We start from the raw sequence: 144,179 nt of genomic DNA, 5'->3' as shown, positions 1-144,179 counted from the left end.
CTTTCATGATCCTTTGTATTTCTGCAGTATCAGTTGTTACTTCTTTTTCATTCCTAATTCTGTTGATTTGACTCTTCTCCCTTTTTTTCCTGATGTACCTGGCTGTTTATCAATTTTGTTTATCATCTCAGAGAACCAGCTTTTAGTCTTATTGATCTTTGCTATTATTTCCTTCATTTCTTTTTTTTTATAAATTTATTTATTTATTTATTTATTTAGGCTGTGTTGGGTCTTCATTTCTGTGCGAGGGCTTTCTCCAGTTGTGGCGAGCGGGGGCCACTCCTCATCATGGTGCGTGGGCCTCTCACTGTCACGGCCTCTCCCATTGCGGAGCACAGGCTCCAGATGCGCAGGCTCAGTAGTTGTGGCTCACGGGCCTAGCCACTCTGCAGCATGTGGGATCTTCCCGGACCAGGGCACAAACCCACGTCCCCCACATTGGCAGGCAGACTCTCAACCACTGCGCCACCAGGGAAGCCCGATTTCTTTTTCATTTATTTCTGATCTCATCTTTATGATTTCTTTCCTTCTGCTAACTCTGGGTTTTTTGTTTTGTTGTTGTTCTTCTTCTTCTTTCTCTAATTGCTTTTGGTGTAAGGTTAGGTTGTTTATTTGAGATTTTTCTTATTTCTTGAGGTAGGATTGTATTGCTATAATCCTCCCTCTTAGAACTGCTTTTTCTGCATCCCATAGGTTTTGGATCATCGTGCTTTCATTGTCATTTGTTTCTAGGTATTTTTTGATATCTTCTTTGATTTCTTCAGTGATCTCTTGGTTGTTTAGTAACATATAGTTTAGCCTCCATGTGTTTGTTTTTTTTACAGTTTTCTTCCTGTAATTGATATCTAGTCTCATAGCATTGTGGTCGGAAAAGATGCTTGATACAATTTCACTTTTCATAAATTTTCCGAGGCTTGATTTGTGACCCAAAGATGTGATATATCCTGGAGAATGTTCCATGCGCACTTGGCAAGAAAGTGTACTCTGTTGTTTTTGGATGGAATGTCCTATAATATTGACTAAGTCCATCTGCTCTAATGTGTCATTTAAAGCTTGTGTTTCCTTATTTATTTTCTGTTTGGATGATCTCTCCTTGGGTGTAGGTGGGGTGTTAAAGTCACCTACAATTATTGTGTTACTGTCGATTTTGCCTTTCATGGTTGTTATCATTTGTCTTACGTATTGGGGTGATCCTCTCTTGGGTGCATAGATGTTTACAATTATTATATCTTCTTCCTGGATTCATCCTTTGATCATTATGTAGTTTCCCTCCTTTTCTCTTGTAATAGTCTTTATTTTAAAGTCTATTTTGTCTGATATGAGTATTGCTACCCCACTTTCGTTTGATTTCCATTTGTATGGAATATTCTTTTCCATCCCCTCACTTTCACTCTGTATGTTTCCCTAGGTCTGAAGTGGGTCTCTTGTAGACAGCATATGGGTCTTGTTTTGTATCCATTCAGCCAGCCTGTGTCTTTTGGCTGCAGCATTTAATCCATTTCCATTTATGGTAATTATCGATATGTATGCTCCTATTACCATTTTCTTAACTCTTTTGGGTTTGTTTTTGTGGGTCTTTTCCTATTTTGTATTTCCTCCCTAGAGAAGTTCCTTTAGCCTCTGTTGTATTGGTTTGGTGGTGCTGAATTCTCTTAGCTTTTGCTTGTCTGTAAAGCTTTTGATTTCTCCATCGAATCTGAATGAGATCCTTGCTGGGTATAGTTATCTTGGTTGTAAGTTTTTCCCTTTCATTGCTTTAAGTATAACCTGCCACTCTCTTCTGGCCTGCAGAGTTTCTGTTGAAAAATCATCTGATAACCTTCTGGGGATTCCATTGTATATTATTTGTTGCTTTTACCTTACTGCTTTAATATTTTTTCTTTGTGTTTAATTTTTGTTATTTTGATTAATATGTGTCTCGGTGTGTTTCTCCTTGGGTTTATCCTGTATGGGACTCTCTGCACTTCCTGGACTTGACTGACTATTTCCTTCCCCATGTTGGGGAAGTTTTTGACTATAATCTCTCCTAATATTTTCTTAGACCCTTTATTTTTTTCTTCTTCTTCTGGGCCACATATAACTTGAATGTTGGTGCATTTAGTGTTGTCCCACAGGTCTCTGAGATTGTCTTCAATTCTTTTCATTCTTTTTTCTTTATTCTGCTCTTTGACAGTTATTTCCACCATTTTGTCTTCCAGCTCACATATTTGTTCTTCTGCCTCAGTTATTCTGTGATTGATTCCTTCTAGAGTATTTTTAATTTCAGTTATTTTGTTGTTCATTACTGTTTGTTTGTGCTTTAGTTCTTCTAGGTCCTCGTTAAACATTTCTTGTATTTTCTCTATTCTATTTCTGAGATTTTGGATCATCTTTACTATTATTACTCTGAACTCTTTTTCAGGTAGTTTGCCTATTTCTTCTTCATTTGTTTGGTCTTGTGGATTTTACCTTGCTCCTTTGCCTGCAAGATATTTCTCTGTCTTCTCATTTTGTCTGATTTACTGTATTTGAGGTCTCCTTTCCCTAGACTGCAGGGTCATAGTTCCTCTTGCTTCTGTTCTCTGCCCCTGGTGGTAGGGTTGTTCCAGTGTCTTGCATAGGCTTCCTGATGGGAGGCACTGGTGCCTGTGTTTGGTGGGTGGAGCTGAGTCTTTTCCCTCTGATGAGCAGGGCTGTGTTAGGTGGTCTGTTTTGGAATGTCTGTGAGCTTAGCATGACTTTAGGTAGTCTGTGTGCTGATGGGTGGGTTTCTGTTCCTGTTTTGTTTGTTGTTTAGTGTGAGGCATCCAGCGCTGGGAGCTACAGGCAGTTGGGTGGAGCTCTTGGTGATTAATCTTCCCTGGGGCCGGGAATTCTCTAGTAGTCCAGCGTCCTGGACTCAGTGCTTCTACCCAAGAGCCTTAGGCCCAACTTCCATTCGAGAAACCAAGACCCCACAAGTTGCTCATCCCAGCAATAAAGGGGATTAAAAAATTAAAAAAGACTAACAAGGAGAAGGAGAGAAGATGGCGGAAGAGTAAGACGCAGAGATCACCTTCCTTCCCACAGATACAGTAGAAATACATCTACACGTGGAACTGCTCCTACAGAACACCCACTGAATGCTGGCAGAAAACGTCCGACCTCCCAAAAGGCAAGAAACTCCCCACGTACTTGGGTAGGGCAAAAGAAAAAAGAAATAACAGAGACAAAAGAATAGGGACGGGACCTGCACCAGTGGGAGGGAGCCGTGAAGGAGGAAAGATTTCCACGCACTAGGAAGCCCCTTCGCAGGCAGAGACTGCGGGTGGCAGAGGGGGGAAGCTTCGGAGCCACGGAGGAGAGTGCAGCCACAGGGGTGTGGAGGGCAAAGCTGAGAGATTCCCGCACCGGAGGATCAGTGCCGACCAGCGTTCACCAGCCTGAGAGGCTTGTCTGCTCATCTGCCGGGGCGGGCTGGGGCTGGGAGCTGAGGCTCGGGCTTTGGTGGGATCGCAGGGAGAGGACTGGGGTTGGCGGCGTGAACACAGCCTGAAGGGGTTAGTGCACCACAGCTAGCCGGGAGGGAGTCCGGGAAAAAGTCTGGAGCTGCCGAAGAGGCAAGAGACTTTTTCTTCCCTCTTTGTTTCCTGGTGCGCGAGGAGAGGGGATTCAGAGTGCCGCCTAAACGAGCTCCAGAGACGGGCGCGAGCCGCGGCTATCAGTGCGGATCCCACAGCAACAGGGGCGCAGAGGAAAAAACGGAGAGATTCCCGCACAGAGGCTCGGCGCCGAGCAGCACTCACCAGCCCGAGAGGCTTGTCTGCTCACCCGCCGGGGCGGGCGGGGCTGGGAGCTGAGGCTCGGGCTTCCATCAGATCACAGGGAGAGGACTGGGGTTGGCGGCGTGAGCACAGCCTGAAGGGGTTAGCGCACCACAGCTGGTTGGGAGGGAGACCGGGAAAAAGTCTGCAGCTGCCGAAGAGGCAAGAGACTTTTTCTTGCCTCTTTGTTTCACGGCGCGCAAGGAGAGGGGATTCAGAGCGCCGCCTAAACGAACTCCAGAGACGGGGGTGAGCCGCGGCTAACAGCGCGGACCCCATAGACGGGCGTGAGACACTAAGGCTGCTGCTGCCACCACCAAAAAGCCTGTGTGCGAGCACAGGTCACTCTCCACACCGCCCCTCCCGGGAGCCAGTGCAGCCCACCACTGCCAGGGTCCCGTGATCCGGGGACAACTTTCCCGGGAGAACGCACTGCGTGCCTCAGGCTGGTGCAACGTCACGCTGGCCTCTGCCGCCGCAGGCTCGCCCCGCCTCCTCTGTACCCCTCCCTCCCCCCGGCCTGAGTGAGCCAGAGCCCCCGAAGCAGCTGCTCCTTTAACCCCGGTCTGTCTGGGCGGGGAACAGACGCCCTAAGGCGACCTACACGCAGAGGCGGGTCCAAATCCAAAGCTGAACCCCAGGAGCCGTGCGAACAAAGAAGAGAAAGGGAAATCTCTCCCAGCAGCCTCAGAAGCAGTGGATTAAAACTCCACAAAAAACTTGATGTGCCTGCATCTGTTGAATACCTGAATAGACAACGAATCATACCAAATTCAGGAGGTGGACTTTGGGAGCAGGATATATTAATTTTTCCCCTTTTCCTTTTTTTGTGAGTGTATATGTGTATGCTTCTGGGTGAGATTTTGTCTGTATAGCTTTGCTTTATAATAGCTTTATTTTACTTCACTATATTATAGCCTCTTTCTTTCTTTCTTTCTTTCTTTCCATTTTTTCTCCCTTTTACTCTGAGCCGTGTGGATGAAAGGCTCTTGGTGCTCCAGCCAGGCATCAGGGCCGTGCCTCTGAGGTGGGAGAGCCAACTTCAGGACACTGGTCCACAAGAGACCTCCCAGCTCCACGTAATACCAAACGGCAAAAATCTCTCAGAGATCTCCATCTCAACATCAAGATCCAGCTTCACTCAACGACCATTAGCTACAGTGCTGGACACCCTATGCCAAACAACTAGCAAGACAGGAACACAGCCCCATCCATTAGCAGAGAGGCTGCCTAAAATCATAATAAGGCCACAGACACCCCAAAATACACCACCAGACGTGGACGTGCCCACCAGAAAGACAAGATCCAGCCTCATCCACCAGAGCTCAGGCACTAGTTCCCTCCACCAGGAAGCCTACACAACCCACTGAACCAACCTTAGCCACTGGGGACAGATACCAAAAACAACGGGAACTACGAACCTGCAGCCTGTGAAAAGGAGACCCCAAACACAGTAAGATAAGCAAAATGAGACTACAGAAAAGCACACAGCAGATGAAGGAGCAGGGTCAAAACACACCAGACCTAACAAATGAAGAGGAAATAGGTAGTCTACCTGAAAAAGAATTCAGAATAATGATAGTAAGGATGATCCAAAATCTTGGAAATAGAATAAACAAAATGCAAGAAACATTTGACAAGGACATAGAAGAACTAAAGAGGAACCAAGCAACGATGAAAAACACAATAAATGAAATTAAAAATATTCTAGATGGGATCAATAGCAGAATAACTGAGGCAGAAGAAAGGATAAGTGACCTGGAAGATAAAATGGTGGAAATAACTACTGCAGAGCAGGATAAAGAAAAAAGAATGAAAAGAACTGAGGACAGTCTCAGACACCTCTGGGACAACATTAAACGCACCAACATTCGAATTATAGGGGTCCCAGAAGAAGAAGAGAAAAAGAAAGGGACTGAGAAAATATTTGAAGAGATTATAGTTGAAAACTTCCCTAATATGGGAAAGGAAATAGTTAATCAAGTCCTGGAAGCACAAAGAGTCCCATACAGGAAAAACCCAAGGAGAAACACGCCAAGACACATATTAATCAAACTCTCAAAAATTAAATATAAAGAAAACATATTAAAAGCAGCAAGGGAAAAACAACAAATAACACACAAGGGAATCTCCATAAGGTTAACATCTGATCTTTCAGCAGAAACTCTGCAAGCCAGAAGGGAGTGGCAGGATTTACTTAAAGTGATGAAGGAGAAAAACCTACAACCAAGATTATTCTACCCAGCAAGGATCTCATTCAGATGTGATGGAGAAATTAAAACCTTTACAGACAAGCAAAAGCTGAGAGAGTTCAGCACCACCAAACCAGCTTTACAACAAATGCTAAAGGAACTTCTCTAGGCAAGAAACACAAGAGAAGGAAAACACCTACAATAACAAACCCAAAACATTTAAGAAAATGGGAATAGGAACATACATATCGATAATTACCTTGAATGTAAATGGATTAAATGCTCCCACCAAAAGACACAGACTGGCTGAATGGATACAAAAACAAGACCCATATATATGCTGTCTACAAGAGACCCACTTCAGACCTAGAGACACATACAGACTGAAAGTGAGGGGATGGAAAAAGATATTCCATGCAAATGGAAATCAAAAGAAAGCTGGAGTAGCAAGTCTCATATCAGACAAAATAGACTTTAAAATAAAGAATATTACAAGAGACAAAGAAGGACACTATATAATGATCAAGGGATCGATCCAAGAGGAAGGTATAACAATTGTAAATATTTATGCACCCAACATAGGAGCACCTCAATACATAAGGCAAATACTAACAGCCATAAAAGGGGAAATCGACAGCAACACAATCATAGTAGGGGACTTTAACACCCCACTTTCACCAATGGATAGATCATCCAAAATGAAAATAAATAAGGAAACACAAGCTTTAAATGATACATTAAACAAGACGGACTTAATTGATATTTATAGGACATTCCACCCAAAAACAACAGAATACACATTTTTCTCAAGTGCTCATGTAACATTCTCCAGGATAGATCATATTTTGGGTCACAAATCAAGCCTTGGTAAATTTAACAAAATTGAAATCGTATCAAGTATCTTTTCCGACCACAACGCTATGAGACTAGATATTAATTACAGGAAAAGATGTGTAAAAAATACAAACACATGGAGGCTACACAATACACTACTTAATAACGAAGTGATCACTGAAGAAATCAAAGGGGAAATCAAGAAATACCTAGAAACAAATGACAATGGAGATACGACGACCCAAAACCTATGGGATGCAGCAAAAGCAGTGCTAAGAAGGAAGTTTATAGCAATACAAGCCTACCTCAAGAAACAGGAAACATCTCGAATAAACAACCTAACCTTGCACCTGAAGCAATTAGAGAAAGAAGAACAAAAAGAACCCCAAAGCTAGCAGAAGGAAAGAAATCATAAAGATCAGGTCAGAAATAAATGAAAAACAAATGAAGGAAACAATAGCAAAAATCAATGAAACTAAAAGCTGGTTCTTTGAGAAGATAAACAAAATTGATAAACCATTATCCAGACTCATCAAGAGAAAAAGGGAGAAGACTCAAATGAATAGAATTAGAAATGAAAAAGGAGAAGTAACCACTGACACTGCAGAAATACAAACGATCATGAGAGATTACTACAAGCAACTCTATGCCAATAAAATGGACAACCTGGAAGAAATGGACAGATTCTTAGAAATGCACAACCTTCGAAGAGTGAACCAGGAAGAAATAGAAAATATGAACAGACCAATCACAAGCACTGAAATTGAAACTGTGATAAAAAACCTTCCAACAAACAAAAGCCCAGGACCAGATGGCTTCACAGGTGAATTCTATCAAACATTTAGAGAAGAGCTAACACCTATCCTTCTCAAACTCTTCCAAAATATTGCAGAGGGAGGAACACTCCCAAACTCATTCTACGAGGCCACCATCACCATGATACCAAAACCAGACAAAGATGTCACAAAGAAAGAAAACTACAGGCCAATATCACTGATGAACATAGATGCAAAAATCCTCAACAAAATACTAGCAAACAGAATCCAACAACACATTAAATGGATCATACACCATGATCAAGTGGGGTTTATCCCAGGAATCCAAGGATTCTTCAATATACGCAAATCAATCAATGTGATACACCATATTAACAAATTGAAAGAGAAACACCATATGATCATCTCAATAGATGCAGAGAAAGCTTTTGACAAAATTCAACACCCATTTATGATAAAAGCCCTGCAGAAAGTAGGCATAGAGGGAACTTTCCTCAACATAATAAAGGCCATATATGACAAACCCACAGCCAACATTGTCCTCAATGGTGAAAAACTGAAACCATTTCCACTAAGATCAGGAACAAGACAAGGTTGCCCACTCTCACCACTATTATTCAACATAGTTTTGGAAGTGTTAGCCACAGCAATCAGAGAAGAAAAAGAAATAAAAGGAATCCAAATCGGAAAAGAAGAAGTAAAACTGTCACTGTTTGCAGATGACATGATACTATACATAGAGAATCCTAAAACTGCCACCAGAAAACTACTAGAGCTAATCAATGAATTTGGTAAAGTAGCAGGATACAAAATTAATGCACAGAAATCTCTTGCATTCCTATACACTAATGATGAAAAATCTGAAAGTGAAATTAAGAAAACACTCCCGTTTACCATTGCAACAAAAAGAATAAAATATCTAGGAATAAACCTACCTAAGGAGACAAAAGACCTGTATGCAGAAAATTATAAGACACTGATGAAAGAAATTAAAGGTGATACAAATAGATGGAGAGATATACCATGTTCCTGGATTGGAAGAATCAACATTGTGAAAATGACTCTACTACCCAAAGCAATCTACAGATTCAATGCAATCCCTATCAAACTACCACTGGCATTTTTCACAGAACTAGAACAAAAAATTTTACAATTTGTATGGAAACACAAAAGACCCCGAAGAGCCAAAGCAATCTTGAGAATGAAAAATAGAGCTGGGGAAATCAGGCTCCCTGACTTCAGACTATATTACAAAGCTACAGTAATCAAGACAGTTTGGTACTGGCACAAAAACAGAAATATAGATCAATGGAACAGGATAGAAAGCCCAGAGATAAACCCACACACATATGGTCACCTTATCTTTGATAAAGGAGGCAAGCATATACAGTGGAGAAAAGACTGCCTCTTCAATAAGTGGTGCTGGGAAAATTGGACAGATACATGTAATAGTATGAAATTAGAACACTCCCTGACACCATGCACAAAAATAAACTCAAAATGGATTAAAGACCTAAGTGTAAGGCCAGACACTATCAAACTCTTAGAGGAAAACATAGGCAGAACACTCTATGACATACATCACAGCAAGATTCTTTTTGACCCAGCTCCCAGAGAAATGGAAATAAGAACACAAATTAACAAATGGGACCTAATGAAACTTAAAAGCTTTTGCACAGCAAAGGAAACCATAAACAAGACCAAAAGACAACCCTCAGAATGGGAGAAAATATTTGCCAATGAAGCAACTGACAAAGGATTAATCTCCAAGATTTACAAGCAGCTCATGCAGCTCAATAACAAAAAAATGAACAACCCAATCCAAAAATGGGCAGAAGACCTAAATAGACATTTCTCCAAAGAAGATATACAGATTGCCAACAGATACATGAAAGAATGCTCAACATCATTAATCATTAGAGAAATGCAAATCAAAACTACAATGAGATATCATCTCACACCGGTCAGAATGGCCATCATCAAAAAATCTAGAAAAAATAAATGCTGGAGAGGGTGTGGAGGAAAGGGAACACTCTTGCACTGTTGGTGGGAATGTAAATTGATACAGCCACTATGGAGAACAGTATGGAGGTTCCTTAAAAAACTACAAATAGAACTACCATATGACCAGCAATCCCACTACTGGGCATATACCCTGAGAAAACCATAGGTCAAAAAGAGTCATGTACCAAAATGTTCATTGCAGCTCTATTTACAATAGCCAGGACATGGAAGCAACCTAAATGTCCATCGACAGATGAATGGATAAAGAAGATGTGGCACATATATACAATGGAATATTACTCAGCCATAAAAAGAAATGAAATGGAGGTATTTGTAATGAGGTGGATGGAGTTAGAGTCTGTCATACAGAGTGAAGTAAGTCAGAAAGAGAAAAACAAATACAGTATGCTAACACATATATATGGAATCTAAGGAAAAAAAAAAAAAGGCCATGAAGAACCTAGTGGCAAGACGGGAATAAAGACACAGACCTACTAGAGAATGGACTTGAGGATATGGGGAGGGGGTGGGGTGAGATGTGACAGGGTGAGAGAGTGTCATGGACATATATACACTACCAAATGTAAAATAGATAGCTAGTGGGAAGTAGCCACATAGTACAAGGAGATCAGCTCGGTGCTTTGTGACCACCTAGAGGGCTCGGATGGGGAGGGTGGGAGGGAGGGAGATGCAAGAGGGAAGAGATATGGGAACATATTGTATATGTATAACTGATTCACTTTGTTATAAAGCAGAAGATAACGCACCATTGTAAGGCAATTATACTTCAATAAAGATGTTTAAAAAAAAAAAAAAAGACTAACAATACCCCAGACAAACAGTGAAAAGTAAAATCAAACACACAAAAGCAGAAACAAGGAAACATGCACGCACACAAAAGAAACAAAAACAGAACCAAATAAAAGAAAAAAGCAAGAGAACAACCAAACAAACAAACGAAATGAAGGACGAAATAAAACTATTAAAAAGAAAACCAGGAAGTGGAGTCAAGATGGCGGTGTGGAAAGACACAGAGTTAATTACTGTCTCCCCATAGTGAGGGCACCTGCCGGCCGCTGGTGGGGGACTCTGACGACCAAGGAGACGGGAGGAACCCCAAAGTGAACTGGTAGGAAGTAGGGGGCCTGAGGGGGGAGGACACGTGGAGGCCAGACACGATCAGAGGCTCTGAGGCCAGGGAGATCAGGAGAGGCAGGATGGAGGGACTCTCCAGGAAGAGCAGGAGAGGACCTGAGGGCGATCGCCTGGCCCACGCGGGCAGGGGAGCCTGCTGAGCTCCCAAGCCGGTACCCCATCTCCAAAGCCCCATCCAGGCCACATGGGTCCTGGGGGGTATAGGAGAGAGGCCGGGGAGATCAGGAGAGGAAGGGTGGAGGAGCCATCTGGGAGGAGGGGGAGAGGAACAGAGGGCGATTGCCCTGCCCACTCGGGCTCAGGGAGATTGCTGAGCTCCCAGGCCACTCCCTAGTCCTCCAAACACCCCTCCAGGCTGCGTGGGTCTTGGGGGCATAGGAGGGAGGCCAGGGAGATCAGGAGAAGCAGGCAGGAGGGGGCCTCCCAGACCTGAGGAGCAGGAGAGGAGAGGACGGTGTTTGCCCCTCCCACTCGAGGTCAGGAAGCCTGCTGGGCTCCCAGGAGAGGTCCCCTGCCCTCTGAGACAAAGGGTGGGGGGCACTCCTGGGCCCCTTCTGTTCCTTGAGCCTAAGCCCCACCCTCCACAACCCCCAGGGCCTTTTCCAACCCTGTGGGTCCTGAGCACTGGCGCCGCCCACCACCCAAACCTCGCCTTTGAAATCATATCAAGCATCTTTTCTGACCACAAAATTATGAGATCAGAAATCAATTACAGGGAAAAAAACGTAAAAAACACAAACACATGGAGGCTAAACAATACATTACTAAATAACCAAGAGATCACTGAAGAAATCAAAGAGGAAATCAAAAAATACGTAGAGACAAATGACAATGAACACACGATGATCCAAAACCTGTGGGATGTGGCAAAAGCATCCCCCAAGAAACAAGAAAAATCCCAAATAAACAATCTAACCTTACACCTAAAGGAACTAGAGGAACAAGACCAAACAAAACCCAAAGTTAGCAGAAAGAAAGAAATCATAAAGATCAGAACAGAAATAAATGAAATAGAAACAAAGAAAACAATAGCAAAGTTCAATAAAACTAAATGCTTGTTCTTTGAAAAGACAAACAAAATTGATAACCATTTAGCCAGACTCATCAAGAAAAAAAGGGAAAGATTCAAATCAATAGAACTAGAAATGAAAAAGGAGAAGTAACAACTGACACTGCAGAAATACAAAGCATCATGAGAGATTACTACAAGCAACTATATGCCAATAAAATGGACAACCTGGAAGGAATGGACAAATTCTTAGAAAAGCACCACCTTCTGAGATTGAACCAGGAAGAAATAGAAAATATAAACAGACCAATCACAAGCACTGAAACTGAGACGGCAATTAAAAATCTTCCAACAAACAAAAGTCCAGGACCAGATAGTTTCACAGGTGAATTCTATCAAACATTTAGAGAGGAGCTAACACCAATCCTCTCAAACTCTTCCTAAATATGGCAGAGGGAGGCACACTCCCAAACTCATTCTATGAGGCCACCATCACCCTGATACCAAAACCAGAAAAAGATGTCACAAAGAAAGAAAACTACAGACCAATATCACTGATGAACATAGATGCAAAAATCCTCAACAAAATACTAGCAAACAGAATCCAACAGCACTTTAAAATGATCATACACCATGATCAAGTGGGATTTATCCCAGGGATGCAAGGATTCCTCAATATACACAAATCAATCAATGTGATACACCATATTAACAAATTGAAGAATAAAAACTATATGATCATCTCAATAGATGCAGAAAAAGCTTTTGACAAAATTCAACACAGATTTATGATAAAAACTCTCCAGAAAATGGGCACAGAGGGAACCTACCTCAATATAATAAAGGCCATATACGACAAACCCACAGCAAACATCATTCTCAATGGTGAAAAACTGAAAGCATTTCCTCTAAGATAGTAACAAGACAAGGATGTCCACTCCCACCACTATTATTCAACATAGTTTTGGAAGTCCTAGCCATGGCAAACAGAGAAGAGAAAGAAATAAAAGGAATACAAATTGGAAAAGAAGAAGTAAAACTGTCACTGTTTGCAGATGACATGATACTATACATCAAAAATCCTGAAGATGCCACCAGAAAGCTACTAGAGCTAATCAATGAATTTGGTAAAGTTGCAGGATACAAAATTTATGCACAGAAATCTCTTGCATTCCTATACACTAATGATGAAAAATCTGAAAGAGAAATTAAGGAAACACTCCCATTTACCATTGCAACAAAAAGAATAAAATACCTAGGAATAAACCTACCTAGGGAGACAAAAGATTTGTATGCAGAAACCTATAAGACACTGATGAAAGAAATTAAATATGATACCAACAGATGTAGAGATATACCATGTTCTTGGATTGGAAGAATCAATATTGTGAAAATGACTATACTACCCAAAGCAATCTACAGATTCAATGCAATCCCTATCAAATTACCAATGGCATTTTTTACAAAACTAGAACAACAAATCTTAAAATTTGTATGGAGACCCAAAAGACCCCGAATAGCCAAAGCAGTCTTGAGGGAAAAAAATGGAGCTGGAGGAACCAGACTCCCTTACTTCAGTCTATACTACAAGCTACAGTAATCAAGACAATATGGTACTGGCACAAAAACAGAAATATAGATCAATGTAGCAGAATAGAAAGCCCAGAGAAAAATCCACGCACCTATGGTTAACTAATCTATGACAAAGGAGGCAAGGATATACAGTGGAGAAAAGACAGTCTTTTCAATACATGGTGCTGGAAAACTGGACAGCTACCTGTAAAAGAATGAAATTAGAACACTCCCTAACACCATATACAAAAATAAACTCAAAATGGATTAGAGACCTAAGTGTAAGACCAGACACTATAAAACTCTTAGAGGAAAACATAGCAAAAACACTCTTTGACATAAATCACAGCAAGATCTTTTCTGATCCACCTCCTAGAGTAATGGAAATACAAACAAAAATAAACAAATGTGACCTAATGAAACTTAAAAGTTTTTGCAAAGCAAAAGAAACTACAAACAAGACAAAAAGACAACCCTCAGAATGAGAGAAAATATTTGCAAACGAATCAACAGACAAAGGATTAATCTCCCAAATACATAAACAGCTCATGCAGCTCAATATTAAAAAAACAAACAACCCAATCCAAAAACGGGCAGAAGACCTAAATAGACATTTCTCCAAAGAAGACATACAGATGGCCAACAAGCACGTGAAAACTGCTCAACATCAATAATTATTAGAGAAATGCAAATCAAAACTACAATGAGGTATCACCTCACACCAGTTAGAATGGGCATCATCAGAAAATCTACAAACAACAAATGCTGGAGAGGGTGTGGAGAAAAGGGAACCCTCTTGCACTGTTGGTGGGAATGTAAATTGATACAGCCACTATGGAGAACAGTATGGAGGTTCCTTATAAAACTAAAAGTAGAATTACCATATGATCCAGCAATCCCATTACTGGGCATATACCCAGAGAAAACCATAATTCAAAAAAACACAGGCACCCCAGTGTTCATTGCAGCACTATTTACAATAGCCAGATCATGGAAGCAACCTAAATGCCCATCGACAGACGAATGGATAAAGAAGATGTGGTACATATATACAATGGAATGTTACTCAGCCATAAAAAGGAATGAAATTGGGTCATTTGTAGAGACGTGGATGAATCTAGAGACTGTCATACAGAGTGAAGTAAGTCAGAAAGAGAAAAACAAATACCGTATATTAACGCATATATGTGGAACCTAGAAAAATGGTACAGATGAACCGGTTTGCAGGGCAGAAATTGAGTCACAGATGTAGAGAACAAACGTATGGACACAAAGGGGGGAAAGTGGTGGGGGGGTGCGGGGGTGGGGGGGGGGTGATGAATTGGGAGATTGGGATTGACATATATACACTAATATGTATAAAATGGATAACTAATAAGAACCTGCTGTATAAAAAAATAAATAAAATAAAATTCAAAAAAAATCTAGAAACAATAAATGCTGGAAAGGTTGTGGTGAAAGGGGAACCCTCTTGCGCTGTTGGTGGGAATGTAAATTGATACAACTATGGAAAGCAGCATGGAGGTTCCTTTAAAAACTAAAAATAGAACTACCGTATGACCCAGCAATCCCACTACTAGGAATATACCCTGAGAAAACCATAATTCAAAAAGAGACATGTACCACAATGTTCATTGCAGTACTATTTACAATAGCCAGGACATGGAACCAACCTAAATGTCCATCAACAGATGAATTGATAAAGAAGATGCAGCACATATATACAATGGAATATTACTCACCCATAAAAACTAACGAAATTGAGTTATTTGTAGTGAAATGGATGAACCTAGAGTCTGTCATACAGAGTGAAGTAAGTCAGAAAGAGAAAAACTAATACTGTATGCTAACTCATATACGTGGAATCTAAAAAAAAAAAAATGATACTGATGAACCTAGTTGCAGGGCAGGAATAAAGAGGTAGACACAGAGAATGGACTTGAGGACATGGGGTGGGAGGGCAAAGTGGGGGCAAAGTGAGAGTAGCATCAACATATATATACTACTGAATGTAAAATAGTTGGCTGGTGGGAAGCAGCAGCATAGCACAGGGAGATCGGCTTGGTGCTTTGCGATGACCTAGAGGAGTGGGATAGGGAGGATGGAAGGGAGTGTCAAGAGGGAGGCGATATGGGGACGTGTATTCATAGAGCTGATTTGCTTTCTTGTGCAACAGAAACTAACACAGTATTGTGAAGCAATTATATGCCAATAAAGAGCTGCCAAAAAATAAATAAAAAATAAAACAAAATATCATTTAAAAAAGATTCTTTTAAATAAAAAAATTTTTAAATTTTAAAAAAGGAACAAAAACACAAAACCAAAAAATAAAACTAAAGCAGGGTGCCAGCTGAAGAATGAAGCAAAGAAACAAAACAAACAAAAATAAATGATTTTTTAAAAAAAAGAAAAAGGGAAAGGGGAAAGAAGACAACAACAGAAAAGCAACGTAGAAATAGAAATATAAAAAAATAAAATAAAAAATTTATTAAGGAAAAAAAAGACAAACAAAACCCCAGAGAAATGGTAAAAACAAAATCAAACAAAAACAGAAACGAGGAAACACACACATGCAAAAGAAACAAAAACAGACCAAATAAAACAAAAAGCAAGAGAACAACCAGGCAAAGAGAAGAACCCCAAAACGAAATCAAACAATTACAATCAGAACTAGTAAAAACACAAAACCTAAAATCAAAACCAAAATAGTGTGCCTACTGAAGAATAAAGCAAGGAAACTGAACAAACTGATAAAAATGATTTTTAAAATAATAATAAAATAAAATAAAAAGGGAAAAAACACAGAACAACAGAAAAGCAAAGTAGAAATGGAAATTTAAAAAATTTTTAAATATATTAAAGAAAAAGGAGAAGAAAAAATAAGAAGAAAAGAACACAGAACAACAGAAAAGTAAAAATAGAAATATATTAAAAAAATAAAAAATATGTTATAAAACACGAAGTTCCTAAAAGACTAAATTAAAAAAAACCTAAAACAACAACAAACAGACAAACAAAAAAACACTAAAATAAATCCAGAACCAACAACAAAATGAATCAAAACATAATACAATTAATAGTAATAATTATGTTTCCCTGGGGTCTTAGCTGTCAGTGTCCTTGCACACGCTGTGAGCCACAGCCTATCTCCGCCTCCCCAAGAGACCCTCCTCTGCCTCTGGGCTGGTCTCTGGACCTGTCATGGGCCCTGTGGGGACCACTCAGACTCTGATCTGCCCCAATTCCTGCGTGTGCTGCCCCCAAAGTCTATAGCTGTCAGAGCTAGACCGTTTTCGTTTGTGGGAACACTCATTGTCTACTCAGATATTCCATAGATGCAGGGTCTACCTAGGTGATTGTGGGGATATAATCTGCAGCTTGTGCAGCTGATGGGAAGATTTTCAATACTCTTCCTTATTCGCCCCATCCCTGGGGTTCAGCTTTGGTTTTGTCCCCACCTCTGCGTGTGGTCCACCCATAGGAGTCTGTTCCCGAGGCTGCCTTGGAGCTCTTGGGTCTGCCCCAGTGAGGACAGGGCACAGAGGTAGTATGACTGCTTGGATCATGGGAGCCCTGGCAGCGCAAAATGTGCAGGGAAGCTGGTGGCCATGGGCGCAAGAGATATGGCCCTAGTGAGGGCCAGCCCTGGCTGGGCTTTTTCTGGTGCCCGGCAGCCAGTGTGTGAGGGCCAGCCTTGAGAGGGCTTCTTTTATTGTTCGTTGGCAGGTGCCGGCATGTGGGGAGAGAGAGGCTACAACAGTGGCTCCTCCCACTGCGTGTCACTCAGCAGTAGCACCTGCTTCCATGGCAGTCCAGTCTTCCTCCATAAGCATTCCCTGCTGTGGATTTCCTCCCTCCCGTCCCCTCAGTCTGTCTCCCCACAGCCAACAGCAGTTCTTGCCCCAGGCCAGTTCTCTAATCCCCACACTCCAGCTTCCAGCCCCTTGCACACCTGTGAACACACGTCCCAGTCCAGGGCACACAGGGCTGCCGTACAGACCATCTGTGTATTTCTCACTTTGTCCCGTCTGCCACAGATCGGCTGCTTCACCCTCTTCCGACAACCTCAAATGCTTCCCTTCTGTCCCAGTTGATTTCCCCGTCAGAGAGGGGGTTTCCCTGAATTCAGGAATCTCTCCTCTGCTTCAGCTCCCCCACCCCAGGATGCAGGTCCCATCCTGCTTCCTCTCCTCCTCCTTCTCGCTTCTTTATTTTTTTTGTCCTACCCAGTTATGCAAGGATCTTTATAGTCCCTTCCAGTGTCCAAGGTCTTCTGGCTAGTATTCAGCCAGTGTTCTACGAGAATTGTTGCATCTATAGATGTATTCCTGATGCATCTGTGGAGAGAGGTGAGCTCTACATCTTCCTACTCCTCCACCATCTTAACTCCACCGTCAGGATTATTTTTGATAAATTAGATTTATCTAATTTAACTAGCAGTTACCAATTTTATAAATAGGATTTATACATATTCAGGAATAATCTAGCATTAAACAATGCTGTGTAAAGAGGAAGAACTAAGTTGTAAGCAATCAAAGTTTAAATGTTTCTAATGTGAAAGAAAAAACTTGAAAAATCAATAAGGGACCATAGGCCTTTGATTTGAATAAGTTCATCTATAATTTGCCAATGCCTTCAGACCAACTTTATAGGTATATATTAAGCTGCTGAGATTTATCAAGTAAAATCACTCTCCAAGTTTCAAGTAAGTATATATAAATGTGTCCACTAGTGAAATATCAAATAACATTCTGATAGGACTGTAGAGAAAGATGACTGCTGCCTTAAGTACCATAGCTTAAAAGAGTGCTCTTTGGGAGACTGACCTTGAATACTGGAATGAGATGACATAAGAGAGGATAAAGATGCCCCACAACCTTCAGCACACTACCGTTTATACACCCCCATTGTCTTTAGGCAGGATCAAGCATAATTCTGACACCATGTCTGCTCTGGAAGCCCGAGGCTGGGGGGTGCTGGGAAGGGCAGGGAAAACAATCTTAGTCACAGGTTGTCTGATGACAATGACCTTGGGCGAAAGTACTCAGGACACCTGAGAGGAAATGTCTGCATCTTCCCAGGCCTAAATTCCTTCCTACTGAGGAGAACATGCAAGACAATGTGAATATATAACTACATGATTTGACCACAACTACAGGACTTGATCAAAGGAGCAGGAGCAATGACAGATCAGCATCCCCAGGAGCTCTCTTGAGCCTACAGCCTCAAGTTGGCTCTTTTTATAACTCAAATACCCGCCCTTCATGACCTCCTTCTGCAAGGAATAAATCTTCCCAAACTCCTCCCAAGAACTTTCTTCAAGGTAAGCTAACTAAATCACATGTGACTCTGCCTTTAATTACTGCTTATGACATTTGCATATGGTTTTATGCATTAGAATCCTGTTGCCAAAAAGAATCAAGACAATCGGGGACAGAGAAAGCACAGACAGATCTTTAACTCTACTTGGTCAGATTTCTACCAGGTAAATAATTCCAGAGCTCTGCCTAGTTTCTCAATACAATATTAATAGAATAATGATATACCCTTTATTATAGCTCCTTACTCTGATTTATGTAAGATATAATTTACCCCAATCCATCTTCCTAAGGTGAGAGACAGCCTCTTAATCAGGCCCAATTGCTGTGTCCAAAAGCGCAGTTTTGACTACTGATGATAACTCTGAGATAACTCAAATTGTTCCATTGCTCTGTGTTCCCCACTTTGTAAGGTTTCCATCATCCCCTTACAGAACTGTATGGATTTGTTAACCCATTCCAACTCCCAGTTGGGGTAGAAGGAGACTTCTCATACTCCCAAAAAGAGACCAAATCACAATCACACATCTCTGATCGTTGGGTTTCATCTTGCCTTAATACCACTTCAAGACCAGTCCCTTTAAAGTGTTCAGTCCCAGACAACTCAGGACATGTCTCAGGAGATCCAGGAAACATCCCACAGCCCCATCAACCTCTGTTCTATGTAGGTCAACACTAGTTACCTAAGAAGTGCATGATGAGGAGCACCCTGAACCCCCATAGCTGGGTTATAGAAAACATAGAAATAGTTATCACACCACTCAACACATAACTATTATGAAAGGTGGTTTGGGATAAATGGTGGCCTGTCCTAGGCTCCATTTACTCATTAAAATAAGCTCTTCCATCTGATGAGCAAGGCCTACACTCTTAACTCACTCTCCCACTCTAATGCCACAAACTGGAATGTGATTGCTAATTTAGTACTTTTTCCCTTTGGTGAGGAGACGCTGGCTTGAGTTTTTGCTTCAACTTTCCATAGACAGCAAACATCTTGAGCTTTTCTCTGCTGGGAAAAGGGTGATGTTGGCTTTGATTTCCTGCCCCATAATTTTTGTCGTTTTCCAAAAAAATGTGTGAATATTCACAACCGACAAACAAATTCAGGCGTATATAAAATCCTTACTCATGTGTGGTTCATACTTTCCTCTCCTCTGCAAATGGGAGCAGTCAAAAACAAATTAAGTAATTACAGAGTGTTGCTGCAGCTGTGTGTATCCTTCATTACATTATGACTGTGGTTAAGGGATGACTCTCTCCTGCCTAGTTTTTAAAATATTTATAATGGAAGGCGGGTTGTCAGGGCATGTTCTACTGTTGCCAGAAAAAACAAAAAGTAAATGAAAATGATGTTGATGGCATTGCATGGCTGTGTGTGTGTGTGTGTGTGTGTGTGTGTGTGTGCGTGCCCATGTGCAGGTACAGTAAATGTTCTGCTATGTTGTAAAAGTTATTCTAGTTACCTGTTTTTTCTAATTTATTTTCAAAAGCCCATAAAAATAGAACAGAGTATCTGTCAATTCTCAAAAGACTCAATAAATAAAATATCCTTAGTACAAACAGTAGGATTTACTAACCCCAAATTATCATTTATTTTAAAAATCAGCAATCTCCACTGAAAAACAATATATAATTAAATAACAAGTATTTATCCAAGAAGATAACATCTTTAAGACCTAATGATCCTGCAAGGTGAGTGGTTGGTTACTTTTTGTTGTTTGAAATATGTAAGAGGAAAAGAATAAAAAGTAAAGAGGAATGAAAACTGGTTGATTATTCTAGAATGTCTTGCTTTAAAAATCCTACATTAGCCTTTGGACACTGATAACCTCAAAATCCTTAATTTCAGCATTCTAAATTAATAAGGATGAGAGAAGAAAACTTATCATTGAAAAGTTTGTGCCTACTTTCTTAGGGAAAGTCCTCCATCTTGAGGTGGGTAACTTTCAATAAACTGGATTTTCACAACTGTAAGAATACATGCATTTAATGTAAATACCAAGCAAAAGGCATCTGGATAAGAGAGGAGTTGTTGCACATGTATTATGGATTAAATTTATATCAACTTTTTAAGATAATACAGTTTATTTTAAAATATAACACACAAAGAATGTTAGCACTTCAACTGGAAGAAACAAAGAAGGTCAAAATAGAATTAAAAGACAAAAAAGAAACATAAACATAAACCAAGAAACAGGCCATAACTAAATGAATAAAATGTAGAAAAAACAAAAACAAAAAAATTAACACATACCCATGTTAGAAAAAAATAGAAAATCCCCATTGTGCCAGATAAACAGAGAAATCAAGGCCAGAGGAAAGCGAGGACCCAACAGCAGCTTCAACCTCAGTCACAGACCATAGAGGCTCAGGATTAATGCTTCTATGAGGACAGGAGATAAAATGTCTACACAGAGGGAAGACCTGTAGTTGGACATCCCATGTAAAGCATGGAGCCTTGAAGAACTACCTCCTCCATGAAAAGACTAAAGTCACTCCTCCCACCTAACTGTAAAAGCAGTTCAAAAGCTTACCATCTCTCCAGGGACTTGGGTGAAAAACAAATCAACTGTGAGAAATCAAAACCCCAGGTACCCATTATACACAGATGTAGGGTTTAAATCATGTAGCTGCTACAACAAACCATGCAGTTGATACTGACATAAAAATTGTTGATATAAAAAGCACTCTTAGCACCCTGGAAAATGTGAAACCACTCTTTGGAAATACTTTAAAAATAAGGATTTAAGAAAATCCCAGGAGGGTGGAGGTGGGGGTGGGGGAGTTACCATAGCTGAAAATCATTTTATAAACCCAATGAGAAGTCAAGACACAATGGAGGAGATTCAGAAAATGCAATCAATAGGAAAATTAGCACTCCTAAAATATAAATTATATATAGTGTGAGACTACAAACAAGTTTATTTAAAATTAATAAAGAGATAATGAAGGAACAAAAACCATAAGGAAAATATTAGAAACAGAAAATGAATGGGCCAACTTGAAAAAATAGCCATTTCTGGAACTTCTAGAAATGAAGGGCAAACATCATTTAAGTTAAAAACAAATAAAAATATCCACACCTAGATATGTTATAGAAAACTTTCAAAATTTCAACAACAAAGGAATGAGAAAGACAAATTATCTATAAATAAATGGCAATTAGACTGACAACAGACTTCTCATCAGCAATGATGATTCCAGAGGGCAGTGAAATATCTTTAAGCAATGAGGGAAAATAACCCAGGTAGAGGGTAAACATAGCTAAATTATATAGAAGTGATGGTGAAATAAAACCATTTTTAGATTTTTAGATTGAAAGAGTTTACTACCCACAATTCCTCCCTGAAATGACTATTAGACTGAACCACATGAAATGTCTGATATTTGGCCATTTTTGATGCACAAAAATGACAATTTCAGGGAATACCCTGGCAGTCCAGTGGTTAGGACTCCAGGCTTTCACTGCCAAAGGCCCAGGTTCAATCCCTGGTTGGGGAACTAAGATCCCACAAGCTGTGTGGCACAGCCAAAAAAAAAAAAAAGACAATTTTGTGTGATTCAAACTAAAATTAAAAGACATATGTCCTTCAGGAAGAAGAAAAGTGAAGCAATGATGAGCAGTTATTTGTAAATCGAAATAAGCATTGACTAATAAATAAGAATATTATTTTAAGAATGATAAAATAATCAGTGGAATTTGGAATGGGAGGAGAAAGCTAATACGTATCTGAGGGTATGAGCATAAAGCTACTAATTAATATTAAATTGTATTAAGTCATGTGTTGATGTTAAAATTTTAAGATTGACTATTAAAAGATCAGAAATAAAATACAGAACTTCCAAACTGGTGGTTGGAATGGAGGATAGGAATAAAGAAACTCAGTCTTTCCAAGACAAGTTAGGAAGGCAGAAAGCAAAAGCAAAAAAAAAAGCAAAAAAAAAAAAGGCACGTGAAATAGAAACACAAAATAAGATGACTAAAATAAGTCCAATATGCTAGTAATCAAAGTGACTGTAAATGAAACAAATGTGCCTGTAAAAGCAAAGATTCTCAGACAAGATTTTAAAAAACAAAAATATCCAGCTATGTGCTTTCTATAAACATATCTACAATGGCTCAAAGAGGTCAAATGTAAACTAATGAAAGGATGAAAGAGAATATACCAGGCAAATACTAAGAAAGAAGAGGAGGAGGAGGAGGAGGAAGAGGAGGAGGAGGGGAGAAGGAAGGAGGACGAGGATGAAGGGGAAGAAAGGAGAGAGTGAAAGAGGGCAGGAAGAAACCAGTATAGCAATATTAGACCAAGAGATCTTAAGACCAAAAAAAAAACACTCTTTCAAATTAAGAGGGTCATTATTTAATGATAAAAAGAACAATATACCAGGAAAATATACTTGCTTTAAATCTGTATGCACCTAACCCGGTAGCCACAAAACACATTAAATAAATAGTTTTGAAGAAATATTGACTGAAATTAAGACTACATTTGATTTCTTCTGTTTACTAAAATATTTTCCACTATTAATTAGTTCCTAATTAAACATTAACTTGTTCATTGTAAAAGATTTTGGTGAGGGCTTCCCTGGTGGCACAGTGGTTGAGAATCTGCCTGCCAATGCAGGGGACACGGGTTCGAGCCCTGGTCTGGGAAGATCCCACATGCCGCGGAGCATCTGGGCCCGTGAGCCACAACTACTGAGCCTACCTACGCGTCTGGAACCTGTGCTCCGCAACAAGAGAGGCCGCGATAGTGAGAGGCCCGCGCACCGCGATGAAGAGTGGCCTCTGCTCACGGCAACTAGAGAAAGCCCTCGCACAGAAACGAAGGCCCAACACAGCCAAAAATAGATAAATAAATAAATTAATTAAAAAAAAAAAGATTTTGGTGACAATTATGTCTTAAACTAGAAATTAATGGTAAATAAAGCAAAGTCCCTGTCCTCATGGAACTTATATTCCAGTGGGCAGATACATTTATTTCAAAATAAAATTTGAAAACACATGGCTCATATGTGAGAAATAATACTAATATCTAAAATAATATGCAGCACTCATATGATTCAGTTATATTGCCCAATGTCTAAATGGTTCTCTGATAATAAATTACATATTATTAAGAGATGTGCTACTGTTTTAAGAGCTCCACTTTGTTCAATGGGTTTCATATGTTTGTTCACATATATATTTGTTTCTCACTTTTACTGAACATGATTACAAAGTTGACATCCCACAAGATGAAATAATGAAAGACAATAAGAATGATCTAATGTTAAATATACAAAGCATCAAAAGAATAAGAGGTTACTGCCAAGTGTGCTTGTGGCCAACTAATAATGGTTATAAAAATAATGATTTCGTAATTATTGGCTTGTTACATGAGAAATGTAGCTAAAAATCCACCACAGTTCCGTGATTTAGGAAGTATAAATAACAACACAGCACTTTAGGACACTCTTTCATCATTTGCTTTACTCTCCTAATGTAAAAAGCATAGATTCACTTACAGTTCTTCTTTGAACATATGTAGGTATTTCCACTGAATCATATATTAAGATGATATAATGATGTAAATACTTAAATCTTCATGAAGTGCATCTCTTTTCATTAACTGCCAAAGTACACATAATATATGCCAAAAGAACAAATTACAACATAACTTTTTTAGATATGGTCAAAACACAGTTGGCACAAACTACCAAAAGAAATGTAGTCAAGTAGCAAGTGATATTTAATTTACAGCCTGAAATATTTACAGAAACTATCAAGCATTGATGATGAATGATAAGACTGTACTTACAAATAATTTCTGCTATAAATAACATGCATAGTTTTCGCCAGTATAAACACAATTCTAACAATTAGAATGAAAAAAAAAGTCCTGAGATTACATCTGGTCCCCCAAAAAAGTCAACTTGATACCAAAAGAAAAAAAAAAAAAAGTTTCTAAATGCTTAGAAAGCTTACCTAGAATGAAAACAAAAGTTTCAAATTAACCTTATATTTATGGAGCCCCATTTTGCTGTATGGATGATTTGTCATCTCTGGATTAGTGATAACTTCTAAAAGTTATGTTTTCCCCATAAATGGACAGGGTCAGGTAACTGAGAGTTTTATCCGGGAATCTATGTCCCCAGATGGTCCAGCATTTGATTGGAAGAAGCTTTCCTTGGATTTAATTTTCTGATAATCATGCATTGAAATGACTCATGGTGCTTTTGCCCATTTTATCCAGCCAGGTCTACCCAGAATCTCTATGTGTGTGTTACTTAACTTGCACCAACTCTGAGGAAGAGGGAAATTAAGCTGAAGTTTTTGTGCATTCCTAGAGTCAATGAGTTTCCACTTTCATGTCTTCAAGGAGGAGGGCGGTGCAGGGAGAGACAGGCAGTGAGAATGTGACAGACTATCCCTGCATAAAGGTGAGACCCCACAGGGTAACACCTGCCCAGTGAGAGTGAAAGAGAACTAAACTCCACCACGCAGGAAGAGGACTGCATGGAAACTTACTTACCCTATCCTTGAAGCTAAAGGGAAAGGAGAGAAGGGGAAATCTCTCCTGGGGGTTAGTACTCATTCAGTGGCCCTCACTAGGGTTTTGGTACCAATTCTGAGTGCTTAGATAACCCAAAGAATCTTAAGTGGAGAAGTCAGCTTAAAGTAGCTGCAGACGGAATTATTAAGGAGAATAAAGAAGAAATTATATTTAAAGGGATAATGGATGAGATTTTTCAGAATTGCTGAAAGATACCAGTCTTCGGATCATGGCACTCAATGAAACCCAAGCAAACCTATGCTAGATGTACCACAGTGAAACTGAAGAATGTCAGAGATGAAAAGAATTTTTAAAAACAGCCAGAGAGAGAAGATAGATTACAGAGAAATGGCAAAAAGACCAATGGCTGACTTCTTGATATACATCCACCAGAAGCCACAAGATAACACATTGAAAGAAAGAAAATAACAAGCAATCTGGAGCTCTAGTTCCAGCAAATATTCTTTTCAAATAATAATGGTAGAATCCAGGTGGTGAGTATATGGGTATTCACTATAACATTCTTTCAACTTTGCTATATGTTTGAAAATCTTCATAATAAAATATTGGAAAAATACTTTTCAAGTATGAGGTGCAATAAGGACATTTTCAGATAAACTGAAACATTGTAACAACTGTACTTTAGGCAAGAGTATTGTCTAAGATCAAAAGGATTTGATGTAAAAAAAATGGTGAGCAGAGATACTATAGTAGTAAATAGACAAGTAAATCTTTAAAAGTCTCTGTCTAAAACAATGATAATACTCTGGTTTGTGGCAGAAAATATTCCAGGGATAAAATACAACTGCAATAGTGTATAAGGGGGAAGGAGAGTGAATAGAGTTTAAGCTTTCTGAGGTCTATTTTATCAGAGAACAATAAGGATACTGATTAACTTAAACTTTGATAAGCATATACCTTAAATTAGCTTTCATAGTAACTTAAAGATAGAGAGGACATAAATTCCAAACAAAAACAGAATTAGAAAAAAATTTAAAAACAAACATACATGTTGCTGCAAATGGAATTATTTCCTTCTTTTTTATAGCTGAGTAATATTCCATTGTAGTTATGTACCACATGTTCTTTATCCATTTATTTGTTTATGGACATTTAAGATGCATCCATGTCTTGGATATTGTAAATAGTGCTGCTATGAACATTGGGGTGCATGTATCTTTCTTTATTTTTTTTAATAAATTTATTTATTTATTTATTTTTGGCTGCATTGGGTCTTCATTGCTACGCACGGGCTTTCTCTAGTTGCGGCGAGCAGGTAATACTCTTCGTTGTGGCATGCAGGCTTCTCATTGCAGTGGCTTCTCTTGTTGCAGAGCATGGGCTCTACGCACGTGGGCTTCAGTAGTTGTGGCACACAGGCTCAGTAGTTGTGGCTCGCGGGCTCTAGAGTGCAGGCTCAGTAGTTGTGGCTCACAGGCTTAGTTGCTCCGTGGCATGTGGGATCTTCCCAGACCAGGGCTCAAACCCATGTCACCTGAATTGGCAGACAGATTCTTAACCACTGTGCCACCAGGGAAGTCCCTGCATGTATCTTTCAAATTATGGTTTTCTCCAGATATATGCCCAGGAGTGGGATTGCTGGATCATATGGTAGCTCTATTTTTAGTCTTTTAAGGAACCTCCATACTGTTCTCCATAGTGGCTGTACCAATTTACTTTCCCACCAACAGTGCAGGAGAGTTCCTTTTTCTCCACACCCTCTCCAGCATTTATTATTTGTAGACCTTTTGATGATGGCCATTTTGAACAGTGTGAGATGATACCTCATTGTAGTTTCGATTTGCATTTTTCTAGTAATTAGTGATGTCTAGCATATTTTCATGTGCCTTTTGGCCAGCTGTATGTCTTCTTTGGAGAAATGTCTATTTAGATCTTCTGCCCATTTTTTGATTGGGTTATTTGTTTTTTGGACCTAGAGATTATCATACCAAGTGAAGCAAGCCAGACAAAGACAAATATCATATGATAACGCTTATGTGTGGAATCTAAAAAAAATGATACAAATAAACTTATACACAAAACAGAAATAGACCCACAGACATAGAAAACAAACTTATGGTTACTAAAGGCGAAAGGGACAGGGGGATGGATAAATTAGGAGTTTGGGATTAATGTATACACACTACTATATGTAAAATAGATAACCAACAAGGACCTACTGTATAGCACAGAGAACTGTACTCAATATTTTGTAATAACCTATAAAGGAAAAGAATCTGAAAAAGAATCTATATATATATGTATAACTGAAACACTTTGCTGTATACCTGAAACTAACACAACATTGTAAATCAACTATATTTCAATTAAAAAAACTAAAATTAAAAAATTAAAATAAAATAAAAAATAAATTCAAAGGATGTCAAGAAAGAAGAATTTTTTTTAAAAAAAGGAAAGGAGGGAGAACTAGAAAAAAGTGAGACAAAAGTAAAGTCCATAATAAAGCTAAATGGACTAAATGAAAACAAACTGAATTTTTAAAAAAAATTCAGAAGGCAGGTTATGCAGTTTGTAAGCGATGCGCCTAAAATCAAAGGACATGTAATGGTTGATAAACATGGGAAATACATATAGTAAGTACACATACAACAATCAAAAGCTAAAGTAGCTATATTAACATCAGACAAAATAGTCACTAAGGCAGTAAGATTTCTATTTCTCAGAGTAGAATGATGAATTGAACTTCCTTCACCAAACTTTGAATCTCCCAAGTCAACAGTAATGACTCTTCAGACATGGTAACTTTGCTTTTTATCCTCAGTCTCTATAACCCTCTACCTTCATTTCCCTTTGACATAAGACATACCTGGAATCCTCACAAAATCTGGTCCCTCATTCTGAGTTCTCTGTCCCAGTTCTTCCACCTCTATTATAATAGCCTTACCCTCTGGCTTTCTGCCTTTCTCCAAACTTATTCCACTTCCCCCAACCCTCAAAACGCAACTTTTCCAGCAATTCCCTGGCAGTCCGTTTGTTAGGACTCAGCTTTCACTGCCAGGGCCTAGGTTCAATCCCTGGTCAGGGAACTAAGATCCTGCAAGCCACACAGTGAGGCCAAAACAACAACTACAACTCGATTTTTCAATCTCAATCCTGGTGTTGAGGATTAGAGAGATCCAGGTCCCTTCTTGACCTCTGAACCAATTGCAAAATTGGGTAAAACAGATGAGATGCTTTATTTTTAAAAGATAAAGCTGCCTTTCCCAAATTCTTATATTTTAGATCTTTTCTGAATACAGTGGCCAAAGACATTTGTAATGATTTTGTCACCATAGCTATACTTTGACAATGGCCAACAGTTAGTCTGTCTCACAAAGCATGTCACATGAGAGTGATTAGTGAGTAACCAAGCAATAGACTGGAATTCTCCTTCCAAGCATACTGACCTGAAACAAGCATAGGGCAGATTGTGACTTGTTAGGGAAAAAGTGAGGGAGGGGGCAGTGGCTAAAGGTGACAACGAGAAAGGGCCAAAGAGAACAAGAACAAAACAGAGTTTACTTACTTTTTAACCTGGATTGACACTGAAAATGTTAACATATTATTGGAATTGGACATTTACCAAAACCTGTCAAGAGGAAAGGAGAAAATAAGTTGATCCCATAAAGTACAAATCCCTTTTTCTTTTTTCTAAAGGGTGGAGGGCAGAATTACTGATTAGTATTGAATTTCTATATTTTTTTTCTCTAAAACACTTTTAGCCAAATGAGAAAGGCCTTGACTCATGTAGAAGACCAGGATCTAGGTGAAAAGAGCTTCTTTTCAGCCATAAGTATCAATATTAATTCACCTTCTAGCTGGAAAGAGAAGGTATAAACAAGAAAAAAGGCTAAACTAAAAGGAGAGATTTAAACACCTGCTCAAGAAGTACAAGAGATATCACAAGACCAAAAGTGAATGTCAAAAGAATTGTATCCCAAAGAAATGCTAAAAAAGATGGGCTGATAATATTACTATAGCATTCATTTCCATGCTGAAAGATAAGCAAAGGCAAAGAAAAGAGCCCCATATAAGCCTCTCTGAATAAGTACCTGGAAACACAGGGAGAATCTGATAGAAAAAGAATGAGCAAAATGTTGCATAAACAGACAGTTGCAGAAGGGGGTGAGAGCTGGCGAGGAGGGGTTGCTGCCTCATTTGCTCAGCCCACCGCCCTGTTGCTAGGGGAGAGTAACACTGTGGGAGTGAGTCAGGCAAGACAGAAGAGAACAGGAGGCGCCCTATCTCTGCTAAGTCAGCTGTGGAGATAATGTAGCGCAGACATTGGAGACCTGCGGAATGGGAGCTGATGAGACAGGGAGGAAGAATGCATCCCAGCTCCCACTCTGCAGCCACATCAAAGATTTCAAGGATCAGCAAAAATGCCCAACCCATTACGCAAGCAATCCTGGATACCCAGAATCTAATCTGGTTGATGAGTTTATTCAGGCCAGTTTTTTGTGGACTTGGTACAAAAATGCTCAAATGACTTTTCACCAGGGAAGCAAAACAGAAAAAAACAATCTTCATACACCACCCTCATCAACATTCTACAATGGTAATAAAGCAATTCTATAACTCTGCTAATTCTTTAACATAAAATCATGATCGCCAAAGACCAAATCATAGTCTCAGACTCCTTTCTCTCTCTTTTTGAGCCTAGATAACCAGCCTATGCACTTATTTTCAATCCCAGAAATCAAAGGATAGGTACACTGCTCCCTCTACTGGCTTTGCAAGTGCAGTTAAAGAATTTAACCTCAGAACTCTCAGTCTTTTAGCAAGATTCCTTTCTCCCGTGACCAAGAAATAGAGGGATGATGCAAGTTTCTTTTTTTTTTTAAACATTTTTATTGGAGTATAATTGCTTTACAATGGTGTGTTAGTTTCTGCTTTATAACAAAGTGAATCAGCTATACATATGCATATATCCCCATATCTCCTCCCTCTTGCGTCTCCCTCCCACCCTCCCTATCCCACCCCTCTAGGTGGTCACAAAGCACCGAGCTGATCCCCCTGTGCTATGTGGCTGCTTCCCACTAGCTATCTATTTTACATTTGGTAGTATATATAAGTCCATGCCACTCTCTCACTTCATCCCAGCTTACCCTTCCCACTCCCCGTGTCCTCAAGTTCATTCCCTATGTCTGCGTCTTTATTCCTGTCCTGCCCCTAGGTTCTTCAGAACCTTTTGTGTTTTTTTTTTAGATTCCATATATATGTGTTAACATACAGTATTTGTTTTTCTCTTTGTGATTTACTTCACTCTGTATGACAGACTCTAGGTCCATCCTCCTCACTAGAAATAACTCAGTTTCGTTTCTTTTTATGGCTGAGTAATATTCCATTGTATATATGTGCCACACCTTCTTTATCCATTCATCTGTCAATGGACACTTAGGTTGCTTAAAGTCAACCTCAACTAAAGATTTACAGAACCTTTACCAAACATCACATTAACAAGTTAATATAAACATGTATACTCTAATAAAGATGTTTAAAAAAAATGTTCAAACCCTTAAAAATAAATTATATTCAGTTATTTTTGCTGATATTTGCTGGAACTATTGAAATTTTCTGATGTTGATGACCGTGGAGAGTCAAAGACTAGAAAACGAATTTAAGAAAGGAAAATAATAATACAGCCATTTCAGATGTTTCAAAGCAATGTTCCCGCATATTTCCTATTATCTCTCTTCTCAATACTTGCAAAACTTTTGCCACCCCATTCTTCCATCACTGAAATGTACAAACATATACAGTGTCCACCTTCAATTTTTTCTGAATTCCCAGAAAAGAGTTTAGATGTACAGATTTTTTTAAGTAAAAGTGAAAATCTTGCAGTGTCCCAAACTGATCTATAGGTTCAACATAATCCCTTTCATAATCCTAGCTACCTTGTTTTGCAGAAATTGATAAGTTGATGATCCTAAGACTCAAACGGAAATGCAAAGGACCCAGAACAGCCAAAATAACATTGAAAAAGAAAAAATTAGAGAACTCATGTTTTCCAATTTCAAAACTTACTACAGGGAATTCCCTGGTGGTCCAGTGGTTAGGACTCTGTGCTTCCACTGCAGGGGGCACGGTTCAATCCATGGTTGGGGAACTAAGATCCTGCAAGCCATGCAGCTAGGCCAAAAAAAAAATAAAACTTACTACAAAGATACAGTAATCAAAACAATGTGAGGGCTTCCATGGTGGCTCAGTGGCTGAGAACCCGCCGGCCAATGCAGGGAACATGGGTTCGAGCCCTGGTCCGGGAAGATCCCACATGCCCTGGAGCAACTAAGCCCGTGTGCCACAACTACTGAGCCTGCACTCTAGAACCCACGAGCCACAACTACTGAAGCCCATGTGCCTAGATCCCATGCTCTGCAACAAGAGAAGCCACTGCAATGAGAAGCCCGCACACTGCAAAGAAGAATAGCCCCTGCTCGCCACAACTAGAGAAAAGCCTGTGCACGGCAACGAAGACCCAACACAGCCAAAAATTAATCAATTAATTAACTAATTAATTAAAAAGAAAACCAACAATGTGAGATTGGCATAAAGCTAAACATATAGGGCTACCCTGGTGGCGCAGTGGTTGAGAATCTGCCTGCTAACGCAGGGGACACGGGTTCGAGCCCTGGTCTGGGAGGATCCCACATGCCTCGGAGCAACTAGGCCCGTGAGCCACAACTACTGAGCCTGAGCGTCTGGAGCCTCTGCTCCGCAACAAGAGAGGCCGCGATAGTGAGAGGCCCGCGCACCGCGATGAAGAGTGGCCCCCACTCGCCGCAACTGGAGAAAGCCCTCACACAGAAACGAAGACCCAACATAGCAATCAATCAATCAATCAATCAATCAATCTTTAAAAAAAAAAAAAAAAAAAGCTAAACATATAGATCAATGGGATAAATAGACCCATACATCTACGACCTGGTTTATATACCAGAAATAAATCCATATATCTATAGCCATTTGATTTTCGACAAAAATGCCAAGGCCATTCATTAGGGAAAGAATAGTCCCTTCAACAATGATCCTGGACCACCGGATATCCATGGGCAAAAGAATAAAGTTGGACCCCTACCACACAAAATACACAGAAATCAACTAAAAGCAGATCAATGTCCTAAAGAGCTAAAACCATAAATCTCTTAGAAGAAAATCTTCCAAGAGGGGAACTCTTCATGACCTCAGATTTGACAATGCATTCTCAGATATGACACCAAAAGCATGAGCAACAAAAGAAAAAGTAGATAAATTGGACTTCATCAAAATTAAAAGCATTTGTGCATAAAGGACATTATTAAGAAAGTAAAAGACAACCTGCAGAATGGGAGAAAAAAGTATATATATACATATCAGATAAAGGTTTAGTATGTGGAATAAATGAACTCCTACAACTCAACAGTAAAACAACAAACAACCCAATTATAAATGGGCAAAGGACTTGAATAAACAGATTCTTAAAGAAGCCATATGGCCAAAAGGCACATAAGAAAATGTCAACATCATTAGGCATCAGGGAAATGCAAACTGAAAGCACAAAGAGGTACCACTTCACAGGCACTAGGATCACTATAATCGAAAAGATAGATAATAAAAAGTGTTGGCAAGGATGTGGAGAAATTTGAACTGTCATACATTGCTGGAGGGAATATAACATGGTGTAGCCATTTTGAAAAACAATTTGGCAGTTCCTCAAAAATAAAACACAGGGTTGCCATATGACCCACGATTTCCACTCCTAGGTATAAACTTAAGAGAAATCAAAATATATTTCCACACTAAAACTTGTACACAGATGTTCATAGCAGCATTATTCATAGTAACCAAAAAGTAGAAGCAATCCAGTTGTCCTCAACAGATAAATGAATCAACAAAATGTGCACACTATTCATACAATGGAATATTTTTCAGTCATTAAAAGGAATGTAGTATTGATATATACTACAACATGGATGAAAACATTATGCTAAGTGAAAGAAACCAGACATGAAAGATCATATATTGTTCTTTTTAAAGATATTTTGGCTGTCCTGGGTCCCTTGCATTTCCATGACTCTTAGGATCATCAGCTCGGCCATTTCCACAAATAGAATAGATTTCATGGAAATGAAATCTATTTTGCAAATAGGCAAATCTATAGAGATAGAAAGTAGATTAGTGGTTGTCAGGGGCTCAATGAGTTGTCAGGGGGAAGAGAAAATGACCACTAATGGGTGCAGGATTTCCTTTTGGGGTGATGAAAATGTTCTAAAATTAGCTACTGGTAACGGTTGCAGAACTCCATAAATCTGCTTAAAACAACTGAATTGCAGACTTTAAAAGAGTTAATTTTATGGTATATGGATGTATGGTACATTTCAATAAAGCCGTCATTTAAAAAAATCCAGTCCATCCTAGAAAATTGGGATGGCATAGTTATTATATTCATTTTTCTTTCTAGCCCTCACAATTTATAGCAAGATGCCTTGTACATAGAAGTGCCAAAAATACATACATGTATGAATGCATATTATTTTGCATTGTTCACAAAATGCTCCAAATATTAGTTGGAGTTTCTCAAGTGATTCAAACTCCTTGAGGCAAAGCCCATGTCTTAAATTTCATGAACATTCACCACTATTAGACCTTGCATAATGATTACACTCAGCCTGGAAATAGTTACAGTGGGTAAAAACGCTCAGCATCTTAATCCACCTGTAACTCACGATTGTTCAGGAGGCCATGCTGTCATGGGAGGACTCTGAAGTCAGACTATCTAGGTTTAAATCCAACTTCTATGACTCAATAATGGTATGATCTTGGATGAATAACTTAACCTCTGTGAGCCTTATTTTCCTCATCTGTAAGGACAGGATTAATGATAATATTGATAGTAACCACCTTCCAGGGCTGTGTGAGGCTTAAATGAGGCAAGGGGTGTAAAGCACTAATATGGCCTTATTATTCATTCATAGAGTTGCTCGACATTCACTGAGCACTGATTTTAATGCTCTGCCCTCAGAAGACAGAAGTAGGAGAAGACAAATCAATGCAGTGATGTGCTCTCTCTTGGAAAGACATCCAAAGAACACAAGAGGGATTCCCAAGGGGTGAGAGACTCTGTGTGTATGTGGATGGTCAGAGGCACAGAGTATCAAGAAAAGTTTTACGGAAGAAGTACCACTCGAACAGAGCATTTATTTAACTTTAAAAAAAGTATTCATTCCCCAGGTTGAGAGAAACAGGGAAATAGGACATTCCAAATGGATGGAGTGATAAAAGGAAATCATCATTTATTCAGGGGGCTGTGATTAACTCAACACAAGAACAGATCCAAGGTGAGAGCAGTCACAGAAAAGGCTAGGGAAGCAGGAGCCAGATCGTAGAAGTCATTGTTTTCCCCCTCACTAGGGCAGACTGTATTTCCTGGCAAGCGGGAATCACCCCTCCCCCACTCCAGCAGAGTCATTTTCTTTGGTTGGTTTTCTTTCCTAAGGTCATAGAGCAAAACAGAGGAAAGACTGAACCTTTGAGACAGCTTGAGTATTTCCAGAGTGTTCTGGTAATGTCAATGCTGACAAAGCCAGTCATTCGTTGGCTGATCATCACTGAGCACCCAGAGGCTGCAGGACAATTATCAGGAGTGACAATTTTCCTTGATAAATGCATCTGTACTTTGCACAATTCCCAGTTTCCCTTGCATGCTCCCAGCACGCACTACTCCCACATTGGTCACCAGAGGTTGAAACAAGATGGCAGCTCCCAGAGGAGTGCCTTCAATTACCCACAACAAGCATCTGGGCATAAGCCCCCATCATAGGTGATTATGGCCACAGGTTAATCCAGCAGTTCCTCCTAATTAATAGCTTGGAGTATTGAAGAAGCCAGAAGTGACCACAACTCTCCAAGTTTTTGGAAAAGCCCAGCTGGCTGAGCGTCAGCTTTCCGTTAGACCAAACCTTGGTGTGTTGTTTAACCACATCACCCTTTCCTGGAATCTGGCCCTTTGGCTGACACTCCTCTGTGGAGACAGAGTGTCCCTTTTGTGGTTCAGAAATACCATGTAGGCTTTTCTTCTGCCTCAGCATTCCCATTTCTCATTCTTTCGACTTCTTCCAATCTGTTCTTCGCTTCTCTCAGAAATATGCTCAGTCTTTCCTCACTCATTTTTTCAGTTTATTTTCTTCAGACTTGTTTTATTTTTTTCTTTTCCTTCAAAAGACCTGATGTCCCTTTCTTTTCCTGCTCCTTGATTTCTCCATTTCTCTCTCTTTCCCTCTGCTCTCCTCCCTTCTTCTCTCACTTCCTGTCTTTGTATATTTTTCTAAACTGACCTCAGATGAAAACAATAGATTAATCATACTGTATATTTCATAACACTCTCAGCAGGTTCCATGCATGGCCCTATTTTATTTGGTTCATGTTTTTTCTAATTTCTTGTTTTTAATAATGTAATAAGCACCAATGAATCTAACAACTATTGAAACAAAAAGGGGGATCTCACAATATCCTACAGCAAAACATTTGGTAGCCTTCTATCCTAAGCCCTGGCTCCCCCACCCAGGGTATCCACCATGCCGAATCCTGGCCATCATTCCTTCCTTTATTTTAATACAGTTTCATTGTTTCTACATGTAGTTCTAAAAAATGTCTTACACTAGTTGTTTTTTTTTTTTTTTAAATTTATTTATTTATTTATTTATGGCTGTGTTGGGTCTTTGTTTCTGTGCGAGGGCTTTCTCTAGTTGCGGCAAGTGGGGGCCACTCTTCATCGCGGTGCGCAGGCCTCCCACCATCGCGGCCTCTCTTGTTGCAGAGCACAGGCTCCAGACGCGCAGGCTCAGTAATTGTGGCTCACGGGCCTAGTTGCTCTGCGGCATGTGGGATCTTCCCAGACCAGGGCTCGAACCCGTGTCCCCTGCATTAGCAGGCAGATTCTCAACCACTGCGCCACCAGGGAAGAAGCCCCTTACACTAGTTTTTTAAGTTTATGAAAGGTATGGTGCTGCTATCTACTTCTTTCTTTGTTTTAGCCTTACTTTATGATTTCTTTTTTACTTTTTATTTTGAAATAAGCTCAAAGTTACAAAAAAGTTTCAAGGATAGTACATACACTCCCATAGAGCCTTACTGATATATATTATTTATATTTTATTTATGTATTTGTTTGTTTGTAGAGAGTTATTATTCTCCAACTCATTTGAAAATAAGTTGCATGTATCTTGCTTCTTTAGCCCCTAACACAGGGGTCCCCAACCCCTGGACCATGGACCAATACCAGTCTGTGGCCTGTTAGGAACCGGGTTGCACAGCAGGAGGTGAGTGGCAGGCAAGTGAACGAAGCTTCATCTGTATTTACAGCCGCTCCCCATTACTCGCATTACCGCCTGAGCTCCACCTCCTGTCAGATCAGCAGCGGCATTAGATTCTCATAGGAGTGCGAACCCTACTGTGAACTGTGCATGCAAGGGATCTAGGTTGCGCGCTCCTTATGAGAATCTAATGCCTGATGATCTGAGGTGGAGCTGAGGTAGTGATGCTAGCACTGGGGAGTGGCTGCAAATACAGATTATCATTAGCAGAGAGGTTTGACTGCACAGAGACCATAATAAATCAATTGCTTGCAGACATATTAAAACACTATCAGTGAGTGGCAAGTGAAAAGAAGCTCAGGGCTCCCACTGATTCTGCATTATGGGGAGTTGTATAATTATTTCATTATATATTACAATGTAATAATAATAGAAATAAAGTGCACAATAAATGTAATGTGCTTGAATCATCCTGAAACCATCTTCCCCCACACACCCCTTCCTGATCCATGGAAAAATTGTCCTCCACGAAACCGGTCTCTGGTGCCAAAAAGGTTGGGGATCGCTGCCCTAACACATCAGTGTGTATTTCCTAAGAATAAGGAAAATCTCTTACATAACCACAAATGAGGAAATTTAACATTGATACTGTGCTTATATTTTAGCAACAGTCCATTTTTAACTATCCCAATACAGTAAGTCCCCCACATATGAACCTTCAAGTTGCGAACTTTCAAAGATGTGAATGTGCATTTTCATGTCCAATCATGTAACTTAGTTCACGCGTCTGGCGTTATCTGTAAAAGTTGGGTACCTAGGCTAACTTTATTGGATTTATGAGCAAATTGGACTTGCAAACACACTCTCAGAACAGAACTCGATCATATGTAGGGGACTTACTGTAACAGCATTTACAGCAATTTTTTCAAGTACAAAAATCTGTTTCAGATTTGCACATGGCATTCAGTTGTGTGTCTCTAGTCTTCTTTAATCTCAAACATTTCCTCCACCATTCTTTACTCTTCATGACATTTAATATTTGTCTGGTATCTTGTTAACATCACTCAATTTGGGTTCTCCTGATGTTTCCTTTCTATTGCATTCAGGATACACTTTTTTGGCAGGAATACCACAGAAGTGATGCTATGTGCTATGTTCTCAGTAAATCACATCCAGAGGCCCCTCATTAGTGACTTTAGCTTTGATCCCTTGATTATGGTGCTACCCTGTTTCTCTAGATGATATATTTGCATATATTTTTTGGAAAATTACTATTTCACTTAATATCACACTGTTAAGACTCACCCACATTGATGCATGTCACTTTTCTCTCTCTTTCTCTCCCACACCCACCCACAGACACACACACCAACCTACACACACACACACATACACACACATTTGCTTATCTTCTTTCTTCCTGTCTTCAATTTTCCAGCCACGTTCTTACTCAAAATCAATTTGGAAGTATACAACTCTTAGCTGAAGTATGTACCATCTCTTGTTCAATTACTACAGACTAACTCTCCAAAGATTGGTGTATAACGTGCCAAAGATATGTGCTGTTAGGAAGATAGGTGGCTTAGCAAAGAAGCAGATACCAAAGAGATCATAAAGGGACCCTTCACCTTTTACTCACCCACCCAACTAACCTGTCGACGTTTATTAACTGAGTAACTATTATGTTCCAAGCACCAGGCTTGACTAGAAGGGGGCATATAAAGTACAAAACCACAAAGGGCTTAGAAGCCCAATATACACACACACACCCCACCAGCAGTTCACCGTGGACACCTATCTCACGCTTCAAGGCTCAGCTCAAAAGTCACCTTCTCCATAAAGCTACCCATCCCTGCACCAACCCTAAGTACCTAACTGAGAACCTACTACTTGCCAAGCACAGTATTACATGCTTTCCTCACAGCAGTTCAAGAAGGCTCTGCCTTCTTATTTCAGCTCTCCTAATACAAACTATGTCCTTTCCGTGGTCTATTTAGTGCCACATTTTTCACAACTTTGTGCTTTTTATTGATGATTTCACTGTTTAAAATGACCCCCAAGCGTAGTGCTGAAGTGCTGTCCAGTATTCCTAAGTGCAAGAAGGCTGTGATGTGCCTTACTGAGAAGGTATGTGTATCAGATAAGCTTCCTTCAGGCATGAGTTTTAGTGCTGTTGGCTATGAGTTCAATGTTAATAAGTCAACTATATATTAAATAAAGTCTCCTTAAACAAAAACATACATAAAACAAGTTTATGTATTGACCAATTTACAGAAATGTTGTGACCAGAGACTGTTAGGACCCTAATTCTGTATTTTCCCTAAGAGTAATGCTTTAGTGTCGGTAATTCAGTGTTCCTGGTGACTGTAGAAAATAATAATACTGTGAGTAATAAGAATCAACTGTAGTAGGTGACAAATAAATATATGATGAAAAGATGAAGGAAAGAAGCCATCTGTTGGAAAAATGACATTAAAAGATGAAAAGTTGCTTCATGAACCCACATGAAGCCAAATATACATAAATAGATTTTATATTAATATGATAAAGAAGTGCCAGAAAGTAGATTATCCTATAATAAGGAGAACATGCAAAGGGGAAGGGGTAATACATGTACATTTCCTACTCAATGGGAAGAAAATGTTCTGTGACAATTTCTTTCCAAAAGAATGAATATTTATTATGCAAATTCAAGCCCATCTGGCTGCCGTGAATTTAACACTCCATAATTAATAACTTTCTGTATCTCACTGAGCACATTAAAAATCTGTATGTTTTACATTTGCAAAAATATAATAGCACCACATTTTTAACCACAAGGGTTTTCAAGGGCCCACTGTAACTCTTTTCCAAAATTTTATTAATACTTTTTCCTTACTAAAGAACACAATGTGATTATCTCCATTTTAAAAAAATGCACTAGAATATTTATCTTTGACCTCTTCATAAAGCAAGGAGAAGAGAGCTTTCAATTGACTTTGTAAAGCACATTCTACACTGTTGCATGATGGGAGAGGACCTGACCTGACAGCTCCTCATCCACATGATTGTGGTAAAAGCAGACATAACATTATGGCTCAAACAGAACAAAGATGAGCTTACAAAGTACATGGTTTAAATAATTCCAGAGCTTTGGAACACAGATCTCTTTTTTCAAGACACGAATCTCATGTAACCATAATCATGATTGGCGGTGGGGAAGTTTAAAAACAGTGTCCCCCAAACCCTCCAGACTTAGTTATACCACAGCTAAATCAGGTGATTCCAACACATGATTCACATCCCACAAAAAATGAAATGTTTACAAAAACAAGGCTCCCAAAGGATGAAGTAGCCTTTTCTCAAAATCCATTCAAAATTTTAAGCCAATCTTTCTCTGTTTTGCTTGCCATAACTACCAGGTCTCCTCTTCTAAAATAAAAGGTTCATACAAAGACACACACAATTTTCACATCTAAGTTTTAGCATTCTGACATATTTTAAAAGCAACTTTGCCTTAGCAGATACAGGTCACAAGTCAAGACTATTACTGTAGTGATTTGTATATACATATATATTTTTATTATGGAAATTTTTAACCATACACAAAATGGTAGAAGAAATAGTACAGCAAACTCCCATACACCAATCACAGAGCTTCAGAAATTATTAGAGATATTAGAGATATTTTTAAATGCAAAGAAAAAATTACACAGCATCATAACTTTTCCTGCCTACAGCTACAGAAACAATAATATGACCACCAACACTGAATGTGTTACAGAATATGAGGTGTTTTACCTGCAAACACATTAAATTTTGACCCTGAAATGCCCAGGGGAGTAGCTGCATAGAGCAATTTTCCTAAATCCCTTGTATAATAAAACTGATGCTAAAAATTCACGTTGACTATAACATCTGATTTTTTAAAATATTTTTATTGTTATAAAGTTATGCATTTTTATTTTGTAAAGTTTGCAAACACAGTCACACAAATTTGCATATGGGTGGGTATTTTATGGTATTATGAAATAACTGTTCATTTTTTTTGGTGAGATAACAGTATTATGTTTAAGTAAGAGTATTATTTTTAGGAGATGCATTAATGAAGTAATTGAAGGAGAAATGTTATAATGTCTGCAACTTGCTTTTCAAATGATTCAGCAAAAACTGTATGTGTGTGTGTGTGTGTGTATGTAGATCCAGGGTTGGCAAAATATTTCTGCAAAGGGCCAGACAGTAACAGTTTTAGGCTTTATAGACCAAAAGACAAAATCAAGGATATTTTGTAGATAAGTGTATAACTAGTTATAATGTCGCTGCTTAAAAATGTAAAAACCCGGGGCTTCCCTGGTGGTGCAGTGGTTGAGAGTCTGCCTGCCAATGCAGGGGACACGGGTTCGAGCCCTGGTCTGGGAGGATCCCACATGCCGCGGAGCAACTGGGCCCGTGAGCCACAGTTGCTGAGCCTGCGCGTCTGGAGCCTGTGCTCCGCAACAAGAGAGGCCGCGATGGTGGGAGGCCCGCGCACCGCGATGAAGAGTGGTCCCCACTTGCCGCAACTGGAGAGAGCCCTCGCACAGAAACGAAGACCCAACACAGCCGTAAATAAATAAATAAATAAATAAATAAATAAAGAACGCGAATTTCTAAAAAAAAAAAAAATGTAAAAACCCTTCTTTAATTTATCAGTGTTGTACAAAGACAGGTGATAAGCAAGATTTGGCCTTGGCCTTAGTTTGCCAACTCTAAATGTAGATAGACAGATACATAGATGCATATAGATAGACAGGGTAAATATGAGAAAACTAACAACTGAGTCTAAGTACAGGGCACGTGGATGTTCATTGTATTAGTCTCTCAACTTTTCTGAATGTTTGAAGAACTTCATAATAAAAAGTTGGGGAAAATACAAATACGTAAAAACACAATGAAAGTAAATATCATCCACAATACAAGTACCTAGATAGAGATTAACATCCGGTAAAGTAGATTTTATTTTTAGTTCTTGGAAGGTGTGTTTTTTCCTATAATGAGATCCTACTACGTATAAAGTTTTATAGCCGCCATTTTCATTCACCATTTATTCATAATCATTTTCACATGTCATCGTCATATAATGGACATATATATTCCACTGAACAAATGTTTTAAGATGTCTTAACTACTTCCTAATCATTGAACATTCAATGTGTTTCCAGTTCTTCACCCACAAAAATAAGAATTTTTTAGCTTTTCTTCCATTTTCTATTTTTTACTTTGAAAACTTTTAAAGCTCTGGAAAAGTTACAAGAGCAATACCATGAACACCATACACCTTCCGCCTAGGTTCACCAATTGCTAACAGTTTAACACATTTGTTTTATCTCCCCTCTGTATATTTATTATTTTTATTGTTATTTTGAGAATCTTGAGTATATTACTCTTAAATTTCTTACTAAAATATTGGAAGACCACTGAAAAGCTGATTTCCTCAGGGTTTCCAGTTTTCACAGTAAATGTCCTCTGAGACCTAACTGATCTTGAGTGGCAGAAAAAAGACTCAGAAATGTACATATATATTAACAAACCTAGTAGCTATTTTTAAGGACAAACTCAAATTAAAATGTTCACTTTGCCAACAAAAAGTTACATCATGTATTATTAGGAGTTAGATCTCTAATGCTTTACTTACTCTGTAAAGAGACACAGCCCCAAACACATTTTTCCAAAACGAGAATGTGACGTGTTAGTGTCATATTACACCTCTGTTGTAATTTAATTTTCTCTTTATACAGATTTTTGCTCTGTCTCCATCCTCGTCCAGCTTTGTGGGAAAACTCACCAAAGCTGCTTTGAATGTTTTTCTTTGACTCCACTGCCACCTAGTGTGGAGAAAAAAGAATTCTGGGCTCTGTAAAAAAAATTGAATGTGTACTATCAATATTTGCTTACTTATCTGGATTCAAAGCCTGTTTTATTGCAGAATAAACTCTTGGGAACTACACCCACCATGGTCTTCTTGCTTTGCATTAAGCAACAATTCTATGAGAAACAATCATACTTCAAAAATTAGACTATATTTCACGTTATTGTGAAACAAGGTAGGAGATAAGGCTTGGTTTTCCCAATGTCCCTGTGGCCCATGTGGCTCTTTCACGCCAATCACATACTCAGGTCGTTAGGTGGTATTTTCCTTCTTTCCAGTGTGATAGGTTGGAAAGAGGGTGGAGAAAAGAGGGAAAGAAGGAGAAATTCAAAGGAAAGAGGAGGAGAATGAGAGAGGGTCATAGATGATGGGAAAAATAATAATAAAGACACTAAAAAGACTAAAGACAGGATATAGATACAAGAAAGAAAATGGAGAGGGAAAGCAGTGCAATGTTAGAATAAGAGACACAGGAGCCTAGAAAGACAGGGAAATATAGGGGAAGATGCAAGGAACCAAGGCAGAAAGAGGAAAGAAAAGAAAAGGGGAAGGTGAAGGGTGCCAGGGTCAGGTGGTCGTTCATTGATCAGCCATGGGAGGGACCACCAGGCCAGGCCCGCACACCTTGGGAAGTTTAGAGATCTCAGTCCCCCCGACCCCACATCTCACCCCATTGCACACACACTTCTGCTCCCCGGCCCTGCTTCGTCCTTTCCCTGATGCCCACCGCCTCCTTTCCCACAGGACAACTGGGTTATCTGTTGCACAAGCTGTCCACCAGCACTGGAATGTAAGCTCAAGGAGGGCAGAGATCTTGGCCTTTTTTTTCTTCCTGTTATGTTTTCTGATGTATCCCAAGTGTTGAGAGCAATGACTGGTACATTATGACATGCATTTAATAAACATTTATTGAATAAACGAAGGCATGGGGGGCACTCTAGAAATGGACAAGAAGATGTATTTGTAACGTTTGTTTTGCTTTATGACAGTGATACCTTTTCTCCTGGGCAGATCACATTTTCATTCGCAGGTTACCAGCTGGTTTTCAACACATCCTGCTACAGACTGAATGTTTGTGTCCCCCTCAAATTTATATATTGAAACCTAACGCCCAATGTGATGGATGGTATTAGGAGGTGGGGCCTTTGGGAGGTGCTTAGGTCATGAGGGTAGAGGCCTCATGAATGGGATTAGTGCCCATATAAGAGACCCCACAGAGCGCCCTCGGGCCTCCTACCATGTGAGGACACAGGGAGAAGTCTGCGACCCAGAAGAGAGCCCTCGCCCAACCACACTGGCACCCTGATCTTGGACTTCCAGCTCCAGAACAGTGAGAAATAAACTTCTATTTTTCATAAGCCATGCAGTATTTCATTACAGCAGTCTGAATGGACTAGGACACTTCCCTTCCGAGGAGACAAGCACTTCTTAGAAATTACTGGCACTCAACTCAACAGTGGTTCTGAAAGTCAAATTCTGACGTCAGAAACAGAGATACCGATAGGAAACACGTAATAGAATCAAATCACCGTTTTAGAAACGACAAAGCAAACTAGAGAAGAGATAGGTCCTCACTTCAGGCTAAATCTTAGAAAGAATGTTCTAGAGCAAGAAAAGCAAGTTATAAAAGGTTGTTTTGTTTCTTGCTATTTAATATGTTTAAAATTTCTCCTTTTCCTACATTTTCCTCCTTGTAAATTATACTAGATGTCTTATCTTTCCAATACCAGGCTCAAACAGACAAAGTGATAACTGAATTACTGAACCTTATCAGTATAATAAAAGACTCTGAAAAGCTCATTTAAAAAATTGCTTAGGAGTTAGAAGATGACATGAAAAGACAGCAAAATCTTTAAGAAGGGCTATAGAAAGGGAAAGCTTAAGGAAGATGTTTTTCTATGTAAAATTTGAAAAATGTCTGTGTGACACTGGCACACTTCACTACACTATTTGGAAACATTAGTGGCAGCTGAATTCAGTACTCAAAAATCAATGAAAAAGAATGTTTTCAAGTATCTCGTGGATGGGTCTTCACTAGATGGAGATACAAAGGCTGATTTGAAAATCTGGTGCTTGAAGCATGCTTGTAAAATGATGCTGATTCTACAAGTGCTCACACAAATAGGTCTTGCCAGCCAGACACTAACATTGCTTTCAGATCGCACATCAAAATCTTCCAAGCATTCACACATACGTTATCTAATTTGGTCCTCCCAATATGTCTGTGGTATAAATGGGACCAGGTATTATCTTCAACTGCACCATTTTGTGGCTTTAAAGGAGGGAAGCTGGATTTACCCTATTTTCCCATCTCAGCCTCCCATGTCATGGACATGATAGTCATGGCAGCCCAGGATCAGAGGTCTCTCCCACCTTCCACCAGACCACTGTGTGTCCTGGAGCAAATATCATGGTGCTGCGCATCCTAGTGGGTGAATGCACAAGGGGTTCTACAACTCAAATGGGACTTCTAAATAGTTTGGAGGAAAGAGCTGGCACAGCTTGGTCACCGTCTGTGACCATGGGCAAGTTAAGTAAACTCTTCGGACTTTGGATTCCTCATTTATAAAGTGACCATGTAGTTCTGTGTGGTCTTTAAGGTAGTGGATTCCAGACAATGAGTCCATGGGTCAGTTTGAAAAAAAAAATTTTTTTAATTTTAAGGATTAACATAGGCTTGCCAACCTTTTATGTGCAAAATAAATTCAAGATGTCGACAACTACAACCATCTACTCACCCCACCCCTCCTCTCACCCTCACTACAATCAGTGAAGAATGGACACAGAGATCCAAACGAGGACCCAAAACAACTTTATTACGGGGCTGGTCAAGTGCCAAATGCTCCACAGAGTAATAGGGTGCCTCATAAAGCTGAATAAGGAGATGCTAGCTGGCATCTCTGGAGGAGCTGGGTTTAGCAACCACGCCTGACGCCAGTCAGATGCAGCGCAGCCTGTCAGGGAAGGTGACTCCTCTGCCTAGATGAGCTGGGCCCGTGCTCCCCACACCTGTCCTGGTGGCTGCTTCTGGGGGCAGCTCAGCTCCTGACCCAGAAGACTCTGAAGCAGGTCAAAACAGAATGTTAAGATAACTTTAACGCCATATACATTATAGGCCAAAATTCATTGCTTTTTCTGTTTTCCATTCCAAATGATATTCCATTCAATACTCAACATCACTCACCAGAGATCTTGCAATGAACACCAGACAAAAGTCTAAAATACTCTAAATAACACAAAGCCAGCAACACATAAATGCCCAAATTTTAACCTAAACTTACATCAACGATTACATTTCCAAAGAGAGGTTGAATTCCAAACAAACATGAAATCCTTTGACCTGGGTCAATTAAAGTCTGAAGACATTAAGGTTCAACATTTTCTCTCACTCAGATTGCTGTATGGTACGAATCTTCTCAAGAACACAATCCTGACAGCAGAATTGTCTCTTTCATGAGTGTTACAGACAGAAGATCATGGATCCCAGTGGCACAAAAGGCACTTTTAGGAGCAAGCCAGAGGTTAGAGGTACTATCCACATGCAAGCTTCCAATGGGATGGATCCTGAGAGAGGAGCCATGGAAATTGTGGGACTCCTGTATCTCCTTGATTGCCCTATCTGTGCTTCTCAGCTGAGGTGAAGAATGTATACCACATCTTCTTCCATTCCCCAGCTCTACACTCATGAAGATGCTAGGACACTCTGTGCATTTTTAGGCCATTCCCAGAACTATTGGTACAACAGATACCAGCTGCCACGTTGAGGGTCTGGCTCAAGTTCCCATAGAGAACAATCAGTTATATACATACAGTGGAATTATTAGCCAAGCTTAAAAAAGAAGGAAATTCTGACACATGATACAACATGAATCAGCCTTAAAGACATTATGCTAAAAGTGAACGAAGCTAGTCACTAAAGGATAAGTATGATTCCTCTTATATGTGGTACTTAGAATAGTCAAATGCATAGAGACAGGAAATAGAATGGCGGTTGTCAGGATCTGGAGGGAGGAGGGAGTTATTGTTTCATAGGTACACAGTTTCAATTTGAGAAGATGAAAAAGTTCTGGAGATGAATGGTGGTCATGGTAACCCACAATGTGAATGTACTTAATATCACTGAACTGTACACTTAAAAATGGTTAAGATTGCAAATTCTATATGTATTTTACTACAATTTTAAAACTTTTAATCATAAAAAATCTCTTAGCCTGCTTGTGGAACTACAAACACCGTTGTACTATTCTCTTCCACGATTCTCTCCAGCCCTTAGCTATGCAGTGATGCCAGAAACAATGAGACCGTCAAAGCACCGAGGCTCTTCTGGTAAATTCTATAGCCAACCCAGCCCTTCTGAACTCTCCATTTTGGTTCACAGAGGAAGGCTCTTCCTCTAACATTTCCACATCTAGGCCTATGCTGGGAAGAGAGCTTCCACTCCATGCTCTTGCCATCCAAAAGGAAGAGAAGCACCTAATCTGATCGATGAGCTGACATGCACAGGGTGTAGTTCACTGCTGGGCAAGGTCTGGGTGAGGGTTCACTGCACCTGTATGTCTCTTTGTGCAGTTAAGCAGGCTAAGCCCAGCCCACTCTAGCAAACCATAATTCTATCTCTGCTCCACCTTCTCTGCCTCTGACTGGGTGTGAGTCAGATCAGCCTTGTGGAGTGGACCCGGTTGAATTTGGTTGCAAGGGATGGAGAAGACTGCCCTCCGGACTGGATTTAGAGTGTTGCTGAGCCCTTGCCCAGCCCAGGACCAAAGTGATAGTTTGATCCCCATCTGGGTCTCAGTTTCTTGAGCCTCTTCTCCTCCGACAGGTGCAAGAGAAGCAAAACTTTACCTTTACCTATCTTAGGCTTTCAGCTGGGGCTCTTAACAACAACAACAAAAAATTAACAGGAGAAAAACAAAGCATGCAGCTCACATCAGTCAGGAGAAATCTAAATGAAGAATAACTCAAAGGGGTGGCTTAGAACCCTAGCTTATATAGCATCTTCAACCAAGAACAATAAATCTCTAGAGAAATGATAGGACAAAGGAAAGCAGTTTTAGACTTCCAAGAGTAGCAAACTGTGGGGAGGTAACTATATGGGAGGACACTAGTGGAGTAAGATTTGTTTGCAGATTCTTCTGGTGTCTCTGGGCTGATAAGAGTCTATCTCCAGTAAAAGGAGAATTTATAGGGAGTTCCCTGGTGGCCTAGTGGTTAGGATTCTGGGCTTTTACTGCTGTGGCCCAAGTTCAATCCTTGGTCAGGGAACTAAGATCCTGCAAGCTGTGCTAAAAAAGTAAAAAAATTTGAAAATTAAAAAAAAAGAATGTATACCCTGCCTTTAGGCAGAAAGCAGGGAGCTTTTCCTACATTTGCTGCTTCTTAATTGCTTTCAGCTCAAAACAACTTTTTCTGTCAAAGAGACATATTTTGGGGTGACATATTCTGGTTTCCTTCACAAAAAAGGGGGCAGCAAAGAAAAGGTAGAGAATGAAGGTTTCATTCCCCCCCAAATCAGAAAAGTAGAACAGATATTCTTTTTTAAAATCTCATTTTAAATTGACTACATTTTGCTTTATGCAAAAATCACTTTCTTGTTTCTTTGTTTTTCATTCTGTTCAAATGCTGAAAGTTTCCTAATTATCATCAGTCCATGAACATACATTTGAGGAACACTTGAGGAGTATTCCTCTGAGTACATTTTGCTCTAAAATTCTGTGATACTAATACTGTTGTCTCTGCTTCCACCACGCCTCCCAGAATCCCAGAAAATGAAGGGGTAATAAAATATGAGTGTGGAAACCAGGTTTTAATGCCTTACAAAATGCTTTATGCAGATAAATATTTGACAGATAAAAAAAATAAGGTCTTTTCTCCTGTGCCAGGGCAATATAGGACCTCATCTAAACAAACCATCTGTTTACCTAAATCCAGGGTCTGCTTGGGGGACACTCTTATGTAGATGGAAAAAAAAAATACCAGCAGTGACACAGCCCTGGGGCACACTGCATCAAAAATGATTTCAAAATAGGTACTCAGTTTATTTTTACTTCATGAGGCTGCCCGAAAATTCAGGTTTCTCTGGTTCATCTCCTTTGTGTTAGTATTTATTTATTAAAGTGAAATGATCATGTCTTTGTCATTTTATACACACCAGGAGTAAAGTTAAAAGTTACATTAAACTGCCTTCATTCCATGAAGTTCTCCAGGTATCTGGGTACGTGAGAACTCATCTATTTCTCTGACAATTTTTAGCTCATTCTCTCCACCATGTTCCCATGTAGAGAGGGAGAAAGAGAACTCTCTGTCCCCACCCCCACATGAAAAGCCATTCTCTCTTTGCAAGTAATTTTCTTTTCAGCTGACATGTCCTAGATTGTTCTAAAAAGAACAGCGGCATGAGAAAATACAAGAACAGATGATTCAAAGACTCTCTGGGAACTGCCGAGCCAGCTCCTAATTGCAAATGCAAGGGTAGGCGAAACATCTGTATTCTGAGTCACTCCATTTTTCTAGAAGGGAGGATGTCGTTAGCCCTCCCGCTGCATGAACCTCTGTGGTCTGTAAGTGGGCTCCAGAGCTGGTTCACGGTGTGCTACATCTAGATCTAGAGACCGCAACTGAGCTCCCAACCCCCGACACACACACACAAACTCAACATATTTTGAAGTCATCTTAATTAATTGACCACCTGCCTCTGAGAGTTTTTAAGTCTGTATTTTTAATAATGAGTATGCAAAGCAACATGTGTGTGTCTGTGTGTGTTTGGGGAGGAGAAGGAAGTAAATAATCTTAAAAACCTACACAGGTTTCTGACCTTGATTCTCTAATGCCTGGAATGATACAAATTCAGGGATACGGCCTTTTGTGGAAAGAGATCCTAGGAAAAAGTGAAAAGGGAAGCAGATTTTTTTCTAGAAAACTATAAAAACAGTTATTCCAAAAGAGAGCTGGTTAAGGCTTTTTGATTAATGAATAACAAAAAGATGATGGCAAAAGAAAAGTAAGACACTGATGAGTGAAAACAAGAACTAACAGCAGTTAAGGCAGAGTCAAGTTCACCAATGTATTTTTAGGCATTACTGTCTCTTCTGATGTGACTCCTATGGGGAAATTTCACTGTTTATACAGAGAGTGTAAACAAATTTGTTGACCTAACAAAACATTGGTTTTCATTCCTCACACCTTCCTCCCCCAGCCATGGTAAACAGCTTGACATTTAGGCTCATGGGCTTTGGTGTGAGGCAGAGGTTCAAATCCTGGCTCTGCTATTCATAGCTGTGTGTCTTAGGACAAGCTTACTACCCCCTCTAAGGCCCAGTTTCCACACTTACATGGGTAGGCACCAAAACCTCAGACCCTAAAGTGACAACATCACGAGACATGCTTGTACAAAATAGCTCTGGGTAAGGAAATGAAACAAAACCTGAAAGAAGAACTGAGGATGGCAGAAATACCTACTTTGAAAACTCTGACAGGCTCAAGTGATTGCAAGAGGAAGATGGCACATTACGATACGGACTCCCTGAATTGGCCATGGGCACTACCTGGTGATTCCAGATATTAAAATGGGCTGTCCTCAAATCTGATTTTGCCCAAATGTCCTCAGAGGAACACTTGAGAATGTAATCTTTTCTATCTGATGGAAGAAATGGGGAGACAGATGGTGGCTGGAAGTAATTGTAGGAAGGACCTGAGATAGGACAGCAGTAGGAAGAACACGCCTTAGGAAGTGTGAGAAAGTTATTCATTACCCTTGTTTCCTCTCATCCTCCCTTTCACACATCTCTCCCCCAAGGCCATAGGCTAGAGCACTGGACAGTCTTCAAACTTGACCAGAAATGATACCATTCTAAAGTAACATAATCATGTATTATTTTGTTATTACTTACTTTTAGTAGCTAGTACTAGACTTCATCTTCCACGAGGTCTATCTTTGTTGGGAAAAGGCCTGGGTCAGTCCACTCAGAGAAGGGGAATACCTACGGGGTCACAGATGTTGGCTGGTACCATGGCTTCTGCAAAATTATCCTGCATGGGGTAAGATGCCTGTGACACTCCTGGAGTGGAAGAGGAAGAAGAGTCAGGAGAGAAGAGGAAATTGGAAGAGAGAGAGAGAAGAAAGAAGAGTCAGTGAAATGATGGGAGGCTGGGTAGTAATGGAGGAGACAGCTCCTCAAATTCTCACGAATGCCACTAAACCCATGAAAGCTTACTGAGTTCAGAGGTTACAAAACAGGATACACATGCAGAATCAGGAGCTAGAGAGGCAATGTGATTAAACATACATGCATCTACTAAAGGCTCAAAATGTCATGAGCAGACATGGAAAGGTCAGAAAGACCTAGAGAAAATGAGAATGTATGAAAGTGGCATGCCAAGCCGAGGGAACTGCCTGGGTTCATGCATACCTGCAACCATGCACACCATCACTCATGCATCAGTATTGGTTGAACTCCTATTGTGTGCCGGGCACCGCACTAGGCTGTGGAACACCATGGTGACAAAACCAGAGTTCTTGTTCTCCTGGTGTTTGCACACTAGTGGGAGAGGCAGACATTGATCAAGTAATTGCACAAGGGACTTCCCTGGTGGTCCAGCGGTTAAGAATCCACCTTCCAATGCAGGGGATGCAGGTTCAATCCCTGGTCAGGGAACTAAGATGCCACATGCCACAGGGCAACTAAGTCCGCATGCCACAACTACTGAGCCCAGGCACCACAACTAGAGATTCTGCATGTCGCAACTACAGAACCCACGCGCTCTGGAGCCTGCATGCCACAACTAGAAAGAAGACTGTGCGCCACGCACGTGCCACAGCTAGAGAGAAGCCCACATGCCACAACAAAGATCCTGCGTGCCGCAACTAAGACCCAACACAGCCAAAATAAATAAATAAATATTTGTTAAAAAGAATCCTCATAACAAGCTTTTAAAAAAAAAATTGCACAAACATTGGTAAAATTGTGATTGTGAGGAGTGCTATACAGAAGGAGCATATGATACTACGAGAGACTATAACAGAGAGATTGGCCCAGCCAGAGAGATCAGAGAAGCTTCCCTGAATAAGTGATCTTATTGATCTTACTGATCTGAGCATTGAGTGATGAGATGTTAACTGGGTGAAGAAAGCGGGGGAAAGCAGCCCAAGAAGAAGAATATGTGTACAGGCCCTGGGGTGGCAGGTTTGAAGACTGAGAGAAGGCAAAGTGTGGCTGGGGAAAAGAGACCCCGGGGAGAATGGGCAGCATGACACTGGAAGGCGGGGAAGCAACAGGCCCCTCGGGGACTGCAGACCATGGGATGGCGTCAGTCTTTATCTTAAGGGCAGTAGGAAGTCATCATAGGGAAATTGACAGGAACCCCCAAGAAAGTCTGAAAAGGGCAAATGAGACCCCTGTTTACACTTTATTTCCACTTTCCTCGGCATCTCTACTGACTACCAATCAATGACAGCTTGTGTAATAGCATACCCAAAATCAGAAAAGTAAACATTTAATTAACTTTGTTAATCTAGTGATTTCATTTAAATAATTAGTATTTTAAAATGAATTTTCCATCAACATACAAGAAAAACTCCCAGTTCTGAACCACCGTCAAAACACAAATGCCCAGTATGTAAATTCGTAATTCAGTATTTAGTCTTCCATTACTTAGAGAATACTGAATTAGGAATCAAACAGCCTGAGTTTTAATTCTGACTCTGGCACTTATTAGTCACACGGCTTTGGGTTAGTTCCCAAACCTCTCTCAGTCTCAACTTTCCTCATCTATAAAATAGGGTAATAACCCTTGCCCAACGTACCTCACAGGTTAAAGTGAGAGCATTTTGTAACACCAAATAGATTATTATTAACCTTTCTCCAAATTGCAAAGGCAAATACACGACTTATCCAATCAGATAACGTTTTTTTTTTAACCTCACATATCAAACTGTTTTGCAATATTGTTACAAAATGCTGCTTTATCTTGAAGGTCATTGCCCTCTAATACATTACAAAACTACTTGTGTACATAAAACCACCAAAATTCTTTGAAAAGTTTTTCCCTTATAGGTTATTACAAAATATTGAGTATAGTTCCCAATGCTATATAGTAGGTCCTTGTTGGTTATTTATTTTATATATAGTAGTGTGTATATGTTAATCCCAAACTCTTGATTTATCCCTCCTCCGTTTCCCCTTTGGTACCCATAAGTTTGTTTTCCATGTCTGTGAGTCTATTTCTTTTTTTTATAAATTTATTTATTTTTGGCTGCATTAGGTCTTCGTTGCTGCGCGTGGGCTTTCTATAGTTGCAGTGAGGGGGGGCTACTCTTCGTTGAGGTGCACGGGCTTCTTGTTGCAGTGGCTTCTCTTCTTCCAGAGCACGGGCTCTAGGCGCGTGGGCTTCAGTAGTTCTGGCGCACGGGCTTAGTTGCTCTGTGGCATGTGGGATCTTCCCGGACCAGGGCTCGAACCCGTGTCCCTTGCACTGGCAGGCGGATTCTTAACCACTGTGCCACCAGGGAAGTCCCTGTGAGTCTATTTCTGATTAATTAGTATGATGATCTCTAGGTCCATCCACATTACTGTAAATGGCATTATTTCATTCTTTTCTTCAGCTGAGTAATATTCCGTTTTATATATATATATATATATATATATATATATATATATATATATATATATACACACACACACACACACACACACACACACACACACACACACACACCACATATTCTTTTTTTTTTTGGCTGCATTGGGTCTTTGTTGCTGTGTGTGGGCTTTCTCTAGTTGCAGCAAGCGGGGGCTGCTCTTTGTTGTGGTGCACGGGCTTCTCACTGCAGTGGCTTCTCTTGTTGAGGAGCACGGGCTCTAGGCGTGCAGGCTTCAGTAGTTGTGGCGCATAGGCTCAGTAGTTTTGGCGCATGGGCTTAGTTGCTCCGTGGCATGTGAGATCTTGCCAGACCAGGGCTACGAACCTGTGTCCCCTGCGTTGGCAGGCAGATTCTTAACTACTGCGCCACCAGGGAAGTCCCAATGTACCACATATTCTTTATCCATCCATCTGTCGGTGGACATTTAGGTTGCTTCCATGTTTGCCTATTGTAAATAGTGCTGCATGTATCATTTATATTTACAAAAAAAAAAAAGATAAACAAGAAGCAAATAAATTTGCTTATCTATGGGGGTTGGGGGAATGAAATGGAAGAGATGGAAAGGGGACAGGATCTGTCTGAATATAACTTTTATATAGTTTCGTATTTTGAACCATGTTAGCATTTTACATATTAAAAAAAATAAATTAAATCAACAAGAATGGGTGGGTAGGAGGCTCTGAAAGTGAAAGAAATGAATTAACTTGATTATAACCAAGTTAATAATACAATTACAAAGAAAAAAGAATTAATCCAAAAAACATCTGAACATAATAACAAATTATTCTGACTATACACTTTCAGTGGGATATATTCTAAAGACAAAAAAAATCTCGAACTTTACTTGGTAAGCTTGTTTTGGATAATGTTGGTGAAGTAATTCTGAAACTGTTTTGTGTATGTTGTAGAAATGAGCAAATGAGTAAATATATCGATGTTTTGAGGAAGCAGGGAGTTCACTGTGGGAGAACAAAGAGACAAATATGGAATGGAGGTAGAATTCTATACTACTGGATTGGATATCAACGAGAGTATCATTATGAACTCATGGATTTTAGAAAGTGTTTCTAGTACTGTCCATTGAAAGGACCTAAAAGCAATTTCACCCCAGAGCAATGAGCACACATGGCACCCAGGGCTTGTTTTCTAAACACCATTCCCCAAACCCTTTGGGAAAATGCATAATTTCAAGGTGAGCCTGGAGCATTTTCTAGTGCCAGAAATTAAGGAAGTACTCAATATTGAGGAAGATATGTCAAAGAGATATAAGAACCCGTTTAAGGGGCTGCCACTTGCCAAATTTGGGACAATATGAGCATCAAAGTGAATAATGACAGGAATGGATTATAACACACTGAATAAAATAGAATCCATGAGTCTACACTGATTTTTTTTTTAATTTTAAAGTGATTAGGAGGAGAAAGGAAAGCCTTCCTTTATAGAAGAATGCTAACTGATAAACATAAAAGAGATGATAGAAATAGAAAGTCACTATTTCACAACTACCATATTAATATTTGATTTCAGGAGAGAATCATCAATGGATACTAAAACCATTGGGAGAAATATGGGGAAACAGGATCTTCACACAGTCCAAAATATCCCATCACAAGTCACTTATTAACTACAAAGGGAAAAAATAAATCTTTATAATGGAGAAATACAGTAGATAACACCTTAATCAAATAATCCAACTGATCATCATTAAAAGGACATATTCACATCATATATCCTCTGTTGTGACAACTCAGATGTGTGATATATCACCTATTAGTATTCCCGCCAAAAATGTTTAACCTAAGTCTAACCATGAGGAAACAATCGGACATCTGCAAAAGAATGTGCTTGGACTCTTCAAAAATGTCAATATTATGAATGAAAAACCAAAAAGAAAAAAGAAAAAAGACCGTCAACCTGTGCTACATTAAAAACAGAGACATGAAAATAAATACAATACGATGCATGATCCTTGCTCAAATCTAGAATACCAAAAAAAAAAAAAAATGTTAAAGGACATTACTTGGACAATTGCAGAAACTTAAATACGGACTGTATATTAGAAAATAGTATTATGTCAATATTAAATGTCCTGAGTGTGATCATTGCACTGTGGTTACAGAGGAAAATATCCTCATTTTTAAAAGATACATGCTGAGAGTTTGGGGGCCTAGGTGTCTAGATATCTGCAACTAATTCTCAAATGGTTCAGCTAAACAATACACATATGCACAAAGGGAGGAAAAGAGGGAAGGAGGGAAAGGAAGAAAATGTGACAAAATGTTAAAATTCTTGAATTACGTAAATGGTATACAGATATCCATTGTACGTTTCTTGCAAATTTTCTATAGTTTTGCTATTTTTCAAAATACAACGTGGTTGGGGGAGAAAGGGAGCTTTTTATACGGTCACTGCAAGAAGACAGCATAGTTAGATATACTTAGATAACCTGAGAACCAGTAAGTATTCTTCAGTTGGGTGAATCCTTGCCAAGAGTTCAAGCTCCAGCAGAAAGCCTCCAGAAGATATTGGAGACAGCCAAAGTTAGCAACAACAAAATTAATTAGTTAATACAGGACACCCAGTTAAATCTGAATTTCAGATAAATGAGCAATTTTTTTTTTAGTATAAGTATGTCCCAAGCATTTTATCTGGCAGCCCCACTCAGAGAAGCACTGTGGTCTGTTCCATGCCCAGGGGATAAAGTACAACAGTTCAAGAATACTAGAACAGTTCAAGATTAGAGCCATTAATATTTTTTATTTACTATTTTTATTTAATCAAACTCTACTCCATTTTCTGTAATGAAGACTACTCTTCAACCTATATGTTCTCCTTACATATGGTTGGTACAGCCCTAATTTAGGCTTCATTTTCTCTCTCTGCATTGTGAAGTTTTCCCCCACTTCCACCACCTTTGACTTCTAAATACTACTTTCCCATCCTCTTCACTACCTTTCTCCCTTCTCAATTTCTACCTGTTTGGCTCAGGAGAGAATAGTTTCAAAGCAATAGATGATACTTAGCTGGGATTGCTTCTGGAAATTTGAGTCACTGTGTTAACCCCACCCAATGTCATTAGTTAAATGCCTTGACCTAGGCTGGTTGGGGATCCTCCCCTCCCAACAGAACCCCTGGACGTCTTGACATAGCATTTTTGGTACATTTGGCATCCATCAGGCCAGAGCAGCTCAGAGAAAAGTTTTATATATTACAATCTCTGAAATTCCCTCTTATCAGAAATGCAAATCAAAACCGCATTGAGGTATCACCTCACACTGGTCAGAATGGCCATCATCAAAAAATCTACGAACAACAAATGCTGGAGAGGGTGTGGAGAAAAGGGAACCCTCTTGCACTGTTGGTGGGAATGTAAATTCGTACAGCCACTATGGAGAACAGTATGGAGGTTCCTTAAAAAACTAAAATTAGAACTACCAAATGACCCAGCAATCCCACTACTGGGCATATACCCTAAGAAAACCATAATTCAAAAAGAGTCATGTACCACAGTGTTCACTGCAGCTCTATTTACAATAGCCAGGACATAGAAACAACCTAAATGTCCGATGACAGATGAATGGATAAAGAAGATGTGGCACATATATACAATGGAATATTACTCAGTCATAAAAAGAAACGAAATTGAGTTATTTGTAGCGAGGTGTATGGACCCAGAGTCTGTCATACAGAGTGAAGTAAGTCAGAAAGAGAAAATCAAATACCGTATGCTAACACATACATATGGAATCTTAAAAAAAATGGTTCTGATAAACCTAGGGGCAGGACAGGAATAAAGATGCAGACATAGAGAATGGACTTGAGGACACAGGGACAGGGAAGGGTAAACTGCGACAAAGTGAGAGAGTAGCACTGACATATATACACTACCAAATGTAAAACAGATAGCTAGTGGGAAGCTAGTGCATCGCACAGGGAGATCAGCTCGGTGCTTTGTGACCACCTAGAGGGGTGGGATAGGGAGGGTGGGAGGGAGGCGCAAGAGGGAGGGGATATGGGGATATATGTATACACATATAGCTGATTCACAATGAAACTAACACAACATTGTAAAGCAATTATACTCCAATAAAGATGTTAAAAAAAAATTCCCTCTTATCACTGAAGCTCCTCCTTTTTTGGTCTTCTTTATCAGCTTCTCTTATTTTTCTTAATGTCTAAATGTTGGACAGCCTCAGTGTTTAATTCTGGGCATTTTCTCTTCTCTCCCTTGGGTCCAGTGCTTCCCAAAGTTCAATAATATGTATATTGTCTTCATGATTTTTGACATCTCTCGATAATTATTACTAGTTTTCTTTAAATGGATATGTTTAAATTTATATTTTTTTAAATTAATTTTTACTGGAGTACAGTTGCTTTACAATGTTGTGTTAGCTTCTACTGTACAGCAAAATGAATCAGCCATACATATACATATATCCCCTCCATTTAGAACACTACAGTGCATTAAGTAGAGTTCCCTGTGCTATACTAATTTATATATTTTAAAAGAAGATTTTATACCACAACTATAGAGGAATTTAATATCATAAATAGAAGATAAATCTAAAAATAAAACCTCAAAATATATAAAATGTAATTTTTTACTTAGATTTAAAATAATCAGTAAAACAAATTATTAATATATAAAAAAATTATTAAAATGCACACCCCAAAATAAATTACTCATGAGAAGAATTGAGCTTTTCAGTATCAGTCAAGAATAGTGACTGGATGTTTGGCATCACGTTCCTTGTCTTGGGCATACAGTTAGAAACTGAAGATCGGGGGGAAGCGAATTTGCTGAAGATCAAAACAAAGTAGAGGCAGAGCTGGATCTATAGCCTGAGACTAATGAATCGCAGTTTCAGAGAGTGGTCTCAAAAATAGAGAATTCAGAAAGGAACACTAGCTCCTGACAGCGTGAGGGCTCAGTCAGGGGCCAGGAGCTTGGTGCATGGTAGAGTAAAAAGAATATAAACACTGAAGTCTAAAAGGCTGTGGTCACGTTGTGAATGAATAGGCCGGTAAAGCCATGTTACCATAAGCCTATGACTACTCTTTGAACCGGTTTTCTAACTCACAAATTGTAGAACTGCGAGAAGACAATCAGACACAAGTACTGAGTGCTCAGCCCAGTGGTTACACAATCAGTAGAAGTTTCCTTCCTTCCTCTCCCATCTTTGTATCACCAACACTGCCACAGACCTACCCACCACTAGCTATATCTCCTTTTGAAGGAGATACAGATTTTTTTTCTTCTGAATAATCCAGACCTGATTTCTCTCCATCACTGCCCTGTGTCCAGTGCTGGGAGAAAGGACTTCATCTGTGCTGGGCTGGTTGGCAAGGAGAGATGCAGCAGCTTCCTGGTGTCTTTTGGGGGTTGGGTCTGTAAAGATGAAGATGGCCTAGAGATGACTTCTAAAAGCCTCAGGTAACCCTCAGCTTTCAGTTGCAATGGGAGGGCTGCAGGTTTTAGTGGGTAGCACATGAGCCCAGGGATATTCTCAGGTTCCTGATCCAGTGAATACTCAAAGGCCTCTTGGGAAGTTCGACCCCAGGAAAGCCATGGGGGGCAGGGCTGTGGGGAACCTAAAAAAGTCTAGAGTGCAGCATTTGATGATTGTGGAGATGAGAAGCAGGCAACGGGACCTAAGAAATAGCTGGGAGTTGGGTATTCAGTTTCCGTGGGAAAAGGGGCAGCTGAAACTTGGAAGTAGGGAGAGGAAGGAAAGATGGGACTGCTAGTCTCCATGGCAAGAGGGAGGGGAGCAGAACTTTCCATCACTCAGAGAGTGAGATTAGTTGAGGGAAAAGTTTGAAATATGTAGCCCATGTTCTCTTCGGTAGTAGACTACCGAAGAGAAACATGGGATGATTTCAGGAGTGTGAAAATAACAGCAGGACACAGTCAAGCAGAGGAGAGCTGAAATTGGCACTTTCAGGCATACCTGAGATTCCCTGTGTTCTTGAAAAGAATCCAGATGTTTCTGGATTCTTCTTGATGCCAAGGAAGACAGACAGCAAAGTAGCCAGGAGATTGCCAACTGGGGGGAAGTAGTGGACCACCCACAATGAAAATCTCCTGGGATTTGCAGCTAGATCCCAAGAGGGATGCATGATGCCATCATGTGTAGGCTGGGTCCAAGCTGGCAACAGCGAACCACTGGAGATGGACTAAGCTGACAGAACTAACCACGAGTCCATGAGTCTCAGACCTCAGCATCCGATATCCAGCAACAAGGCAAAGAACAGAGCCTAGAAAGACCAAAGAAGCAAGAGGACTCCCTCAAAGAGCCTGTGGATGTGTATCTAGGGACACTTCTTTCCAATCATATGACTCCAGATCATCACATCTCTAGATAGCATGCAAAGGAAGTGGAGAAGGAAATCTGAACAATAGGGCGTATATCCAAAAGAGACCAAACCATCAAAGATATGATTTAAATTAGCAAAGACTTGAGATATGTTAACTGGCAAGTTAAATTTTTTTTCCCATAGTTCCCAGAGGGAAGTAGAGCCCCAGAGTAACACTGGCTCAAATTTAGGAGGAAAAAAAGTACATTCATCTAAGCAAAGTCTTAAATTTTCAATTTCAGGACATTTTTTACCTTTACCATATTTTTCAACACTTTGAAAACAGGCACTGTGACTATTTCTCTCATATATCAGGCACATATCAGGAATTCAACATTTGTTGAAAAAAATGAAACGGATGAATGACCCTAAATAAATGGCTGACTCTGGAACAGCACAGTCTAGGTTTTAATTCATAGCATATACTAGCTCACTGATTTTCCTAAGGTTTGAAAACAAGCACTGGAAATAAAATTCTTTTACTTTACACAACTTCTTAGGTCATAAATATAAGGTCCTGAAATAATTGAAACTAAGAGACTTTGCGGCAGGCAGAAACGGGAGATTCTGTTAGCCCTCTGTAATTTGTTAATGACCTCTAAGGCAGACAGCCCCCATATTTCTGCTCCAAATTGTTGGAAATATGTCTGGACCATGACGCAATCACCGCAAAGATTCTGAGAAAATCAGTATTCCCTCCAGTGACATCCAAAAAAGAATCAAACCAAACTTTTCAACTGGATTTTATGAACTCCATGACCAATTTAAATTCCCATTACAGTACAATACTGACAGAAAGAGGTATCTTACCTGTCAATATCTTTTGATTAGTATTGCATCTTGTTTTAGAGAGCCTCGTTTATCCTCAAGATGTATCTTAAAAGCACATTTTGAATACAAGTTAGGCTTTGGGAAACACATTGAAGAAAATGCAAATAAAAAATATTTTAAACCCTTAAAAAGATGTGTCCTCTACTGCTCCTCAAGAACTCTAGACAGTCAAGACTGACTTCTCCTAAACCGGTTGTTCCATACAGAGTTACTCGGCTGGGTGTGGTGATGCTTCTCTTCCATATAATAAATGTAATAATGTATCATCACACTCCCTTTGGACTCTATAAAAGGCCATTGTCTGCCTGTCAGATTACTGGCTTGTCATGTATTTTCAGAACCAAAGTATCTAGATAAAGCATTGTACAAAAGTTGTACCTACCTGTTTTAAATCACCTTTAGTACAGACAGTGGTTAAGAACAGACTCTGCATCATTAGGGTCTGGATTCCAGCGGTTGCATTTACTTCACCATAAACGCTATTTCGCCCGCCGTCTTTAAAAGGGGGATAATACTATTCTCCTAGTGGGACTGTTGTGAGGATTAAATGAGTAATTATTTGTAAAGCCCTCAGAACAGTGCCTGGCAACAGCCAGTACTAATGTGCTCATTTTAAGACCATTATCCCCACAGAATCTCATGGACTTAAATTTAAATACCCTTAAAGAGAAATCAAAACTGTTGCATTTTCTCAAAGCTCCCTAATTTTATTAGTTGCTCGAGGCTTTCCAAGCATTTAGAACACGGCAGATAGCAAGGAAGGTAAAGTCAATGGAAAAGAGAGCGAGAAGAAAGGAACCCAGTTGTTTGCTAGTTGCATTAAAACATTCTCCGTTTGAAAATTCGAGTATGAATGCCCTCCTTGGTCATCCTTTGCGTTTACACATTTTCTGCGAAACCAGATTTTGTTTTTAAGAGAAACAAATCCGTACACAATCTAAGAAAAAAGCACAGCATTTCTTTCTCTGAGCCATACTGTGATCTGGATGAACAGCGGAGGCTTAAAAGCTAGGGTCGGCCATTAAGACCTCACTGAGACGTTCAATCACTCGAATTATCAGAAAAACAGCACGAGCGCCACGAGGCCTCAGACCCAGGCTGAACTTGCCCTGGAGGTAACCAGGAGCATCCAGGGGCAAAGCGAGCCTCCGAGCGGACCCGGGCACGCGGCTACGCCCCGACCGCCGGCTTCGCTTCTCTCGCGGAGAACCAGAGGCTTCCTCGGCACACCTCCCCGGTGCTTTTAAAGCCCAGGAGAGAGAGGAGCCCAGGCGAGGACAGCTCCGAGCGAACAAGCGCGAAGAGCCCGCACCCCGACCCAGACCCGACGCCCCACTCCCGGAAAACGCGCCCGCGCGGCGGCGGCGGCGGAAACGGGAGCGGCGCGTAGCGGGGGTTTCCGGCGTGCGCGGCGGAGCGCTCGGACGGGAACACGGCCGGCTCCCAATAGCGCACAATGAGACAGCGTTGAGCGCCGGAAGTGGGGCTGGAGGAAAACACGGAGAGGGAGCCCGGCCGGGACAGGAAGAGGCGGGGGGTCGCGGCGGAGGTGGTGAGTGCTCACGGGCACCGTTTCCCCCCGTGTCCCTGTCAGACTCGCGTCCGGGGAGGGTCTTGGGTGGGTTCTCCGGTCTGCAGAGTCGAGGGTAGGCCCGGCCCGGGAGATACGTTGGCTCCATCCTCCGCCGGCCTCCTCTCCCCAGTTGCGAGGTCCAGGGAACCCCCGAGCCGGTGGGAACTGAGCTCTCGGGCTCGAGTCCTAGTCTTCACTTTGTGTCAGACCCTGCGGGGACTGGAGAAGAAGGGATCTGGGTGGAGGCACTCGGCCCCAGCCCCCTGTCCGGCCGGGGAGACCCCGGAACCCTATCGAGGAGACAGGTCACTTCCTGCTTCCTGGTCCCTACGGTGGCTTCTCGGCCAGGACTGCGGAGACGCCTCCTGTTTCTTCGCCTCCGACCCAAAGGGTGGAAACCGAGGCAGATCGGGGGTGGGGCGGTCCCATGGGGATCGAAGAGGGAGAACTGCTGTTCGTGACAAAACCAAACTTGTTTGGGGTGGGAGGATGAGGACTGGGGGCGGTTAGCTTGAGTTGTCCCTTAGTCAGAAAGCCAGCCCCACTGAACAGAGCGGAGCCTTGGTCGGGAGCTCTCCGTAGCCCAAGAGATCGAAGCCTGTCGTTCTGAATAGTCACAAGCGGAGCCGAGGTGCCGGGGTACGTAGAAGGGTCTGAAAAGTGGAGTTGAGAGATGTACTGCGTTCACAAAGTTTCGGTTACTTTGTAGTAACACTTAAAAGTAATTGCCAGCTTGTTTTTAAAAGACTGGGGAGTTCTCTAAAGTATAGGCTTGGGGTGAGGTATTTGGTTTTGGGGTTTTTTGGGGGGGGTTCTGAAGAAAAGAGCTTTTGTTATATCTATATAATATCTATGAAGAATATTATAGAATTAAGCCTCCGAACTTATAGCATAATGCACTAATTATTGGAACGTGATGGAAATTAGGAAAAGAAGGGTTTCTTACAAGCTTTTGAGCATCTGTGCAATAAATGTGTGGTACTTTGTCAACTTAGTATGATACCTTGTTATAGTTTGTCTCCAAAATGTCTTCTTCCAGGTGAAGAGTAAGAAAATTGAAGTCAAAGACCATGGGAGATGCCGCAAAACCTTATTTTGTGAGGCGTGCTAAAGAGCGAGGGACTACAGATGATGAGGATTTCAGAAGGGGTCACCCCCAACAAGATTATTTAATAATGGATGATTATGCTAAAGGCCATAGCAGTAAAATGGAAAAAGGCCTTCCAAAAAAAAGAGGAACACCAGGGAACTATGGGAATACCCCCAGAAAAGGACCATATGCTGTTTCTAGCAATCCATATGCATTTAAGAACCCTATTTACAGTCAACCCGCTTGGATAAATGACAACCACAAAGATCAGAGTAAAAGATGGCTATCTGATGAACTTGCTGGTAATTCAGACAGTTGGAGAGAATTCAAACCTGGACCTAGAATTCCTGTTACAAACAGACCAAGAAAAGACTCTTTTCAAGAAAGTGAAGATGGGTATAGGTGGCAAGATGGACGAGGGTGCAGAACTGTAAGACGACTATTTCATAAAGACCTGACAAGCCTCGAAACTATGTCAGAAATGGAAGCAGGAAGCCCTGGTAATGTTTCCAACTTGTCAAGTTACAACCCTGATGTCAGCAATGTCTTTTATTTTTCATTCAAATGAGTTTTATTATTTTCAGCAATGCAGTTCCAATTTTTCATAGTTTCTGCTTATTTAATGTGATTATTTTAAGGATTGTAATCATGTTATTTGGGCAACTTCAATATGTTGCATGTATTTCCCTTTAAAAGTTTACTTTGCCACAAGGCTTATTTTACTTTAGTAAAACTATATTTCCCATTGGTACTTTTTACAGAAGAGGGTGATGATATCCCCCTGGGGATATATCGTAATTTCTGAGGGGTATGTATGTGTTTTTCTAAATTATGTATTATAATTTTATACTTGAATAATGAATATATCTGTGATATAAATGACAGAATATAAAGCTTAAAAAAAAACTTATGCTATGTAAAAACATGATATAGACTGCATATATCTCCTGCTACAGAGCGACATGTGTCTTTTGTGTGGAGCATCAATCTCTAGAGAAGGATAGTGCAAGATTTTTTTTTCTCAAAAGTGAACATGGTAAACAGGTTGAAAAACATTGTTTAGAAAGTCAGAAATTCAGATAAGATAAAAGCTTGTCCTTTTAGTTTCAGTAAAACCAAAAGCCTTCTAAGCACCCTATGTGCTTGATAATAATTGCCCCAGAGTTATTATTTATACCTTTTTCTAAACGGTGAATAGATCTTGTCCATGTAGCAGAAGAACAGAAGAGTCAACCAGCCTCGTAAATCTTTAAGCTAAAAAGAACTTGAAGGAATTGCAGTGCTCTGTCATGGTGTATCAAAGGTAGAATCACAGTTTTATTCAATACAAAGCAGGTAGCTGTGTCTCTGGAGAGGTTAAATTTATCCAGACTTGTTTATGCAGAGTGGTAGATGAGGAAGTGGAACTGAAATCATGTACTGTGCTGCTCTGGCCATGAACTCGGCCTGGAATCTGACAGAGGGAACTGAACACGTATTCATAATTTCTGGCCTTTCGATTCTAAAAGTTTGTGTATATTTAAGTAGTTCTTTATTACTGTGTCCAGGTGAGACATGGATATTCTAATTTAGTTACCAATTGTTGGTCTTTCAGAAAAGAAAAAGTTGATCTTAAGCAGCGTTACCAAAAGAAAGATTTATAGGTCAAAAGTTTGCAACCAGATAGATATTAAAAGAGACTTTACAGACCAAAAACCTCTTATTCTATTTTCCTGCCTAGTCTTAAAAGCAAAGCTTAAGTGATTTTGAATAGGACCTGCATTTTTACTATCTTTTTGTTGAAGTCAATCCAAAACTCCTGTGTTTGCTCTGTATGAAATTACATGTGTGTGCTTTCAGTTTCCAAATGAAGGACTGTTCAGTTTCTATCCCTTGAAAAATCTTCATAAAGAAAATATTAAGCTTTGGCATAACATTGCTTACTGTAGCGAGAAATTCAGTTTAAAGTATAAACTTTACACTATGCTCAGAGGATCTAAAAAGGATCTCAGTAAAGGTACTGAAATTTTCCTTAAATCAAACTTATATCTTAATAAGGAAGGGTCTTATTAAATGATGCAAGAAGATGTAATGAAAATTATCCTAGAGTTGCTTTGTTTTTTAATACTAACTTTCTATTTTTCAGTTCTACTTTACTGCCCCTACTTCACTCCTCATATATCCTAGATTGCCAATTTAATATATTTGGGACAATGCCATTAATGATCTTAGCTGGGAAATATCCACTCAAATGCACGTGTCCTTTGTGAATGGAGTAATGGACCATATGCAAATAAAATATGAGAAACTTGGAATACTGTATATAGAGAATTCATATTACTACAGAAAGCCTGGGATGAGCCAGGTAGTCTTCCTCTAAGTAATTATGGGAATTTTTTTAGCAATACCCAGCTTTGCCTTTCTAGATTCCCTCCAATGAGATTTTAACTGTTTTTACCATGCAGGCCTATGAAACTCAGTTCAGAAGTTCGTATTGCCTTGTCAGTTCCTGCCTTTTTTTTTTTTTTTTAACAAAGTAAGGGGTGGGGAGTTCTGGTCTATTTTAGGTGTGAATGGGTTTGCTGCAAGAAGAGATTTTTCTTATACTGTTAGATAGAAAGATGACTTTCAGAATTCCATCCATGCTCTAATCTCTGTTTTAAATCCCTTTATTTGATTTAGTCATGTGTCCCTGGACCAGTTACTTATTTTCTTGGACCAGCATGTTCCCTATCTGTATAATGGGGATAATATTAGCATCCATGACAGGATCATGGGATTAATCTGAGGCAGTGCACAGAAAGTGCTTACATTGCCTCTGTCACATGATAAAATACTCAGTATTGGTAGCTGCAGTTATTGTCAGCATCAGACAGAATTTGTGCAGCCATCCACTTCTGTGTACAAACTGAGTTAACTGTGCTCTTTGGAGGGAAATTAAAGTCACTCTTTCTAGAAAAATGATAGCAAATATAGTGAGAAGCCTTTGTGATCAAGAGAGAGGAGATGAAAAAAGGAATTTGGTTTCATATCAGTTTTTGTTTTGTGAACTCACAATGGACTTCTCTGATGGTGTTGCACATGTTAGTGTAAACCTTTAATGAGTGTTTGCCTAAGAAACTTTGCCCTGAAAACTGAAGTCAGATGCAGTTATTTAGAGTTTGTAATGATAAGCAAATTAAATGAGAATAGACACACCTCTGAGTTAAAAGAATTGTTTATCTCAAAGGTTTATTCGGACCAGGAGTACTGTCCTTAAAAGATTGTGATAATTTAATTGGGCATAGGGGGAGTGTTAAAAAGCAATAGACCGTTTTTGACTACTTACCTTTTAGTATTCTATTTGTCCCATTTTGATTGCTTTTAAAAAAAAAACAACTGTATTTGTCCTAATACTTGTTTAATTTTTTTTAATTGCTGCTGTATTTGCAGAATTTCATTATATTCATCTTAGGGTAGTTTGAGTACAGGGCTTGCTGCTTTTCCTTTAGAGCTGTTGGCGATAGCTATTTTTAAAATTAGAGGTCCTATACGTCCCTTTCCTGACATAATTTCTTTTCAATCATACTTGCTATACAAGTAATGAGTTCCACTGAAAACTTGACATGGCAGTTGCCTCATGCAGAGCATTTCAGTAGGTTTATATTTTCAGAGAGTAATTTTTGGTAAGCCATTTAAAAACTACTCAATCCATTTATCACAATTTTAATTGAGGAAATGAATTTCATTTTACTCTTATGTGGTACTAGTAGCTTCATTTTCAGAACTTGATAGAAATTACCAAAGCTATTAAAAACAATTTTTTGTAGATCAGTCCCACAAGCATCTTCAGTTTTACTGAAGTTGAAAAGCTATAAGTTTAAAAAAGGAATAGATTCATTTATTAGTTATAAGGACTATAGAACTAACAGCAGGGTTTATAAACAAATGAATTAGTCTGTACTTGTAGAAAACTTTTATTTCAACTGCTAATTGTTTTTTTCCTTTGAAATGTGCTCAGTGTGCAGGCTGTTCAAAGAAGCTAAAATGAAAGTAAAGATAAAATGGGTAATAGTTATCCTCGGTAAATACAGTTTTGGCTTGGACTTCTTGATATTAATATGGGGGAGGGCCCAATTATGTGAATGCTAAATTTAAAATTTAGTGATGGATTTTCACTCCAGATAAGAGTGGAGTTGATTTCTGAGTTCTTTGGAGATAGACTGTCCATCTTTGCTCCATTGAGACTGTTCACTGATAAAAAATGAAAACAGATGTGGATAGTTTTCGTTAGAATACCAGGTATACTTACAGGTATACTAGGGAGCGTTAGATACATGTACATCATATATTATGATATATTAATTACATTAGAATTACAGGTGTACTTTCCTTCAAAGGATAATTTTTACTCTTGCTTGAGTATGCTCAGCAGTATACCAGGAAGAGATGATAAAATCAAATTTTATGGTTGAAGTAGAATTCTTTTAAGTTTTCCAAAAAGATGGTTTCTGTGGATTGGTGTATCCAGATGTGAGGAGCTTAAGAGCATTGAAGCATTTTATCCACGGGAGAGGTATACCTTTCCTTTTGCTCTGTGTTCAGATGTCATTCAGATATCACATGATTTCATTAATAAATATGTAAGTTCTGCTTTTTACTCAGAGTGGTGTTATTCAGTATTGCCAATAATATTTTCCCCCTAACTTAAGAAAACAAGAAGCAGAGGTCCAGACCTAGGAAGCCAAGGAGGACTAGAAATGAGGAAAATGAACAGGACGGAGACTTGGAAGGCCCTGTGATTGATGAGTCTGTGCTTTCAACTAAGGAGCTGCTGGGCTTGCAGCAGGCTGAGGAGCGATTGAGAAGAGACTGCGTCGACAGGCTGCAAAGGGTAACAGCCTTCATCTGTTAGTTAAAATCCTTGTTTTGGTTTAATCTGTTAGTAGTAATTGGGAACATGTGCTTTGATGAACTATATATCCTACTTTGGTATTTAAGCACTACAAGTCAAAAGTGATACTGTTTGATTTAATGGAATTCCTTTTTTTTTTTTAGGAATTACTTTTAAAAAATGATTATTAGCATAGTGATAAAGAGGGATAGTACTATATTAACAGTTTTTAAAGTGAATGAGAAATCATCTTCTGGCCAGTTTTTGTTTACCTGTATTTTGTCTCTGTACATCTTTCTCTGTCTATGTCTCTATAAATATGTGCTTATGTGTATGTCTCTATACATCTCTTCAAATTGTAGCGACCGAGAAACTACCCTACAGCAAAGTACACCTGCAAACTTTGTGATGTTTTAATTGAATCCATTGCATTTGCTCATAAGCATATCAAAGAGAAGAGGCACAAGAAAAACATTAAGGTAAGTTTAACCCAAACAAATATGTTTACTTGTCAGTTATTACTTGTCATCTTTATGACTTCCCTTAAGATTATGGTATTAGTAATTTTGCTACTTATATTGCTGAATTTATTTTGACCAAAATGCTTTATACTGGTCAGATATGTTCGCTGAGCAGTCTTGTGAATTTCCTTAGGACAGTATCAGGATGAATGAAGCCAATGGTAGGACCTAGATATATGTTCTTAGGCCAGTAATAATAAAGTAAATAATTTGCCATTGCTGTTTCTAATGTTCTTTCTTTACACTTTTTCCTTATTCCTGTCTTCCCTCTATTACTGTATGTGCATAAAGAAGTGTGTGCGTGTTTGATAAGATGAAGACTAAAACAGCTAAAGTGAGAAGGAGGGCTAAGAAAAATATTCCAGAATACTGTACAGGGTGTTGTCTCTGTGAATGGTAGAAGGTAAAAACTGTGTAAGTCATTTTTAATCTCAACATTGATCTTAAAAGGAGAAGCAGGAGGAAGAGTTGCTCACCACGTTACCCCCGCCTACACCCTCCCAGATAAATGCGATTGGTATTGCCATTGACAGAGTGGTACAGGAGTTTGGCTTACACAGTAAGAACTTGGAACAGAGACTAGAAGTTAAACGTATCATGGAAAATGTGTTCCAACACAAGTTACCAGGTATTTTCTAGATTTGTTTTTCTTTTTAGCTACCTAAAAGTACCCCATTCATTTTTCCTACCAGTAGTAATTTTTGCCTAATAGAAATTGATTTGCCATGTCCTGAAGCTCTCAATTTTATTGTATGTTTTTGTTTCTCCTGGCTTACCCTAAGGTAACAAAGACTTTTACATATGTTGTCATTAACCTGTCTTCATTGTGAGTTTCATTGTGTCTGTCCATTTACATGCCCCGTATTATTAGAGCACCATGGGACTCTTGTATATCTGTTTACCTTTTTATTTATTTACTTTCCATCTCTAAGTTCAGTTTCTTTTTTTTTAATTGAAGTACAATTGACTTACAATATATTAGTTTCAGGTGTACAACATAGTGATACAGTATTTTTTATCATTACAAAATGATCACCACACCTTTCTACCTATTTACATTGACACAATATTTTGAGTTAAAATAAAGAAAAGTATCCTGGAGTCATTTTCAGGTTATCTGTGTCCATAAAAGGTTCTATTTAACCGCACTTAAAAGAATTGCACCATCTAAAATGAGCTTTCAAAACTAATTTGTAAGAGATTTTGTACAGTGCAGAATTGATTTTTCCAAGTTATGTCTGTGGAGCCATGGAAAACTATTTTTTTCAAAAGCTCCACAAGTGATTCTGATCCACAGCCAGGGTTGAAATCACTATTTGAATTTATTGCCGTACCACCCATAAAACTGTTTGTTCTACTGAAAGATCATTCATATAGTATATGATTCATATTAATATATATCTGTTAAAAAAAATAAAGGGCAAGATTCTGTTCATCCCCCCCCTATATAAGTGTCTCATCCTTTATGCTGTAGACAAGTTCCTGAGAAGTCATTTGTAATTTTGATTTTTGCTATAGATTTTCATTGTAAAATTGAATGTGCTTTGTCATGGAAAACCTGTTAAAACCCAAAGGAGTTGTTTGACTTAACAAACCTGAAAAAAAAAAAATACAAAGTCCCCTGATGAGAAGGGGTAATTTTTTGGCACAACAATAGTAAAACATTGGGAAAAATGCCGTAAAATAAATATAGGTGGTATACATACACACGTCTTCCTCTGAACTGTGAATCACTTGCTGCCTAACATTTTAAGTTATATCAGTGATATTATAATTATTTTCTTAACTTTTCCTAAAGGGATTATATTATGTTAAATTAAACTTTTTGTTCATAATACAGTGCGTATTCATATTGAAAAGTAACTTTATGCTGATTTTTGTGATTATTGTTTTACTGAAACATGATCTTTATAGTAAATTATACCTATGTACGCTTTCAAAAAGGTGAAGTGTTTGCGTTACCTCTTCAGTATATACTATCAGGTTTACAAACGTATAACAAAGTTAGGCATCCCTTTTCAACTTCCACATTTTAAAAATCATTTCAAATAGTATTTTCTGCACAAAACACGAAATAGTAAAGTAAGTTTTAACGTGTTTTACAACTGATATGAAAAGAGTGGCTATTAAACTAAACTGCAGTCAATGCAGTGTTCCTTTTTTTTTTTTTTAATTTTTATTTATTTATTTATTTATGGCTGTGTTGGGTCTTCGTTTCTGTGCCAGGGCTTTCTCTAGTTGCGGCAAGCGGGGGCCACTCTTCATCGCGGTGCGCGGGCCTCTCACTATCGCAGCCTCTCTTGTTGCGGAGCACAGGCTCCAGACGCGCAGGCTCAGCAGCCGTAGCTCACGGGCCCAGTTGCTCCGCGGCATGTGGGATCCTCCCAGACCAGGGCTCGAACCCGTGTCCCCTGCATTGGCAGGTGGACTCCCAACCACTGCGCCACCAGGGAAGCCCAGTCTTCCCTTTTAAATAAAATAAAATGAAGACAAGAGCAGAGTCACCCATTCCTGTCCTTTGCTTATGCCAGACTTGAACAGTGTTTTTCTTTTGTGTGTAGTTCTAATTGATGGTTCCATTTCTGAAATAGCAGTGTCTTGTAATAACTTTTGAGAAATTTTACTTTATTTATGACTTTTATTTATTCAATTTTTTTTGTTTTAGATTGTTCTCTGAGATTATATGGGTCATCCTGTAGCAGATTGGGTTTCAAAAATTCAGATATAAACATTGACATTCAATTTCCAGCCATTGTAAGTACAAAGTGAAATGTTAGAATTTTCACAGTGGTACAGAAATTCTTTTTTTTCCCAAATGTGAGCTATATATGGATATATTTTAGATATTTGAGGACAGTTTAAGTGTGATTTTTTTTTCTAAAACTGCATTGTTTTTAAAAGTATAATTTTTTTCCCTAAAATTGCTGTTTTTATGTTCTCCTGCATGCCTTCAATTTTAGAGCATTTCTTTTTATTCTACAGATCTTTCATACTTTCTTCAGACACTGGTCTTCTAACCATGTGAATCTGATGGGGTTATTTAGGTCTGTTAACTTGAAAGGATTAAATTATCTTGACAAGTCAACTTTCCAATGGCAGGAAAGGATTTCAGATTTCAAATTGTGTATCTATATAAACATTTATGACCTGCAAGCTTAATTTGTTCTTGAGTCTCCTCTTATATACACCCACCTTGTAAAAATAATTATGCTTTTTTTTTAAACCATCTTAATATGGTTTTTTTTTAAAGGCACAGGCTTTTTTTTTTTTTAAAGATTTATTTATTGATTGATTGATTACTATGTTGGGTCTTCGTTTCTGTGCTAGGGCTTTCTCTAGTTGTGGCAAGCGGGGGCCACTCTTCATCGCAGTGCACGGGCCTCTCACTATCGTGGCCTCTCTTGTTGCGGAGCACAGGCTCCAGATGCGCAGGCTCAGTTGTTGTGGCTCACGGGCCTAGTTGCTCCGTGGCATGTGGGATCTTCCCAGACCAGGGCTCGAACCCGTGTCCCCTGCATTAGCAGGCAGATTCTCAACCACTGCGCCACCAGAGAAGCCCAATAATTATGCTTTTGAAGAACCACACCTAGCCTAGATTTCTGGTTTAAACATGGTTCAAAAAGATGTTGATGAGTCAGAAGTTTAAAACTGGAAGGCACTTTGGTAGATTATCCATTTACTTACTGGTGGTTCCTGCAGGCCAGTTTGCAAATGGTTTATGCCCATTTACTTGGGTTGCTACTTAAAAATAAAAATGATTCCTAGTCTCCTCCCCCAGATGTTCTGTTTCACAACCTCTCATTACTTGCCATCCCTGACTGCTATAGCTACCTGGTCAGCTGACCAATGGATTTTACTGTTCTTTTAACCTTAAATTCTGCTTAATAATTTACCAGCATAGCACTTATTTTGATTTCATGTCATTCATTCATTTAGCAAATATTCAGTGAGTTTGAGTATATGTCAAGCACCATACTAGGTTCTAGAGGACAAAACAGATATCATTCCTCCCTCCAGGAATTCATACGTAGGGAAGGAGATAAGTAATTATGTTTGTATAATTAATTATAATGAGAGCTATGCAGGGAAACAAGGTTCTGTGAGAGAAAATAAAAGAGTGTAGATATAGCTGCCCTGAAGGCCCCTTTGAAGGGATTACATTTAAACTGAACTCTAAAAGATGAGAATGGGTGGGGACAGTGAAAGGGTAAAAGAGTGTTTCAGCCTAAGGGCGCATCATTTGCAAACAATGAGTTTGGCCTATTCAAGGTGCTAAAGGGAAAATTGTAAGGGCTGTGGTGAAGGGACCTAGAGGAAGAATAGCTTAAGATTAGGATAGAGGGGTAGTATGGGGCCCAACATACAGGAAGCCAGAATTTCATTTTGACCTAAGGGCATTAAGAAGCCAGATTGAGAGTTTTAAGGAGGGTCACAACTAGATCTAATGTATGATTTTAAGTGGTTTTGGCTCCTGTGTGGAGCAAGGATTAATAGAGAAAGGCAAGACTAAAGTGGAGACCCCGGTAAGCAATATGTTGAAGTAGTCTCACAGAGTAAGAAGTAATATTGTTAACAGTTTGACAACCTCTAGCCACAACTTTGAGATTTGCTGAGAGGCTAATTACCTCAGGAATTAGTGAATCAGGAGTTAACTGCGTAGTAGGTCTCTTTTTGCCCACACTCATCCTCTTTTTGCTCATCTCTCTGTGTCTGATGTGTGCACACAGCACAATGATTAATTCCTTTACTCTGGTAGCAAGGTGCTTTCTAATTTGGAAAGGAATTTGGGTAACTTCAGATGACTGTGTATTATCTCAGTGAAGCAAAAGTACTTATGGATTATTTGATATATTCACTGATTTTATTTCCTAGATGTCTCAGCCAGATGTTCTCTTACTTGTCCAAGAATGTTTAAAGAACAGTGGTAAGGCCAAATTCTTTCCACATTTTGCTCTTAAATTTTTCTTTTGTCTATAATTTGAATATATCTTATTTCTCAAACTTTGAAAATAGGAAGTCATGTTTTTTGATTTACTTATATGGGTAATATCCAAACAAAAAACTAAAGCAAATGCCCATGAATTATTAGCAAGTTAATTAGAGTCTTGTTAGTTGTCCTACTATGCAGAATAATTATTTTGTAAGTAAAGCTTTTAGCTTGGTGATAATGTCACAATTTATAAAGATTATATTTGCCCTAGGCTGAGACTAAAAAGAATCAAAATATGTAAAATTTACTCTTGAGGGTAAAAAACTAAAAGATAATCTTTTTTATTCCATGGTTTAAATTAATACTTTACAAATAATAAGTAGTGTGGCCTAGCCCAGATGAATGAATCAACAAATAGTTGTTCCCAGTTAGGTTTATCAGTTGTCCAGAGTAATGTCCAACTGGGGCTTGATGGCTTCTGTGCTTTCCGTAGGCCTCATTAAATTGTCTCATCCCTTGAATTAGTCTTTCCCATCCTTTATGTTTTGATTGAATGAAACATTTAAACATTTCTTCTTACTTCAGTCAGTATGCATTTTGACCCCACGTATTTTAGTAGCTTTTGCAGCAATTTTTTTTAATGTCCTATTCATATTTCTAATTATGTCACCCATGTAACATTTAAATGTTCTAATTCAATAATGTAGTCATTTCTAATCAGACATTAGTTTTTCAAAATAAGGGTTTTAAATTAATGTGATTACTTGATTCTTGAATATAATACTTTTTTCCTTTTCAAGTCACTTTTATTTTGTAATCATCTCTTGAGAACCTTATTTTGTAATGGTCTTTCAAAAGGCCAAACAGATAATTCACAACTGGTACTTGTACTTTATCTAGTTGTGCTTTTAAACAAAGGCTTAGTTAACTAACCTATCTGATATTCTTTTCTTTTTCCAGACTCTTTTATTGATGTTGATGCAGATTTCCACGCTAGGGTGCCAGTGGTGGTGTGCAGAGAAAAGCAAAGGTCTCTGCTTCTTTAAGCTGTTTATTAAGTACCAGCTTGCCAAAAGCACTTGTACTTTACTCCATCTTAATGTCCAGTTTCTAGAATTGTAAGCTCCTATGTGGTTAACTTCACAAGCTTCCTGTTAGCATTCTCCCTCTACTGTTGGTGTTTAACGCAAGAGGAAAAAAGTGTTTTATTTTTAAAAGAGTAAAATTAGTTAAAAAGAAAAACTGTAGGAAGGAAGCATTTTGACCCATTTCAGTAAAAAACAACTCTGTCAAATAGTTACTTGCTCTAATCACCTTTATTTGCCATCCTTTTTAGAAGCATTTTAAACAGTGCTGAGTAACAGTTCACCCGGCTCTCTCTCCATCTGGAAGCATTACCATTACCACTGTAAATGGGTAGTTCGTAGGCTGTAATGATTTGCCATTAGGCAGATTCCTCCAACTAGGGAAAACACTCTTGCCCTTATAAAGATGAATTCATACTCCCATTTGAAACATTTTACAGTATTCTCCTTACTTGCATTTTCCCCCAAAATAGTTTTATTATATGAAAACATGAAGTTTTAGTTCTTGAAAAATAAAGTTTACTCAGAAGACAGCTGCCCTATCTTTTTTAATCCAATATTGAGATGACCCATAAAGGTTTAGTGAGTTAGAAGTATTTGTTATCAGTGTAAATTAGTTGGTGGTGGTGTAAAAGACACCTGATACCTGTATAATACTTTCTCTTTTTCCTTCCCATTCTCACCCTCTACCCCTACCAGTGGTCTTCTTTGTAAAGTGAGTGCAGGAAATGAAAATGCTTGTCTGACAACAAATCATTTAACTGCCCTTGGAAAACTAGAATCAAAGCTGGTTCCTTTGGTGATTGCATTTAGGTACTGGGCAAAGGTAGGTTTGAGTTCTTTAAATGAATGCACATTCTATGTGTGCATAAGCAGTATGCTTTGATTTTCACATGGTTCATTTAATCTTAAATGTTTGGATGCATATTTATAGACATCAAGGGAGTTGGCATCTGAGTATTAGAACAGAAATTTTAATGTGTACAGAAAGAAAAACTCAGTTTCTATTTCACTATGACATATTGCTCAAAAGATCAAAATGCTTTATGATGCTTATTAAAAATTAGTTTTGTAAGTCAAATCCCAGAGTTATGGCCCAAGTGTTTACATTTTTTTTTTCTTTTCTTTGTAGTTCCGATCCCTCACCAAACAAAAGTAAAATTTTGATGGTTTAAAAAATACCTAGAAAGCTATTTCCATATATTTGTTAGTGGAAGCAAACAGCTGGCATTTCAATGATGTGTCCTAAATCTAACATTACTCTCATCAGCTGGAGGCAAATTCAAAAACACATAGTTTGAATAACAGCAGAAGAGAATTCTGTCAGTCCCTCTCCCGTTTCCCCCTTTCTAGTGGTAGAATGGCACTCCTATTACCCTCAGAAAAATGCAACTCTCCCAGAATCTTATTTTTTTGTACAAGTCTATCTCAAACCATAATTCTTTCCATGTTAACTGTGTAGCAGGGATTTCTATGGATTTCTCAGCTGACATCCTTGGAAGCAAGTTCACTTTATTGCATGAATTTATAAGGTTGTCTGTGCTTGATCAACTTCACTAGCTAAAGCCCCCCATCCCTTAGTCTCTGTTTGGGGCTGGATCTTGTTCACGTTGTCCTGCTCAATTAAGAGAGACAAAATTACGCTGCTTAAAGATTCTTGATGTAGGTTGTCTGGAAAACCTGATAAAAACGTGTGTGGATTAAGGGAAATTATGGCCACCAGTGAAAAGTCAGTTTAGAGCGCAGGAATCCCACAAGTGGGTTAAGAAATCATTTTCTGCAGATCAAGAAAATATACTCATCACAATATTCCTACCTTTGTACCATATGAATCAAATACACTGTAAATAAACCAGGTCTTTGCTGAGGAAAAAACAATGTCTAAAAGCATTTATAAATGAAGCTGCAGCTTCATAAGATGAATCTCATCAATAGTAAGTACATTACTCTCATGTGACCCACCAAGTGTTTACATTTTAACTAGTTCCCGGAAGTGATTTCTCAGGCACAGGAAAGTTTGAGATAAAGCTTCTCATACCATTTCCAGTAATATACCCAGAGACTCCCAAAAAATGAAAGCCACTATCTAATCTTTTTTTTTTTTTTAAAGATTTATTTTATTGATTAATTGATTGATTGATTGATTGCTATGTTGGGTCTTCGTTTCTGTGCTAGGGCTTTCTCTAGTTGCGGCAAGTGGGGGCCACTCTTCATCACGGTGCGCGGGCCTCTCACTATCGTGGCCTCTCTTGTTGCGGAACACAGGCTCCAGACGCGCAAGCTCAGTAGTTGTGGCTCACGGGCTCAGTCGCTCCGCGGCATGTGGGATCTTCCCAGACCAGGGCTCGAACCCGTGTCCCCTGCATTAGCAGGCAGATTCTCAACCACTGCGCCACCAGGGAAGCCCGCCACTATCTAATCTTGCCTTACATTTCTACAGTGTTTTAAATATGGTATCCTATTGAAATGCTCAAATAAGCATGAGAGCATCTAACACTTACCCAAAACGTAAGGTCCCATCATGATTATAAAATTGAGATTCTGTGTAGAGAAAAGCCAAAGCTTTACCGATTAAGACATGGCAGTAGCAATACGTAGTTCCTGTTGCTTGGGTCCAGGACCCAGCAGGGACAGAGGGTGTCCCACTCTTAACTGGGTGAATTGATAATCACAATGTGCTATCCTTTGAAAGCAGCCTCCTACTTCATCACTAAGTAGGCCATGCTTTCTAAGTTGTTATTTCTGCCAGCGCTAATGAGTTTGCCTACATTCTCCCCTAATCACCTTTCTGACCAAAGCATGCATTTTCAAGGTAGTAGCTAAGGGTGAGGGGACCATTAAACTGAGCAAAGCCAGTTGGCTTACAGTTGGAATTGAACCATCATTTTGACTTCTTTAACAAGTTTTTGAACCAAGTGAATGGATTTACCATGGATATCAAAAAAATAAAACAGCAAATATTATTTTTAGGGCCCTTCACAAATGAGTTTAGTTAACAAAATGAAAAATTTGAAATTGAAACTGTCACTCAAAACCACAATATGTGGTTACCCCAAAAGTACAAGGAAGTACTTTGTCACTGTGGAGTTTTATTTGGAGGGGTAAATCATTTGACACACGGAAATGAAGTAACGGGTTTTAGACCAAATTGCGTAAATGACAAGTTTACAAAAGAATGTACTTTTAGACAAGTACAAAAGAATGCTTATCCTCTTTTCTCTCATTTGTAGCTTTGCAGTATAGATCGCCCTGAAGAAGGAGGTTTGCCACCTTATGTGTTTGCCCTGATGGCCATTTTCTTTCTTCAACAGAGGAAAGAACCCCTTCTGCCTGTTTATCTAGGATCATGGGTATAAAACTTTTTTGCTTATATAGCTGATACTGATTTTATTACAGGGCCACAATCCCTTGTGTATAATTTCAGAGTCTAAAAACCTAACCAGAACTGACATGAATTTATTTATCCTACTATTGTGAATATTCATACCTTTCACTGCTGAAATATTAATGTATTTGACTCAGGATGCTGCCCTGTACTCTGCTTAGGGACACTGTTACTTTTCTAAACTGAAAAAACTCTTGATTTATGGAACACATGATCTTGAGGTTTTCAGACAAGAGAATGTGAACCTATATTATCATTTGGTACACACTTTCTTTGGGTACAGTTTTATAATTTGATACTTGAATTTATATATCACCTCCAGACAGACTGTAGGAAGCTTTTGGTTCTCTATCACTTACTTTCTATTTCTAGTCTTTTACCCCGTTCCCTGTGAAACAAAAGAAAATATAAGTGCTGAAATTGCTACCTATACCACAAGATGCAGAACTTAGTAGTCACCTCTTGAATAATATTTTGCTATAATCTTTAAGATGAATTAGACTTCAGTAATGTGACCGTTCTTTCTTTCTGGATAAATTAAAGTTGAGCTGATTTATTCAAATAGTAAGATTTAAGAAGAAGCCATCTCAAAATCAAAATGAAGTTATTCTCATTCTCTTGGAAACCTCACTGTTAATCCCTAGGTGTTTATCTTGATAAAAATCTTATGTGTACACTTACTTTATAAAAAGGCTCACTGGGTGAAAGCTTACTTTGGTACATCCAGTATTTTAACTAGTCTTCTTAGCGTACGCAGGATTCTCGTCATTTAAGGAGAAGATGTTCTAGAGCAGTAGCCCTTAATTATGGGTCTATAAAAAAAAAATAAGATTTTAAGGAATTTTTTCTTTATACTTAGTAAGTTGAGAACTAAGCAGGGACCTTTGTCTGCCAGGCCCTGAGAATAAAGACTAAAGCAGAATAAGTCCTATATAAACTCTGTCTTGGCATTAGGGATTGCAGTCCACTGTGCTGCGACCCAGTTGCCTAAAGGGAGCTCTCCTTGTGCTTGTGATACTGAAATGAAAAAATTCAAGGTATCCTTGCTAGCCTATTCTCCTGGTAGAAAAAAGGGTGAGAAAACAAAGTCAACCCTTTGTTGATAAATAACCGTTTTCATCAGAGCCAAATAGGATTCTGTGAAAGTCTTTGAAGTTTTCTTTTCACTTTGATCCAAGATAGACAGGAGTTTAAGATGGAACCAAACCAGTTGGACTCCTATGCCAAACAAAAAGCCTTAGAAGAGGTTGGATGCATTGCCATACTCACTAATGTCTTAGTAAAATCTGCCTTTTCTTGTGTCCTCATCATCTCTAAAGTAGGCATCTGTCACTGATGTGAGGATGCAGTAAAAAAAAATAAATAAAGTGCTTCTATTCTGGTGATGGGATTCTCCTCAGGATTTGCTTAAGAGTAGCATGAATACCCTTTCCTATGGCCAGTGTATTATTTCCTCGGCAGTAGTACTGGAAGTTCTCTAAGGTGACACAGAATTTGGTTTTGATTATACCATTTATTTATTTAAGATTTAATAACAGAACAAGTATGTGGTGGCCAAATACTAGATTGAATTCTGTGTATCAAATACGGCAAACTCTGCTGCCTGAACCAAAGTGATCTGTAGCTTTCAGCATTTTAAACTAGTCAGGTATCAGTGTGCTGGCTTCTGCTAGGGTCTTTAAGTCAAAAATATGAAGCAAGTGAGAGAAAAGAAATTCAGTGCCTTGTTCATGCCAGATATTTTATATCACTATTTCTGCAGAAAATCTATTGAGAACCTCAAAATTCTGTGCATGAAAGTATCTAAACTGTTAACTCCTTCAAAATTTTTAAAGCACTCTGTATGTTAGTCATTGTACTAGGCCCTGAAGGTAATACACAGATGAATAAGACTAAATTCTCTGTCAAGAAGTTTAGAGTATTGTATCTCTGTGCTCAGATCTGTGTTTTCAAAAATCTTTCAGCCATTCTCTCCCAACCTACTCAGATGTCTTCCATGTTGGAGATTATCTCTCTGACCTTTTACTCCCAATTAAAATTCCCATTTATTATCATTAGATATTGATATGTGAGTTGTGAATGATGAATAGGCTTAACCCTGTGTTCTTAGCATCTTTTATCCCCTACAACAATATTTTACTAGTCTCCTAGTAGATATTATTTGGAATCTTCCTTATTTTAGATTATGTAAACGTAACCCTTAGGAAACAGTTATTTACACTTTAAAAATGCCAGATAATATAGTAGAAAGAAGAGTAGTGTTAAAGTTTGGCAGCCCTGAGATTCACCCAGGATTTGCCACTTAAATCCTTGTGACCTTGAACAGGTTATTTAATCTCTGAGCCTTGGTGAAAGACTCATCTGCAAATTTTTGAAATGAGATCAGGAATGTAGAGTTCCTGGAACTCTACAGGTAGGAGAACAGATGTAGTCCTTTTCCCCTTCAATAGAAAGGCAAGTTCCACTTACGGTATGTAGGCGTGAACTCCTAAAATAAGTGATCCTTCTGGAAATAACAGCTATAAATTCTCAACAAAATACATAAAACAACAACGTGAAGGCTCTGGAGACTGAACAAATGCAAACAGACTTTGGAGAGAAGTCAAAACCTGTAGCAAGTGACCAACACAGAGTGAGTTTCTGTTTTTCAGTGGCTTTACCCCTGAAGGCAACCCTGGTAGAAAAACCAGTCCTCTTTCTGGCCAGAGGAACTAAGGCCACCAGATAATAAGGGGAAGAAAAAACAGAAAGGGAAGAGATAGAGAAGTGGAACCCTTAATTCTGTGTGGGAACTCAGTACATCACTGACTGACTTCTGAACCAGTCCAGCGTGCCATATAAGGAGATTGGAAGTCATTACTCTACCCTCACAAAAAGAAAAAAACTGAACATGCTGAAAATCAACAACTCTTTTTAGATCCACCAGAGAATTGAGGTCATGGGGAAAACCACTGCCCCCAAAATTGGAGAGACAGGCAAATATATAACTTGTCAGAGCAGAAGCCCAGGAACAGAATCCTGCCCATGGAACGGCCACCAGGATAGGAAAACATGGACTCTGATTCTGGAGGCTCAGTTTGGATAAGCTTGAAAGTGAAAAACAATCGGGGGGCCAGTCTTAGGGGGCTGATTTCATGAGTTTTATCTCCAAAAATGCCCACCAGGTTCTCAGAGTAAAGATCTAAGAAAAATCCCCTTTGAGGGAAAAGCTAGCCATTTTGAAATTGCCTGGAGCATTCTGCTGTTAGAAACAAAAGCCTGCCCTCAAGGGAAACTGTCTTACCAGAGCCTAACCACCTTGAGTTTTATCAGGGCCTAACTGACCTGGGGAAAGGAAAAATACCAACTCCAACCCTCTGTAGTTTCCGGTCTCACCTCAGGTGGGCAGGACTGAGAAGCACTTTGTGAAGGTCACAGCCCAGGACCACAGTCTCACTACAAGACTGAGACCTGAACATAGGACTACAGAATGCTTCCCCTCCCCTCACACCTTACTACAGCATCATTAGGCCTCCAGTGTAATAATGGGATTACAACAGACAGACCTCATATAAGAAGAAATCTCTTGGGAAACCCAAAAGCAATACAGGAGACAAAAACAAGGATACCAGCATAAGTTATAGCCCCTTGACATCTACAGCTACAACAAACAGTACATAGCCTGACTCCTAGCCAGGTAAAAGAAAACCGCACACCACAGGCCTATCTTTTACCCAGCTTTCCACAAAAAAATAACAAGGCATACTAAAAGTCAAAAAACATAGTTTGAAGAAACAGAGCAAACATTGGAATTATCAGACCAGGAATTTAAAAAACAAGAATATGCTAAGGGCTCTAAAGGAAAAAATGGCCAACATGCAAAAACAAATAGGTAATATAAGCTGAGAGATGAAAACTCGAGGAAAGAATCAAACGGAAATACTAAAAATCAAAACTAACAAAAATGAAGAATGCCTTTGATGGATTCATCAGGAAACTGGACAAAGCTGGGGAAAAAATCAGTGAGCTTTATTCAATGGAAACGTCTCAAACTGAAAAGCAAAGAGGAACAAAAGAATGAAAAAGAAATGGAACAGAATAGCTAAGAACTGTAGGACAATTACTAAGGGTTGTAATGTATGTATAATGGGAATACCTGGAGAAGAAGAAAGAGAAAGAAACAGAAGAAACAGTTGAAGTAATAATGACTGAGAATTTTTAAAATAAATGACAGACCTATAAACCATACAGGTGAAGCAAACTGGAAACAGTTAAGAGCCAAGGCTTACTAAACTGAGCTGAGGTTGGAGCTGCTGTCTACCAGAGATGTGACAATCTGCATTTTGTCTAAGCGAGTTAATTACCTATAAAACAAAAGTAGCTACACGTATTGGAGTAACATAAAGAATCCAGAATTTTCACAATACATTGTAGTATCACAATATCCAGAATACAATCCAAAAATACTCAACAATACAAAGAGCCAAGAAAATGGGACACACGCTCAAGGGAAAAGAAATCAACAGATGCCAAGCCCAAGATAAGATACCAAAGACTTTAAAAGCAGTTATTATAACTGCTCCATGAGACAAAGGAAATACACTTGCAATAATTTGAAGAGATAGAGAATATCAGCCAGAGAATTAGGAAATGTAAAGAGAACCAAATGGAAATTTTAGAAGTGAAAGATACATTATTTTAAATTAAAAAAATTTACTGGATGGGCATCATAGCAGAGTGGAGGTGACATAGGAAAGAGTCAGTAGATATGAAAATAGATAAGTAGAAACTAAAGAAGAAAAATAAAAAAGTTTGAAAAAAAAAAATAAGCCTCAGGGACTTGTGGAACAATTTCAGAAAAAATCTAACCTAGGGGTAGTTTGAGCCCCAGAAGGAGAGGAGCAAGAGAAGGGGTTAGAAAAAAATAAAGTTTCACAAATTTGATAAAAAGACAAACTTACAGTCTCAATAAGCCAAGTAAACCTCAAGTAAGATAAATTCAAAGAGAAGCATGCTTAGCACATCATAGTCAGACTGCTGAAAACCAAAAATAAAGAGCAAAACTCAAAAGCAGCCGGAGAAACACCTTACATAAGATGAGAAAGGTAAATAAGTACATGTCAAGTGGCGGTAATTCTCTGAGGAAAAATAAACCAGGGTAGGAACGACAGAGAGTGAAAGAGGAGGAGTTATTTAGAGTCAAAGATATTTGAGCAGAGCCTGAATGTGTTCCTCACTGCATGAGTTAGCTGATTTAGGGAGAAGAGCCTTCCAAGCAGAGGGAATAGCAGGCGTCAGCTCCAAGCCAGGAGGACAGATCGAGAAGATGGGTCAGAGAAGTAGAAAAGGACCAGATTCCCTAGGCCCTAGAAAAGACTGAATTTCATCCTGAGTAAGAAGGAAACTGTCATGAGCAGGGGAGTGACATGATGTCTTCTGTTTTAGGACTGCTCTGTCTGCTAAACCAAAGAAGTAGTCCATTTGATGTGGAAATACATTGGGGAACTGGGGCTACCACAGACACACCCCACCCCACAATTCATTATGTACATTAACCTGTCTAAAAGGCTGTGATAAATCCCTTTGTACCTACAGTAAAGAAATCTGTTCACATTTGTTCCACATTTCTTAGACCTTTTGAGCCTAGACTTTTCTTTAGCATCTTAACAATGTCAAAAGAGACACTTTATATTGATTAAACACTTACTATATGCCATACCCTGTATCTGAATGCTTTGTGTCCATTATTTTATTCCATAACTATCCCATGAAGGAGATTCTAGTGTTATCCCTTTTTATAGGAGCCTGAAACCTAAAGAAAGTGAGGACCTTACTGAAGGTCTCACAGCTAGTACATGAGGGAGTGAGATTTGGGCCCAGGTGGTTTTATTCCAGAACCATGACTTTAGGCCTAGGCCATGTTGCCTTCTCTTAGACTATTTACTAAAGAATTATTTCCAAAAATCACCAATTCTTTTGCAATCAAAACCTTGATTTTTCCTTTAAATTTACAGATGTCTCAAAGATACTCCTTTTATAAAAAAATACCTTTTATATTTTCAGTGAACTAAAGTATGTTACTTTTCATTTCTTCCAGGATTAATATGCTCTGATTGATATAAAATCGTTTCTGCCTTATAATAGTATGTGTCTAATTTTTCCCAGATTGAAGGATTCTCGTTAAACAAACTGGGGAATTTCAACCTTAAAGAAATTCAGAAAGACTCTGTGGTCTGGGAGTACACTGATAATGCTGCAGGGGGCGCAGACTCAGCAAAAGAAGAGGCACCAAAAGAAATGCCCTTTAAAAGGGGACAGGTCTGTTCTCCCTTGTTTCTAGTTTTACCGTCTATTTTTAATGTGTTGTTAATTGTGGAGTTTATGAGTTACTCAGTCATCCTCTCTTCTTTCCTCAACTATCTTAACTATTTCGTGGCTGTTTCATTTCCTAGTCTATTCAGTCCTTTGAATAGACAAGTAATGAGAAAAGGTAAAATTCAAATCATTGAATCCACAGTTATTTATGTGGTTTCTTCTGTGTGCAAGGTGCTATGAAAAAGGCTGAGAATTCAAAGATAAATTCCCATCTGTCCTCTAAGAGCTTAGGTCTTAGATAGTATTATGAGGTTTAAATATCTGAAAAGTTAACTAACCTCAAATTACTAAAATAACAGTGACTAAGTCTGTGGTCTAGTGTACTTGTCCATATCCATACCATTAGGGGTGGGCAGGAGAATTTATGCACAAGGAAAGAATTGCCATTAGAATTTCAAACAAAAATCTGAACAATGTAATTATACTAGTAATAACAATAGGATTCTGACCCAAATTGGTAAATGGTCCTTGACTCCATGAGCTTCCCCATAACTCTTTGGGGTAAAATGACAGTAATACCCACAAAATACTTCTGAGACCTGGATTCTAATCCTAGCTCTTCACAAACGGGTCATGTCACTCTTTTAGTCCTTATTTACTCATGCCTAAAATGAGGAGATAATGGTGAATCATACGTTCTCCAGGTGTGTTTTCTGGAATCCTTGAGAGTTGAGGGGAAGAGGGTGGGGGTGGCACTCTACCCCTGCTGCTGCCGGAACACACTGCTGTTATCAGTTTTCTATTTGGGGTTCCAGGAGTGGCTGAAAGCACAGGCTGTGGAGCCAGAATATTTGAATTTACAAATACAAATGCAGCTCTCCCACTTCCTAGCTGTGTGTCTTTGGGCAGGTGACTTAATCTTTCTGTGCCCCAGTTTCCTCACCTGTGAATGGGGATGATATTGGTACCCTCTCATAGAGTCACTGATTTATAGAATGCTTCACTCAGTGCCGAGCATGTGGTGAGCACTCAGTAAATGCTAGTTGCTAGTCCTATTTTATTTGAGAAAGAAAGTGTTCTCTACGTTAAAAAAGCAGAAACAATAACAACAACAAAAAGTGTAAGTACCACTAGTCTAGATATGTCAAAGGTCTCTTAAGTTCCATGTTATGATATTATCAAGTCATTTCAGTGAGATGCTTAAAAATCCTTAGTAATGCTGAATATATGGATAAAGAGGTGAGATCTAATGAAGCTTTCCATTTCTGGGGGTTTCTTTGTGTCCTCAACTATAGTGTGTGGGACCTAGACAACTTCCATTTTTAATCAGTTTTGCTTTGTAAGTCCACCTAATAACTTTATCTTATTTCACAGAACCTTTGTGGTTAAGATTTAGTGAATAAGTATGTGGCATTAATAAAATACCATACCACTTGTTTTGAAGCTTGATATAATAAAGTACGATTGGAAACAAATTTGTATACCCTAGAAGGAAAAGCTATTGCTGAAAGTCCAATTAAATACTTTATCTTTACGTTTGAATGCTCATTGGAGAGATAAATCATGCTACCACTTCTGAAATTGAGACCTCGACAGCGTCGAAATTGCGTGGTGTGGTGAAAGAACACTGGACTGGGATCTGGAGACATTGTCCTCATTTTGCTCCTGACGAGCATTGGGACCTTTGACAAGTCACTCTTTGGACTTCAGTTCCTTCTCTTGTAGCATATGGGAGTTGAACTAGATTACCTCGTAAGAGCATCTTACAGTTGTGACATTGTTTCAATGGTATATGGATTTCTTGTATTTAAAAAGACTATACCTAAATGAAAAAATACAGAGAGCAACCAGTCTGCCAGATGCTTTCCCTTGTTTCTGATTTAATCCTCATAACTATCCTGTGTTATAGGTGGTATCATCCCTACTCTGCAGATAATGGTAGCGACCATTTTTTGAACATGTGTGCCAGGCACTGTGCTAAGCTCTTAACAGACACTCTCTCACTCAGTCCTCCCAACAACCCTATGAGGTGGGTACTGTGATCCCCATTGTTCAGATGAGGAAACTGAGGCTTAGTTAGACAGCTTATATACCTTCACCAGGATCAGACACAGCCAGTAAATGGCAGAGCTGGATTTGAAAGCTAAGCATGTCCCACTCCAAAGCCAGTTCTCTTAGCCTCTGTGCTATACTGCCAATCCAAGAAAGAAGAAGCTAAGTCACAGAGCAGTTAAGATCTGTGAAGTGGCAAAATTGTATTTGGACCCATTTTTTTCTTTTCTAAGTCCTTTGTACTTTCCACTATATTCCATCACAGTATGTCCCAACTTGTCATGAGTCTGTGAGTGGAAAACTTAGTATTAATTTCTGATATCAAGAGTTATTTATTTGACTTTAAAATCAGTTGCTACTGGCAGATTCAATGAACTTAATGTAGCTTCTCAGAGCAAGTGAGAGGAGTGTTTTTCCTTTTGCTCTGTGCCTCTAGCTGCAGCCCGTTTCTGTGCGTAACTGTGTAAAGGCACCCTCCAGAGGCAGGAACAGGGAGAGCTCAGTGCCGAGAGTAGTAGCGGTCAGGGCACAGTTCTCTCCACCTGCCCTTAAGACTTCAAAATAAGGAGTGCTGCCTGGTTACATAAAACTGCCTGTCTATTCCTATGACAATGACTAGATTTTAACATACTTTAATCCTGGGAGTTCAGTGAAGGAATGCTGCTTTCCCACAATCAAAATAGAACCTAGAATGTGGTTATCTAGATAGGCTGTCAAATTCATATCTTTGCTAAGGTTTTTCAGATTTTTTTAATTTGATGCTTGAATGATCTCTTATTTTTCAGATTGTACTGACATCTGAAATAACCTGTATGTTTTCTCTTTGCTGTTAATAGGTATCATTAATATTTGATTTAAAACACCAGCCTTCAGTACCAGTTGGGCAGCTCTGGGTGGAATTGCTTCGATTCTATGCTTTAGAATTCAATTTGGCTGATTTAGTGATAAGCATCCGTGTCAAAGAATCGGTATCTCGTGAATCAAAGGATTGGCCCAAAAAGCGCATTGCCATTGAAGGTACCTCAAAATGTTTATCTTTAATTTCCCCACCCCACCCCCTTTTTTTTAAGGTGTCAGTCTAACAGCATGCTTTTTATTTCAGTCTTTTTTCAGCTCCTACATGTAAGGAAGGCCTGACCCCAAAAGTGAAATAGATAGCTAGAATCTTGCATGTGTTACAGTGAGTCATTCCAAGGGACCAAATTGTTCATCCTGGGTTTTTTAAGTGCTGCAGTAAAACATCTTAATCACTTAAGCAACTAAAAGAATGGCTGGCTGTGTCCTTATTTTCTTTGTAAATTGCTTAACAACTTTAAATGCTTAAAAAGTCTTTTCCGAGTGATGTGTAAATCCCGCTTTCCTCTTTGCTGTTCTCATTTCTGGATTTTTAGATTCACTCCTTTCATGGATTGTTGTTGATGTTGCTTAGTTTTACAAAGGTTGAGGAAAATACCTTTTCTCATGAAAAATAACATTCTTCATTGGATTCCTCTCCATAGAGAAAAAGGATAGTTATTTTTGGAATATCTGCAATAACATTTAGAACTTATTCATAAAAACACCTTTTCTCTTAAAAAAAACACTTAAACTCTTAAATGAGTTAAGGTTCATGTAACTGAAACCATTGTATAAAAGACATACTGATGTGCCCCGTAGATTTCATTAAATGTACGAGATCTTCTCAGCTTTACAAAGTCAGGAGGTGGAAACCCCACTAGAAATCTTAATTCTCCTCCTTCAGATAATTTAAAGAACCTCCTAAATGGAATTCTCTTATTTTTGCTTGATTTTTTTCAAGCCTTATATTGCATAAGAGGGTTTTTTGCATTTTGCATAAATTCTGTGTGCAGTCATGGGGATCTCACATTTTTAAACCCTCCCCTGCAGTTTCTCTGGCTCAGCTCTTCTGGCCAATTGCCTAACCTGCTGGAGTTCTAGGGGAGGAGAAAAGATTGAGAGAAGTGGTGTCTCCTCCTGGTGCCTCCCTCTCGCCCCTGAATTCAGTCCAGCCAGTTCAGTGATGGGGCTTCCCAGGGCAGAAGAGTGGAGGTAAGCTCTACAAACCGCAGGGCCTGGCTGAGTGGGGAGGCTGAGCACTCAGCAGAGCCTGGCGGGAAGACCTCGCTTCCCGAGGGCACAAGAGCCACACTGATGACATCTTTTTTTTTTTTATTATTTTTTTATTATTTTTTAACCTCCGCAGTCACAGAACAGAATAGGGAAGGGGTACTGGTTCTGAACAGAATGGGTTCTCTTCAGAGAGAAGATGTTTAAGAAAGCATTTCTTTTCGTTTTTAAACTGTATCTTCTTACTCCCCATCCCCAGTTTTTTAAAAAGCATATGATACATGATAAATTTTACTGTTGCTTACTTGTTGTCTTTATCTATAGCAGGCTAATTTTTAAAACATGAAGTGTATGAAGTAGCAGATTTTTTTTTTCATTACAGATCCCTACTCTGTTAAAAGAAATGTGGCAAGGACCCTAAATAATCAACCTGTGTTTGAATATATACTTCATTGTTTAAGGACAACGTATAAATATTTTGCTCTTCCACACAAAATTACAAAATCCAGCCTTCCAAAACCTCTGAGTACTGATACCTGTACTTCCAAACATTCTAAAGAAGTAGCAAAACGTGATCCAGATGTACAAGCAGAAGGTGATAAACTCAAAACCTCAGTTTTGGCTCAAGGTCCTGGTGCTGCCAGTTTAACTGCAAGCACCTGCAAGGTACAGTCACTGACTCTTAGAGAGACCGCTGAAAGCTTTGAAGGCCCATCAACAGGGGAAATGGGAAACACACACGTCAGTGTCCACCTGGAAAACTCAGACTGTATCAAGGCAGAGGTCACTTGTGATGACTCTGAGCATGTTAAAGTACATCATCAAGAAACAGGAAGTAAAGATGAGAAAGAAAAATGTGGACTGGAGGGCAAGCATCCTTTGACTGCTGGTGATCAAGCTTTAAGTAGTAGCAGATGTGGAGAGCTTGTCATCTGCGGCCGCCCAGGAAATAACGAGGCTGATGGCACTTTGGATTTAAAAGGCTTCGAAAATCCTACAGCTAAAGAGTCTGACGAATTTGCTACTGTAGCTGACAAGGCTGATGTTGATGAAGAAAGCATTGAAGGTACAGATGAACTTGGAGATGCTCTAAGCCACTTTACCGCTTCAAGACAGGGCCAGACATCAGGAGTCATTCACTCTGATGAAGAAGAGGAGGAGGAAGAGGAGGAGGAGGAAGAACCCAGGCTCTCCATTTCCCGAAGGGAAGATGAGGGTGACGTGGCTAATGAAGATGAGTTAGACAACACCTACACTGGATCAGGGGATGAGGATGCCCTGTCTGAAGAGGACGAGGAATTTGGTGGATCTGCTAAGCGTGAAGACTTGAAAGAATGTGGAAAACACCAGGTGGATGGAAATCTATTAATGGAACTTAATAAAATCAGTCTTAAAGAAGAAAATGTATGTGAGGAAAATTCAACTGCGGATCACTCTGATTTCTTCTATGAATTTAGTAAACTCACCTTCACCAAAGGCAAGGTAATCAGTGCCACTCCTAGACATGGCACTAGGAGACTTGAAAGAGTTTTAATGCATGTACTTTCGATTTTTGTGTACTAAACAGGGCTCTCCCCTATTGGTAGTGGTTAACAAGTTGCTTTTTCACTCCAGGGCAACCACTAGGTCCACTTCCCTCCTTAATCTCTTAGGAATTTGCAGAGGAGAAAAGTAATGCTGTTGGTAGTAAAAATAACTGCCTTTTTCTCCTGAGTGTACCAAAAGGGTGTCCCCATCTCAGATACTTTGGAGTGGCCACACCATTATATTTTCATTCCTTTGGAATGTGAGAAGTAGAATGTGTACTTTGGAAAAAAGATTCAAGACCCCTTTATTTGGTAAATAAAGTTTTATCTTAAATCTTATATTATTTGCTTTGCTGTCTTCCTGCAGTCTCCTACAGTAGTATGCAGTTTATGCAAACGAGAGGGTCATCTAAAGAAGGACTGTCCTGAAGACTTCAAAAGAATCCAGCTGGAACCTTTGCCACCATTAACACCCAAATTTTCAAATATCTTAGATCAAGTTTGCATTCAGTGTTACAGTAAGTTATTAACATTTCTTGTGATTTGTCAAAATATTAAATTGGCATTTTCTCAAGAGTTACCTGAATCACTAACCTGTTAGCTTCATTATAGATAGGGGCTAAGTCTGTTCCATTCTCCATTGTATCCACAGTGCTCTATGTATCCTGTTCCATGTGGGACATGCAATAAAAAATTGTTAAAGAAAGACACGGAGGGAGAATCTTTTAAGTCTTAAGACTGGAGTACTATCATTTCCTGACTGGTATTCCCTGAAATGTTTTTCTAGGTGCCTGCCATTAATCGTATTTCGTCACAGGAAGTATTCCATAGGTCAAGTAGGGAATAACTATATCCTGCCCCCTCCCGTAGAGGTTTTCAGGGCACATTAGCATAATAAAGTCTTCTGAGAAATGCTATGGTAAAGAACTTATTTAACTCTTTAGTCTTATGTAACTCTTTTCCAAAATTTGAGCGTAGAATACTTTTTAATTAATGCTAATTAATAACCTTTATAACAGCCCCTTTAAGGAACACCAGTTTGGGGAAGTGTTGGTATACAGAGATATAAAGTTCTACAAGAAAAAACATTCGATGGAGAGGCATGGCAGCTGCTTAGAGTGGAAGAATGTGATACATCACATTGCTGCACCTTGAGGTGTCTGTCTGTGCCAGAAAACGCTTATTCTTAATTAGGGATTTCTTTTTTAAACCTCTTCAGAGAGTGTAAGTGATGAAAGAAAACTATTGGTTCTCTTTAGAAAAAATACATAGATATGCACATGCTCACAAACTATTGTGTTCACCCTCTGGGAGAGTTCCCTGAAGGCTGCCTTCATAGGGCTCTGGGTCTCTGTGAACCCAGGAGCAGAACCCTTGTTCAGACTGGTTTACATCTCAGGAGCAGTTCTTGGTGATAGACTCTTTCAAAAGGCAACTTTATTTTATATTGCCTAATGCTGTCTACTGAGAAGACACACAAAATTTAGAGTTTTCTTTATTTTCTTTTTAAAGCCAGTTAGATTTTATTTAAAAATATAGTTTTTCAGAGAATGTGAACAATCTTTGTTTCTGAATGTATCTGTTTATTTTAAACAGAGGATTTTTCTCCAACTATTTTAGAAGATCAAGCACGTGAACATATTCGGCAAAACCTAGAAAGTTTCATAAGACAAGAGTTTCCAGGTAAATAATTTTTTACCTTTAGGAAAAGAAAGTGTGACTTTCCTTCAGAATGAGTACATGTGTTACAACAACATTAATTTTGAGACTAAGAAAGCAGTCTTGCAGTGATGGTGGGGACAGGGCTTCAGTTGTTTTGTGATATACCTAGGGTGGTTTTTGGTCTTCCCAAGCCTAGTTTGCCAATAGAAAAGACAGATGCAGTGTAGTATTTTGCTTAGCAGATACCACAAGTGAACTTCATTTAGTATTAGGTTTAGAGTCAAAGTTCAGACCTGTAAAAAGTGAGTTTATTTAGAAAGTAGTAAGCTTACATTATTAAATGTGCTGAGATGATCCACATTTTCCTTGAAATGTCCTTGCATTTAAGAAGGAAGTGGCATTTGATAATCTTTCATGTCTTCTATAGCTTGTATTTATTTATTTATTTATGGTAAATTTTGAGAGAAAGTAATTTATAATAAATGACTAGTTAATGAAAGAACATAATTACAATGAGATTGTTATAGGACAGTTAACAACTGGGTATTTTTGATTCATGAGAAAGTTGTTTCGATCAGAAAATTAAATGTACTCAGGTAATTAGGTATGACTTTTCATATATCCCTAACAGGAACTAAACTGAGCTTGTTTGGCTCCTCCAAAAATGGATTTGGGTTCAAACAGAGTGACCTTGACGTCTGTATGACAATTAATGGACTTGAAACTGCTGAGGTACAGTGACCACGTAGAACTTCCATTTGCTGTGGAGTGTGATTTGACAATCTTGACTGACAATACAGCATGGTATTTTCCAAATTTATCAAGGTGTATCATACGGCGTATGCCATTTGGCACAGTCTGTCTGGTCAAGTAACTTAGAAGTTGAGAAGTGAATGTGAGGAGTAGAAAGGCTTCTGCTTGCAACTTGTAGTACAAATTAGATTTGAAAGCAACATCTGGGAATTCTACAAAGCCAAACCAGCCCGTCTAGTGCCCCATCGGCGTAGCCGCTAGGCTGACTCAGGTACATAAATATACCAACGTAAGGTTTTCTGAGAAGTTTTTTAGTAGGCAGGCAATGTGGTACAGTGATAGGAGAGTGCTAAACTGAATTCAAGACAGACCTGGTTCGTCAGTCCTTAAACACGTGGTCTTTGGTTGATAATCTCTAATATGGAAGTGAGATCCTCTTGCCTCAGGAGACTGTTGTGCTCGTCAGCTTGGATCATGTATGTCAGGAGTCAGGGAACTGTGGCTCGCTGCCTGTGTTGTCAGTATCAGTTTTTATTGGCATACAGCCACACCCCTTCATTTATGTATTGTCTACATCTGCTTTCACTCTGTGACTTCAGGGTTGAGTCCTTGCAACAGGCCATATGGTCCACAAAGCAGAAAAGGTTTGCCAGCCCTCATGGATATGAAGGCATTTATAAAATGTAGAATACTTTTGAAAAGGTGTGCGGTCTGAGAAGTACGGAACTTGTTATTTATAACGGTCCAAGTGCTGTGTGTCCAGAGGAGCGATGCTGCTGCCGCTCAGGATCTTTTCGTGCCTGTTTTGAGTCTCAAGTTCTTATCCTTTGAGGATGTATCTGATTTGGGAAGATAGTCGAAAGTTACCTAGCATGACTGTGGTGAATACGGTGGATAAGCAAGATCGGGTCCAAGGTAGGGAATGACCCGATTATATCCGGGTGGCCAAGAAGTTCGTTCGGGTGTTCCTGTAATGTTATGGAAAAACCCAAACGAACTTTTTGGCCAACCCAATACATATCACGATTGGATTTTTACATGATTAATAAACTAGTCTTGAGGGCATTTCTAAATTAAATTCCGAATATATTCTGGGAAGCATATAGCCATCAGAAGGACTTAATCTTTCAGCCCAAATGTTTTTAAATGTTTGAAATATTATTCATATTTCCTGTATGACTTTCTTTTTGTGCATTATATTTCTTACTAGTCCTGTGGAGAAATAATCTGAGCTTAATTACTCTCCACAGCACTTCCTCAGCTCTTAATTAAAAGTATAATGAAGGTCTACCCGGAATGAATAAGATGGGCCACAGAAACTCCCTCTTATTATAATTCTGTCACGTAGAGAGTACTTCTGAGTGACATAATTACACAGGGGGGAAAAATGGAGATCCTCGCTGGTTCAGAGACTTTTCTGGAGACACTGATTTCAGCCTTTCTTGTGCCTCCAAGAGCAACCCCGTGAGGGTTTCCATATCCTTAGGATATTCCTGTGAATGAGGATTAACGCTCACCTAAAAGGGAAAAATGTATGTAGAATAATTTGAAGTTAATTTTGTTATTTCTGGAGGAAATGGAAACTATAACCAGGTTAGGAACCTGTCTTCCATTTTTGATTCAGTAGTTTGTGCCTTTCTTTGTTTGTTTGTTTGTTTGTGCCATTTTTGTTGCAGGGCTTGGACTGTGTAAGAACTATTGAAGAATTGGCAAGAGTCCTCAAAAAACATTCAGGTACCTCTATAAGCTTTTTCTAAAAAATATTTTTGTCTTTTTTAGTAGTGTTTTGCATACTTAGAATTTATGAATGCCAATGAAACAGTGTAGTGGCTCGTATAACATTTATCGTATTGGTGTCTTTAAAAAAATCTTATGTGATTAAGTATGAAAAACTGAGGAATTGGTTATAATATGTGTGTGCATGTTTTTGCCTCTGTCAGTTTTATTTCAAGACAAAGTATATACCACGCAAGAAATTTTGGGAATCACTTTGCCTTATCAGCATTGTGTAAATCAAAGTGTAGGGGCTGCTAGCAGTGATGTGAAGTGTAGTGGAAAGCACCATGGACTAGGGTGATGGATTGTACTTACAGCTGTTAAGCTGTGTGTGACCCTGAACAAGTATTTACAGCTGTAAAATGTATAGATTCTGTAAATTGTGCGCAGAGCTGAAATGCCATTAACATATTCTCCTGCCTCTCTTTGTCAGAGGCAGCTATGGATGCTGTTAACAGTGAGAGTCTTCTTTTAAAATGTGGTTCATCGAACTTCTGTGCTAAGAGTTGAAAATGAAAGTGAGCAAGATATTGTCGTTGCCTTTGTGGAACTTAAAATCCGTGCGCCATCCATGAAAAGCTTTCTTATATCTTAGTCAAGAGTAGACTTAAATTCACAGCGTGGGCATGCACACATACATACATACACACACATAAATATGCACCTGGAATGCCCCTTTTTGTTGCATTCTTTTTTTTAATAAATTTATCTATATTTTATTTATTTATTTTTGGCTGCATTGGGTCTTCGTAGCTGCACGTGGGGGCTACTCTTTGTTGCGGTGCACGTGCTTCTCATTGTGGTGGCTTCTCTTGTTGCAGATCACGGGCTCTAGGTGCGTGGGCTTCAGTAGTTGTGGCACATGGGCTTAGTTGCTCCGTGGCATTTGGGATCTTCCCACACCAGGGCTTGAACCCGTGTACCCTGCAATGGCAGGCGGATTCTTAACCACTGCACCACCAGGGAAGTCCCTGTTGCATTTTTTATTTCCAGGAGTTTAAAGAGGATAGCGTGTTATTTAAATAACAGGGGAAAAAAACTTAATTTTGGTTTATTCCTAATGAAAACCTAGCGCATCAGTATTTTTTTTAATATGCTTTGATATAATTTTTTTGGTCATTGAAATAAGCATTTTGGGAATTTTACCTCTAAAGATCATATGCTTTTTTATTTTTATTTTTGAAGATTATGCAAAGAAACTAAATTGCTAAGCTTCCGTGACTATTGGTTATTTAGTACTGAGCTAGGTTTTGACTTTTGATTTTGAAATAATTTCAAAGTTAAAGGAAGGCAGGAAAAATTGTATGAAGAACTCTGTCTATCCTTCATTCAGATCCACCAGTTGTTAACATTTTACCACATTTGATTGATAATTCTGTCTCTTGCTTGCTCACAATTTTTTTCTGTACCATATGAGATTAAGCTGCAAACATCACGTCCCTTTCCCCTAAATACCTGTGTGTATTTCCTAAGAATGAACCATGTTAAAAATAGGTCATTTTTAGACTAGAAATGACTTTTACATACAGATTACAATGTAATGCAGATTGCATGGAACAAAAATGGAATAATAGCTATAGGACTATGATTAAGAAAGCAGTCTCCCCACGTATTTTATTGGGTACCTGTTATGTGCTCAGCACTGTGTTGGGCACTTAGGGGTGGTAGAAGAATAAGTCTATACAGATCTTTGACAGCTTTCAGATCTCAAAGGTAAGATAATCTCACAGGCTATGTAACAATGTGTGGTAGTATTCATTTATTAAAATGAGTTGTAGAAACTACAGCAAGTATTAAATAACTTCTGAGGAGAGAGAGATTCTGGGAAAAGAGTTGGGTAGGGGAGGTTCATGGAAGAGATGGGCTTTTTCTGATCTCAGATGATGATGAACATGATTTGAAAAGGATAGGAAGAGAAGTCATTTCTAAGATGCATGGATGTGAGTGAGAGAATCACTGTAATATATTTTGTAGGACAGTGAGAAGATTGGTACATTTTGAGAGGAATTTCAAGTGGGAACTATTAGGAGATAAGGTAAAGTCTGTAGATATTTGGAAGCCACTGAACTTTCTTCAGAGGGGAGAAACCCAATAAAAGCAAAACTTAAACTTTTTTAGGGAGCTGATATACTCTTAGGGAAGATATAATCTAAGTGACAGGGCAGAAGGACCTTAACCAGATGCCAGTGATCCTAAAAGGAAAAGAATATGAGAGATTCCAAAGGGAAATTTCCTAGAATTGGAACCTACAAGCAGGAAATAAGGGTTCAGGCTGATGTCGGGGTACTTGAGAAGTGGGAATGTTTGCAGAGAACACCAGCGTGCCATGAAGCTATAATCTCCAAGAGTTAACAGTACAGCAAGTAGTTAGAAATATGGAGTTGTCAGTTAGGATTGAAGAACAAAATGAAACAGTTTTGTATTGAAATGCTTGAAGGAAGAAATAGAGACAGAAGCCAAGAATAAAACAGAATTCCATGGGATCATTTGAGAGAAGTTGAGGACCAAGCTTTAATTCTTGAGTGTAGAAATTAGGGAAGGACACTGAAAAAGGAGCTATTGGAATGGTAAAATAGGAACCAGGATGCTGTGCTATGAATAAATCCTAGAGAACAGGCTTAGAAGTGTCATACTGGTTAACAGGGTCAAATTCTAGAATGGGAAGGAGACTGAGAAAAAGGATATCTAATTTAGAGCCAGTATAGCAAAGTAGTTAATGGGGCTTCTAGAATCAGACTCTCTAGTTTTAAATCTTGGGTCCCCGCTTTCTGGCTGTGTGATCCCCAAAAGTCACTCAACTTCATTATGAGCACTCAGTTTCTCATCTATAAAGCAGGAACAACAGTAATAGCATTTAAGATTAAGAAAGGCAATACAGGGCTTCCCTGGTGGCGCAGTGGTTGAGAGCCTGCCTGCTAATGCAGGGGATACGGGCCCTGGTCTGGGAAGATCCCACATGCCGCGGAGCAAATGGGCCCGTGAGCCACAATTACTGAGCCTGCGCGTCTGGAGCCTGTGCTCCGCAACAAGAGAGGCCACGATAGTGAGAGGCCCGCGCACCGCAATGAGGAGTGGCCCCCGCTTGCCGCAAATAGAGAAAGCCCTCGCACAGAAACGGAGACCCAACACAGCCAAAAATAAATAAATTAATTAATTAATTTAAAAAAAAATAAAAATAAAGGCAATAAATTAAACTACAGGGCCTGACATACGCTAAGTGTTCAGTAAGTACGAGCTTCCTTGCCTCTCCTCCCTATCGGTGTGTTAGACTTCTTCTGTCTCCAGCACAGACCTTTTTTGCTGAAATTTCTTTCATCTGTGTACTTTTTTTTCTAAATTCCAGACCACTAAGTATCTGCCCTCTAGCTATCACCACTTAACTCTCTCAGAAGGAGCTCAAACCGCAACATCTCAGGATGAGCTCATCTTTCTCTTTACTGCCTCCCTTCTGCTACAGCCACCACTACCTGCTCGTCCTTCTGAATCCTCTTTCTTGCTTATTGACATTTGCTTCCTTGGAATCACCAAAATGAATGAAGTGATAATTAGCCTGTCCTAGACTAGGTTCAGTAGATTCAGTCATACCTAGATTTGAATCCCAGCTCCACAATTCACCAACTGCACATTCCTAAGCACGTTCATTTCTCGGGGTCTCTGTTTCCTCATCTTTTGGGTAAGGGTGAATGGTCTGAGGAAGTAATGTTTGTAAAGGAATCTAGGTACTCAGGAAATGGTCTTACTGTTACAGCCCTCCTTCTCCCTTATCACCCCTACTTCTACTTCCCCAACCCATCCAGTTATGGATGCTCTCACACATGTCTTACTGCTTCTCTGCCAGGTCAGTTTTTATAATGGTCACTTAGTCTCTCTCCCGGGTGCCTCCAGTCTATCCATTGCCAGGGACCTTGTCTAAATAGATGTGGTCAGTGATTCTCCCCAACTTAGACCAGTTCATTGGCATTTCTTTGCCTCTAAGGATGTATATGTTCCCTATTTGGACTCTTCCCAGTTTTTACCACATCACCTATTACTCATTATTTCTTTCCCTCAAGTCCACTCTGTAGCCTGAACAATTCCGTGGAAGTTCCCTGAACATGCCGTTCTATTTCAGGCGTCTACCCTTTCCCTGTGCAGTTTTCCTTGCCCGGTAAATCCCCTCAGCCTTCTCTTTTTTTGCCTGTTCTTTTTCAAAGCCTAGCTCAAGCAATTTACTTCTCTGTTGAAGTTGATTCCTTTCTTTTACTGACATAGCTTCTAGCTCCAGGATGAGTAATTTTTGTTTTGAGGATTCTGATGATTACCCCTATGGGCTTTTCTCCATATTATATGTGTAGTCATATGGAGAGAATAGGCAGGGCCCACACAGTCCAGATTCTGTAGTAGTTTCCTCTGTTGTGGTGTTTATCAGACTGACAGCCCTATGCACATGCACATGATCCATTGAGTTCCTGAAGAGCAGTGACTGCCTTGTTCATTCTTGTTACTTCAGATATTGATGTGTTTAACAAATGTAAACTTTGCCAGAAGAGTCTTCCCAGGTGTTTGTTAATAACAGAGAATTCTTTGACTAGTCTTAGTGACCCACATTAACATAAGAGCAATTTATATCCCCTGCTGCTGTATTTAATGACACTATCTTATTTCCCAACCTAGGGCTGAGAAACATCTTGCCTATTACAACAGCAAAGGTGCCAATTGTAAAGTTCTTCCATTTGAGAAGTGGTCTGGAAGTGGACATCAGTTTGTATAACACATTGGTAAGATTTTCTTTAGACTTTTTCTTTATGGTGATTAAGGGGAACAAGTATCTCTTAATTTACACAGTCTTTCAGTAAAATTAAGCCATTCATTTCATCCAGTTCATTCTTTCAGTAGTTATTTATGAGTGCTTGCTAAGTGCCTGGCAGTGTTCTGAGACTGGGGATATAACATAGAATTGAGTTAATATTAGTATTCATTTAAAATGAGGTCAGAGTGGCAAGTGCTTTTTGTTTGGCTTGAACTTTGTTTTAATTTTGGAGTGTGTGTGTGTGTGTGTCTTTGGTCTCATACCTGGTTTGTTTCAGGGCTTTATGGGACCTCTCTGGCCCCTAAGGACATTTAATTTGAATAATGGGCGTGGGGGGGTGCAGGTCTTACACTGACTTAAATGGAACTGATTATTTTAATAGCCCATATTTTCTAGGAATGTTTAGACTAAGGAGGCCTGAGATCAGATGTCACTTATAATTCTTATCTAGTAAGTTAATGAAGTTTGTCTTCAAACTTCAAAAAAATATTAGTTTCGGTCTAAATGTCTTCATCCTAGAATGAATTACAGTGTAAACCTTTTCAGAATATTCCATCTTAAAACTTTTTCTTCTAACTAGTAGACTTATAGTGTAATTTCCCTTTTAACAGGCCCTTCATAACACAAGGCTCTTATCTGCTTATTCAGCCATTGATCCCAGAGTGAAATATTTGTGCTATACCATGAAAGTATTTACAAAGGTGAGTATGCTTCCTCTTGTGATTTATCAGGAAATTTCATTACATCTTCAACCTTGTTGAAAACATAAGTCCAACAGAAACAGACTCAGTGATATAGAAAACAAACTAGTGGTTACCAGTGGGAAGAGGGACATGGAGCGATAGGGGTATTATGGGATTAAGAGACACAAAGTACTATGTATAAAGTAAATAAGCAACAAGGATATATTGTACAGCACAGAGAATATAGCCATTATTTTGCAAAAACTTTTTTTTTTTTGGCCTCTCCACACGACTTGTGGGATTTTAGTTCCCTGACCAGGGATTGAACCCGGGCCCTCGTCAATGAGAGTGCAGGGTCCTAACCACTGGACCTCCAAGGAATTCCCTATTTTGTTACAACTTTAAACAGACTATAGTCTATAAAAATATTGTATCACTATGTTGTACACCTGAAACTAATATAATATTGTAAATCAACTATACTTCAATTAAAAAAAGAAAAAGAAAAGTGTGTATTTTTAAAGAACCATAGCCATGTCAAATGCTTCTTTTAACTATTTGAGAAGCCCTACTCAGCAAGCTAAAATTTTGTTGCTTAAATTTTACATGGTAACCTAATATTGCTTCTGGCTGATAGTTCCACAGCTTTGTTGGGGTTTGTTTTGCTTTGATTTTTATTTATTTATTTATTTTTTTGGTTGGTCTTATTTGGTTTTGTTGGCATATTTTAGCATTTGAAAATGTAATTTTTATATTAGTGCCCTCTAGAAGCACCTTACTCTTAGTGACAATAGAATAGATTCAAGTGTAGCAGAAGACATTGGTGGTCTTTCCTTTGTTCCTCCTTTTCCTTCCCCCCAGATGTGCGATATTGGCGATGCTTCTAGAGGCAGCTTATCGTCATATGCATACACGCTTATGGTGCTATATTTTCTCCAGCAGAGGAACACACCAGTCATTCCTGTCCTTCAAGAGGTATTAGTAAAAGAAATTGTATTTCTCATCTGTAGAGCTGGGTGATCTTTGAGCCCTCTTCCTTCTCTAAAATTCTGTGGTTCTGTAGTTAAAATTTTTACTATTTTCCTACAAGTTTTTGTATCAATGCATTAAGTTTGTAATCCATACTAATAGTTTAAAAATTAATTTCAGATATACAAAGGTGAAAAGAAACCTGAAATATTTGTTGATGGCTGGAATATTTATTTTTTTGATCAAATAGATGAACTGGTACGTATTTTAATAGTAAAGACTTTTTACATCCTTGACTGAAAGTTACCTATACTATTCTGTAGTGTAGTTGGTCAACAACTATATTATCACTTGTAATATTTATTTATATTATGATAGTAAAAAACAAATAGCATATACAGATGATTCCTTTGAAGTTGAAAACATTTTTTTTTAAGCCAGGTGAGTTTCTAGGGACTATATCCCGGATTTCTTTAATGCCTAATAATTCCAAATGGTCAAGTAACTTTATTCCAAATGAACAAATATTTGCTCTGTGGTTTCCTACGGAGAGTTTGGAAAGACTCTCAGTTACAGAGATATAATAATCAGGTGTCACCAAGGCTCTTAAAATTTATTTCCAGATTCTTCCACAAACATGCATTCTGAGGTTTGGCATTTAAAACCCTGAGGACTTTCTGTCTCCAGGTCATAGGGTAGAGATTAATAAACTCATGTAAATGATATTTTAAAATAGAAAAGTTATATAATTGTATTTTTATGTATTTAAACTCTAGCTAATTAAAATAAATCCAGATTTACTCCCTAAGATACAAATGACTGTTGATATTAACACTTTACTATAGAGCATGATATCTCTTGTTCCTTCTATTTCTAGCCCACCTATTGGCCAGAATATGGAAAAAATACAGAATCTGTTGGGCAGCTATGGTTGGGACTTCTTCGTTTCTACACAGAGGAATTTGATTTTAAAGAACATGTTATTAGCATCAGGAGAAAAAGTCTGCTTACAACTTTTAAGAAACAGTGGACATCAAAATACATTGTTATTGAAGGTACAAATAAAATCAAACTTAAAACTGAATAGAATATAGAGATTGAACTGTGAGGGTGTTCTTCATCCTTGCAGAGCTCTTCCAGAGCAGCCATGAGCCACTGATCGGGGTGTGCCTTGCAGCCATCCCGTTACTGTCCACATCAGGCAGACTTGTCTGTTTCCAGCTTAAAGATTTATTTTTAAATGGCTGATGCCCTCCCGTGGGGTCTCTCACAAATCCAAAAGTCTTTGTTCACCATGACAAGTCCTTTACCTATGTTTAACAGGTACTGGAGAATAAGGTTGCTATAGAGGTAAGCCAGCTTCAAAATAGTGGGACTTTTAAAACCTTCCTAGGTGAGGGTTTGAAGAGTGCCACCGAAAGTCAATTTTCAAGATCCTTATTTGCTGTTTATTGATGGAGGAGTTTACCTATAAGTAGTTATATATAAAATTTGACATTTATTTCACCCATGCTGAAGCCTTCCTTGAATGCTAATAAGATCCATGGGCCATTGTGTTTGTATTGATATTTGATTGTTTATTTCCACTTTGGGAGATTTTTGTTTCTATCTTTGTAGATTTTTTATTAACTATATATATATTTATATATTCACCGAATTATTTTCAATGGTTGCTCAGTACTGGGTTTTTTTAATTGTTGTGTACTTGTTTTACAATATTATATTAGCTTCCTGTGTATAAAATAGTGATTCAATATTTTTATAGATTATTCTTCATTTAAAGTTATTATAAAATATTGGCTATATTCCCTGTGCTGTACAGTATATTCTTGTTGCTTATCTATTTGATATATAATAGTTTGTGTCTCTTAATCCCATACCCCTATCTTGCTCCTCCTCATTTCCCTTTCCCTCCTGGTAACCACTAGTTTGTTCTCTGTATCTGTGAGTCTGTTTCTGTTTCGTTACATTCGTTTGTTTTATTTTTTAGATTCCACATATAAATGATCAATTTGTGGGATTTTTAGTTTTAAAGACAAAATGGAGTTTAAATGCTTAAAAATGAATTGAGAAATGGCTTAAATATTTTGTTGATTTTGGTCTTTTTTTATTTAATATAATCATATCACCTAAATAATGTGTTACTTTAGGTTATGCTTTTGTCATTACTTCTGCTTATTGACAGTATTAAAATACTGTGAACATTTGTAAAATTAAATTCAGATGACAATGGGTTATAGATACAGTTTTAACTTTTTGGTATCTGATATATCAAAAACATAGAACTTTGTCTTAAACCTTTCCATTATCACAGTGGGTTCTTATGGTCTGCCAATTATTAATATTTTTTTCTTAATTTTTTGAAGCCTCATTATCTTTTGCTTTTAACTTTACGTTATTTACAAACGAGCCATTAGCAATAGGCTATATTAGAAGGAAGACTTTTAACTAGTTATTCTAGAATTGAGAAATCTCAGTGGTGGTAGTTTGTAGTGTTTGTACAATAGCTAACATCGTAGTATCTCTGCTGCACCAAGCAAACAAACAAAAATACTTCCACATAGCACACACATAAAAATCACCAGAAGAAAGCATGACCAAACCTACTAGAAAGGTAACCTTCTCGTAGCAATTATTAGTATAGGGTTAAACTGAGTGAAGGGTCCTATACGCCAGTAAACTCTTAGTGGGTCTAAATCCCAAATGGTATACCCCAGTTATTATACATTAGAAGCATAACAGACAGCCATAAGGAATGCCTCTTTTTACTTCTTTACTCCTTTTGTATGTACCATATACATCCTCCATTTTCTTAATGAGATGATCCCCAAAAAAGGTTTTGGTTTTTTTTTTTCCTTTGCTTTCTTGAATATGTTTTTAGACATTTATTGGAAATAATTAAATATCTACACATAATGTTTAAATTGTGAATTATTCTGTGTATATTTATTTTAAATCAAATATAGTATTTTGACTTAGAAATAGTGCTTTACCTGAATTTATTTCATGAACCAGTTTATTCAGATCTCACATACATCTTTGACATCAGCATTTTTTTCATCATTTCTACCACTTTTTGGATCATCTAACATAGTATTTCAGATACATCATGTATATATACCTATCTAAGACGTTTGAGATGCAGACATTTCAGATCACATGGGAGGAACTTCCCTGGTGACGCAGTGGTTAAGAATCCGCCTGCCAACGCAGGGGACATGGTTTTGAGCCCTGGAACGGGAAGATCCCACATGCCGCGGAGCAACTAAGCCCGTGCACCACAACTACTGAGCCCACGTGCCACAACTACTGAAGCCCATGCACCTAGAGGCTGTGCTCTGCAACAAAAAGAAGCCACCGCAATGAGAAGCCCGTGCACTGGAACGAAGAGTAGCCTCCGCTCGCCACAACTAGAGAAAGTCTGCGCGCAACAACGAAGACCCAGCGCAGCCAATAAATAAATAAATAAATAAATAAAATTCTAACGCAAACCATTTGATTAAAAAAAAAAAGATCATACGGGAGTCTTTTTTTTTTTTTTTTTTTGGCTGCATTGGGTCTTCGTTGCTGCGTGCAGGCTTTCTCTAGTTGTGGCGAGCAGGGGCTACTCTTCGTTGCGGTGCACGGGCTTCTCATTGCGGTGGCTTCTCTTGTTGAGGAGCACGGGCTATAGGCGCGTGGGCTTCAGTAGTTGTGGCTCACGGGCTGTAGAGCATAGGCTTAGTAGTTGTGGTGCACGGGCTTAGTTGCTCCTCGGCATGTGGGATCTTCCCGGACCAGGGATCAAACCCGTGTCCCCTGCATTGGCAGGCAGATTCCAACCACTGCACCACCAGGGAAGTCCCAGGAGTCTTTATATAAAGCTTTTACTGGAAATTGAGATCCAGATAGCCATTGGTATGCTACTGGGACAGGTGTGTGTGTCTGTGTATGTTTTAATTTATCTTATGTTTTATGAGCTTCATGATAAATTATTTTCTAAAATGATTTTTTAAAGGCTGTTAATTAGCAGGAACATTCAGTACTAAAATGTTTTAAATATATTTGTGACCTCTATATGCCTCTAAAACTAGCATGATTAGGTAATATCAGACTAATATGTCTTCTCCAAACAGTATTTTGTTGTTCAAAATGAAGCACCTTCTCATAATATGAAGGACTCTTTAAGGATTCAAATGTAAAGCAATACCCCCTTTTCTGATGGATACTCTTGGGGGAAAACTTGCCTTATATTTAGGAATATATATATTACTTAGTTGTATTGTAGACTTAAAACTCATTAAAAAGGCAGTCATTTAATACTTTTATTAATGATAAAGTATGTAACACTTTCTTGTTATATAGACCTCACTTAATATATGAATACTGGTATTTCCTATTTGATTATCTTTTTTTGTTTTCATTAATTTTCTTTACTTAGATCCATTTGATTTGAATCATAATCTTGGAGCTGGATTATCAAGGAAAAGTAAGTTACTTTGTTTATAAATATTAATGCCATCTCTTTTCCTTTTAATTCCTCTAATTGAGCCTTTACTCTTCTTCTTAGTGACAAATTTTATAATGAAAGCATTTATAAATGGGAGAAGAGTATTTGGTATTCCAGTCAAAGGATTTCCAAAGGACTACCCCTCAAAAATGGTAAGTGTTGGAAATACAAAAAACCAATTCGAAAAGCCATTTAAGCACCTAATTTGTATACATTACTTCAGTAATAATCTAAATACTCTGGAAGTTTGGTGAGTCTAGCCAAGATAAAAACCTTTTAATAAACATCCCTGTTTTGAAGCCATTTATCAGGAGAACAGGAAGAGATAGCCAGAAGTGGAGTTTGGGTGGGAAAATTAATAATTTTGTTGCTGCTGCTTTTCCTCAGTAACACACATTGGTGGCACTGCTGTCCCACCAAGCATTCAGCTCCGTACCAGCCTCTGCAAACCCAGTTTGCACATATCTAAGGACATCCCCCATCCCCCACCCCCTCATATGACATCTAGATTTTTCCAGTCTGCTTGCAAAGAGTAATAAATCCCTTAATGGAACAAGGGAGAGTCAGTGCTGCCTGTACTAAAGATCTGTCTGTTCTCGTATAACCTAATAATCAGGTTTTTATGGAACCACACTCATTAAAAACAAAACAAAATTGCATTATAAAAATTCATTTCAGTGAGAGAAAACGGGAAGGGGTTAGGAACTAGAGAGTTTTATGTTAAAAATAAAGGGGTTTTTTTCCTTCATTAATTTTCTTAATAAAGACTTTTTAAATGAACCTTAAATTATTGGGTGTATAAGCATGTTCAGCATTTGATTACATCTCTGCGTCTAGTTTCTGCCAGATACTGCTGTGGTGGTCTTCTACACCAGTGCTTTTGAAACTTGTTCAAACAAATCACCTGGGGGTTTTGTTAAAATGCAAGTTCTGATTCAGGAGGTCTGGGGTGGGGCCCAAGACTGTATGTCCTACAAGCTCCCAGGTGATGCCACTTCTGCTGGTACCCACCTTAATTTTGGTGGCAAAGAGGCTAGAGTCCAGACCATTGTCGTTCCTGTCCTCTGATATTTTCCTTCAGAAGCCACAACAAAGCAACAGCACATAGCTTCTTTCTTTTTAGGTCTTAGCCTTTTCATTTTATGAGAAAATGAAGTCTTTGTACCTGGCCTCAGCTTCCCCCAAGTCCTAGGAAGCTGACTCACAGGAATGTGTAATGCTTTTGTTTAGAAGTGTGCAAGGGAACAAGCTACCTTTATGGTTAAACAGTGCTCTGCATGATGAATAGTAATAAACAAAAATGAATTTAGGTAAGCCTATCCTGAATTAGACCTCTTAATGGTTTTAGATTTTGGAATTAAGCAATATAATAATAACTATTAAAATTAATATGTCGGTGTTGGTGTGTCAGTGAGATTCCTGATTGATATTGGTTAGTTTTTGTGTTTGGATCTCATATTAATAGTTCAGATTTTTATGTATTTATATTCTGCTAGGAGTACTTTTTTGATCCAGATGTGCTAACTGAAGGTGAGCTGGCCCCAAATGATAGATGTTGCCGAATTTGTGGGAAAATTGGACACTTCATGAAGGACTGTCCTATGAGGAGAAGGTAAGCAAGTATTCAAAAGGGGTGGTTTTGTTTTTGTTTTCTTACTGTACCAGTTTTTAAATGAGGTTCTCTTGTAACATGAAATAAACTTGTATTAAATCCAGCAGTTCTCAGATAAATTTGAGCTTTTTTTTTACCATGAAAATGAAGTGATTTAAAACATGGCTTTAAGTGCAGATGACTAGGATTAACTAGGGTGTACAGGTGACAGTCTTCCAGGCCCGGTCACCTTTCCTAATTTTGGGCACAGCCCTAATCATCACTTGATCATTTGGTTATCACACTCTCCAACAGGGATGTAAGAACAAAAGAGGAAACTGAAATCCTTCCCTTTTACAGCAGTGAGAAGTTCAGAATCATTTCAGTCAATGAAAAGTAAAATGGGTTTTTTTTTTTTTAGGATCTCAATTACCCTTCTATGTACAATAACTGGGGTGTACTCTGTGGGAATTTAGACTCATTCATACTTTAGGGTACTGTAGTACCCTTCACTTGTATGCATTTTAGTTCTTAATAATTGCTATGGTGACCTACTCAATTTGGTCACCGTGCTTTCTTAGGATAATGATTGCAGGAGGGCAGAGGGGGACATGGTTTTGGTTGCTTGTTTGGGACATATTCTTGTTTTGGAGTGGTGGTGGTGTTTTTAACTGGATGGTAATATTCTCATTTAAAAACATGCCACTTAAAATAAGTCACCATCTGGAATTCAAGGCTCTTATTTAGTACTTTATTTTTATTCAGATAATAGTCACTGATCATGTAGGGCAAGGAAGAAATAATTTTGACAGTTTAAGAACATAAATCTCCTTATAACCATTGTTTCCTTGTGAACCTAAAGTTGCATGTCTCAAGTTTCCAGTGCTGGTAAAGAATGCTCATGGGCCAGAAAGGTTTAAGAAATCACTCCAAGGATAATTTGAGTTTCATTGCATCAGTATCAGAGTAGGTATTAAATTAAGGAGTTCCACTAATTGCAAAAACTGGTTTTACAGCACTAGAGTACTTGTGAAAATGAAAAAAACTACACCCTTAAGCCCTGAGGTTGCTTCTTAATAGAGAAGATGAACTTAAATTGTTAAATTCTTGTTTTTCCCTCTGATGCCTTCTATATCTGGTTGTCTTCTAAACCTGGAGTGGTCTTAGGAATTTATTTAGGTTTTTGTTCAGATTTTTCCTACTAATGTTATATCTTCTACAGAGTGAGGCGACGGCGAGATCAGGAAGATACCCTGAACCAAAGATACCCCGAGAACAAAGAGAAAAGAAGCAAAGAAGACAAAGAGCTTCAAAACAAGTACACAGAGAGGGAGGTATCAACAAAAGAAGATAAGCCCATGCAGTGCACACTTCAGAAAGCCAAGCCAGTGAGGGCAGCTGTTGACCTGGGGAGAGAGAAGATTCTCAGGCCACCAGTGGAAAAATGGAAGAGACAAGATGACAAAGACTTAAGAGAAAAACGTTGTTTTATTTGTGGAAGAGAAGGGCATATTAAAAAGGAATGCCCACAGTTTAAAGGCACTTCAGGTATGCACACCCATCACACCTTGATGTTTGCACTCACATCTCAAGGGAAATCTCTTTTTTAGAGTTCTTAACTATTTTATTTATATTTATTTCTTTAACAGATCTATTTACTGGAAAAGATTTTGTTTTTAAGAAGGTGAACCCACCTCTCCCGCCTTTACTTCTGACCCTCTATATGTCTTGAACACTTATTGCTGGTTTTTTGAGAGGCTTATCAGAGTCATTCGGTTGACTTTTCTGATAAGATTATCAGTGAATTGAAGACCTGGTAATCCCCAGTACCTAAAAAAAATGCAACCTAAGCGACCAGAAAACAAGCTGCCACTTGAGCCTTGCTACTCAGTGTGTGTGCTTCTGAAATGGAAGCAGTGCCGGGCCATGGGGGAGTGACCTCAGGACACCACACAGTGCGTGCAGGAGCCGCTTGTATTGTTGTTTAAATACATGGGCGCACAGTCCTAGCAAGGGGACTAGAAGTAGAAGGGTTACGCAGTTAATGGTGCCTCTACCTGCAGAGGATTGTCTGCATTTCATCATTTTAATAATTTTCTGCAGTGAGCATGATTATTCTTATGACGAGGAAAAATATGTGGATACTATCAATCAGTCCATAGTTGAAAATCATCCATAGATCTTGCCCCTTTGAGTTGTCAGATCTTAATCCACTTTTTCTATTAAATGGGTGAAGTGTCCGTTATGGGCATCTTTTTAACAGACTATTAAGAGTAAGGGTTCTTTGTGTGGGGGGGATAAGTTATGGTTTACAAAGCAGTTTATACACTCTCGCTTTCTTTTCTCAGAACAACCCTGTGAAAGTGGATGAAATTTGATTAGCATGGAAATGAAACCCTGAGAAATAATGTTTTTGATTAAAGTGGTAACCCTCTTCCTGTCCTCAGTTGTAAATGTTTATGTGCAGCATAAAGAAATGTCAGCACTGACAGCTTCCTTAAAGTACTCACGCTAGTCCTTGTCGTTCCTGCAACACTAATACCTCTCTTCCGTTGTATGATATCATATCAGCAATATAGTATCTCTTTTTTTTAAGGTAGAAAATTTTTAGATCAGCTATCCTTATTTTTTTTTAAATGAGCTTATATGAAAAGAAGTATATTTTTCAATTGTTTTCATTATTGATTTTAAAATAGGACTTAAATGTTTATGAAAGTTACAGCTTCAGCTTGTCCTAATTCTAAGGAATTCAAATTCAAACTTTTTTGCCCTAACAAGGGACATATAGCAGAATAAAATGACCTTCTTTTATAATTATAAGAGGTAAAATGTTTAAAAGAAATTAAAAGCAATAGCTAACATTCATTGAGCACTTATGATGGGTAATTTCATCTCATTTTCACCACAGCCCCATTAAATGTGGTATTATTGATGTCTCCAGTTTACAGATGAGGAAACTGTAAACAGTATAGATAAGATGTAATACAGTCTCACCAAAATTCCTTTTGTAGGCTAACCTTCAGAAAACTCAGGTTTTGTGTTTACTCAGAGCAGGAGCATTGCGTTCCTCTTTGGTACAACAAAGTGGTGAAGGAATGCCCCTGTCCTCCCGCAGCTTGGATGGATCTCTTCTTTCTAGCTAGTAGCAAGTTTTAAGTTGCCTACTAGTGAAGCTCTCAAAATAGTTAGAGCAGGGAATTCCCTGGCCGTCCAGTGGTTGGGACTCGGGGCGCTTTCACTGCTGTGGGCCAATCTGTGGTCAGGGAACTAAGATCTTACCAAAATTAAAAAAAAAAAAAGTAGTTAGAGTGGTGATTCTGGCTGCCTACGGGGCAGTAGCAAATCAAAGAGAGATGGGATATCCTGGGGCAGGGATGGGGTATTATCAAAGCTACGGAAAGCACTAGAATCTTGGTTTCTTCAGACTGCAGTGTTTTCACATTAAATCAAGTAGTCATAATATAAAAGTAAAATAAAAAGGGGAGGAATGGGGCTAGAGTATGGTGAATTTCCTCCAAGAGCAAAATTAAAAATAATCAGCTTCTTTCTGTCTGAAAATTATGTTGCTCCCACTCATTTCTTCCAGTACGTTATGGTTTTGTCCACACAGTATACTGAGTAGAGTTTCTGTCATATCAACAGAAAATCTTTCTGTGAAGGTTTGAAACAGGGCTGCTACTTTCAATTTAAAGTAGGAACAAAAAGTGCTGATTTCTTTCTCAGGTCTGTCTAAATCTGATTGTGTATTTGGATCCCCTTCTTCACGTAGCCCTTTGAGGCCAACTGGCGCATTTGTTCAGGTAAACCTAGCTCAGGCCTGAGCAGGAAGCCCTCCCATCCTCCGTCTCTCCTGCAAACACGTACTGAGTGCTAGCAGCTCTGTGCCAGGTGCTCAGAGGCGCTGGGCTGCCCCAGGCCCTGTCTCCGTCCTCGTGGCTCCTCTGCTCTGCCTGAGGCGCAGGGTGCGGTGAGCTTGCTGTGCACCAGCTCGCCAGGTGTGCTTTAAGGGGTCCTGCAGATAGATGTGTCTTGCTTGTTGATTAACTTGCAAAGTTCTGCCACCCACATGCCTAATTTCAGCTCTCCTTGGATTTGGTTACAGTTTTCAGGCTGTTTCGGATGCTGTTCCTTTCGACTTTGTAAACCAGTCTATTTCATTTTTTAGGCAGTGCTTTTACATGAAGACCAAAAGAAACAAAAAACATCTATATTTTTGAGTCCCCAGTCAGGTATGTGGGTTTGAAAAAAAAAAAAAATGTGTGTTATTTTATTTACTGCATAGTGTACCACATGCCTTTTGAGGCACTTCCTTTGAATAAGTGGTTTTAACAGGGATTGGACATCAGAATCACTTGGGGAACTTTTAAAAATACAGCTGCCCTGCCCCCACCTTCATTTCTTAAATCAGATGCTTCAGGGGCTAGGCTTAGGCCTGTGTATTTTTTAAATGTTCTAGGTGATTCTTATACAATCCTTGAGTAGGAACCATAGTCTAGTTATTTGTTCCTCTTCTAACTTTTTGTTTCTGCTTTGAAATTGCCACTGTCTTGTCAGCAGTGTATTCTCCTCATGGAGATTATTTACCATGCACCAAAGTAAGGAAAGAAAGTAATCATGACCTGAACACTCTCTCTCTCAGCTGCGTCATTTATTCATTCCTTCAACAAATATTTATTAAGCCACACCTCCCACCCACCCACCCCCTCTAAGTTCAGGGTGTGGTTCTAAACACTGAAGATACAGCAGTGAACCAGCAAAGCCCCTTCTCTCATTTACTCTGCATTCTTGTCAGAAGAGAGAGAAATATTTCATGTGGGACAGATGCTAAGAAATATAAAGCAGGAAAAGGGAAAGAGAATGTTGGGAGGGAGGAGGCCTCTCTGATAAAGTAACATTTAAGCAGAGAATCAAGTGAAAGAAAGAGGCAAGTCAAGAGGAAATTGGAGTTAGACTCTTACAACAGAGCTGAGAACAGTTTTGTCCTGGGTGGGTGACACTAAGTGGGATGAGGGTAAGGAGGGTTGGTTGGAGGTGAGGTCAAGGGTATACAACTGTGGGTCATGCAGCTCCTTCAGCAGTGGTAGGGATGGGATTTTTTTCTCTACATGAGATGGGCAACTGTTGGAGGGTTTTGAGCAAAGGAGTGGTATTATCTGAATTGTTTTAAAAGGTTCATTATGCCGTGAGGAGGCAAGGGTGAAAATTCAAACCATCAGGGAGGCTCCTGCTATAGTTCAGGGGAGAGCAGAGGACGGCTTAGATGTGGGTAGAAGGGGTGGAGGAAGTGAGGACTGCTAATGTTCTGGAGACTTTAAAGGTAGCGCCAACATGATCTGTTGATGGGTTAGATGATAAAGCATGACAGAAAATCATGAGATTTTGAGAATCAGAGCTGACACTGTGATGTTTGCTCTGAGCAGCTAGAAGAATGGAGTTTGAATTTCCTGTGCTGGGGAACCGTCAGGAAGAACAGATCATGGGGAGAAGTAGAGTTCGGTTTTAGACATGTAAGTTTTAAGAGACCTGCTAGATATTGGGTAGAGATGTTGAGTAGCCAAGTAGATATAGGAGCCTGGCATTTAGAGCAAAATCCAGGCTGCAGATACGAATTTGAGGATGCTCAGTGTATAATAGATGGTAGTTAAGCCCTGGGTCTGACTGCGATCACTTAGAAAAGAGAAAAAGCATATAGAGGATCAGGCAAAATAAACCAAGGAGACACAGGAAAAATGGTTCATGGGGGAGGAGAAGCAGCAAGTTGGGTCCTGGAGTCCAAATGGAGAAAGTGCCTCAAAGAGGGAGAATTGACTTCGTGCGAATTGCTGCTCATAGGTCTGTGCACCGAAGACTGAGAATTCAGCATTTTATTTGGCAACACAGAAGTCACTCACTGTGACTTTGAAAAGAGCCATTTCTTTGGAGTGTAGGACAGAAAAACCTGATTGTAGAGAGTTGTGGTGAGAAGTGCTGGAAGAACTGTAGGCTACCTAACTTCAGCTGTGGGTTAGTGCCAGGTGGGGTTAGTGCCCCGTCCCCACCCAGGCCCCAGGCCTAAGGAAAGATGCTAAAAGGGAGGGGGAAATGGGAGGCTGTGAAGGCCTTCTCTTTCTCTTTCTTTCTCTCTCTCTAATCTTCAGTAAAGTAGAGTTAAAGGAGGAATATTATATAAGCAAATAGAGCATGTGTACTCTTTTTAACTCGATTGTATTGTTGATGAGAAAAGTTACGTTTTTGAAATTTTAAAACTTCATTGATATAACCTGACATTTTTATATATAATAATGTAAAACAAGCCACATATTTTATGCTCAGCTTTTACATATTGTGTCTTATTGCTAATGTGCAAAGAATGTTTGCTTTTAGATTGGAGAGGTGCCTGTGTTAGTTACAGAGTGTGAAGAGGCTAATCTGTATCTACCATCAGGTGTCGGTTTCTGAGAGAGAGCACTCTCAGAGCCTCAGCAGCCTAAAGAGTCCCACCATAGAGAGAGCTCTTCCCAGCTTTCACCAAACCAGGCTGAAATAAGCCAGGGCACAGTGATCTCACCCTGGGAAAGCTGAGAGCTCCAGGCGAAGAGTATTTGGTTGTTTCTACTTTGAATGTTAACAAGAGAAAAATTAATTGACTTATTAAATTATTTAAGTACTTCCGTTTCTGTCAGTACCACGATGAATTATCTCCAGTATATAAAATGATCTACATAGAAGTAGGCATTTATTTTTATGATATGCTAATTTTACAGTTGGGTTTTTTTTTTTTTTAATGATTGGGAAAAACATTTGAAATGGCATCACATCTCTTTACAATCAAAATTTAAAAGGCCTGAGTATTGAGATTGGTATGCAGAGTGAGGTAGAACAACTCAAAGAGAAACAGAAATCTTCAGAGAATTGCCACCCTTACCCAAAAGGGGAATATGGTGTCCATGAAAGGTAAAGACATAGGAGACTCTGTAAGAACAGGCGAGAGCAGCTCTTTCCTGGGAAGGTCTTGTAATTGCTGTCAGTGGAATGCATGGACTTAAAAATAAGAAAGGTTCTACTGGGAAAACCCTCAAAATGAAATTGTGTGAAAAGAGAATGGGGCCTATCGTGAGAGGATTTGATTGACAATGGCAGCATGAAAGATGGATGAGGAGATTGACAGGCTGCCTCTGAAAGCTACTTCAACAGATGAAAGTGTTTGGGAAACAGACTCCACTGCAGTTTGTGGGATTGTTTCCCGTAGATCCTCTGAGAGTTTGAGGATCACATAGTTACCAGATGTAAACAAGGCAGAAGAGTGTTGTTTTTACAAGCTTCAGCCTTGAACAGGCATTTCCAGAACATTTTACGTAAGAAAATACTGATCCTTGCTTAGTTGAGATATTTGTTGTGCCAAGGATAAGGTGTTTCTGAATATCGGCTTTGCCATCAGATTGCATGGTGTGATTTCTAGCTTGTGATCTTATCCTCCACTTCCTTCAGTTTCCTCATCTGTTACAAGGGGATAATAGCACTACTATCACTTGCCTGGTACGGCTGTTGAGAAACCCTTGTAAAAGCACTTAGAATGGTAGCTGCATGCAGCGAGGGCGGAGGTTGGTGGGGGGACGGGGGGTACTGATGGGGTTGATATTCCCGCAGGGCATCTGTCGGCATTGCTTCTGCTAAAGGCTTTACACATCTTGAGAGTAAAACTTTATATTATAATTGTATAATTTTTTAAGTGGGGGAGAAATACAGATATTAGACATATGCCTAGAAATGGCATTACCAATTGACAGTAAGTTAGGATTTCAATAAATTGTCTTCTGAGTAAAAGACTTACGTATTTATAAATCATTTGAATGACTGTAAAACTTAACTTTTTTTTTCTGTAGTAAGTTTATTACAATAAATAGGTTTACTTTATACCAGAAAAGAAAACATAGGTGGTTAAAATTTATCCTTTCCAATAAATTAAACTTCAAGTTTAATTTATTGACAACTGTTAATACTGTCAAATTTACCCATGATAAATTTATACAAGTTATCTATGTTGTTATAGATGTGAAATATGTCTCAACTGTTAAGTAGTATTAAGTTTCCGAAAAGCTCTTCCTTTTCACAGGCTTATTTATCTGTGATGCACGGGTAGTTTCCTAACAAGAGCCTGCTGGTGTGGACAGCCTCTGCTCTCACACATCAGCTATATTGACCTTAGAAGAGATTAGCTGCTCTGAGCTCCAGATGTCACATTTATAAAATTGGCAGTAGCACCACCTGTGTCATCGGGTGCTGAGAAGATTAAAGCACCCATTCAGTAGTAAGCACTCAACCAAGTTCTCTTTTCCTCTCCTGATACCTCCATCCATTCCTTTCCACTAGGCTATGTATAGTTCTTAACTCTCAAATGTGACAGTAGTAGATAGAAAATTCCATGAATTTCCTTGATCTTCATTGTTTCCTCCCTCCCCCACATACACACAGCCAGCACAGTGCCTTAGATGTTCAGTAAGTTTGGAAGAGTGATCAAGAATACGAGCGTTAAAATCAGACTTAACTTGAGTTTGAAATCCAGCTCAGTCATTTACTAGCTGCATTACCTCTGTCGAGTTATCGAACCTCTCAGTGCCTCAGTTTCCTTGTGGATAAATTGGGGCTAATATCTCACAGGGCAATTGTAAGGATTAATTTCATATATGTAAAGCCCTTAACACAGCATCTGGCACACATCACTCAATAAATTATTACTACTCTTATTACTGTGGTTAACAGAAAGTCTCCAACCATGATGTAATTCTCTCTAACTTCTAGGACAAATATATAATGGAAATTTTTAACAAAACAGGAGCATGTGGAGATTGGAGAACCATAGTCATAAACTGTTCGGTATGAGAATCTCAAAACACTAACATTTTTCTATTTCTTAATCCTCTACCGTTTTTGCAAAGAAAATTACTTTTCAAAAGAAACTACCTCTGTCTCTTCATTTATTCCATTTTAATCCCAGGATTTGAAATCTTAAAAATTGGAGATACTATAAGAGATTGGTGGATATCTTTTCTCCTTCATGCTGATGTATACTTTTTTCCTTGACCAGAATGTTAAAGCCTACTTATTAAAAACAAAAACACAGTTCTCTTTATGATAGTAAATTTAAAATAATAGAAGCACTTTTTAAAAACCATATGGGGAAATCTTAGTATCAGTGAATATAGATCATTCTTTTTCATACCCTTCTTGATATTCCAGTATATGAATATACATTATTTATTTAAGCATTCCTTATTAATGAACTAGCTCTTTTCAAACATTTGTTATGTCAGTGTCTTCAAAACTTTTTTGCTCGCATACTCTCCCCCAAAATGTTGACCCACCAATATATCTCCTTGTATGTGTTTTAAGTTTTGTTTTTTTTTTTTAAGGAAGTCCTTTATTTTTATTTTTTATTTATTTATTTATTTACTTTTGGCTCTGTTGGGTCTTCGTTTCTGTGCAAGGGCTTTCTCTAGTTGCGGCAAGCGGGGGCCACTCTTCATCGCGGTGCACAGGCCTCTCACTATCGCGGCCTCTCTTGTTGCGGAGCACAAGCTCCAGATGCGCAGGCTCAGTAGTTGTGGCTCACAGGCCTAGTTGCTCCACGGCATGTGGGATCTTCCCAGACGGGGGCTCGAACCCATGTCCCTGCATTGGCAGGCAGATTCTCAACCACTGTGCCACCAGGGAAGCCCCTGTGTTTAAGATTATATCTCAGTTTTTCATCATAATTGCAAAGCATGTAATTTCTGGTGGTTTTTTGTAAATATTGGCATTTTAAAAACAAAACTTTTACATCAGCCTTAAATGTATCAAATGAAATATAAATATTATTGCAGAAATTTTACATCTTTTTTTTTTCGCCTTGAATTCTTGTTTCACTTCCATGGAATTTTATCTTAAGATGATACCTTTTTATCATATATATTTCAAGCATTTTATTGACCAGCCTATCATACTTATCTGCAACAGAAGTGTTGCACTATAAATTGGATTTTTTTATATAAATTGAATTTTTAAGCTTTTTATTAAATCTCAAAATGTAAAAATTTCTTCTAAATTATTTTTATAGTTATAAGAATAATATAATTAACCAAAACAAATGTTACAAATTTTGATTAAAAATTGCTTTTTATGTTTACTTACTGAAAATGACTGTCCTTTAATTAGATGGGATTTTTTTCCCCATGCATTCATTTATCTTTGGATCAGTACTACTTATTGCAGGAATGAAACAGTGAATCATTTCTATTCCTAATCTTTTTGTTTTTATACTTGGTAAACATTGAGAAACCTCATTAGTCTTCATGACAGCAAATTAAAATAAGAAATACCTTTAGGAGTCTGGGAAGGGAAGGTGTATTACAACAGTGCCACTCAGTTATTTTCATTCCTTTTTAATTAAATGACCAAAAATCACATAGTAATGCATCATCAGAAATTATTTTGATGGTCATCAGCTATCAGTGTAATTTCATGAAAGCTAAAAATTTGGGTTTTTATTAGAGGCATTCACATTTTGTCACAGATACCAGCATTTTGTGTGCCTCCCTGCCTCCCAAGGCTTTCTTTTTCACCCTGGGGCAACGTACCACATTAAGAGGTGGATGGTTAGAAGGTATGCCTCTCTGTCTTGTGAAAGGGGAAAGAAAAAGTGGTGTGATTCCTGAGAACCAGCCCAAAGCCCGGGCCACAAAGGCATTCTCAGGGAGAACTCAGAAATTGAAGCACTGTGGTCAACTCTCTGATTGCCCAACGAATACATTAAGCACTTGTCCTGTTAAGCTATTCAGGAATACAAGTACCCAAGGTTGAAGACCACTGTTTAAACATTATAATGTATATTTGCATGTTTGTCTAGTTATTTCCTCAGGATAAATACCCGCTTAGGAGGATAATAGGTTTAAAAGTATGCATGTTTCGGGGCTTCCCTGGTGGCGCAGTGGTTGAGAATCTGCCTGCCAATGCAGGGGACACGGGTTCGAGCCCTGGTCTGGGAAGATCCCACATGCCGCGGAGCAACTAGGCCCGTGAGCCACAACTACTGAGCCTGCGCGTCTGGAGCCCGTGCTCCGCAACAAGAGAGGCTGCGATAATGAGAGGCCCGCGCACCGCGATGAAGAGTGGCCCCCACTTGCCGCAACTAGAAAAAGCCCTCGCACAGAAACGAAGACCCGACACAGCCATAAATAAATAAAAATAAATAAATAAAAATTTAAAAAAAAAAGGCTCATCGGCCCTTTTAAAAAAAAAAAAAAGTATGCATGTTTCGACAGAGATACAATTAATGCCACGTTGTGATTGTTGACAATCTCAGAGAGTCATTCACAACCTTTCCATACCCTCACTTCATTAGGGTAGTCTTTTTTGCCAGTCTGCTTGAAGTTCTACTGTTACCATTGAACACTAACATTTCCCACATTTTCATTTGTATTTCTTCATGTTGTATCTTTGTATTTTCGTTGAGGATTCATTTTTGTCTTTAGTTCTTTCTACTTAGAAATTCATTCATGCTTTGTCAAATGTGTTACAGTAGCCTTCGCCACCACCACCAGTTTATTATTCTTTCAGCCTCATTTATGATTTATTTTGCCATACATACATTTGTTTTGTTTGTTTTAGTAGTTTGATCTAGCCAACTTTAGGGTAGTTTCAAGTCATGCTTACACAATTTTAAGAATTTCGTGTGCTTCCCTCAGATTACATAAAAATTCATATTTTATTTCTAGCAGTTTTATCTTTTTTTCTGGCCGCACCATGCGGTATGCGGGTTCTTAGTTCCCAACCAGGGATCGAATATGTGCCCCCTGCACTGGAAGTGTGGAGACTTAACCACTGGACTGCCAGGGAAGTCCCATAGTTTTATCTTTTTACATGTGAATTTTTTATATGAAGTTTCTTCAGGTATGATGAGATTTTATATATATATATATATATATATGGGATTACATGTTTAAGTGATGCAGTAATAAAACTATAAGTACTATTCTTAGAAAAGAATGGTTTCTTAACATTTTGGGGAAAAATTTTTTTAAAGATACAAATAATATAACAACTACCCGTCTACTAGAGAATTGGCGTTATTTTTTCACATTTTCTTTTCAATCATTTGTTAATAAAAGGTTAAGATGGTGACTACCCCAGGCCCATTCTGTCTGTCATGTCCCCCTCCATCCCAGAGGATCCATTATTATGACTTCAGGTACCCGTTCTTTTTAAGCCCTTACATATGTATCCTTTAACATATGTATCCTTGGTGAATATTTAAATTTAAATGACATATCACACTGTATAATAAGAATGTTCTACAACCTGCTTTTTTATATCTATTTAACGAAATTATTTTTAAATTTATATATGTTATTGTATATAGATTTAGCCTCTTTCTTTACAGTATTGCATCATACGAATACAGAATATTTTATGTAGCCATTACCTAGTACGTGAACATTTAGATTACCTCTGATTTTTTCCTATTATAAACAGTGTTGTAGTGAACATTCTTGTCTGAGTCTTCTTGAGCATGTTTTAGAGATTCTATAGGGTTTGAGTACCTAGAAGTCAAATTGTTGGTTCATAGCACATTTTCATATGTGCATATGTGCCTTTTCAGTTTAGTTAGATACTTTCCTATACCCTCTTATTGGTTGAAACAATTGTCACTCCCATCAGCAGTGTTTATTCTTACAAATCTGATGAGTGAAAAATACTTTGGTGTTGTTCTAATGGGTATTTTTTTGACTCCGGTGATGCTAAGCACCTTTTTCTATGTTTACTGGCCAGTTGGAGTTCCTCTTCTACGAGTTGTCTGTTCAGATCATTTGCCCATTTTCCTGTTGCATTATCATTTCCTTAATAATTTACAAGGGTTCTTCGTTCTGAATACTGAGAATTTATTATTATATACTTCCTTAATATCTTCCTCCAGTATATCTTGTCTTTCACCTTGTATCTATTGCCACTTCAGTTTTTAATTTTGAGATAATCAGATGATTGGTGTTCCCTGATTAGTTTTCATGGACATGTGATTCATGATTTTAGGGTTATCTTTCAGAAATTCTTCCCTAGCCTGAGGTTACAAAGATATACATCTGTATTTTTTTCTAATAGCTTTAAAACCTTATTTTTCCTATTTAGATCTTTAATCCATCTGAATTGTGTATAGAATATGAGGTATAGTGATCTAAATTTTTGTCCCTCGAGTGAAAAGCCTGTCCTCAATACTTTGTGCAGTTCAGAATATCAAAGATGTGTATTTTTGACCAGTAGACACTCTGTGGTATAAATATGGTATTTATACACAAGTAGAGTGCTTTGAATCTTCCTCACATAGCACTCATTTTTCACTGTGAGTTGACTATCTAGATGTCCTGCTTTGAAAAGTTTGCTTTTGGGGGGCATAAGTTTATATGTGCATACTTAATATTTTGGCTTTGGACATTTTAGAAAGTATAGTTTAAGCAAAATGAAAATAAAAGCCATTTATACTTGTCCTGTTCTAGAGCATTAACTATTATTTAGGTTTTAGAGGTAAAATCTTCCCATCTTTTTACATCAGTGTAATGATAATAGTTAGCATTTATTGAGTACTTTCTATGTGCCAGGTACTAGTCAGTTGCTTTACATGTATTAATTAATTTAATCGTCACAATAACTCCAAGGGGGTAGGTGTTATTGCCCTTATTTTACAGATAAGGAAAATGAGGCACCAAATATCTGATTGGTAGGGTTTTTCCTTTTTCGTTTTTTAATTTTTAGTTTTAATGAAAATATTATTCATGTGGTTTTATAACCTGCTTTTTTTCATGTTATTAATTATCCTTCTCTGCATACCTAATAATCCTATTGTGTTCGTGATATACTTAGTCATATCACAAGTTCTGGACACTTGAGTTGTTTGCATACTTAAATTATTGTAAGGTTTGGATGAATATTCCTTTACAAAATTTCTACCCACTTCCCTGTCCTTCTCATCTTCCTTCAAACAATTTGGTGGTTAGGAATTGGTATCTTGTTTGCATTTCTTTGATTACCCATTGATATTGAATATTTTTTATATACTTATGTGCTGTTTTTTTCTCTTTCATATATTGCTTTTTCTTTCACCAGCTATCTATTGGTGTTCATCTTTTCTCTATTGATTTGTAACTTCTTTAGTACTAAGCATAGAAAGCCTTTTTCATAAATAAAACATAAAGTGATGTACTTAGGAAACTCTTTCCCCACGCCAAGATTGTATAAATATTCACTAGTTCTTATACTTTGACTCTCTTATATTTAATTCTATAATTCATTTGGAATTAGGTGGGGAGGAAAAGTATGATGTGAGGAAGGAAACTTATCTAACCCTTTTCTTCCAAAATTACTTATTTGACACAATACCAGTTATTGAACAATCCATACTTTCCCCCATTGGTTTGAAATGTATATAATCAACGTGTATAACCTTTGTTATATACTACTTTCTTACAAGTAATCACTTAAGAATTTCTCAATTTTCTTGCTTTGTTGATCTATTTGTTTAGACTCCAGAACAGAATTTATTAACTGTTCTGTGGTATGCATTTAATTAGCAGTCTTCATTTCTGTCCTTCACCTGTAAATATAATAAATTTCCTTTTTTTCTTTTAAATCAATGAGTTATGGCTACAATATCACCATTCACAGCTTCGTGTCTTCAGAGTAATGATGCAAGATATTTATTTCTGACCAAAGTATTCTTTGCAATCTATTCTGTTTGGTTGCAGATGCAGAGCAGAGCCTTTAAAAGTTCACCTGGCCTTCTGTACCAATATGTAAATAGTGAGCATGCAAATGTATTAAAATGATGTCACTCTAGCAACTCGTCTGCATTTAGAAAGAATGTGACGAGGCTTATGTTTAATAGATAATGTTCTATATATACCTTTTTACAATATATCTAGCCAAATTACTTGATTCAAAACAAGTGACCAGTATGAAAAGTTTCTGTGAATAATTAACAATAAGAAGTAATTGTATGGCGTTTACGATAAAGTGAGGCTTGTTTCATTTATGTTGGGTTTTGTTTTTTCCCCTCCTCTAGGTAGCCTTTCCAGTAAATATATGACTCAGGGAAAAGCCTCAGCGAAGAGGACCCAGCAGGAATCATGAGGGAAGGAAAATGCTGCACTCTAAATGGCCACTCAGGCGTTCCTATTCACTTTGAAAATTAGGTTCATTTCACAGGACACAGCAGCATAGATCAGGCTTCAACTTAACATTTAAGGGAAATGTCAGATTTTTTTTTTAACTTAATGAAATTGTTAATGAGGAAAAAAATTTTTAATACAGTCTTACCTACTACAAATCCCTGTAGATTTAAGGATTTTAATAGAAAGCCATGACGTATGTATTGAAGACAGGTTTAAAAAAAAAAATGTAACTATGGGCCAGTATTCAGGAATACAATTTCATGCTTTTTAATTCTTTCAAAGCACACTAAGAATGGTGTGCTGATAAACTCCAAGTAAATTAATCCTTTTTTTCCCTTATAAATCCTTTTTGTTTGTTTGTTTTGAAGAGGGGAAATTATATTTATTGTTGTTGACTGAATCCTTGTGTGAAAACGTGTCAAATATGTGTGAACTGCCACTACTGTATTTACGATTTACAAACCTTACTTTATTGATATTTGTAGAAGAAGTGATAACGTGAACATGAGTACCTATTTATGTGAGCCTTCCGTGGATGAGCAGTGCCACTGAGGGGCTTTTAGTTTTTTTGCCTCTCTAATTTTAAGTAAGTTAACATATAACTACTATGGTCATAAAAATGAAGTAAGGAAAACAAGAGTCCTGTTTGCTGCTAAAAACATTTTCAAAGGAAAAATGACAGAAGTAATTTTTACTTTTTATGATATTCAGAAATTAGGGTGGAGGACTTTTAAAATCCCTGATTATTAAAGAGGCTATCTCTGCCAATCATGAGTTTGATTGGTATCATTTTGGTCTGACTGGAGCCCTCCTGGAACTGTTTCTCTAATTCACAAGCCCTTCAGAAGTAGTACATGGTCTAAACTATGCCTCGGTTTATTTATCATTTTGAAATAAAATCAGATTTTCAACCTGTAACTCTATCCACATTACTTTCCACTGAGAGTCCTAAATTTCCTGAGGAAACTAGGTCAAGGATTAAGGGCAGTACAGATCTGCTCCTCTTTATCCCATGTTCCCTTTACATGTGCTCATTCGATCTGGTGTTTATTGACACCCAATGCCTGCCAAGTCCTGGGAATGTGCAAGTAAGAGGCACAGATTTAGGTGGATGAATGCATAGGAAGGGCTGCAGGGGGTGCTTGCTGGGCAAACATTCCCAGATAGAAGAGGGTTCAGAAAGTAGCACACCTTGTGTGCCCTTCTTTTAAACAAATTACTTGGAGACATTTTCCAGCTAAAAAAGAATCCTATCAAAATTAACTTTAGAGGGGAGTCCCCTTTGGCTTAGTGGTTAGGATTCGGGGCTTTCACTGCTGTAGCCCAGGTTCAGTCCCTGGCCAGGGAACTGAGATACTGCAAGCCACGCGGGGCAGCCAAAAAAAGAAAAAAAAAAATTAACTTTAGAGTAGGGAAGTTGTGGTAGAAAGAATTAGGGATTATTCCTTACTCAGTTTTGAATGAACAGAAACTCATGAATTAACAAGTGAATTAAGCACCCTGGGCTAAAACTGCTCTACCTGACTTTCCTCCGCTGCTCCTCTTTTCTTCTCTTGCCTTCGCGCATGAAAGTCGACTGGACACGTAATTCTTGTCACTTTCTTTGGAAAGACTGTTGATGGCATTCTGTTGTCTTCTGGCATAGTAATGAGATTGGGGCCAACCTGATTTTTGTTCCCTTATAGGTTTCATTTTTCTGCTTGGATGCTTCTGTGTTTATTTCTCCCTGTAACTTTTGTATCAGTGACTTTTGTCTGAAACAAAAGTGAATCCAATGTCTCTCCCCACCTAAGGTTTTTTTTTTTTTAATTTGAGAGAATATCTAAATTCATAATTTTAGTTCTCAAAAATACTTTTGTCTATTCTCAAGTGCCTCTCCCTATCATCTCTTTCCTTTCTGGTTAGGAAAGCTTGTCAAGTTTAACCTCCACGTGACTGGCTTGATTTTTAGTGTCATTCTGCTGTTTGCTGTTTCTAACATGAAGTTTGTTATTGCACTTTTAACTTTCTTGAACTTACCTAACCCACCACCTTCCTTTTCCTCTCGTTCTTTTAGTTTGTTCTTATTATCTTCCTTTTCATAGAAACCATATTTTCATATATCCTTTTAAGAATGTTGAAAGTTTCCTACATTTTATTCTGATTTCTAAAGTAGATTCTGCCCAATATATTTGATAGCTTTTTGATTTTCAGTTCGTCACTCTGCATCAGTGGGACAGTGACCAGTGTTTGCCAGCAGACCTGGATAATGTATCGCCCTTGGTTCTCTTCACTCCCTTTACTTGGATGCTGGTCACAGCCCCTTCTCAGCACCCCAGCTGGGGGACAGGAACATCTGCTCCATGCTGAGTCCAGTTTCCAGGGCGTGGCTATCTTGCAGATGCAGCTGGTCTGTCTCTTTGCAAGCTCCAAAAATGCCCCACTACCAGGGTTCTCCCTTCCTCTTTTTCTCAGGAACGAACAAAAATATGAAATCCATTTTTTATACCCCCAATCTACACTTTTTAGTCTCTTGCTCAGTGTGTATAGTAGCAGCAATGTGCACACTTCGAGATGTTATTAAATGTTCTCAGATAACTTCAGTTTATTTATTCATATATATATATATTCCCCTAGTGGAAAAAATCCTGGGTAGATAAGTCAACAGGGTTCAGTATTATGGCAAAAAAAAAATGTTGAAAAGCAAACAGAATTTAACAAACTTCCCTAAAACTGCAAAGATGTGCTTGGTACTTTTTTTTCTTTGAAAGCAGGCTTGTTTGGACAGCAGCAGTCAAGAATTTAGCACACTTTCCACTGAGTGGAATTCTAGGCTTAATTAGGTTCTGGCTCTGCCATTTTTCCAGCTGAGAGTGTGGCAAATCCCCCTGACCTCTTAGCAGTTCATTTTCCTTGCCTGTAAAATGGAAATCATACCTGCCCTTCCACAGTAGTGAGGATCAAGTGGGGTCTTACTAAGAAAACACTTTTTTTTAATGTCTAGAACCCTGAAATTAAATCCTGAAGTGCAGTGTTGAACATTTCCCTATTGTAAGTTTTTAACTTATTAGTGGAAATCTAGAAGTGGTTACAGCTTGTGACCACTTCAACAGTCCCCATACCCACCTAACTTCAACACCACACAACAGCTGCTGCTCTGAGATAAAGGAGCACACATTTTTTATATAGTCATGAAGACACTTTCTTCTGACATGCCAGTTTCTTTCAGGGATCTGCACCAGTTTCAAGTAACATTAGGCATGCCTGATCCACTGACGAGTAGATTACGTGGCTGAGCACGTACATGCAAAACAGCCAACAAGTTAACAACTGAGTAGTGTGTATTAAATAGAGGAAAGAAAGCTATTAGTCACACACAGGATCCTCAATCAGAAAATTTAGGACTAGATTTTTTAAATAGTGTCTAAGGCACTTGACTAAAGGGCTTGAGTTTAAGCATCACTTATAAAATAGCCATGCCAGCGCTCCTGCTCTGTGTGGCTCAAAGTAGTGAGGCTCCAATGAGATAATGTGCTCAAGGGTTCTTCTGAAACCTGAACAGTGCTACACAACTGTATAACATTTTTTCAATAATTGATTAAAATGATACATGGCATCTTTTTTTTACATTTTTATTAATAAACTTTATTTTTTAGAGCAGGTTTAGGTTCACAGCAAAATTGAGCAGAAAGTAGAGAGTTCCCTTATGGCCCCTGCAGCACACCAACCTCCACCACTGTCCACATCCTGTACCGGAGTGGGACATACATGGGCACATCATTGTCACCTGGAGTCCATTGTTTACGTTAAGATTCATTCTTGGTGTAGCACATTCCGTGGCTTTGGACAAATGTATAATGACATTGTATCATATGGAGTATTTTCACAATTTATGGCATCTTTGAATATCTATTACCAATTAGCACCCTTTATGGAGCGCTGCTGTGTGCTGTGCAGTCTTCCAAGAGCTTTTCATTTAATCTTCACCGTATCTTTAGGAGACAAGGCATGAGAAGGAACGTGATCACCCACCTAGTCACAGATCACCACCTAGTCAAATCACCCACCTAAAGATGAAACCGAGAGACAATTCCACACTACCGTTGCCTAATCCCAGTTTCTTCTGTGCACAGCGGGGCTTGGAAAACAACTGTTCTCTTACTGTCAGTGCGATTGCATCTCAGTAGCAGAGAGAAAATTACTTAACGAATTCTTAACTATCGAATCCTGTAGGCTCCAGGGGGTGAAAGATAAACTGGGTTCTAATAAACACTTCACACTCCGCCCCGTGGTGGTGCGCGTGGCGGGGGGTGAGGGGGAGCCCTCGCCCAGCCCAGCCCAGCCCAGCATTTTAAAATAAAAATTAAAAACACTTCACTGATTAGTTCTTCCCACGTCAAAATACTGAGCAAGAATCCATCCTCCCCAGCGAGACTCCACAGAACCGCCTCCCTCCTTTTTCCCTTTAGCACTTCGAAATGCCGCCTTTCTTTATGTTCTCCTCCCATCTGCTGGCCCGGCTGCACTTCTCTCCTACTAGGATCTCCAATTCTTCCTTGGACCTTCCGTTTACCAGGCTTCCTGTGTATGCCTGTGTATAGTGCTGGCTGCACAAGCCTGGGGCTCAGGAATGTTTGCCGAATTAAAGGACAGAAGTCCCTCAGCAGCCACAAGATCTGACAAGCAACACGTATTCCATCAAGCTATCGACTCGTACTCGCTATAAAGGTATTCCCCGAGCTGCCCAGTCACATCTTACAGTAAAGCTGGATTCCAACCTAAAGCGAACATTGTGTTAGTACCATATTTCAACATCCCAAGCAGCTTGGGGAAAGTCGGGGGAGAGAAGGAGGATATTTATTGAGAATCTGCGGTAATTCTACGGTCTTAAGAACTGCCTAGCTGGCCCAAAAAGGAAGACGGAAACGTATGTAGCTGTCCGGGCCTCGAATCCATTCTGCCCTTGAGAAGGGCACCTCCCCGGCCGGTAGACTCCTCTGAGTTCTTAAGCGGCGGGGCAGCACCTTGCCCAGAAGGCAGGGCGTGGAACGGCGCGCCTCCAGAGTCCACAAGTCCGAGCTCATTCCATGTGCCCCAGTCCGGCTTGAGTCAGCGCGCGGGGATCTGCCGCAGAGCGACGACCTTGCCCTCGACCCCTGTGCCCCACGTCACATGACCACGGCCCGGGCGCCACGCCACGCTCTCCGCCTGTCACTCATACGGCCCGCCCCCCGCCCGTCACTCATACGGCCCGCCCAATGGCGACGGCGCGGGCGGGCCCACGAGGGGCGGGGCCTAGGGCGCCGTGCGCCGGAGCTTGTGGCGTCAATGCGTCCGCCGTGTCCATGGAGAGAGGTTGAGGTGGCCGAGCTCCGGCCCGAGGCATCGGGGCGCCGGGACGGCGAGGATGTCGGCTTCGTTAGTCCGGGCCACTGTCCGGGCTGTGAGCAAGAGGAAGCTGCAGGCCACCCGGGCCGCCCTCACCTTGGTGAGTAGCTGGGGCGCGCGACCGGGCCCGTTATATTGGTTCACCTTCGCCCCCGCGAGGGGGTCACGGTGGCAGGGCACAGCACGGCCGGGCGGCGGGACCCCTGACCTGCTCCGCAGCCGCCGCATCATCCCCACCCCCAACTCCCCTCTGCTGGGGAGATAAACAAGCGCGGGCGGGGCTGCTCCTCGGGAGCCGAGCGCCCGGGAACTACGTTTCCCAGCAGGCTGCGCGCCGCCGCGTGCGGAGGGGGGAGGGGCGGCGCGAGCGCGGCCCCTGGGGGTCAGGCACGGCTTTTCCGGAGCTTGGGGCCGCGGAGGGTCTTGCCGGCGCAGCAGTGCTTGAGGTCGCGGGTTACTTAGAGGTCGAAGTGCCAGGTGCCGGGCGTAGCTGGGTGAATGAACCAGGGTTCCTACCCTTGAGGCGCTTGGGGAGAGCCGAGCCTAGCCTCGCCTGGCCGGAGGACCACAGTGTGATGCGGGATCGCCGGTGAGAGCGCGGAGACAACAAAGCCCACCCCCTTGCGGAGATCAAGGCTGCAGTGCACAAAGGGTTACTTCCTGGTGTCTGGGGTGGAAGAGGCTTTGAAACGCACTCTGTGCCTCCAGCCGTCCTAGGCCGTGGTGGCTCTAACAAAGGACAAAGAAGGATAAATGTCCACCCTGAGTGAGTTTACAGTGTTCTCTGGGTGAAAGGTCAAACACACTCAAAGGAAACTTGCTGCAGATACTTACAGAATTTATTGCGCATGCTGGATCCCCGACGTACTGCACAGTTTTGTTTTGAGTTTTAAATTAACATAAAATTAACCACTTGTAAGCGTTCGATTCGGTGGCATTTAGTACATGCACAGGATTGTGCAACTGTCACTTCTATGTAGCTCCAAAACACCTGGCCCCAAAAGAAAACCCCCTGTCCATTAAGCAGTCACTATTTGCAGTTTTGAAAGATTGATTTCATAGGAAATCTTATGATCAGTTCAGCATTCTTCTCACACACACCCCACTCTTGGTAAAGAAGCCTTTGTGCAAACACTCAATTCCTGAAGACTGGGGAAAACAGATTAAATTGAATCATGGATTCCGTTCAATTTAATGCCATAAGAAGGCCTGTTGCCGGAAAATTCGTTTCAGCAAAACAGGAGAAAGTCATGATCAGGTGGGAGAATATATTTTTATAATGGGTCACTATTTTAGGTGCACAAGGAGGTTATCCTGTTTTTATGTGATACTGTATTCTACATTCCCTTTTTCTGTACCATCAAGCCCATTTTCCTGTCTGAAAGATACACTGTCAAATCTTAGAATTCTCCAAGATCTTGAAATCATAAGAACTAGAAGGCACTACTCATACTTTGTGTCTCCTTTCAATCTGAGTAAAAATTATTCAGAAATCAAAAGAACTCTGCCACTGGTACTGATAGAGCCAGGAAGAGTCAGAAAGTGTGGAGACGGTTTTTTGCCTTTTCTTTCTCCACCATTTGGCGTGGTATCAACACCTTTTCTTCAAAAATTGAGTCATACCCTTTCTCTCCATTCCTACTTAGTCATCAGACATTTAAGACCTACATTTCCCACCCTCTTGGAACACAGTCATGGGCCTGGCCTTTGGCACCTCTAGAAATTACTGGGAACAGTAACCCAGCCCACTTTCTCAGACCTGGGCTCTCAATCGCATTTGCTCCTTTATGCTTCATTACCTGTCCCGGCTTACCAGGCCAATTCTGCTACCAGCACTGCTTTGTCATGTCAGTTCTCAGTTCACAAGGGCTCTGTGTTGCCTTTGATCAACATTTCCAATTAGCATGCAGGAGTCCATTGTCTGAATTTTTCCTACTTAACTGTCTAGCAGACTTTAGTCCCTTTCCCTGTGATCTTAGCTGGTGCCAAAGCACATCCCTGTTTCTTTCCACCAAAGGTCCGTGGTAGCAGGCTTGCAGTTATTTTAATCCTGGCATGTGTTCCTAGTTTTAACACACTGGCATGCATGTATTGATATCTGTGCTTAATTTTTAAGTGTTTTTGCAAACGTTTAGTACCATGTTCATTTAAGTGCAAAAGCAGTGAAATCATCAAAGGACTAATGAGTGAAGACAGATGAGAACAAATGAAATGAGACAGTTCAATGAAACGGGTAAGAAGAGATGATGAATGTTAGCTAAGTATATAAATTTTGACATCAGGAATTCGACATGTTGCAACCTTTGAGAAGTGCTGTACCTGTGCAGTCTAGTCAGTGAGAGGTTAGGAAAAGGTATTGATGAAATAAAAGCATGATTCCATGTTTTCAGAGCCAAATTACCTGTGTTAACTGATGTTAATCCAGGAGAGGATTGGTGGTTTGCCGGAGAGAAAGACTTCAAAGACTGGTCACAAGCACTTTTATGCAACCAGGGGTGGGGCCTTGATAGAATACTTTAAGGTTTCAACCCATCACATCAAAGTCAGTACCCTTCATCCAAGGAGGATGACATCCCCCTTCCCTACTTCCCTGCAGGCCCAGGAATTGTGAATGGAATTGTATGTATAGGAGCCAGAGTAAAATATGACTGAAGAACTTGAAGATTTAACACTACATGGCAGGCAGAGGCCTTTATTTCCATTGTACAAAGCAGAATCATTGCAGCCCTAATTAGGGTTAGGGATATACCCACAACTGGCCTAAAACTCAACCAAAGATATGAAGATTAATGGTACATAGCCAGCATCATTCTCGATGCGTAGGAGAGAAGATAATTCATTACATACAGTGGGTGCCTTAGGGCTTAATTTCTAGCAGCTCCTGGTTGAGAAGGGTATGGAAACAATATGATGTTAAATACATGGGAGCTCAAGGAGGTGTGTATTCATTGAAGGAATAGCCCCAGAAGTCCTTTGGAACAGTGACCAAGCTGTAAGATTGGTATATGGAGGCAATTTAAGGGGCTTTACACAGGAAACAATTGGAAGTAGCCTGAATGTCTAACAGTAAAAGGCCAGTTAAATAAGTAAGAGTAAATCTTGTTGGTGAGATATGTAGTCATTGTAAGTAATGATTTTTTTTTAAAGGTTTGGGAGTCATAACTTAATTCTTTGACTTAACTAGCCCTGTGCAAATTATTTAATCTTTAATACCTAAATCACAGAACTGAAAGAATAAAAAGATGATGCATATAAAACATTAAGCACCTAGAAAGTACTCAAGAAACAGTGAATGTATGTATGTTACTATGTGTCAAATGAGTAGCATGTTAAACTTTCAAAAGTAGGCTACAAAATTGTGGATGTATACTATGATTACCTGCATGTACAGGAATAGGCAAAGACAAAAGGGAAACAGCATCATAATGCCATAGCTGTTAAAGAATGAGTCAAACAACATATACTGAAATTTATTCATTGGCTGCCCTTTATCTACCATCTTTTAAACCTTAAAATGCCAGATTTACAATGAAACGAAAGTAGGTTGTAGTTGTTGGCTCATGTTTAGTATACATAATCGTGGCGTTAACTTTGGGTTTTAATCTTGTTTCCTTAAACACCAAAAAATGAAAATTGCCTGGAGAATGACTAAGGAAATGCAGTATTGAGGATGGAAAGTTTCTGCTACAAGGAATAGAAACGCTATGGCATTGGATAAAGTAAAAGTATGTTGCTATGAAGTAGTCAAAAAATTCGTTTATCTACAGTGCCTTCTCCCATAATTTCAACCACAAAAACAGACTAGAAATCTTTTTTTTTTTTTAAGGCCAAAATAATCTCACTCAAAGATACTCTTTCACTTGAAAGAATGTCTTGTTCTGTGATACACATATGAGAGAAATCATTATATTTTATTGAGTTTCAAGGGCCTCTTGAATTTTATTTCACTGGCCAAATCCCAAGTGACTTAGACTCATTGATTATACATAACTTTCTTGGGTGGGTGTGGGTGACTTAGTTGTTTGGGGGAGTATGTTGAAATTGGAGGGCCGCTAGGCTTCCAGCATGTTGTTTTGTTGACGTTTTTATACTATTTCCCAGAATGATCTTAAGTCCCAAATGTTCCCCTGTTTAGTCATTCTGACTTGTTCTGAAATTCAGATCCATTGCTTGGAAAGTTCTAATAACCATATCTTTACCCCGAAATGGACTCTCAGCAGGGTTATACAGCATCAGTAACGCTCCTCCCAGTGGGGTATATTTGATTATTGCCTGACACTAGAAAATTAAGACATGTTTTGGTTCCTGTAATGACAGTCCCCAGGCACGCAGGCAGTTTTTCTCTTAAGCCCCTTTCAGTGTGAAATGTTGAACATCAACCACTCTGTGGTAAGTGGACCACTCCCCATGAATTGCTTTTGTTTGCTGTTTAAGTGTTTTCTATTAAGAGTTGAGAAAAGAAGGAAATATATTGCTTTTGTAAAAACCAAATTAGATAATTTAGAAAGTCACATGGGACTCGGGAGTTCCCTGGTGGTCCAGTGGATAGGATTCGGCGCTTTCACTGCCGTGGCCCAGGTTCAGTCCCTGGTCAGGATGAGAAGAAACCCTTGGGGCAGCATAGTACGTGTGCCCTGAGCTTACACCTCCCATCTGCTGGCAATAAACCAAGGCTCCGCATCAGGTTGGACTTCCAGTCAGTATTTTCCCATGGCTGTGCCTTTTTTTTTTTTTTTTTTTTAATTTACCGGAAATCTTTTGATTGTAATTTGACAGTAATTAGATTAATTTCTTCAGGACTCACATGGGAAATATCACCATGAAAATCAGGAAAGCTGGTTTTTACTGGCAATCACTTAGAAGGGTAACTAAGCATTTAAAAAATTTTTTTTCCATTAATATCTCTCTAACTATTTGAGGTTAACATACTGTGATCTTAAAAAAAAAAACAAAAAAAAAACCCCGCAATTCTCTGCAGAATTTCCTCCTTCCCCCACCCCCCCCCATCCTATTCCCTGTCATTGATCTCTTTGGCTCGTGTTCTGATAGAACTGTGGGAAACGGCCTTTATAAACCACCCACTGGTAGTGATTTATTTAACTTTTTTTTTAAAATAACACACAATAAGAAACACATACACACCGTATGTTAATAACTGAATCAAAGTTTCACTGTTTATCAAGTGCAGTGCACTATTCTGTGATTTTTGTTTTTGTTTTTTGGCTGTGTTGGGTCTTCGTTGCTGCGCGCGGGCTTTTCTCTGGTTGCGGCGAGCAGGGGCTACTCTTCGTTGCAGTGCGCAGGCTTCTCATCGCGGTGGCTTCTCTTGCGGAGCCCAGGCTCTAGGCGCGCAGGCTTCAGGAGTTGTGGCACGTGGGCTTAGTTGCTCCGTGGCATGTGAGATCTTCCCGGACCAGGGATCGAACCCATGTCCCCTGCGTTGGCATTGCGCCATCAGGAAAGTCCCTGTTGTTGTTTTTGTTTTTGTTTTTTTAATGATAGTCTCAACCTTCTACATTGGTTTCATGACTTTTCTAAATTGGGTCCAGACTCTGCTTCAGCATCTTCATCTGGCCAAGCCCCCACCAGACAAGGTGAAAGAGCACACTCGGGCCATCCATCAGGTCTGTACCCCCAGCACAGGCTTGAGTTCTGGTTACGATTACTACCTAGTTGTAGGTCATAATGTCCACTCTGAGATTTCACAAACCAGGAAAATGCCTGTAGAGAAAACTGGAGGACCGGCTCAGCATTGCCAGCTGGAGGAGCTAGTTAGTAAAACAAAAAGTAGGAAGGACATGATCTCTTCATGATAAGATATTCTCATTGTTATAATAATAGCTAGCTTATGTTGAGCTGTCTGTTCCTGGCGCTATTCTAAGTGCTTTTCATGAATTCGTTCATTTAATCCTCACAAGAATCCTCAAGAGGAGGGATTTTTATCCCTGTTTAAGCCAGGTAATGGGCTGGGACACAGCTAGGAAGTGGACCAGGAATGCCCTGGGACAGGCTTTCTCCCTAACAGCCTCCTCAGGAAGTTGGGGTTTGTAATGCTGATCTACGCATGAAGTACTTTGAGACGTTTTATTATTTTTGAGGACAACTGGGCTTGGTTAAACAGCATTTCTCCTGAAAACTCTTCCATGTTCTTGTTTCTGTTATTGACTAACTTAGTTCTGGTCATCTAGATGCTCAGATGCTGATGTAATAATCTCTGTGAATAGGGACTTCCCTGGAGGTCCAGTGGTCAAGACTTCGTGCTTCCAATGCAAGGGGTGCAGGTTCCATCCCTGGTTGGGGAACTAAGATCCCATGTGCCGCGTGGCCGAAATCAGTCAATCAATTAATCAATCTCTGTGAACATTTGGTGTGCCTGGCACGAGAGGCACACACTGGGTTATTTGATGCTAGTAACACTTTTTCCTCTAGGTGTGCATTTTGATGGATCTGAAATAGATTTGGGGTAAACAGAATGAGCAATAGAGTTAATAATGATCAATAGGAAAAATTCCTGAAGGTTGGCTTTCCCAATGTGGTACTTGATATCATTCATTGACTGTCGAGTGCCTTCTGTGTGTCAGGCAATGTGCTTGTTGCTGGGCATAAAGTAGGAATTCGAAATAGATGCTGACTAGAAAAATTACATTTGTGATGTGAGTAGATAGTACCATAGAGATTATGACAGGGAGCTGACCTTGACTGGGGGGGGTGGGGGCAGGGGATGAAGAGGATGTTGCTAGTAGATATTTTAAAAAATGCTTTTAATTGAGTAGAGTTCATATGCTTGTGTATGAAATCCACAAGGTACTCTGGTGAGAATGGAACATAAATTCACCATGTGAATTTGCTAAAGATAGACTTGAGTAGTCTTAAATACTAGGAAATATAAGGCTGAAGAATGCAGTCTGTAACTAACAACTTAATAACCTTCCCTTTTTTCAGACACCTTCAGCAGTAAACAAGATAAAACAGCTTCTTAAAGATAAGCCTGAACACGTAAGTAAAACCAATCAGACAAACATTTAGTAAAAAATTGAAGTTGTATTTTCACAATGAATTTATCTTGTGATAAACAGTGTGCTTTCATTATTTAGGGGTTTTTATTTAAAAAGTAAAAAATGCTCATGATTTTTAAACGCAAGTAACACAACAGGGTATGATGAAAAGGAAGTCACTCTCTCACCCCACATTCTTCATTCATTCTCCCTTCCAGGAGGCAGCCTCTTCGTGTCCTTGCACAGATCATCTGTGCATTTTATTACCTAGACCAAGGTTTCTCAGCCTCAGCACTGTTGATGTTTTGGACTGGATAGTCCTTGTTGGGAGTGGATTACAGGATGTTTAGCAGAATCTCTGGCCTCTGCCAGAGTTGTGACAACCAAAACTAATTCCCTGAGGGGAACCACTGGCCTAGACTTTGCTTGTTACATTTGCGTGTGTGTCTCTTTTCCTACTTAGGTGAGAACATACCACACACACTGTGGTTGCACTTTGCTTTGCCCCTAATAATATAGCTTGAAGATCTTTCCATGTCCTTACATAAAGATCCTTATTCTCCTCATGGCTGCATATACTAGTATATTTCGTTGAACAAGTTTATTTAGCCAGGCTCTCGTATTAAAGGTCTTTTGGGTTGTTCTCATTCAGTGCTTCCACAAACATTATTCAACAAATATTTAGCATCTGTAGTGTGCCAGGCCCATTGTTCTAGACCTGTAGGCATAACTTATTTCATCTGCATAAGCTGTATTCTTAGATGTAGAATCGTTGGGCAAGGGATGTGCATACCATCTTAATCTTAGCACATTGTTCATTGCCTAAGGGATACTGTAAATGACTTCCAAGACTATTAATATTCAATAATTATACTACAGAGTAGTTTCTAAGTTCCATTGTACAACCTGTATTACAATGTAACAGGAATTCGATCATCTTCCCCCTAAGAATTATTAAATCTAAGTATATCAGTGTTCCAACTCAATTCCAACTCAATTTGGGTAGACTAATGACTAGAGTATAAATTGACCAGTTGACACAATTTCACTTTTGTAGAGTTGAGAGATGTTTGTTCATATTGACATGAAAAGGGTTGAGCAAACACTTCATCAGGTGTCATTTGTGGCATAAGCAATCCCTTTTCCAAACTCCAGTTACCTAAAGCTGTATTTTCACATACTCTTTAAGTGTCTCTCTATTCCTAATAGTTGGACTTCCTGCTTGTTTGAGTCTTCCTATTTGCAAAGATAAAAACTAAGTTAAACAAGTATTTATGACGTGTGCTCCAGAATTTCAGCCAGGCAGTTTATTATTTACCATGTTGAATATGTGAAATTCCCTCACACATTCTCTAAGCTGTCGCTCTGAAGGTGAATAAAGCTGTAGTTCTGTCTCCTTGTTTGAAGACAGAAGAGAATACTCTGAATGCTTCAACTCATCAAAACCACCAAACAGCTTAACATCTAACTCACGCTCTTCATCAGATGTGTTCCCACTTTATGTTTGCTTTCCTGGAGCAAGCACATGTTACTGCTTTTCAGGGAATCAGGATCTGCTTGCTAAAATGATACTTCTTATGATAATGCTGTATACGCATACAAAAAAGCAGATAGGACTCAAGAATAGATAGAAATTGGGTAGATATTGTTAGAAAACTACATTGAGGTAGACATTGGTATTTTAAAAGTGCTGTTTGGTCACTTTTTAAACTTCTTAACGTCTGTGTTGACTGCAGTCTTTTGCTTTCTGGTACTTGAGAGTGTTTACAGAATTAAGGCCCCATGTCACATAGAGGCAATACAATTGCCAGGTGATGACCTATGAACCTTGGTGAACTTAACCATAGGGAAGTATCCTGGGAACATCTCACATGGTGAGGTGGAGCAAAAACATTTTTGAGAAAGTCCAGTTTTCTTAGGTAGTCGTCTCTGCCATCAGATATTTTTTTCCTTATTTTTTTTTTTTAAAAAAAAAGGTGATTATTCATTTTTGGAATTAAAACTCTTCCCTTAAAAATGTTATTCCCAGACAAAATGGTTAATAGTAATGGTTAAGTAATAAACATGCTTTAGGTGTAGTGGAATATTACGTAGGCATTAGTTGCAAATGATAATTACAAAAGCTAATTACATGGCAAAATGATGTCTTAAGTGGGAAAAAAACAAAGCAGAGAATAAATTTTTTATTTCTGCTCTAATAAAAACTATGTTTAGGGAATTCCCTGGCAGTCCAGTGGTTAGGACTCTGAGCTTTCGCGGCCAAGGGCATGGGTTCAATCCCTGGTCAGGGAGCTAAGATCCCACAAGCCGCACGGCACGGCCAAAAAAAAAAAAAAAAAAAAAAAACCCATGTTTAGATTATATATGAGACAAAGACTGAAAGAAAATAGGAAAAAACATACAAGCTCATTTTTAGGGTACTGGTGACTGTAGTTTTGGGGGGCAGTGTTCCCTCTATTATTGCTTTCTTTGTATATAATTGGTTTTTATTCTTTTTGGATCCCTGCCAATGTTGTAATGATATTTGTACAGTAGTTAAATTTTTAAAATGCTAGTTTCCCATTCTGCTTATACGTCCTAAATTTTTAAAATGCTAGTTTCCCATTCTCCTTATACTTCCTTTCCCATTCTGCTTATACTTCCCTACTGCTTAGCTTTTGAAGAAATGAATATTATCAAATAGGGCTTTTATTAATATAACTGTTTAATCTGTGCTACTTTAAAACTAAGTTTATTTTTACAATGCCTTTTCAGGTTGGTGTGAAAGTTGGTGTCCGAACCAGGGGTTGTAATGGCCTTTCCTACACTCTGGAATATACAAAGACAAAAGGAGACTCTGATGAAGAAGTTGTTCAAGATGGTGAGTTTTAAGCAAACTTTTTCTGGACACTTTGTTCTCCCTAAAATGTTTAGCCTTGTGTAGCATGGAGAGTAATGATGATAATAGTAGGAATGGTGTATATAGTGCTCACTGTGAGGGAGGCATGGTTTGACAGGCTTTCATATATTAACTGATTTATACACAGCAACTAAATGAGAATGGTACTGTATTGTCCCCATTTTGCAGATGAAGAAACTGAGGCACTGAGAGATTAAATATGTTTGCCTAAGGTCACATAGCCAGTAAGTGGCCTTATGAACATTTGAACCCAATCAAGTTCACTCCAGAGGCTGTGCTCTTAGTAACTAAGTGATAGATTATTGGATGAACTTGTTTATTTGTTTCAGTTATGAAAGGTTATCATTGTGTGCAGAAAGATTTTAAGATGATAAAACTTCAGAATGAACCAGCCACTTTGGTGTGAAGCATCTGTGTCAAATAAGTAATGTCATCTCCTGCTTTAGAAGAGTCTATTTCCAAATTGTATTAAAAATTGCAGTGCTTTAATTATATTTTGCCCCTCCCCCCCCCCCCCCCCCAGTCCCTGCCCCTACCCAATAATCTGATAAAATCTATTTAAAACAAAATAAGTACTGCCACAACCTCAGGGGAGTTTCAGTGTGCATGGATTCTGCAGCACTGGCTTTGTGTGCGCCATTAGCCAGTTTTCATGGGTTCTTGATGTGTATTCTTTTTATTGCACTTAAGTTACTGATCAATAAAGACATTTGTTAGTATATTATTTTTAAAATCAATACGTAAAAGTATCTTAAACCTGAAACTTTTCATCTTAAAGAAGAGATCTAATAAAGATAGTTCATATTTAAGTAATGATGCAGTTTTTTATAAGGAAGAAAGCTTTCTTAATCCATTAGTATTTATGAAGGTGCCCACCTCTACCAACTAGGTAGGTATAGATAACTAGGGAGTTATGTTATTATCAGTTTTCCGGTCCATAAGCAGAAAAACAGAACTGCTTGTACTGATTTATGATTTAGTCTTATTAAACTAGCCCATTATATCATAGTCCTTTGTGTTTCTCTAGGCTTGGCAGTGTGTTGTGTGTACAAATGTCATTTCAGGATTTTCATTAATCTTATTGACTTCATCTTTACAGAACTCTTACTGAGAATATACACATTTTCTTCATGTAGCAAATTGAAGTATAGCGAAGAAAGGCAAATTCTAGTTTTACACAGAATTGTCATGGAATTTGCTGTATACAACTGTCTAGCCTAATACAGTTATTTTTGACATAGATTATTGTGTAGGAAAGGAGACAGAAAACTGAGCACTGCATCCCTTAAAGGAAATACTGAGACAGATTCAAAGCCTCTTGTTTGACGTTTGTTAGTGGATACTATTTAAAGTTCAGTTGTGCTTTGAATCAGCAGGTTCCATGGGATGGCAGGCTTTATATGACTCATGTTTTCTTCTCCCCCAGGAGTCAGAGTGTTCATCGAGAAGAAAGCACAGCTAACACTTTTAGGAACAGAAATGGACTATGTTGAAGACAAATTATCCAGTGAGTTTGTGTTCAATAACCCAAACATCAAAGGAACGTGTGGCTGTGGAGAAAGCTTTCATATTTGACTCCTCAGGACTACTCGGGCTGTAGGCCCCAGGAGAGCTGTGGAAGCTCTAGGGCTTATTGAAGAAGTCATAGGACTGTCACATGCTTAAGGTTTGTAATGTATGGCTGCCTTACAAGGAAAATAAACTGATGCATTTGAAAATGAAGCCAGTGTGTTAGATTCCAGAAGAATTGATACTTGTGTTCTTTATAGGGGACAGAAAATGAGAATCTATTGCTCTCTTTGTGTCATCTTTCTGATCTGTAAAGAAAAAAAGTTTTACCCTGCAATTAACTTCTCCTTCCTGCATCCTTTCTGTTAGAACTAGTTTCATGGAAGTTGCCTTCCTGGGGGGATTTCAGAAAACATGTTCTTAATAGGTGTAGATTGGTAGATCTTTTGAAAGGATTGAACGTACATCTCCCAACAAGATGGATGGCGTTTAACATTCAGAGGCAGGAAGTCTTGACTGCTGGTGGGGTGTGGTGCTGCATTGTTTTTCTACCCAAACTGGGCACAGCGTTTCTACATTTTTATCTAAAACTTCATTGTCAGATGCCTCATTTGCTTAGCCTGCAGCATCCCCAGCCATTAGAGTACTGGACAAAGATTTCCCTGAACTGTAGTGCAGAATAGTTCTGAGTGATGGGATCAAAAGGTAAATACTTCACCCACCTGTTTTTAAGTGCATTTCTTTTGCCCACCCTAAGCGTCTGCTCGGATATGGGATCTCAAGCGGACTTAGATCCTTTTCGTCAGAAGGTCTCTTAAAAGCCATCTAGCCCATCCCCTCAGTTCTATACCCGGGGAAGCAAAACCCCAGGGAAGCTGAAGGGCTTTTGTCCCCCCTCACACTGCAGGCTGGGTAGGGGCAGAGCCGGGACCACCCACATCTCCCCCTCTTGAAGGTGACACGCCAGCCCTGCGCTCCGAGGCGGTCAGTGAAGGTAAACGGGTGATCTGGCTTCTTTATCTGGTGAACATTTGGATAAGATTTCTTTGTAATTTGGAGAGCATATTTAGTTTTATTTTATTTGGGGTGAGAAGAATCTTATTTTAAAACCCATTTATGTGAATTACCATCTTGTTTCACCAGGACTGTGGAACAGTCGTTTATACTAGCAGGGAAGAAGACATTGTAGCCACCCAGAACTGTTCTTTTGGAAGGTAGTAATTGTGAAGCAGAACATGGGGATCTTTTCTTATAATTCCCAATATGATGTGTACACTCTGGGTCCTAAGTCCAATTGCTAAAATTTTTAAGCCTAATATTTTAACCTGACATTTTATCACCAACTTTTCTTTAACAGTATTCCTTTTGTCATTTAGTTATTAATTTTCCTGGGTTTGACATATTAAGTGTTCTGTGAGATGACATATTTGCTTTTTTTGCAAGCCGATTCTTATGAATTGAAGTGGCTGAGTTCCTTTATGTTTGTCATATTTACTGAAGTACCAGGCACAAAATGCACCAAAACCAAGAGCAGTAGCTTTATGTAAATGCTCATGAATTTGTATTGTTAATATAACTGTCAACCCACGTATAATTTGTGCAATACTGTATATATGTAGATTGAGTTGCCAATAAAAAAAAAAAAAGTAGCCTCTTTGTGATCATAAAATTGCCTTTTCTTTTAAGAGAGCAGGGTTTGTGAATAGCAGCCATTGTTGCTACTAATAAGTAATGTTCTGTTTTCCTAACCAGTCTCCCTGCCGCCAGGATTTTCCCCACCCGATTCTGTTGCATCCACTCTTTTAGTTGTTGGGGTCCCCTTGCAGCCCATTGACAGACCATTTCAGATTGCTCTGGGCTCCAGAGTCCTCATTCCCTTTCTCCTTCTGTATTGTCTTTCTCCCTTTTTCACTCTAAGGGTCATTCACCTCATCCAAGCTGCTTCTACAGCCTCCCACGCAAATTTCATCCTTACTTTCTCACATGTTGTTATTCCCGGTAGGGAATGCTTTTTCCAACTCTGTCGTCTGAGCTTTATGTTCATCTCCCTGCGGTAGTTACCTTCAGGCATATTTGTGAGCACCTGCTCTCCGCCATCCCTTAGGCTTCACAGATAACCAGAGACCATCTCTGAAAGATCTTAGCGTTGACAAATGAGACAGACACCAATGAAAAGAATAGGGTAAGTGTTGCTAATAGCATTTATTCCATACTTGCTACATGCCAGGAACTGTTCTAATTAACAGTCTTCACTACAACCCAGTGAAGTGGGTCTGATGACTGTCTTTTTCGTAGATGAGAAACTGAAATATGGCGTGGACAAAATAGTTGACCTAAGGCAACGTGGTAAGTGGCCAAGTCAGGATGACAACCCACACCATCTGGCTCCAGCCCCGTGCCCCTCGCAGTTAGGCTGCTCTGCACGTCACGATAAGAACCGAGATTGCAGGTGCCCTTCTAAAAAGGTATCTAAGAGGTTATGGCACCTGAGCCGAGTCTTAGAAGAGTTTTGGGGAAGAGGGAAGAGAATGAACAAAACTGAAGAGGGTTAGAAACACGCTAGGAAGCTAAGCACTCAGAAGACTGTGAGGCACGGCAGGGGCAGGAGACAGGATGGAAGGCAAGGCAGGGATGGGATGTGGGGCTCGCTCTAGGTTCTGTGGGTACCGAGAGCCGCTGAAGGTTTTCACGAGGCGGTCATCAAAACGACTGCCCTTAGAAGTGTCACCCTGGCTGCCCTGTGGAGGGGGAGAAGGCTGCGTGAGGAGGGCGGACAGGAGGAGGCTACTGAAAAACCCCAGTTAGGACCTGAGGGAGGGGCTGGTGTGAGGCAGGCTTAGGTGAAATGGGCAGGACTCAACACAGCAACCGTGACAGGCCATTATTTTGTGGCTCTTGGCCGGTCACACTAGCAATGCTTGTACTGGTGTTTGGGTTTTGGTTTGGTTTTTTGCACAATATTGAAAGGTTCTTGAAGACAAGAGCACTATCATTTTCTCTCATATTCACTTAGCACCAGGCACACGGTAATTATTTTTGGCAAAATAACCCCTACAGCCATTTGGTGTTGTGTCCGTTCTGCATCCTATAAATCCAAGCTCCGCTCCATACCTTGGGGCGTCCTGTGAGGTCACTTCGCAGTGCCCCTGTGTGACGTGTAGGCCGTCAGCTGCTGTGGAGGGAGCTTCACGCAGAGGCAGAGCCGATGGTTGATGATGGTTAGAAGATCACGTTTAGAAGCCGGCTCTTCCACAGCAGGATGCTAGCTGGGGCTGCTCAGGCCACTGTGACTGAAACACCCCTTGGAGAATTCCGGGAGCCGAGGGCATGGGGGTGCCGTGCTGCATGGCCGCAGTGCGCCTCCCTGCCCTCTGTCTCCGCACCCACGAGAACGATTTCTTTTTTCAAAGGGGAAAGGGTGGAATGGGATTGGAAAAACCCCTGGAAGATCAGATGTCCCTTAGGTTTCCAGTACTTCCTAGATTTCATTCAGCAGGAAATACTTTTACAAATCAGCTTTTCTTACCTTGTTTTGGCGGCTGAGAGATCAGGGAAATGCAAAAGCCTGTGGTGGTAAGCCACCTGGTAATTCCGCTGCCATCTAACCATCTGTAAGGACCTTCACAGCCTGCAAAGCTCTTTAACTACCAGTGTCCCATTTGTGTCTCAGGGCAGACGTGCCCCGGGCCAGGGAGACAGCTTCAGTGTGGAGTAAATACAAATGCGATGCCGACATTAGTGCGTTCGTGGGAGGCTGGTGTGCAAAGGGAGAGGTTGGGGGTGAGGTGCACCTGGATTGAATCACGGGTTCTGTCCTTTTGTAGCCTTGAGACCTGGCACAGATTAGGTAACTTCTCTGAGCCTGTTTTCTCTTCTGTAGAACAAGCTCAGAATTGGGGAAAGTTGAAGAGCTAACCGCATATAAACAGCATCCAGCTTAGAGTGCACACTCGGTACGTTATAGTTCTAGCCCCTTTGACCCACGGATTATCAGTCAAAGCAAGAGTTCACAGAAATGAGAGTTTCCACGCCATTAGGGAGTTAATGTCCCGTATTAAAATCTGGGGGAAGTTTGCTGTATTTCTTTCAAATGACCACAGTAGCTTGTTTGAAAAGAACTAAAAATGTGATCATACAGAGAAATTGTATTCTCTTAGTAGCTGATTAGCTATAAAGAGAATTCCTGTGTAGAGAGCAACCTGCCTTAATCGAGGAGTAGCAGCTGAACACCCTGGGCCCGGGTAGGCCACACCAGCCTTCAGAGGGAGAGCAGGGCTGGAGGTCCCCACCCTACCCTCGGCCTCTTTCAAGATGCGGAACCCATGTAGGGGGTTAAATCTCTGTGGAATGTGGGATGTCAACATCCTCCGTCACTCCCACAGAATCTTTGGTAATCGAATGGAACTCAACCTTCCCGAAGGCAAGGGCTTTGTCCGGCAATAGTCCTCCAGCTTAAAACTCTCCTTTTTTTGATAGCTTAGTGAGTTACTTCATGGTTTTACTTCCATGAACAAGTAATTCCCAAACTGTTCACTGTAGAGTACCTTTTTATTGTTCTTTGTGGAGTCCAGTCTTGAAGCAATTCTTAAGCTTTAGGATTGTATGTAAGTCACCTGGGAATCTTGTCAGAATGCAGAGATTCCAAAGGTCTGGGGTTCTGAACATCCAGCCAAGCAAGGCCCAAGTGGAGCCCATGCTGTTGCTCTGCAGACCACCTTTGAGGGTCAAGTTTTAAAATTAATTATCTCTGGAAGAACCTGGTGTATTAAGTGATAATTCATGCCCATGTTTGTTTTTACTAAACACCCACCGTAGTGCTCAGGGTTTCCATTTAGCATGAAATACCCGTGAGGTGACAGAACTCAAAGGCTAGGACAGTTCACCTGACACTTTTAACTCTATAATAAAGTGCTGACTATGATTTCCTTAAGGTATTCTGAAACTCTAAAACTATCTCAGGGACCCCAGCCTCATTTCTTCTTAGTAGCTTCCTTGGTAGCTGACATCCCCAGCTCGGCCACCACTGCCTAACCAGCAGAACTGGGTGACCTGGAGGGTCCACAAGTCATTTTTATCCTAATGCACGTGACCCAGAACCTTCTCAAATACAAAGACCAAATATGACGTCTCAGGAAGAATAAAAAGAAGGGAAAAGTATGGCTCTTCTTTGGCCATATAAGGTGGCACAGGGCCTTGCCTTTTTTTTTTTTTTTTAATTTGGCTGTACCGGGTCTTAGCTGCAGCACTTGGGATCTTTAGTTGTGCAGTGCGAGATCTAGTTCCCTGACCAGGGATCAAGCCCGGGCCCCCTGCATAGGAAGCGCGGACTCTTAACCACTGGACCACCAGGGAAATCCCAGGGCCTTGCCTTTCTTAGGAGATTTCTTTTGTGGTAAGATATACATAACATAAAATTCACCACTTTAACCATTTTTAAGTGTAAAGTGCAGTGACATTTAGTACATTCACATTGTTGTGCAACTATCACTACTATCCACCTCCAGAACTTTTTCATCATCCCAGCGGAAACTGTGTACCCATGAAACAATAACTTTTCAACCCTCCTCTCCATGAATTTGACTAAGTGCCTCATATAAGTGGAATCAACTTGTCCTTTTGTGCCTGGTGATGTTCTTAGATCTTCTTTGTCAGCATTAGATGTGGCCTAAATATACCGACCAGTTATTACTGTTTCCCTTTAAGCCACAATGATAAAGTCTTAATTATTCAGCTGTGAAATTGTCTTTCGATGGTGTGTCTATTGATGGTTATTTATGAACAATTAGGGGCATTTTAAGAAAAGCATCAAAAGATTTTACAGTCCACTGACCTAGTTGAAACTCTGCATGAGGACTCTGGGGCAGAAACCATATCAAATTTAACAAAATAAGTTAAATATGTAGGACTTCCTTCACTCTTGTGAGGAAATTAAGTCAAGTAGACTAATTTGATGCTGCAACAGATCT

General features: G+C 39.3%; 2 protein-coding genes and 1 long non-coding RNA gene across 7 annotated transcripts; 2 read left to right on the top strand and 1 right to left on the bottom strand.

Moving 5' to 3' along the window:
- Nucleotides 1–45,163: 45,163 nt before the first annotated feature.
- LOC137770520 (uncharacterized) lies at nt 45,164–61,489 on the bottom strand. Its single transcript, XR_011075184.1, has 4 exons — nt 60,566–61,489; nt 60,163–60,228; nt 50,246–50,413; nt 45,164–45,416 (listed from the first exon to the last, which is right to left on the bottom strand). It is a non-coding gene; the product is annotated as an uncharacterized lncRNA (long non-coding RNA).
- A 175-nt stretch (nt 61,490–61,664) lies between these two features.
- Nucleotides 61,665–122,361, top strand: TUT7 (terminal uridylyl transferase 7). 5 transcript variants are annotated; one of them, XM_068552118.1, is made up of 29 exons: nt 61,665–61,735; nt 62,796–63,346; nt 67,517–67,698; nt 68,061–68,177; nt 68,670–68,847; nt 70,885–70,973; nt 73,092–73,143; nt 74,110–74,179; nt 74,934–75,060; nt 77,465–77,584; nt 83,764–83,916; nt 86,802–86,982; nt 88,415–89,514; nt 89,926–90,076; nt 91,155–91,241; nt 91,852–91,952; nt 93,650–93,707; nt 98,403–98,506; nt 99,150–99,239; nt 100,083–100,196; nt 100,371–100,448; nt 101,068–101,245; nt 104,611–104,658; nt 104,740–104,831; nt 106,176–106,291; nt 107,493–107,818; nt 109,994–110,070; nt 110,436–110,499; nt 121,335–122,361. In XM_068552118.1, the coding sequence occupies exons 2-29, from the start codon at nt 62,827–62,829 to the stop codon at nt 121,400–121,402; spliced, it is 4,641 nt and encodes a 1,546-aa protein (XP_068408219.1). In that variant the 5' UTR covers nt 61,665–61,735; nt 62,796–62,826; the 3' UTR covers nt 121,403–122,361. The 5 variants fall into 5 exon arrangements, with proteins under 5 accessions (XP_068408219.1, XP_068408218.1, XP_068408223.1 ...); XM_068552117.1 differs by lacking the exon at nt 61,665–61,735 and adding an exon at nt 61,742–62,395; XM_068552122.1 differs by lacking the exons at nt 61,665–61,735; nt 109,994–110,070 and adding an exon at nt 61,742–62,395.
- Nucleotides 122,362–126,739: 4,378 nt separating this feature from the next.
- Nucleotides 126,740–138,426, top strand: ISCA1 (iron-sulfur cluster assembly 1). The gene is made up of 4 exons (XM_068552826.1): nt 126,740–126,910; nt 133,753–133,806; nt 136,560–136,665; nt 138,131–138,426. The coding sequence occupies exons 1-4, from the start codon at nt 126,830–126,832 to the stop codon at nt 138,277–138,279; spliced, it is 390 nt and encodes a 129-aa protein (XP_068408927.1). The 5' UTR covers nt 126,740–126,829; the 3' UTR covers nt 138,280–138,426.
- Nucleotides 138,427–144,179: the final 5,753 nt, after the last annotated feature.

Source organism: Eschrichtius robustus, chromosome 10, assembly GCF_028021215.1.
Source record: "Eschrichtius robustus isolate mEscRob2 chromosome 10, mEscRob2.pri, whole genome shotgun sequence".
NCBI classification, from domain to species: Eukaryota; Metazoa; Chordata; class Mammalia; order Artiodactyla; family Eschrichtiidae; genus Eschrichtius; species Eschrichtius robustus.
Note: the sequence above shows the minus strand (reverse complement) of the source record. Positions and strands in the feature narration are given on the sequence as shown.

Bases quoted from the DNA above. Each gene is read 5' to 3' on its own strand.
- TUT7 (XM_068552118.1), top strand. From the start codon at position 62,827: ATGGGAGATGCCGCAAAACCTTATTTTGTGAGGCGTGCTAAAGAGCGA. The intron at 90,077-91,154 runs GTAAGTTATTAA...TATTTTAAACAG, and splicing joins AGTTTGCATTCAGTGTTACA to AGGATTTTTCTCCAACTATT. The intron at 107,819-109,993 runs GTATGCACACCC...TTTCTTTCTCAG, and splicing joins ACAGTTTAAAGGCACTTCAG to GTCTGTCTAAATCTGATTGT.
- ISCA1 (XM_068552826.1), top strand. From the start codon at position 126,830: ATGTCGGCTTCGTTAGTCCGGGCCACTGTCCGGGCTGTGAGCAAGAGG. The intron at 126,911-133,752 runs GTGAGTAGCTGG...CCCTTTTTTCAG, and splicing joins CCCGGGCCGCCCTCACCTTG to ACACCTTCAGCAGTAAACAA. The intron at 133,807-136,559 runs GTAAGTAAAACC...ATGCCTTTTCAG, and splicing joins TTAAAGATAAGCCTGAACAC to GTTGGTGTGAAAGTTGGTGT.